The sequence below is a fragment of the Watersipora subatra genome, chromosome 8 (genome assembly GCF_963576615.1).
Source record: "Watersipora subatra chromosome 8, tzWatSuba1.1, whole genome shotgun sequence".
In the NCBI taxonomy this organism is placed as follows: Eukaryota; Metazoa; Bryozoa; class Gymnolaemata; order Cheilostomatida; family Watersiporidae; genus Watersipora; species Watersipora subatra.
This window is the reverse complement of record NC_088715.1, coordinates 6,481,807-6,588,290: the sequence shown is the minus strand read 5'-3', so window position 1 is coordinate 6,588,290 and position 106,484 is coordinate 6,481,807. Positions and strand designations below refer to the sequence as shown.

Below are 106,484 nucleotides of genomic sequence, written 5' to 3'. Positions count from 1 at the left end.
AGAAAGGTCAAATTGTATGCTTCATATTGACATTAAGTTGGCCATGCTCAGGTCATGGTTATTGTACATATTTTATCACAACAGTGTTATACAAAAAAACTTATTATTAGGAACAATTATTAATTATAATTACGTAGGAAATTTATCAGAAGATCGTTTAGCTGCTCAAAATAAATCACTCGATACAAAGATTTTGCCAACCCTTTCCATCAACAAAATTATATTTTTTGTTAACATATGAATTCTCTATGCTGAGTACATAACAAACAAAAATAGTATTTATCATAGTACTGTGATTGTACATAAATAAATAGCTTGCTTTAATTAACAATATAAATGTAAGTGCATAGCTTTCTGTCTGTTTTTCTTCCTGCTGATTAATTCAACAGGCGGGAGAACAAAGATTCTGCAAGCAAATTGCCATCTCAGCTAAGTTACAGGCGAAGATCTCAATATACTAACAATGATGATAAACATCACTACAAAAGTCCCATAACTCATGTCATTCTTAGCGGTTATCAAAAAGCTTAAGGTTTATATCTTGGTATTTAAACATGTTAGAACAGCGTTTCGCGTTTATGCCATAAAACTATGAGTTGCTTGAAGCCAGTGGCAACATAAACGTCAACAAAATCTTCCTCGCCTTCTTACTAGTACATCCTTGTGTGCCAAATACTTCCGTCGGCATTTCTGGTGCATTCTTTATGAGAAACTGAATAAAATTATCTGAAGAAACATTATGTAGAACCCTTTATTCAAGTTAGGACATTAAAATGCAATAATAGTCTCAGTGCTCAATAGTGCTAAAATAGTTTTCAACAAAGAATTAGCAAACACCAAGCTTCTCATCAGAATAATTCATACAATACTTTTTTTAGCGTTCCGTAAAATGTGGCCACATAATATCAAAGATCTTTGGATTTTGTGTATTTTTTAATATACATGTATGTTTAAAAAGTAGAAAAAACAAATATGTTTCCAATGACAAATGTTTGCACCATAGTTGTGTGGAGTAAATGACTTTTTAAACTAGACGAACACATGCTATATGTTATTCATGTTATGAATAGTCCAACAGTCTATTGTAAAGTGCTAATAGAGACAGTGTAAGATATTAATTGGTGAGTAAATAAAAAAAATGATCAGTATAGACTCATTCAAATCAATTAATCGCCGTCGCCCCATAATGGGGCATTAGAGCAATATCTTTATTAAGTAACATGAGAGATTACTCTTAGTTTGGGTTTCTTCCTTCCTATTTTTTATTGTGATTTTTAAATTTGGTTGGGGCAATGTTGTTATTAAAGTTGAGGGCAGGGATTAGGCGGGGACAAGAACTTTCAATAAATATTGAAAGTTCTTGGTGGGGTTGCGTGAAAAAAAAAGAGTTGGCTGTTAAGAGTTCGCACAAAAAATGAGTGATTTTTAACGTTGGTGTGTAATGCACCATTTAGTGCTTTTGTGGCGTGTATTGTGTAAGTGGGCATTTGAGAAAAAATGGGTTGGTATTGCAATTTCTTCATTTATTATTTTGTTTTTTAGATTTTGGTCGGCCGTCCTCCGACGCTCTGCAAGTGTGGCCCATGACCACTCAGACATGAGGTCAGAAATCCTCTCATTTTTTTAAGTTTAAACACCCACCTGAAAGCTTTTCTGTTCACAGACTCGAGGGAGTCTATGTGCTTGGATAAAAATGGAGACCAGACAGTGGATGAATATTCAAGAACTGGGCGGCAGATGCTTTTAAAAGAAAGGGTTTTTGTTTTGGGTGAGCAACTTCTGAGAGACCTCATGAGCATGTAGAGTGTGGATAAAGATTTGGTTGTAGTCTTTTCTATGTGAAGGTTAAAGTTGAGTTTATTGTCTATAATGACTCCGCGGTATTTAAAGTGGTTGACATAAGTTAGTTGTTGGCCTTTCATAAGATATTTGGGAAAAAAGGGGCTCTCATGACACCTAATAAAAAAAGTTGTCTCACATGTTGTGATGTTAAATTCCATCTGCCATTTATCAGCCCAGTCTATGAGCAAGTCAAGATCTGCTTTAAAATTTGCACAGTCGCTGGCTGACTCAATCTGGGAATATAAGAGAGCATCATCAGCGAAAAGTCTGAGTCTAGAGGTCTTGATAGCCGCTGGCAAATCATTTATAAAAATCAAAAAAAGGAGGGAGCCTAAAACAGATCCCTGGGGCACACCGAGGAAACTGGACATGGTTTGGAGTATGTTTCATTTATAAAAATGGTTTGTGAGCGATCCTTCAATCAATCCTCGACCCAGGCGATAATTGTTCTGTCTAGATTAGTTTGGATAAGTTTGAATAAAAGTTTGCTGTGGGACACTTTGTCAAAGGCCTTAAAGAAATCAAGGATAATAGCATCAGTTTGGATTCCAGTATCAAATGATTCAATGAGTTCATGAGTTGTGAGGATTAGCTGACTTTCGCAGCTTCTCCTTGAGCGAAAACCATGTTGGCAGTCATGGAAAAAATCAATGAAGTCTAAAAAGTTGCGGATGGAGTGTGCGACTATGTGTTCTGTGGTTTTTGACAGTACACATGTCAGAGATATTGGACGATAGTTAGTTGGCAGGAGCCTGCTACCTTTATTTTTAAAAATGGGTATGACAGTAGCCTTTTTCCAATCCTTAGGGACAGTATGGTTGGATAAAGAGTGTTGCATTATCTTGGTAAACGTGGGCGCAATATAGGAGGCTAGGTGTTTCAGCAACGAGCTGCTCAGTTCATCTGGGCTAGCAGCCTTAGAAGGGTTAAGTTGTTTTAAAAGTTTTAAGACACCATCGTTGGAAACAGTTATTGCCTTGGTCTTCTGTTTGGTGGAGTTTGCTACAGTTTCGTTTGTTGGGGAAATGGGATAAGCATTATTATCAACTGTGAAAATGGAAGAAAAAGTGTCAGCAAAGTTTTAGACCACAGGTGTCAAACTCACGGCGGGGGGGGGGGGGGGGGGGCCACATCCGCCCGCCTTGAAATTTTATCTGGCTCGCAAGATAATTTTACTTTATTGCTATTCATGGTCCATTAATATGAAACGCTGATTACATAATACTGCACGAACTGCAGATCCCGTCATAATGCAACGCTTCACCTGACTTGCCGGGTAGTTCGCGCATTGCAAGATATTACAATAGCCATTAGCCTGATGAGCATCTGCTGTTCATCTTGAGAATCTCCACAACATAGGACATTACACTAAACGTAAATGACTTTGTTGCTTTGGTCAGATCATATAATCAGATCAAAGTCATAAGGGCAAATAAAATTGAATGATTTATATTTTTATTGCTGAACAGAACACATTTTATGTATATTTCCAGGTTTTCTAGCTTATTCATATTTCTAACTTGTATAATTTTGATAGAAGATATTTTTAAGGAGAGCCAAATCTTTTTGGGATATATAAGTTTATGTTTTATATACATCAACATAGGAGCAAATAAATTTGAATTCTGTTTTTAACCAGATATTTTTATGAGCAAAAAATTAAATAGAAGTAATTTATAAGTTGACTTGCAACAATATTTACATTACAGTTATTTGGTATCAACAGGTTAATCATGTCTTAGCCTGTTGTGTTGTAGATCTGAAAACAATAGAAATTTGATTACAAGCTTTTAAAAGCTTTAAAACGAACAGTTAGAATAGTGGTCATAAGTTGGAATCCCATATTTGGATGACGTATTCAACTTGATGTGGTCATTGTTTTGACACATAATGTTATCTCGTGAAATCAAATGCCAATAAAAGGCTCAATATAAAAACTTCTCGAAGCACTAGTTTATGACAAACACTTTGGGTTCTACCGGAAAGCCTCTATCAAATATAGATGCTCGCTACTTAACAGTTTCGTTTCAGCTTTGTCTAATCATCTAGTCATAATCTGATCATGTGACCCATATTTCCTGCTATATGGTGCGAACAACTTCTGCAGCATTTGTTGACCATCACAGGTGACCAACATGCTCCTCTTGTTTATATGAGAATGATATGTATCCCCTCGAGCTAAGGTTAAAAAATTAAACTGATTTCTAGGTTAGGTTTTGAGATATCGGTGCTCAAAGTGACAGCATCACAGTGATAATGAAATAGACGCTTAAGGACAATAGACATGGTTTTATTTAATGCGTGAAGTACATTTTTGAGTTTTTAAGAGCTTGTAATCACATTTCCACATATTTGGAACCTACAACACAACAGAGTAAGACCTGGTGAACCTTTTGATACCAAATAACTGTAATGTGAATTTTGTTGCAAGTCAAGTTTTACGGCCTAAGTTTGTTTCAGAATAATATTCCTTTGTGTTTTTATTCGTATTCATGTTCCAAAAACATTTAGTTTTAGTGTGTTAAATAAATGTTTATTCTGTTCAGCTTGCGACCTAAAGAGTGTATTGAATTTTGGCCCCTTGTACAATTAAGTTTGACATCCCTGTTTTAGACTGAGGTTTTACTGTCATTTACTGTGTGTAATAAGTTGTCTACTACTTGTCCGAACTTGGCGCGTCATAAGACAACTTCAACAATTGTTGTGGAATTGGAAACGAAGATGGACGTGAGCAGATGATTTCCATAAAAACCCAAAATATGTCTAGTTATCTCGCGACCAATTGGACGAAAGGTTAACTAACCAAAATGTAACGCAGGGGATGTTTTTTCTCTCTGAAGTTGAAGCGCAAACCGATTTCGCGAGCATGTCTGCTGCAGCAGTGAAGGCTTTGTACTCCCCTGCAGGAGCTTCCATAGAAATTGTTAAATGGAAGGTTAGAAAAGGAAGCCAAGTAGATCCGGGATCAGTCCTTATGACATACAAAATAAAAGGAAGAACCGAAATCATGAAGTTGAAGTCTGAGCAGATCGGTGGGGTGGTTGAGTTATTGCGAAAGGAAGGTGATACAGTGCTACCAAGGTAGGCATTAATATTTTGGAATGCACGCTAATAACTAGTTTTAGTGTTGCTTTTGATTTTTTGTGTAAATCTAGTCCCTTTCTGCAGCAAATACACGGCTCGTGCAACACTTGATACCTTCACATGTCCGTTCATAAAGATGTCATTGATGTCGCGCGTGTGATATCATGCGTTTACCAGTTTTTAGTATTTATGCTTGTACTTTGCAAGTTCATTATTTTACATACACTTTTTAGATCTGTGGTCTGTAGGTAAAAAATGTTTAGTAGTTTAGTACATAGCAATTTTACAATGAATTGAGTTGCAGTAGCACCTATGACCTTTGATTTTGCAACTATTCCTTATCAATATGTTTAAAGCTCTAATTATTTGCTAGAAATATACCCTTACGCAGAATTGTTTTTTGACAGACAACAGTTACTACGGCTGGCAGGCTGTAACCATAATATTGTCATTAAAGATTTATGTGCAGAGTGTGGCAAAGACTTGAGAGAAGAGAGGTGCGTATGATATTCGCTGTCGTAGTGATGTTAGTTCAACTCAATTGACATAACCCTTTGGCTTTATCCAAACTCAAATTCCCATAAATGTATGGGCTGTTGATGTCACTATCTGTTTGAGATTATGCCATTATTATTTGAGACTTTTTTAATGTCATGGAAACAATATGGCTTGTTAATAAGTTGAGTGGGCAAGTTGGAAGTCAACTGCGCACACTTACAGCAAGCCAAGGGACATATTCACAATCTCTACGTAATCGGTGATGTAGCTGTATGACTATATTAATTTATGACTCCAAGTAATAACACTAAAGCTAACTTTAGTGATGTTTATGACAGTCGCTCATCCTGCTTCATTACACTCTAGGAAGGAAGTTGTTAGAACTGATGCAGAGGTTGAGTCAAATGCTCATAGCAATAAGGCAAGAGTATCTATGGTGCATAGTATACCGGAGTTGGTGGTTACAGACAAGGTATGTATACTGTATACTCTATCAATAGTGCTAACATAGTGTAGTATCTTCTCTGTCGATACTATATAACGTCCTCAGGAATTGCAACGATATCGCTTCTATTACTGTTACTGTATAACCTCTATTATTGCTATATGATCACTATTATTGTTATTACTATATTGATCACTATTATTGTTATTATGCCATGTCTGTCGCTACTGTAGTTTCACTTCTATGTTATTTATATATAATCTCCATTATTACTTTCGTTACTTTACTACCACCTCTATTTTTATTATGGTGACACCTCTATTGTTGCTGTACTATTATTAGCAATTTTTATTATGGTGACACCTCTATTGTTGCTGTACTATTATTAGCAATTTTTATCATACCATCACCTGTATTGTTGTTAAATTGATACTGTACAATAATGTCTATCATTGTTATATTATCACTTCTATTGTTATTTCAGCATTAGTTCGATTGTCACGATATCATCTCTAAGGCTGCTATGAAACTACCTCAGTTATAGATAACACATTGAGCTCTTTTCATGTAATGCTCTGTATATTCTTATTATTGGCAATCACAGCATGCCGTGGAAATTGGCAAAACAGATATAATACGACTGAGGAGATCAAAGAAGTTGGTTTTGCTTGTTGATTTGGATCAAACTTTGATACACACAACTACTGACAACATCCCAAACAAACTCAAGGTATGATATAAGTGGATCACACTCCTCAAATTATGATTAGAGTGTATCACGCTTTTACAAGTGTAGTTGAAGTTTGACATACTTAGGTACTTTTGCAGGTGATAAATTGACGCTTTTTGTTAGCTTTTTTTAATGCAAGAGCTTTGCTGCGCATGACAAATGTCTAACAAAATAAGATATTCTAGTTGATGTTACTTGAGCAGCCTATTGAAAGAATTCTCAGGATAATGCTGGTGAATCGCAGATTTATTCATCAATTATAATCTACAATGACACCTTAATGTAGGAGCTAATGCTATCTTAGACACTCTTGGACCAACCAATAGATGAAGTTTCTCTGGTTTGTTCGTACTAAAAAACAATCTGATTGAATATATCTTTGAATGAATGTTAATCAACACCTCGTCATGCCTTATTCAGGGAGTGCATCACTTCAGAATGGGTAGAGTCTGGTACCACACCATGTTTAGACCAGGCACAGAGCGTTTTTTGCTCGCTATCTCCAAATTATACGAGCTTCACATTGTTACCTTTGGTAAGTAAGTCAGTTGTGTTGCCACTTAGCAATTTTTTTCATTTTACCTTACCCTCGGCTTAATACCACTCCGCATTAGGATTATGTATTATCTCTTTAAGGCTGATTATATATCTTTGTTTGATTTGCTTGTAACTTGCAAAAGGCTATAAATGAATATATTATTATAGTATTAAACTATATACTGATGTTTTAAGTAGAGGTTTTTTTGACAAAAAACAACAAAGCATTTTGGCAGTCAGTAAACATGCATTAGGTTATGTTTCCTCTTTGATGGTCTGCGGAGTATTGCTACACGTATGCCTCCTTCCTTAGTGATGCATAACTAACAATGGTGTGCTGTGCAGAGTTTAAAGATATGCCATTATTATTACAGGTCTGATTTTATAGTTGTCTATCTTCATTCTCTATATCTATCAGTTAGCAAGATATACTAAGTGATAGATATACAATTATGCTGTATGGGTAATTCTATGAGTTATCTTCTATATTCTCTCACTAGGTGAATGCCCGGCGTTGCGTAGGTAATAAAAAAGTTTTTAGTAACTTATGAATTTGTGAATATGAATATATGAATTGGTTGAATTTAAAGGTTGACTTGCAACAAAATTTACATTACAGTTATGTGGTATCAAAAGATTCACCATGTCTTACTCTGCTGTGTTGTAGGTGCAAAATATGTGGAAATGTGATTATAAGCTCTTAAAAGCTAAAAAACGAACAGTTAATCGCCGCCATCACGAGACTGCCATAGATTAGAATCTCTTTCCAAAACGGCTCAAATGGGACGTAGTTGTACAAGATGGTTTCTGTTTACACTTTCATGCAACCTCATTCGTTGACATATTTTCACAAATATACTTCACGCATTCAATAAAACCATGTCTATTGTCTTTACACGTCTGTTTCATCATCATTGTAATGCTGTCATTTTGAGCACTGATTTCTCATAACCTAGCATAAAAATTAGTTATTTGATGCCAATTAACTGTAATGTGAATTTTGTTGCAAGTCAACTTTTAAGTAACTTAAGTTACTCTAAATCTTTACTATGGTAAAAGCTGTGTCCGTCTTTCTGTCTTGGGAAAAAGAAAAGGATTACGCCTCGCAGTAATCGAACCTGTACATTTGATAATGCATGAGTGTGAAGCCAAGCGCACTACTACTAGGCCACGCAGCCAGCTTTGCATGACAGGAAATACTTGAAATCTTTACACATCATGATTTCTCAGGCAATCAGGATCTTCAAGCTTGCTAGAATAAACAATTATTCCATAGTTGCACAAGGTTTCACGTGGCATAGTGGTTAGTGCGCCTGTCTACAACACTGGATTTTCTGAGTTCAATCCTACTTGAAGGGGTTTTGTCTTTGCTATAACTTTTATCGCTATAGCTCGTCATACGGATGACAGATTTGACAGATACAGTCATACTTTATTAGAGGAATGTCTATGTATACATGTACTAATCTATTATTAGCCTTTGGTTTACTTGTCGCATACTGACCTGCAGGGGTGAGGGAGTATGCTCATACTGTTGTTAAGATTATGGATAAAGAAGGGAAATATTTCTCGCACAGGATTCTCTCTAGAGATGAACTTTTGGATGGCAATACAAAGAAAGCCAATCTCAAGTATGCAATTGATAGCTTTTCTTACCTATTACTGTAAGCCTGTTTTAGCAAGTACTGCTCTTATCTTGTCATCTGGCATTAGGGTGTCAATGTATTTATTTGATAATTCTTCTATACAATATATACAAAATCCTGTACAAGAATATATACATATCATAAACCCTCTAATTGAACGCCACCTCTATTTGAATGCTACCTCTATTTGACTGCCACTATAGAGGAAGGGTTGAAAAATAGAGTGCCATGGCGTTCAATTAGAGGTTTTATGGTATATAAGAAATCGGTTGATTTGAACAAACCTCTTATTCTCTTACACTTTTCATTAATTCATTTTGAAATTGGTTTTATCATTGTCACATCTGTCATATATTCGGGCAAATTTTCTTAGAAAATCACACTGTAATTTATTGTGCAGCCTAAAAACCTATCGTAACTCCATAAACCATTGTAGGTAATTTATTAAATGTATTATTAATCTGCATTATATAAAATTATCTCAAAACTGCAAAACTAATAATAAATGTAACTATAAAACTAAATTAGCAAAAGAAAAATGAGTAAAAAGAGGTTTTTATTGATATTTTAGCCGTAAAGACATAAATAAATATGGCCAATTATAAGCTATGCGTATGTTCAGAGGTTAAAATGATAATAGAGATATTCAGTGTAACTTCCTCTAACTTAGTGTAGTAATTTTAAACTGATTCAACTAACATATTTGTTTTTTGTATATGTTGTACATTTAATTTTAATATTTACTTACGAAACTACAATCTTGTGAAGTATTTTAAATGTTCTAAATGTTTTGAATTTCACACGGTTCGACACCTGTCACAATGTTTGACACCTGTCACACTGTTCAACACATGTCACACCGTTCGACAACTGTTACACCGCTTGACACCTTTCACACTGTTCGATACCTGTCACCTGTTCTACGCTAGTTTACACTTACGGTTTTATATTTTTAGTTTGCTTTTTCGTGATACTCAAAAACGCTTTTGTGAAAAAGTCAATGGCAAAAAAGATTAAACATTCAGCATATATCTTTTTATAACAAGCTGGTTTTTGAAGTGAGATACGACAAACATAAATGCTCACGACACAACCAATAAATAAAAAATATTTTTTTATTGAAAAATAATTACAATATACTATTGGTCAGGCGAGTATGAAAAGTTGCTTTAGACCGACACTTAGTTGCAGAAGACCTAAGATTTTTAAGGTTGGCCAGCATCAATTCATGAGCAAACTTTCTGATTGTGTTTTACTGGGAAAGATTTGTGCTGCTCCTTGTGATATGCAGATACAAATGTATTGCCTTTTGTAGGTCTCTCTTTCCGTGTGGAGATGATATGGTGGCTATCATAGATGACCGGGAAGATGTCTGGAACTACAGCGAGAATGTTATTCCAGTTCTACCTTATAAATTTTTCACAGGTACAATTACTAATTAATAAGTTTGGAAAGGGTAAAAGTCACATGCTCACAAACACATGAGCACATTGTGCGGACGTGTGACATAATTTCAGGTGATCAATACATACGATCATTGTTGTCAGAGGTCTATCTTTTTGAGACAATTCTCATTTAGTGATTGATTTGTTTTACTAAATGTTAGAGTACAATGGACCCCGCCATACGATTTAAATTCATTCCAGTGCTGGAATCATAAAGTGAAAATGTCATATAGAGGAGTATAGAAAACCATAGTAATTATATAATGCAAACATCCCCTTGCAAAAAACATCAAAAGTTTATATACGTACATATTGAAAATTAGTACCAAAAATAATATATTAACTTTAGTAATTATAGTTACCACTTTGTAAGGCAAAAAAAATTGTATAACAGGGACATGGTAACCCGAGGGCGCACTGTACTTAACTTGAAGGTCTGTCTCCATTGTTTAATTTTATGATGTGCCTATAGCTTGTTAGTAGTCTACTATCATGTTCAGCGCACTTGATTTCAAGTTAACAGACTCAGTAAATTCTTCATCCAGTTGCTCTTTTTACTGTAATACATGTATTTAGGGTGGAGGTTTGCAATGTTCTTGTTGTTAGTGCTTTTGTTGAGTTGAAAAACCCATGACAAGCTGAAGATATTGTGCGCAAGTGCAAATATCTTGTTGTTGTATTGAATTTTCAGAAAGATCAAACTTGGAAAAACTGGTATGCTATCTATTTTATTCCTTTATTGTTCATTTTATTCATAGAGCTGTCTACAATTTTATTTTTAGTTGTATATTTGGTTTGTGTAGAAGAAAGAGTAGACAATTTTTAGAGACTAGTAATTTACTCTCAGGTACATGATCATCATAGATATGCCGAAATTGGGACCAAGAAAGGTTTTACGCTATTGTGTGAAGCGCAAAAGCGTAAAATCTTTCTTGCATCCTGAAAATGGTTTGAGTTTCCATTCAGTATCAGGAAACATACCTTTCATAAAGGGCTCAAGGAGATCCCTTGACAGTATCCACTCTAAGAATATAGTAGCTATATGTCTTGTAGCAAATTAGTGTTTGCGTACCCACCAGATATACAACAGTGATCAGTTATACATAGTTTCTTAGTTACTACATTTTCATGCAAAGCATTGCTTGATGGAAATTTCAAAGTTTTGTTATTACCATTGGTTACGTAGCACTTGCCAGAAAGGCGCTTTTTGCGAAACCTGTTACTAAAGACACCTGACGGTTTTTATTTCAACACTAGGTAAATTGTATACAAATCATGCATGAGAAAAAGTCAACTGGAATACGTTTTTCAGCCGAGATTCTGATCGAGTTCACGCATCAAAGGGCTATACACCAGTACCTGTCCAATCCCATCTAAACATTGGTCATATTGCTAATTATGTTTTGTGCCGGTTTAGGCACTGGTGACATCAATGCACCCAATAAGCCCTTGGGAGCACCACTTCCTCCTAGTCAGTCAACTCAGGCAACCAGTGCTGAAGGCTCCATACCAGTGAAAGCTGTCGATGCAGAACCAAATAAGCCAGTGCAAGGTGTGGTCAGCGGTCAAACACCTGTTAACGATGTGCTAAATGCTCCCAGCCACTCAAGCAAGAGGATGGCGGATGAGATAGAGTCACCTCTGTGCAAAAAACAAAAATGTATTATAAGATCTGATGATGTTGAAAGTAAGGAGTGTAACAAACCTGAACCACCAAACCTGTCTGAAGATATCAGCAAGACAGAGGATCAACCTGAAACTAAACCTGAGAGTTCATCTAGTGACGGTGACAAAGAAGATGATGAGGTGAAGGTAGAGTCGTGTAAGAAAACTCTGAGTGATAATGAGGGGTCTGAGGATGCAAACACTTCGGAAAAAAATAGCAAAAAAAAGACAGGCTCGGACGATCGAAATCAGGAGTCGACGAGTGAAGATGTCGTTGGAGAGAGTAGAGAAGGAAAGAAGGGTCTGAGTGGTGCTAAGGGTGCGAAGACGGAGGAGGTCGAGCAGGAGGTTGAATGGCCAGATGATGACGACTACCTTGAAGTTAGTTGTGTGCATATACAATGCTGTACCTACTCAATAATATACCTCTAAAGTATTGTAGCCATATAATATTTGGACCACCCAATATTTATCCATAACATATTGTACCTATGCAATACTGTACTTAATCAGTATTGTAGCTACACATTAATATCTATTTAGCTTCACAATAATGTATTCGTGTTCTGTTGTGCTCATGTAGTATTATACCTACAAAATGTTGTCTCCATGCAGTAATGTATACTTGGAATATTGTACCCATGTAGTATTATATCTATATAGTTTTGTTCTTTGCATTGTGCCTGTGAAATATTGTACCTACACAATATTGTACCAATACAGCCATGTGTACATGGTATGTAGCCAAGCAGCGTTGCACCCACATGTGTATCATACATTAATGTATGTAACCATACAGTCTTGTAGCTATAATGGTACTACATGTTTCAAGCACTTCAGTACTTTGTAAACTATGTAAAATATTTTATCCATATAGTATCACACCATATCATATCATACCATATATTTATCCCATATATCCATATCATAGCATATATCTATACCATAGCATACCATGTATATATACCATATCATACCATATATCCATATCATACCATATATCCATATCATACCATATATATATACCATATCATACCATATATCTATACCATATCATATATCCATTCATATCATATATCCATTCATACCATATATCCATATCATACCATATATCCATATCATACCATATATCTATACCATATCATACCATATATCTCTACCATATCATACTATATATCTATACCATATCATACCATATATCCATATCATACCATATACCTATACCATATCATACCATATATCGATATTATACCATCTAACCATATCATACCATATATCCATATCATACCATCTAACCATACCATGCCCAAAGAATGTGTGCCTATATTTTACACTCATAAGTACGATATCATTACTTGAATTTACTACATACTATATCAATCATAATCATGTGGATCCTGTTCAACTCTTTGTGCTACAGAAATGTTATTCATTGCTTGTAATTCATTAGGTATAGCCCAAACATCCCTGCTGTGTTCATTTGGTATAGCCTAAACAACCCTCCTGTGTTCATTAGGTATAGCCCAAACAACCCTGCTGTGTTCATTTGGTATAGCCTAAACAACCCTCCTGTGTTCATTAGATATAGCCCAAACAACCCTGAAGTGTTCATTAGGTATAGCCCAAACAACCCTGCTGTGTTCATTAGATATAGCCCAAACAACCCTCCTGTGTTCATTAGGTATAGCCCAGACAACCCTGAAGTGTTCATTAGGTATAGCCCAAACAAACCTGCTGTGTGCAGTTCTCCCAGTGAAGCTCTGTGCACAAAGCCGTACCTCGTCAGTACCTCATGTTGTTAGTAATTATTGACCCAGACTTACACTATTTAATAATGATAAAGCTGGCTTGTAGAGACTGACTGAAATTCTTGTGGAAGTCCATGCTTGTTTCTACAAAGAAGAGAATGGAATGGGAACCGAAGGTCGGAAGGTGTCATCTGTTCTTTCTGACCACTGCAAGCAGGTGCTTAGCTGCTGTCGTCATTATAGTATCTTTGTTGATGAATATCTATTAAATTCAGCTTAGATAAACCTTTATGGGTTCGAAAGGAGGTTTTGCATGTATTGGAACTTGATGTGATTCAAGAAAGTGCTTTAATTTGTATGTTTCTCAAATAATAGAAACTTTCAAACAAATGGTCTTATTGCCGTGACAAATGCAATTTTGTAATTTGATACTTGATAAATTTCCTAGCCATAAGAAAATCAAACAGGTCACAAGAAAGACGCTATGCAACATATTTGAGGACAAGATGTAGGACTAATTCTCTGTCTGCTATGTAGCTTGAGGTACATCTGATTTCAGGTGCTGGAAGGTTGTGTGCTGGCCTTTAGTGGGCTCTTTCCCCAGTCTCAATCCCTTTTCCACAGCACCGCCTACGCCATTGCCACCAAGCTGGGGGCAAAGGTCACTGTGAACGTTGAAGATAATGTCACACATCTGGTTGCTTCTAGGCTTGGTAAGTGAGGGATTCATGGCAGAATGAGTCATTCGTAAGAATGGAGTCAATCATCTGTCATGAGTTGACCACTTTTGACAAGGAAACATGCTATTTGCTAGATGTTATTGCCTGTTGCAAGGAGAGTTGCTATTTGCTAGATGTTATTGTCTGTTGCAAAGAGAGTTGCTATTTGCTAGATGTTATTGCTTGTTGCAAGGAGAGTTGCTATTTGCTAGATGTTATTGTCTGTTGCAAAGACAGTTGCTATTTGCTAGATGTCATTTCTCTTCCTGCGAAGAGAATTACTATTTACTAGATGTTATTGTCTGTTGCAAAGAGAGTTGCTATTTGCTAGATGTCATTTCTCTCTCTCTGCGAAGAGAATTACTATTTACTAGATATCATTGCTCAATGTAAAGAGAATTCCTATTATAGCACTTTCAACTGACCACTTTGACAATTTGCAGGTACAAAAAAAGTACGACAGGCTGCTGGCAATGAAAATTGCACTATCGTCCATCCAGACTGGTTGTGGCTATCTTGGTATAAGATGAAACGGGAGAATGAGCTTCTGCATATTCTATCTAAAGACAATGAGATCCCCGAGCCCAAGAGTAACAACTTTTCCGTCATGTGCGGGGCAAGTGCTTACAAGTTCTTTTAACAGCAAAGATTTAACTTAAATTCATCTCAGGGGGCAACTTTGTTTTTTATGTGTCTAATTTGAAGTCATATCATTTCCTTATAATACTTTCAAATTAATTCTCTGATCGATGTTAATCGCCAGCAACCACTAAGGGATATCGACCAAGAACTAACTTTGTTGTTGTCCAAAAACATGGCTATGTACAAAAAGTTTTATATGAACTTGGATTTAGTCATGTGTTGTAAGTAAGTAGAAACCTGTGAGAAATGTTTATAAACATCTCTAAATTCCATTTTAAAGCATTTTCAACCTATTAGAACTCTATTCTGAAAGTGTTTCATTGCATAGAAATGAACAAAACATTTTCTTGACCTTTTCTGTCATTTAAAACTAGTATGCTGGCAGTCGTGTGCCCATGAGAGATCATTGTGTAATAAGTATGCGTACAATAATTCCTCAAAGCAGCAAGGTGGTCGAGCGCTGCTGTTGGTAGTGTGGCTGGCTGTTAAACCGATTATCTGAGTTTGATTACCGTGCGATGCATTTTTTCTGTAACTCTAATCGTGGCTACAGACAGACAGACATCCGGATGGAAATACCGACGGACACGGCTCTTACTATAGTAAAGATTGTGTTCCTGGCCTCGACAATCCTTTTATCAGTCTTTAGTGAAAATTAGAAGTGAATTTCTATGACAACAGTTTGGTTGTACATACATTCGGTTGCGACTGAAATTTTCCTCATAGAGTCAAGACAGATTTATGATGTTATATATTTACATAGATAGTCAATCTTGCATTTTTATCAACTGCTAATGTGACAAGATGTTGCTGTTTACCGATTGTTATTTCTTTAATGGTGGTTAAACTTGGTCATATTAGTTTCAATCACATGCATTTGCGTTTTCACAAGATATAAATACTTTTTATTGAACTATAGTTGTACTTTAGGTAATTGTAAGGAGAACTTTTATATATGTCATTTTTTATAATCTGCTCGCAATGGTGAAATGTTTTTTTCATCCAGACCGCCGGAATGCTATTTGATTTTCATGACGATATGATTCCATGTTTATTAATATGTTATGATGCTGCTACATAAGTTTCAGTAATTTGCTTGTTCCTCAATTCATCAATACGATGGTTCATTCACGAGGCAGCAGGAGGGATTATATAGGAGACTAGCCTGTTCAGTCTCATCATTTTTCTGACACCTTGTTGTGGTCTCTTAGAAGTATGATCCCTCCTTTGGGAGGAAGAGAAAGCTGCCGGCGGCAGTCGATGAAGAAGAGATACGACGGGCGCAGATGACTGATGTAGATATCGACTATCAACCAGGTTGTAACGATGATACGGTTATATTTGAGGATGACGAGCAACTTGAAGGTGAGTATATATTTGTGATTTCTGAGTACCTATATCTTGATATTCCATGTATATCCTGATATTCCGTGTATATCCTGATATTCCGTGTATATCCTGATATTCCGTGTATGTCCTGATATTCCGTGTATATCCTGATATTCCGTGTATATCCTGATATTCCTTGTATATCCTGATATTCCTTGTATATCCTGATATTCCGTGTATATCCTGATATTCCTTGTATATTCTGATATTCCGCGTATATCCTGGTTATTTATAGAATTCAGAGTCAGCATCCTTGTACATAATTAATATTATTGTTGTAACTAGTCTATTCTGGTACCAAGACCTCTTATGTAGCCTATTATAATGTTAAACTGCAAAGTCTATGTGCCATAGATCTTACTTATGCCATAGATCTCACTTATGCCATAGATCTCACTTATGCCATAGATCTCACTTATGCCATAGATCTCACTTATGCCATAGATCTCACTTATGCCATAGATCTCACTTATGCCATAGATCTCACTTATGCCATAGATCTCACTTATGCCATAGATCTCACTTATGCCATAGATCTCACTTATGCCATAGATCTCACTTATGCCATAGATCTCACTTAGGCCTACTTAAGATCTCATTTTTAAGTTATATTTCTTGCTGTTTTTGGGCATCTAGAATAAGTAATATGTCCAGTCATGACTTTATATACTTTCTATAAATTTGTGATTTTTTTCGACATTGCTTTATAAAACATAGCACCTGCTAGGGCCTCTCATAAAGTTCTACACCTGTTAATACTTCTCATAAAACATAGCACCTGCTAGGACCTCTCATAAAGTTCTACACTTATTAATACTTTCCATGAAACAGCACCTGCTCAGACCGCTCATAAAGTATGCGTTCTGTTCGCACCTCTCCTAAGGCATAGAACCTTTTTTAAATTCTCCTGTGGCTGGTGCCTGTTCCTGCCTCTCACAAAACTTGACAAACGTTCGCATCTCTGACAAAGTATGGCACCAATTTAGGCTATTCGTAGTATATAATACTTGTTCAGACTTGTCATAAAGCAGGGTGCTTGTTCATACCTGTCATACAGTATGGCTCTTCCTTAGGTCTTCCATGACACATGACTTCTGATCATACCACTGATAAAACATCAGGTCTGTTCAAACTCCTTTCAAGGCTTGGCCTCATCTCAGACCTCTTTCAGTCTACCAGCTTCTTTGACCACTCTTAAAATATGGTACTCATTTATACCTGTTGACACCTGCTTATACCGTTCCTTAAATATAGCACTTGTTTAGACATTTCATAAACCAAGACATCTGCTCAAACTCATAAAAAAGCCACCTGTTCAGAGTCCTCAAAAGCGTATCAAGTGATCACACATCATCATTTTTTTTTGCTCTGTAAATTTTGAAAAATATTGACAGAATTTTTACTCTCTCATTCATCTTATCACAACAAATTTTACCTACTGGTATGTTCAGGATATCAAATCTCTCTCTGCTGAGTTAGTAACAGCTGTTGATGGTCATCTGTAGCCATATTCCTTAAGAGTTGTATGCTATTTGCTAATAATTTTCTCACACAGACACTGATGAAAAATTACCTCGGCGATTTTCGGACACAGTTAATCCGATGATGGCCTTTGACCAGGAAGATTTACGTGACATGGACGCTGAGGTTGACGATGCATTTGGTGATACCTCTTCCTCGGAGAGTGACAATGAGAGTCGAGACATTGAGCTTCGTGAGTCAGTTACTGTGTCTAGTTAATCTCTGAGCTGTGTATATCTATATATATGTACCACGACTTGCATAAATTCAAAATATTTGAGCTTCATGAGTCGGTTACTGTGTCTAGTTAATCTCTGAGCTGTGTATATCTATATATATGTACCATGACTTGCATAAATCTAAAATATTGTGCACCATTACGTATTTTAATATCAGAATTTTTTTGTATTTTTAGGAACAAAACTTTTACCTTTTATAGAACTAAGTAGTTCTGCTAAACCACAGTTTTCAGAACATTTGAAAGTGCTAAATACCTTTCAGTTGGATAAGCTTACAAAAACAGATTTTTAAAAGCTTTTAAACTGATTTTTAAAAGCTTTATTGTAAAATATTTAGAAACGATTGTTATTAGTCTATCTATTTGTAAAATTCTGATCTTGCAATCTTGCTTGAAACCATTGCACTGAGGAGATAAATATAGGCGGTAATTAAATTGCTTAGTAAAAGATCACTTTGTATCGGTCTCGAACTCGCCACATTCAGCTGTAGACGTTGGTGTTGTCAGTAGGCCAACAATACTACCTGCGCTAATCGACATCCTTCTAAAATTTTAGAATAATTTTTACTATAATAAGAGCGGTGTTCTGTGATGTTAAAAATCCTCACATGATGGAAAAGTTATAAGAACAGACTGCCAGAGCTCCACACGTTACTTACAGGGTTTTTATGTGTAAAATCAAGTTCACTTCAAGCAATGCTTGGCTCAATTGGTAATCTTAGAACTTTGGCTTTCTATATAATCGCTTGCATTAAGGTCAATTGCCCTCAATGAACGCGTTTTATACCTTCATAAATTGTTACCATGAAAGCAGTGTAGCAATTAGCGTTGAAAATAAAGGAAATTTTGAGCAACTCCGGTCTCCATGCTAGTACAGTATTAGATACACTTTAAATTAACTTAGTTTACATATTATTTATTTCGTGCACATTTTATATTTCTGTAAGTTTCTTTACTTATTCTTATGAACTATTCTTATTACTTATTCTTATTCTTAATGTTTTGAGAAATTTCAGATTTTGTATGTTGAAAATTTTTTTGTAAGTTGAAAATTACTTTGTAAGTTGAAAATTACTTTGTATGTTGAAAATTACTTTGTATGTTGAAAATTACTTTGTATATTGAAAATTACTCTGTATGTTGAAAATTACTCTGTATGTTGAAAATTACTTGGTATGTTGAAAATTACGCTGTATGTTGAAAATTATTGAAAGAAGTCTTTGCCTGTTGCAAGGCTCACTGCTAGTATAATCATAAATACTTACGCCGTATCACAACTACATGCTCTCAGCGTTGACATTTTTGTTGTTGTTAAGGTTGAATCCATTAATCTCTAATCACCTGGAACTATATGTATTATACAATTGCTCCTCTGAGGACTGACTGTCTTCAGAATACTGGTGGGCGACAAAAGTTCTACATATTAGTCCCTGATAACAGTTAATGACCACTCTTCTCTATAGACTAAAAGCTGAAGTGTTCAAGGGCTAACTGGCAGGAGAAAATTTTATTGCATTAATATCAGCGATAACATTACTGATTGGGGTTTCAATAAGATTTTTGTGTAATTTCGGTTTAACAGGTTTAACAAATAACAGGTTTCATGAAGATTTTCAAGTCGTGAAAATAAAAGGAAAGATTGCAATTTTTGCAAAATGCGGACCATAAACCTATATAGTTATATATTAAAAAATGGTCACTTTCAAAATTAGATTACCTAAAACTGTCCTTTCAAAATCCTCAATCAGGAAAGTATAACATGCGTCTATAGGTTTTTAACAAATAACTTCTGAAAATAGCTAATATTTTTGAGCAGATTTTAAAATTTCCTACCTGTCTGAAGGAAGAGTTTCTTGCTAGTGGACTCCTCAAGATGTACACACAAGCTGGTGTAATTGTATGCCATCGCTAGAAAGGTAATGTGGACTTATAAATACGGCGCAGACTTTTTCAGTAGTTGCGGAATCTGCTTCGACCTTGCGTTATAATTATTTGCCGTGTTGGGTAACTGTAACAACGCAGCGTGGCGACTAGATGGTGAAAGTGTATATGAATAGTGGCTAAAAGAAGTGTGTTTGTGTCGTGGTCATGTATTGGCTGATCATCAGCATTGACATCCTCTATCACACCTCTGTGTTTAGCCGAAAACATGATCGCCTTATGTCATTGCTTGAAGCTTGCGTTTTGGTCTCCAAAAATTTCTTTTTCTTCTACTTTCAAAGCTATTGCTGAAAATAAAGTATCGTGGTTATATTGGTAAATAGATGTAATTTTAAACTGCTCCGAGTTAACCTTTAAGAATACCTCTTGCTTTTTATACATCTTGCTACTCTCTTCTGTTGAAGGTAAGAAAGTCCTGTCATCAGATGAACACGACTCGGACTCTGAAGAGTCACTCAGTAATGACTATCCTAAGGGCTGGGGACCCAGGGTCAAATCAAGGTCACCGCATGACCTCTATGATGAATTGGCTGAGGAAGACTACTTGCACTTGCAGGAGGCAGCAGAGAACAGTGTAAGCTCAACTGTTAAATGCCTTTACATTTGACAGTTGCAACTATTGTATGTGCTAGGGTCAATAGTCATAGTCTATGTTTGCTGATAGTTATTATACTTCCACCTCTGCACCCTCACCCACCCTTTTTTACAGTAGGCGCTCCTACTAAGTAAATAATCCACTCCAGAAACGTTTAAGTTATAAGAACAGTAGAATACATATAATTTGTCTCATCTATTCCAAGATTTCCCCAAACTCATCCCTTTGTCCATGCCAAAGGAAAAACTTGACTCAATTCTTTTGATTTGTGAGCTGTCCTATAACTGCAGTATTGTTGGTTAACATCGAAAACCTCCTCCTTTTTATGATCAATCTCACTGGTTTTAAAAACCATGATTTCGGTAATTTTTACAACAAGTTGATGGGCACTGCACATTTTCGACGTTCATTTACAACGATTATCTTGTTTTTTCTAAACAGTTAAGTTCTATTCTTCAAAGTAAAACTAATAACAAATATTTTATACGCCTACAATAAAGCAATACAGCAAAATATTTTTACTATACATAGTGGCACTACCTATTCATGTCTATCTGCATCCAGGGGTCAAGGTTAAGATAAAAGATTATTTTCGACGATACTCCAACGCTCTAACACCTGCACCAATTGATCGACTTTGTATTCATGAGCAATTACGCAGATGTCCTATTCTCTGTTTTGTCGACACATCTGATGATCTATTACGACGAACTAGAATGTCTTAAAAGTTGCATATATATAATAGATATAACGCTATATGTGCACCGTTTTCTCTCGCAAGTGTGGCGAGATATGTTACCATTCAAATCGAATTGGAGAACTTGCCCGACTGACACTTTACGCTATATGGAATTATTTATGTAATACGAAGCAAAAACTTTGCATGCTTTTTTTACGTTATCTGGAATTTACGTTATATGGGGTATAAATTATAGGAGCGTCTACTGTATCTCTATCACCACCTCTCCCTCTGTACCTCCACTGTATATCTCTATCACCACCTCCCCCTCTGTACCTTCACTGTATATCTCTATTACCACCTCTCTCTCTGTACCTTCACTGTATATCTCTATCACCACCTCTATCTCTGTACCATCACTCGCGCTGCATGCAATTTCTAAGACTTGTCTGCACCTGTTAGAGAGGCTGATCAACCCTAAAATATTTCACTGAAATCTATTTTAGCCAATGGAGATAAACAGTTCTGACGAGGAAGACAATTTGATGGCTGCTCAAATTGACAAAGCATTCCAAGACGTATGAATGGTCGAATGTTCACCTATGCTGTATATAGTCTCTCTATGTCTATGTAAATACATGTATATTAAGCCACTTTTGCTTTGGGCTTTCCTAAAAGTCTCTTCATTTGTTTATGTGTCTCTTTTCATCATTCTGTCTCATGTTTGTACACTTCCACTTTTCTATCCTTTCTAACCCTCATATTTTTCTATCCACCCATTGGCTGAGTGGTTTATCAACCTGAGTGATCAACCTGTTGGCTGAGTGGTTTATCAACCTGAGTGATCGACCTGTTGGCTGAGTGGTTTATCAACCTGAGTGATCAACCTGTTGGCCGAGTGGTTTATCAACCTGAGTGATCGACCTGTTGGCTGAGTGGTTTATCAACCTGAGTGATCGACCTGTTGGCTGAGTGGTTTATCGACCTGATTGATCGGCCTGTTGGCTGAGTGGTTTATCAACCTGAGTGATCAACCTGTTGGCTGAGTGGTTTATCAACCTGAGTGATCGACCTGTTGGCTGAGTGGTTTATCGACCTGATTGATCGGCCTGTTGGCTAAGAGGTTTATCAATCTGAGTGATCGACCTGTTGGCTGAGAGGTTTATCAACTTGAGTGATCGACCTGTTGGCTGAATGGTTTATCAACCTGAGTGATCGACCTGTCGGCTGAGTGGTTTATCAACCTGAGTGATCGACCTGTTGGCTGAGTGGCTTATCAACCTGAGTGATCGACCTGTTGGCTGAGTGGTTTATCAACCTGAGTGATCGACCTGTTGGCTAAGTGGTTTATCAACCTGAGTGATCGGCCTGTTGGCTGAGTGGTTTATCAACCTGAGTGATCGACCTGTTGGCTGAGTGGCTTATCGACCTGAGTGATCGGCCTGTTGGCTAAGTGGTTTATCAACCTGAGTGATCGACCTGTTAGCTGGGTGGTTTATCAACCTGAGGGGACCATTTAATCACTACCTCCTAGATTAAATGAGTTTATAGAATAGTGCTTCATAGCTTTATTTAGGTTTGGAGTTGTCTTGTTTATGCATTTAAATCTTTTTTTAATTTTGATTAGTTTGACTGATGACTCAAGGTTTTGAGAGGAACGGGGTTTTATAAGGTCATGAGCGAAGGGGTTAGTGTCATTTATAGTCAACGGAAGGACTCAAAATTATTTATAATGATCACTATGTAATGGCTAAGCCGAGTGAACTTCGTGATATGCCATTCATGAAGGAACTATTATCAGCGAGTAGGAAAACCGAGTATGTATCTTTCATCTAATTAATGCACGGTAAGTTGCAATGGCAGGATTGCATGTATAGAACAAATACCCCAGAACAAATACCCCAGTATGGTGGTGCACTCTTGTAATCCAACTACTTGGAAGCTAGGTGTGGTGGTATATTATATTGAGTGTTTTTCCCATACCACCGAGTCTTTACCACACGCTTGGTATATAGTACACTATTTCTACCGCTATTAGCAATAGCTCGTTATCGAGCTGGAGACACGAAGTGTCTGCTAGACAACCCTAGATACTATTTTAAATAAAACTCTTAGCTAAACAATAGGAGCTAGTTATTGTCTGCTTCTTAGCAGCTTAATATTTTTTGGAGGTTTTTGGCTAGTGTATTCCGAAGATAACCTGTTTGTTATTGCCACTTTTATACCCTAATCAAGTTTTTAAGAACTTTAACATACATGTACATGTCTCGTACATGTATGTTTCGTTTGTCTTGAAATGGATGATAAAAACAGACTTTGGTGTTCTTGCAATAGTTGATAGCGTAAACAGACAGGCAATAAACAAAAGGAGGTTCTTGAGACCTGATCCTATCCTTCCTCTGAGTTCTCAACTTTTCTCAACAACTTTTCTATGCCATGCTGTATGAAGCCTCCATACAAAATATCGTTAGGCACATGTTCATATGCCACATTTGGAGGAAATAACCTTGGGTATAACTCCAAAACCTTGGAGATCGTTTAGAAGGGATATCTAGGAAACTGTTCAGATATTTAGAGCAAAGCTTAAGATTTATTCGAAGGGAATAACATAGGTAGAAAACTGCTGGAAGGTCAATTGTTTGATGCTCCAACTGAAATTGCACAGCAATTGACTATCAGTATAACTCCAAATAATTTGGAGTACTATTAAAAATTTATTTGTACGTAGCCAGCTTCACAGAAGCTAGTTTAACTTGACAAATCAGTCTTGATTGGCAGGGAATACTTGAAACATACAAACTTCAGGTTTTAGGAATTGTCTTCTTTTTCTTTTAGTCCTGCAAATCGACAGATCAGGGTCACTAGGCTTTTATCACTATATACCTGTACCAAATCGAGCTCTATAATACAGTCTATGTGATCTGTGTGTATGCACTGTGAATTGCAATCATATGTAATTGTCTGGTGTAAGATTTACTATTGTACTTACCCAGTATGTCATACAGTAGATAACTGTTTGAGTCAGAACCGCAAAAAAAATACATCAACTACGATTTGGACTCTCATCAATTTGCCTGAGCATGCAAAAACCATTGAGTTAACGTCCTGCCAATATGATGTTAAGCTTACCTTTGTTGGTATGGAACTCTCCAGCTCATACAAAAGTTTGTCCACCTTAGCAACCACCTCATCCACATCAGCGGCTGTTAGGCACATTGGAGGTTTAAATTTTAGCACATTCTCATCAGGTCCGTCTCGGCTTAACAACACGCCATCATTTCTCAACCTGTTTCAATAACCATTTAGCGAGATTATTTTTGTTCCGGGACAATTGAGACATCATTTTGCTATTGACCAATTAGAAAACATGATTTGTTTCTGTAGCCAATAAGAGAGTGTCACACGTTTCAATGACCAATGAAACCATAATTGTCGTAGTAACAATCATACAAGTTGTGTCCAAATCACTTTTTATTCAAAACCAAATTACTTACAAACTGTTTTGATCAAAATAAATCATTTGTTTGTCAAATGATATTTATCAAATCACTTTCCTGATACGCACAATTCAAATCCCAAATCACCCAACAGAAATTTGGAAATAATTGAGGGCAGAAACATTTTATAAGTAAATAGGAAGTTCCTCAGGTTCCTCTTTTCTTTTTATTAGATGATTCAATTCAATCTACATAAATATCAGTGTTTGTCTTTTTATTTGTCTTTGTCTTCTTCTGAGACTACATCCACTATTATTATTATTTCCATTATTATTAGATCAGATAGCTGTAAATCACAATTTACCCAAAATTTATCCTATAAAAAGCAGAAATGTCTAAAATTGCAAAGGGTAAGGACATCAAATATTTAAATTAAAAGACGTTATTTTAATACTATACTACTATTTGATATTGACTGTTTGATTTTCATCAGCGATGTGTCTGTCACTTGCTAGACACTGTCACTTGTCTGTCACTTGCTAGACACTGTCACTTGCTATTACCATTGACAGAGCACTGTGACTAACATTAGGCTGGACGAGTTAATAGCAGCATGACATGACCCAAACTGCCTTTGATAGTAATTTAACAAGAGCTGCGCCGCTTATGACGAAACGCTTGCCTTCAGTTCATCTGAAAATGCCGTATATGGGTCATAGATGACTAATAAATCGGTTTATGTTCGTGATTTAAACATTCGAATGCTCGAGTACTGAGAACAAATCCACTTTGTAGTCATGCGAGTCAGTTTTCATATAATTTTATTTGGACAACTGCAGAAATGATTTGGGATTTGATTTGAAAAAATGAATTGATTTAAGATTTTATTTGATAAATAAATCAAGTTGTTGTCAGACATTCTTGGAGGATAATTGATCAGTTATGCAGCAAACTAGTGCATCATGGAATTTTCACAAAGTTTTTGTTGTATATGCAGGCGACTTTCGTCCGCCACAATGTCTTGTAGGTATTTGGGCTAAGGAGGCCAGATCGTCTTTATGAGGCCACGCTTCAAATTGACTAATTGGATGCTGATACTCTCTCGGCTTTTGGATGCCATGCGAATATATACCGCTGCGTATTGGGGAGCTTCCTTTTTCTTTCACTAAAGAAGCTGGTGAGTGTTTACGTGTACATGTATATAACAGTTTTGACCAGCAGTAAGTTGATCGACAATTTCATGATACACTCTCACACCTCTCACAGTTTACCTTTTCACTATATACGCTGCTGCCGAGGTAGCGGGCTCCCTAGATTCTCTATTGGTTACCAGATCTACCCCAACAAATAGGCCACGCCCTCTAAAATATGACATCCTAATGTATGTCTGCTACAGAGAATGCTTATGAATAACTATCTTGACTGCCAAAGCAACTGGGCAGCATCCCATAAACAGTAACAGCAACGAAAAAACATTGTAAGATGCAAAGCGCTGCAAGATGCAAAGTGCTGTAAGATGCAAATTGCATTAATGTTCTTAACGGCTGGCTGGTCTAGAAGAACATGAAACAAGAATAATACAAAGAAAGTGTAACGGAAAAATTATTTGAATAATGAAAATAATAAACCAAACAAGTCATAATAAATAACCAACAACAATAATACAAAGGGAGTTAAACTAAAAAGCCATTTAGTTTAACACTTACAAATCTACCGAAGAAAATTTTACAAACTTTCCAGCCAAGGGCCAATTTGGAGAAAATACTCAGCAAACACTTGTGGTGATAAAACTGAACGCAAGGAACAAGAAACAGAGAATTGGAAGAACAAAAGCGTTCAAATAGACGAAAGTGATAGCAGTGATAGATAGGGCTTACCTGACTTGTCCTATCAGCTTGTGTCTGCTGGCCAACTCTTCAAACTTGCCCACAATGTGATTACCAACCTCTATAGCCTTTGCTCTAAGGCCTTCTTCCTCTATTATATCCATTACAGCAAGGCCTATGGCACAGGAAACTGGATTTCCTCCATACTGCAAGCGTGTTCAAAGTTGTAATTAATGGATAACCGCTGAACAAATTTTTAAGAGCTCAACGGTTGTTGATCACAGGCTTTCTAGCATTGCTAGCTACAAAGATACTCACCGTGTTGAAATATGGAAGCTTAAACTGGTCAGCAACTTCTCTGGTAGTAACAACGGCAGCTATCGGGTGTCCATTGCCCATTGGTTTGCCCATTGTCACGATGTCAGGAACAAACCCTATTTATAAAACACCTAGTAATTTTTATGTTAGAGCAAGTCTTTTCAAGTCTTGCATAGAGTGATTCATCTCCCTAGAAAGTGATTTTGCATACAGAATAATACAAAGAGTTGATTGCATAGAGTAGCACTGAGTGAACTGATCTAGCATAGAAGGAAAATGCATTTTCATAGAAAGCATAAATAGAGGAATGTTGCTTAGAGCATAATTATAGTATTTTTACAGGAAATGGTGACGTGTAAAACTATGTGACATGAAGTGATGTACATAGAACGATGTAGCTTCAGGTGATGTTCCATTAAGTTGTGTTGCATAGAGTGATAATTCCTAGAGTGTGGCTACGCAGAGCAGCATTACATAGAGTCGTGGTCTAGTGGTCTAAAAAGCCTGACCTCCAAACTACAGGTTGGGGTTTAATTCCCAAAAAAAGGTCACTGGTGGTGACAGGAATGACATCTGACCTTAAATTGCTTTCTGTAACTGGGCATGTCTTCTGTCATCGAGGTTCCTTGGCTACTACACTCAGACATGCCAACCAAGATAACAGAGCTATTTTTTGTATAACACTGGCTCTTAAAAACACCACAACCTCTGCCTACAGTGAGCTAAGCAGACATCACACGCAATATTCGAGAGGTTGCTCACACACACATATAGCGAAGTTTTACATTAGGGCCGTGGATACGACAAGGATACACTGCATGTTACTAAACATAGGTGTACATGCCGACAAGAATACACTGCATGTTACTAAACATAGGTGTACATGCCGACAAGGATACACTGCATGTTACTAAACATAGGTGTACATACCGACAAGGATACACTGCATGTTTCTAAACATAGGTGTACATACCGACAAGGATACACTGCATGTTACTAAACATAGGTGTACATGCCGACAAGGATACACTGCATGTTACTAAACATAGGTGTACATGCCGACAAGAATACACTGCATGTTACTAAACATAGGTGTACATGCCGACAAGGATACACTGCATGTTACTAAACATAGGTGTACATACCGACAAGGATACACTGCATGTTTCTAAACATAGGTGTACATACCTTCACCGAACTGTTGAAAAGCCCACCAATGATCTCCAACTCTTCCAAAACCAACTTGTACTTCGTCTACTATAGTCAGTCCACCGCAGCTCTCCATCACTCTAAAATTATCCAGTAGGACCACAACTTCTCACCTAGAATCTACGCATGGTTCAGGCATATTTCACAACGTATTTCACTGAGCAGAACCGTACTGCCTTCTCTATTGCCGTTTAACTAGCCGACAAGCACTTCCTGTGTAATTAAAACTATTCAGGGATGTACTTTTGCTATTCACATTTGCAAAAACTAGAAACAACCATAGTTATACAAGTTGAGATGGCTACAATTTAAACTAGGAAAACTAATTACAACTTCACAAGTGAGGGTTGAACAGTTTTCAATGAACCAATTTCAAAGTGACATTAATCGTTGTAAAAAACTAAATCGTGTTTTAAATTTGAACTTTAACCTTTGGAGACCTAATTATTCAAATAAATAGTATAACAATACATTTAAGGTATGCCATGAAAGACCGCACAACAGCCTGCCATCATCTATGTTTCAAGAGGAAAACAGCTAAAAATATTTCCCAAATGTCATCGGATTTCCACACCAAAATCAGAAAATCTTTTCATAGGTTGCTAATAGGCCTTCCAAAGTTAAAGTTTGTTTATTGGCTGAGTTGAAATTGAATCAGACAGGTGTTAAACAATGAAGATTACAAAGCATAAATCTAGAAATAGCCCTAAAAGCACAAAAATGGAGCTGATAATTTGAGAGCAAACAACTCCAAGTTCTGTTAAGAATTGAATATGCAAGTGCTAAATACAGCTGTTACCATACAGCTGTTTAAACAATACAATACTGTTTAAACATACAGTAAATTTACATGCATTGTAATGTAAGCCAACAGGAAATAGATGAAGTAGGTAAAACCTGATTGGACAGCTGACCTCTTGACCTTTGGGAGGTAGTCGTCTGGGTATATGACTTGCCCACCACAGCTCTGCATCGACTCAGCTATGAATGCTGCAGGAGGTGCCTTTCCTTGGTTTTGTAGAGAATCAATAACATCTTTAACTTTTTGTACATAGAGGTCAGTGAGTTGTTCTGGAGGATATTTATCATCCCTGTACTCTCCTCTATATGTGTCAGCAGCTGGCACCTAGAAGACAGTAGCACCTGCTCAACAGTAGCAGTTTTATAGACATGTGAGAGCAGGTGTTTACTGTATCATTGATCAGCTGGTGTGTTGTCAGTTCTTATGGGTTAAGAGCAACACTAATTTCTTGTTTTCAGTGAACACAAGAAAAAAGTTACTACTGTATCATTTTACCAAAGTTTATCAGTGAAATTCTTCCACAAGTGTAGCATTTGAGTATGTCTTTGGTACAAATATCAGAGTCAGCTTGTAACATATGTCTCAGTACTTACAACATGAACTGAAGATCTCTTGTACATTTCAGATGTATTACTGTCTGTTTGCTTCCACTTGTAAGGGTTGATTTCCTGAAGGGAAGTGACAGTCCCGTGATATGCACTGTAAGATGGAGACAAAGTTATGTATCAGAAACAAAACTATAAACAAAAACTATTATGGATCATTCACTAATTTACAGGCAAAATACAGATTTATTCAGAAAATGCATCAACCTCATGTCATCCAAACCAGAATGAAACTGCACCTTTAGTTGTCCAATGAGGACCTATTATTTTATTACTCGAGTTGTGATTGATCAGCAGAAAGAGAGGAATCTATGCTGTTTTAGATTTGTTAATTGTAGCATTTAGTTTAATAGTTAACGCTAACTTCACGTTACGACAGTTACGAAGACATAAACTCACGCATCAGATGTCACTATTGTGGGAAGCTCACTAATATATTGATAACTAATTCAGGATAATATAATCCGGCTATCAAAGGTAGTCAAAACACGTCACTGATTGTTCAATTTTATTGATAGAGTCACGATTGGTTAGCAAGAGATAAAAACCATATAACTTTAGATGTGTAATTTTTTATTGGCCTTACTAATCATCAACAAAAATGTTTTTTTCGAATGTTAATTAAAAACAGAGAAGACAGAAATCATGAATTATTAAGAGTGTTGAACAAAAGTGTTTTGAAAGTTGGTAATCTAATAGTATTACGAAAGAGTTGGGATAGTGAATTGTAGATACCAAAATCCAACTTGCGCAGGATTTTAGTATCTGGAACACAAATGCAGAAACTTTTTGCGCTTTTTTGACCTTTGCGGTTCGTATAAAATTTAAATGATCACAAGTGCTTTCAAGTGGATTTTTAAAATTGAATCTATTCGGGAAAGTTTAAAATTTGTCAATTGTGCAAACAACAGAGGTAGGAAAACTCCAATTACCAGGAGTTGTAACCTTACAAGTTTCAACTAATAGCCATGTACTTTTGAAACTTTTAGAGCAGTAAACCTTCTGTTAAAATCTATCCACACTGGAATAGCATTAGAAATACGGAGAAATTGTTTTCCATAAAAATCTAATAAAAGAATTATTGGCTGTAGTAACTGATGCAACAGGAAATGATCTGAATTTAGTTGCACCCAATTTTTTGTTGAAATGAAATAATGAATGCTCAGTCAGGTTTAGTTCTAAATTGAGCAAAAAGACTCATGATTTTTCAGAATATAATTTGAGATGATATCTTTTCAAAATAAACTAGCGCAAAATTTTGTTGATTTTATCAGAAAGTATCCCTATTTTTTATCATCTGCGATTTTTTTGGATGTTTGAGGTCATCTGACTGCCGAGATGTTTCAAGATTAACATCGACAAAACTTTATTGCAGTTAAAAATGCTCAGAAGAAAGATTCATGCAAAATGACATCTTTAGTTGCCATAGTCGATATCGGCTACTGTTTTCAAGTTGTAGTGTTAAGCGTCTCTATTCTGTCAGCCTCTTTGCAATTATAGAAGTCATAATCAAAGTTTTGCTTGATTCGAGCCTTTTAACCGTAATCAAGCTTTGACGATTTTAATCTCGAAATATTCTGGTAGCAAAAAAAAATCGTAATGATAGAAAAAAGCGATACTTGCGAGTTCATCTTTAGGAAGAGGCTGATGTAACAGAAGAAAGTCTACCTACTTGTCTAGTGTGATGATGTCAGTACGGTGTTTGTACATCCTAGCCAGCTGGAGTGCCAGGTCGTTAGCTTCTGACCTAGATAAGAAGAACTTCCTGTTGAAGGCGAACATCTAGTGACAAAAACAATGACAAAAATATATAAGGATTGTATAAATAATTGTAAAATACATCTAGCATGATAATTAAAAGCTGTATATGCTAATCTGTGCATGATGAACTTCTCAGAACATACTGGTACACAGGCTATGGCAAAATAGTTGATAGTCTCTTTTAGTATAGAATCCAATCAAGCACTGTGACAGTAGCAGCCTTTAGATGAGTTTTTGAAAAATGTCAAATTTTGTTACAACGTTTTTAAACAGCAAATTCATGTATAAACCTCTCATTGATTATATGTTCTTAGATCTTTGAAATAATGTGTAAGATTTTGGGCTGTGGTCAGGGTAAATATACATGCAAATAAGTTGAATCTGCTCTCTCAGTAGCTCACAAACTCCTGTTAGCCTCGGCACCAATAAACAATCACATACTTCTGTTGCAAACAGACAAACTACACTCTGCGGTAACTCACCCTGAATTGGTAAAATAGCACACTGACAGTGCTGCAGGTAGAGTAGCTATTATTCTCTTTGCCAGTGCAGGTAAATTATCATGCAGGTAACGGTTGTTAGTGCTAAGTTTCTCCATTTGTGCTGTGGCAGCCTGAGTGACCCGGGGGTGGCTGTGACCAACTATGGGACACAAGCTTAGGAGTAGAGGAAGTATGCGACATTCAAAGATTTTATGCTTGACATTACCATATTTTGTATACAAGTCTATTAGCTACCAATCTAGAAACCTCTAAATATTGGCTACACTTATCACCTCCTTTTCTGTTATCATTTTATTATTATTTTGGTTTCAGCACCATAAATAACTCAATGATCCATTACTTCTATTGGGTTCAAACAATGTGAAGCACTTTGTCCTCACACACATCACACTGCTACTATTATTGGACACTTGGTTTAAGAATGCTGCCAAATCATTGAACAAAAAATTTTGGATATACTCATTTGCTGACAATCAATTTATGTGCTTGATATCAGAATTGGGTCGGCTAAATTATGTGTCTCTTACACAGGAAGCTCATGTTAATGTCGAGTGATGCTACATGACAGCCATTTTGTGTGTCACTTTTCTCTGTGTTAGTATTAGTTATGGTTTCATAAAAAGATTATTCTATAGAAATAATTCATAGAATTAATTAGATATGTTGATTTTAACCTTTTGCAAAATGTTCCAAAAACGTCTAAGAATGACATGATACTCAAACGGTATAAAAGGTCTTGTGATGTTTTACGATCGGAACAAGAGGTTCTGAACAATTTACCTTCCTGCCAGCCAACCCGTGCGCTCATATGACTGTCCCAAACCTCTCCTAAGTCTAGCTGTTCCTTTTTACAACAGTATCGTATCCCGCTGACTGTCCCCCTTTGACCTTGACTCATAAATCTAGCTTTTTAAATATTTTGTTGCATTATAACATTCACCTGTTTCTAGTGAGCTAGAGGTCAGCTACAGGTCACAGAATAGCATGCATGTTTAAGTGCTACGTAAAACCTGCTTAAGTAGTGCGATTTGATTGTTACAAGTTGGCAGACAATTCAAATGTTTTTGCTAAAAAGTTTTATTGTGTCATTTTTTTTGTCAACAAATAATGACATTTATTACGGATAACTCAATGACATTTTTAAAAATTGATCCTCGACCTAGCAGTTGTTTAAAAAATTTTTTTAAACAAGGCAAAATATATGGGACTCAAATACCCACACTCTAGCAGCAAGAATAAAACAATATGTGACAAATGAAGAGTGGTTGCCTTCTACTACTGTCCAATCGAGAATGAAAAATCAATTCAGGTCGGCTACAAGTATGTACAACAAATTCGTCATGCTTTTTACATACGATATTGTGATAGCAAGTGGTTTGAAATGGCCAAATTTCTTGCAATATCACCCAATGCGAACATATCATCTTACAATATCACCCAATGCGAACATATCATCTTACAATATCACCTGCTTGAATGTATCAACCTTGCTAGTATTGAAACATATTTTAGAAACAGTCTGCCTTGAGGTGAATTAAACAGAAAATCAAGAGTGCAATCTCCTGGTCAGCCATATTAAACTCAAAATAATTAATCATTGGTAGGTATATTGAGGGTAGCGAGGCGTGCCAAAGGAAGCGTAAGTAATATATGCACGTCTCTATCCTTCCTCGTATTTCATTGCTAAAACACGATGAAGCAACAAACAAAAACCCTCTTCATCATCTTTATCATTATTATATTATCATTATTATCTTTATCGTCTTTCTGTAATAAGTGTTTTATCAAGTTATAAGAGACTAGGAAAATTGATTTTAGTTGACAGGCTAGTAGAATAATTGATCTGTGTATATGCTATAGAGACAGATGGCGTTAGACTATGATTGCCCTGTAGCTACTATGTTTGACATTTTGGAGTTGTCTTATTAACATATTGAGTATTGTATAATTCAACATTAACAGTGTCAATGTAGTATGAGACACACAAACAACAAAGATGTAGATAAAGAAGCACTCTGGTTATTACAGTTATTAAGAGTTTCTAGAAATCTTAATTTTTAGGTTAAAAATTTGTATTGGCTATTCCACATTTTCTTAATATTTTATTGGCTATTATTTCAACATTGACCTCCATTGACCTTTGGTATACTTAGAATAGCACAAACAAGTTATAAGCTAAAAGTCGGTTGGCTGTGCAGATAGGTGGACCTTGTGCCAATTTGCAAAATGATTTTCTCATGCGGTTGCCAACAGACCTTGAATCTCTAATTACTCTGTGTCAACACACCTCAATATTTTATAGAATCAAGCCATCAAGGTCATTGCTACATCCTGGTAGATAACCGGTCGGTTAAAAGCTTGACCTCGATGTCACTGAATGTATTTAAACTAGCAACCTAAGAAATATAAGAGCTTTATCAAGAGACTGGGCAGGTTGTTTGATGTACTAAACCCATTAAGATAGGCTGACCAAAGAGGTTAGATTAGCAGCGGAGGTCGTGTAACATACAAGGGGATTATACTTACCACTCACTGATAAGGTTTGTAACAAACAGAAAAAACTTCAAAAAAGAACAAAGGCCTAGGAACAAAGGCTAGCCGTTGATCAAACAAGTTTAAAAATTTGTTGTTTGATGCAAAAAGTTTTGTAGAATAAGATTTTTTCAAGTTACCAAAGTTTATGCTCTGACATTTAAGCTACGAAGAAAAGTCCATCTGAAAAACAGCAGCAAGCTTTTCACATGATACTTATCTGCAGAAAAAATTAGCTAGGGCAATGATTATCTGCATACAAAAACTTTTCTGATGAATTGTTTTTCCTACTTTATTATATATAATCTTCTCAACTAATTTACTTTATATATAGTCTGGAAAAATGTTCCAGGCGCTAAATGTTATAAACAAGGTTTTACCTGCAGAATATATGACTTTTTATAAGCAAATGCAAGCTGGAAAATGATGACTAGCCATCATGTACTAACCATGTGCGACATTATTGATGCAGTCGATGTACTGTGTGCCCTGTTCATCATACATATATTGCCCAAAGGCACGATCTATTTTCAAAGGGTTTTCTTGGAAGAAGAGCATGCAGCTCGGCCTGTAAAAAGTAACACCAGTTGTGAGCTCTAACAGAGTCACAATGCAGTTAAGAAATGGAGATAAAGAACAGAACTCACGCTAAAAGTAAATAGCCATCTAGAGAATGCGAAGATGCGTTGAAGAGATCAGTTGAGAGAAATTGATAATATCTAAAAGAGAGCCGCAGTAACAACTCCATACATTGGAATCTCTGTGTCCCACTTGAGAAAATGTTTTTGCAGTTGTCTAGCAACATTTTACCACTCATGAGCTGGGGCTGTGAAGCTTTATAAAATTCTAGGCGCTGCCTTCAGTATTACTTGCTAACTGCGTGAAGTCATACTAAAATCAGTTCACAGTCGGAGGTCTTCATCAAGCAGTCCTTTTCAACAAGAAATCGTGTCTAATTCGTAAACTATTGACTGTATAAACAGCATACCGACCATATTTTTGTAGTTGTCTTCTCTAATGTGATTCCAAACACTGAGTACAGAAATATGTAACGTCTTTCCACAGTTGTTTATGCTTTAAAAAAATTATTGCAGTAGACACTTTGAAGTATTCTGTTCTGTGAGCCAACGTACTGGTTGCTTTTTGGTTACTTCATGCGGAGTCATGATCTTTAATTTATACAAATCCAAAAGATGCCCATAATATTTCAGGGTTGAAAATAAATAATACATGAAATATTGTGTTAAAGTTAACTAATATAATTGAGCTCTGTTAACTGATTGACCGCTAGCTAGGTGATAGTGAGCACTTTTTTTGACAATAAGTGTTTCTGTTACTTATTCAATTTAGCCTTGGTACCATTAAAAAGGTTGCTAAATTTACTCCACTATTTACTAACCCATAATTTTCTTGACGAATTTTCAGAATTTCTTCTTTGCTGAACTGTGTTCTAGAAGATTCCTTTTCATCATCATGCAATTCTTTTAGTATTCCATTTTCCTTTGGTACTTCTTTAGGAAGAAGTCTTCCAGCACCAGCCTGGCATTTTGTAAAACTAAGCTATCTAGACAGACGTCTGGCACAGAGGCTAGTCACAAAACAGAACAAAAATGGTTAACATTAAACAAGCCGTCAACTATTATTCATCTTCTTCAACCGTAAAATGAAAGGGGAGACAATTTCTACATAGCCCACTAACTTCCAAAGCAGAGAAAGAGTAGTAGGGTTGTCAGGAATAAATCTGCAATGTTGTATAAAATAATGATTTTTTGAATATGCAAATATTGAGTTCAATGGCCAGTTCAATTAGCCATATTGTCCGATTGATTGCTCGACAGCATTATATCGGCACCGAAGGCAGCAATGGAAATCAAAAGATATTTAACTAATAGAATAGAAAGAATGGCTTACTAAACAGAGAACCAAAATAAATTTTTGGTTCTCAACTAACAACTAAGATGAAAAGCAATAATACTGATTTTTCAATATCCTCGGTAACAACACTCTGAACAAAAAATTTAGTTCTCTTTTGCAACGCAAATTTAGCTTTACATCGTCTATTACCGTGTCAGTCTGTCTGCAATAATACAGTCAAATACGTAAAAAGGCTAAATGTCTATGCAGAAGAGATTTATCTTAACAGAGATCTAACAGGCAGCTGCTCAATGACTTGATCCTAGAAATCTCCAGAATGTTCTTGTCAACAGGAGAAATTACAATTGCTTCGACATCACCAAATTTTACTACTTTCAAGGGTATTTTTAGTAGCTGAGTTGAGAAATAAAAACAGCCAAGCGTCGTGTCCTAGCAAATACCAGAGTTGAAAGACACTTCTTTGGCCTAAATATAATTATTGATTAGTTACTATACAGCGATTAGGTATCATGTTCCAACACCTTAGCATCACCTAAACAATACCGTAGTGATATCTCTTTCCTTTTGCTGAATTACATGACAAGCAAAAGATTGTCTAAACCAACCACACGACTTCTAAACCTCATCATCACAACCTACCAGAACTGGTATGGTTCTACTATGTACATGTAGCTTAAGTTTCCGGAAATAGTTACTTACTGTTTTTCCAAAGTTTCTTTCCATCGCGTCAACAATGAGCGAGTGTATGAATGAGCCTTCGCTAAGCGTGTGAGCATGGCCTGAGGCAACACGGATACTTATACAGAAAGATACGGAGACCACGCCAACCTCCTGATAATCTTATCGTCTTACCACAAATTGGTAAAAACTAAAGTGATGCGTGTTGGCGGGTGGCGTGTCTAATGCCCTCATTAAAACATTATTCAGAGAGGCTAAGAATGTCCTTACCAAAGCTAATGAACCAATCTGGAATCCCACATTGGGTACACGCGTTGACAGTGATATTTGAGAGTAGTTATAGTGCCAACTGATGGACTAGCTGTAACTGGTCTAAACTGATTACAAAGCTGTTTAGATGGATATTCACATGATTTAGTTATCTAGACCAAAGTTTAAATCGGAATGTATAGTTGTTTTATAACATAGGATGTTTTTCTTTTTTCTCTTCGTCAAAAGTTTAAAAAATTTCCTTGCAGTTTCTCAGCTGAATAGTGATGTTGAATATACGGCTATATTGATAAATCTTGCTTTGTCATTGTGTCTGTCTGTTAGTCTGTGTAAACACTGTGTGTTTCTATATTTTTGGGCAACTTTATTCAGACTTCACACGCATATTCTCCGTGCATTTCGTCAAGTTTTTAAAAACATTTGGCTTCAAAACGGGTTAGTGAGAAACAACATCCTCTTAAACATTCACCTGCAGGCTAACTGATTGCAATTGAAAGAAATCTTGTGCATAGTCAGGCTCACTACTAGCAGTAGCCTGTGTTACTAGCAAGATTACTACTAGCAGTAAGCAAGCTCACTGCTAGTAGTAATCCAGCATCAAAAACAGAATAATATCAACTCATGCTACTAGAAAAAAAGAAACAGATGAGGAAGTCACTAGTTTTCTAGATGTAACTAATCTGCTACAGCTATCTTTCAGTCAAGTCCGGGTTTTATCCAAAGATTTGAACTTGAGCATTATTTCGACTGAAAATTCAGCTCAAATGTTTGAATGCTGACAGCAAGGACAACTTTAGAATGAGTACTTTAAAGAAACTCACCAGAAACTTGCGTATGATCTGTCGCCAGAAGAGCACGACTCTTCGCACTAAAGGGTGCATTGCACAGCCTACTGGGTAAAAATACTAAATCAATGCATGAGCAATACTAGTAGCTGCTACTAACTCCATGCAGAGAGCTGTGTCTAATGTAACATTAGCTCACTTCATGATCCGTAGTCTAAGTACAGCAAATCAGCTGAATGCATTGCTAATAATAATAATAATTGTTTTTACCCACAATGCCGTGGCTAATGTGTACGTAACATAGCAAGCTGTGTAAAGAAAGGATTACTAGTTAGTGTGAATATGACAATGTTCAAACAATGCAGCAGTCATTTTATTCTCTGTTAGTTTGCACAGTGGACTTTGTGAATAAACCAGTGATAGGCTATAGAATTGGTACACAACTGAGAGCCTAGAAGGAAAACAGATCATGCTAAGAGGGTTTTTTATTGACATGAACTTGACACGTGCTCTTTGTATTAATGATACTGTGAGAGGATGACCTTGTGTTCAAAGAATGCCGCAACAACAAACATTACTGACACTTTCTCATTCAGATCTCATCTCGGTCAAGTAATACGTAACATCTGGTAGTGCCTTGAATATGAAATATCTGCCAATTACAAGCTGGTTTTCAATTTTTGTTAATGTGTGCAAATATTAATGCATGAGCAATCCCTCAAAGATTGATTACAATATGTGCTTAGCTCGTGGCAAGGGAATGGCAACAACATGCAACTGGGCATGTCTCTCTCGACAAGGGAGAGTTCAGTTGCAGAAAGCGATTTAAGGTGGAGTATTAAGTTGAGATAAATACACAACTTCTATAGCATGTCTAGAAATATGAAAACAGCCGAACTCCTTAAACTCAGACCATGCAAGCATTGGAATGCAATTGCTTAGTCCAGCTCTTAAGGGTGTGAATGAGTAAGTGGAGGACAAGAGAGACAAACCCATGTCTCGACCTGCCCTTAACAAGAATACGAGGTTATTTGTTGTTTCTAGACACTTGTAGAACCCATCTAGCACACAAGATAAATTTTAGGTTTGGTAAGGTTTTGGTAGCAGCTATCAGAGTCGCAAAAAATAGCCAAGTATAGAAAATTGAATAACTAAATCAGTAGTAATAGCAGCTACTAGGGATCATCTAAGATGTCTGGCTACCAAATAAAATAGTCTTCAAACACAAGTCAGAGGCTAAATATAACTTGTCCCAATTAGTACATGTTTGGTTGTACTAATTGAGACAAGTTATATTTACAAGACCATCTATTTCTCATTATTAATTGATATCCATTATTGATTCATTCAGTGAACTACATATCAACCTTTCATAAAACTATTGAGAAATACCACACCTGACGCTAACTGAAGGCTTCTCCAATTGTTATTATTAGCTGGTCTAAAGGCTATATCCAGCAAAAATGAAAATTACCTCTCATACCAGTATATCACATATCAGTAACAGCATATCACATATCAGTGTTGTGAAGTAAAAATGCAGCATATAAATTTTAAAATACCCTTGAGCCATTCAATTAAAATCGTGAGACCCGGCAGATGTTCACAGATTATCTGAGAGATTGTGAATCACACATAAGTGGATGCAGTATGAGTGCCAAGCAAGAAAGTATCTGGAAGGATTCTAAGTACGTCTCCTGTATGGAAATCAGACATGCGTGTCTACAGGGGAGCAAAACTCCAAAACGAATCAGCTAGTCTGACCATAAAGCATGAGTCTGCTTCTAGAGAGATGTCAATAATTTTGCAAGTTGTGAAGAAAAACTTGAGGTGCCTTCTGTCATTACTTCATCACATTTAAAGAAGTTCAACAAAAGCTGAACAGCATCATGTCCTTGTATTCTGTGACAATTACAGGTTTCCAACTCCTTACAGTTTACGTGATTTGAACAAATTGTATACAACCTCTAATAATCATTTTCGAAGTATTATTGCTATCTCCTTTGACAACTTTTTGCCTAATAACTGTTCTCTTAGCAGAGAAATGTATTTTAAACACTATATGTCAAACCACTTATTTAATTGACCATTGCCCTTTTATTTTTATGGCTCTTGTATGACATAATTTGGAAGCCCTTTTTGTTTAAGATGAAATTTTTCCCACCGTAATACACATACCGTGATACCGGTATCATGAAACTTTGACTAGGCAAATTCTGCTAGCCACCATTGCTCAGCATAGCCTCTCTGTCTATTAACATCTAGAGACAAGACTTCCTGTCTAGCCACCATTGCTCAGTATAGCCTCTCTGTCTATTAACATCTAGAGACAAGACTTCCTGTCTAGCCACCATTGCTCAGTATAGCCTCTCTGTCTATTAACATCTAGAGGCAAGACTTCCTGTCTAGTTACTTAGATAAAAGGATGTGATGCTGCTCACTTGAGTATAGAACTCATTTCGTGATATTTGTAGAATAGGATATTAAACATATTAGAACAAAGGGATTCACTCAAAGGAAATATTGATGCGGTCAGTTGCAGCTTGACGGCGTTTAATCACGTGTTTGTATAAAACAGTTAATGGTAGTCGAGCCTGGAAGTCGTGTCTAGTAATTTACTACTAAACTTTTGTTCTCTTACATTACTCATTTTTTCTGTCTCTGCACAGTGAGTGGTCAATAAATCACTAACTCTTTCAAGCCCAAGTTGACTAAAATTGACCAACCTTAACTTAGTTTCTAATATCCGAGTGATGACGTGGGAGGAGCGAACTAAGAGTTGATTTCACTTCACTATTTGCAACACACCTAGCCATAAAATCAACAAGTTGGCCAAACTTTTAAAAATAATACTTTTATCCCACTTGATGTTGCTTTTTGACTCTTTTGCCAGAATGCATTCTACAGTTTTTATGATCAACTTTTGTTATCGATGGTAAAATCAGAAATAAAGCAAAACTGGTAAGGTAACAAAGCTATAGGTGAGCTATGTACTGAATATTCCTCTCAGAACCTTCTAGTAACATTCATTTGCTCAGCCCTGCTCGAACTCACCCTCAGAAAGGTATTTCAAACATTCTCAGCTTGACCAGACTTGGATGTAGCGTGGACAACTCCAAAATATTCATGTTAGTCTAGCAACAGGTTCGAGTCTATTATAGAACTGAATGATTACGTACTGATATTGGATACTTATTTCCGAGATGCTTACAAATATATGAAAATATTGTTTGCCAAGGTTGTAGAGGGATCCTTCCTTCAAAAAGGCATCAAAGCCTTTTATCCCAAAACTGCACTAATAACGAACCCCTAACATAGCCATTCCCAATTTTATAACGTCACTTGAGCCAGATGATAACTACAGCTGCAAATACAATAAATTTAATCTTCTGGCAAGTGGCAACATATGATGCTAAACCGATAGCCTGTGATTCTATTATCGAGTTATCAAGCTTAACATATGGTTCTTTGCAAGTTTACATAATCCTACACCAGAGCTGTGACAACATCTGCAGGTAACGGCAATATAGGTATACATCTCTAGAAGAAATAGCCTTAAGGTATATCTCCTGTCCTTATTAAACTATTGTGTAAAATATTTCAGTTGGAATGAAGAAATCAATATAAAATTTATTTAAAAAAAATGAGATAAGTAGAGGCAAAAATGCAAAAAGCAAACATAAAATGGATGAACACTGCAGAGAAAGTCGTTGATACTGCAAATAGTATCACAACATGTTTAATAAACAATGAGAAGTGTCAACAAGTGGATGGACAAGTATTAACAGGTGGACGGACAAATGGATGGCAGCACAGATGAGATGAAAAATACAACAAAATATTGCATGACTTCTAGTAAATAGTGACAATTCATGTTATATCTGACATGCCTAGTTTTACAAGTTGGCAGCTCTTTTATCTAAAAGGCACAAATCCTGACTTTTTGTTCACTTAAATGTGAGCCTATTTGTGACCTTAACAAACAAGATAATGAAACAAAGCATGTCATTCGCTAGACATTAAAATTTTTGAACAATCATTGATTAATCTCAGTTCTTTAAAGTATTGTGGATAAGAAAGGCAACCTGTCGGAAGTTTAAAAACTAGTCTAAGGGGCTATTTGCATACAACGTCTAAATAATTAGCACTTGCTTTAGCCTGTCAGTAAAATCAAGCAATTCTTTTAGATACAGTTGCATCTCGACGAGATATTGGATGGTGCCAACTGGTCTCCTCCGTGATATGACTGCAACATGGAGGTATACAAGTTCATTATACAGATAACAGGCAATACTGAACCAACTGAACTACATGGCAGTGGCATGTCTATAATACACTTGAATGATTAGGAGTTGTAAGCACATGAAAAAGTAACAATTTCACCCTGTAAATTCATCTGACCTAAATACATGCCATGGATAACCATTAATACAAAGCCAACTGGATCACTTGGTAGTCCCATAAATACAATACAGTCGCATGATGAGAAGTTGTCAGCACATGACCAGGTAACCGTTCTACACTATAGATTCATATACTAAAGTGCAATGTGGAGTTGTGTAAACAACAAACTTGACCAGATAATCGCAATATCAAACTACATGGGAATCGGACAGAATAGGCCAAAAAGACAAACTCCACAACAACCAAACTGCTCCTATTTCCATCAAGGTTTTTAAGGGGTGGTCGAATGGGTCCAAACCGAACAAAAAAATTAATGATATTCTAGCGCTTGCCGTCCTCTTGTGGTTCCATTTGTTGAATAAAATATTAGCGATGAAAAAAAGTGATGATGCTATTCCCTAATAACAAGTTTTTATCCAATTAAATAACGGACTTGGTTTTTCCGAGCTGAAATGAAATGAACACGTTCAAAGCGGTCAAATATGAAGTTTTGGCATTAGCTGCAGTGTAACCAACACTTCCAGATGCTAAAACTGGTTCATTTGTATATTTCCCTCATACTACAGCTTGATGTGCGGTAAGATAGAGAGACGTAAGATGGAGGAATAATTTAAACTTAAATACAAGATAAGAAGACATAAAGTACTAACTTGATGAAATATCTGGAACCCTCTTCGTTATAGCATTCCTCCCAACCAAACGGTAGAGCTGAAACATTGCGACTACATAGTAAGAGACAACAGCAAAAGTTGCAAGACTAAATAAATCCAGCTGTTCAGCTAGTATGATGGTAGGAGTGCACTCACTCAAACAGAAAGCAAGGTGAGACTAGGTGCATTAGCAAAGGTTTAGATTATTTCAACCTATCTCCGGGCCAACTAGGAATGCCAATGGAATGGTTTAACAGCCACTTTTAACAAAAATATGTAATGTTCTTGAACTCCAACATACTCCCTATAAAAGTCCATTTGACTAAAACTTTTGTTAAAAACACTACACAATCGAGAACCCACTCAGAAACACTAAATTTTGCATTTTAGTGAACAAAGGGTAGAGCTGGGTAGGCTTAAAGGTTGACTTGCGGCAAAATTCACATTACAGTTATTTGGTATCAAAAGATTCGCCATGTCTTACTCTGCTGTGTTGTAGGTGCAAAATATGTGGAAATGTTATTACAAGCTCTTAAAAGCTCAAAAACGAACAGTTAATCGCAGCCATCAGGAAAACTTCGTAGATTGGAATCCCTTTCCAAAACGACTCAAATGGGACGTAATTGATGTGCTAATTAATAACACGATATGCTTCTGTTTACACTTTCATGCGACCTCATTCGTCGAAATATTTTTACAAATATACTTCACGCATTCAATAAAACTATGTCTATTGTCCTTGCGCGTCTATTTCATCATCATTGTAATACTGTCACTTTGAGCACTGATATCTCAAAACTTAACCTAAACATCAGTTAAAAAAATTTTTTTTAACCTTAGCTCGAGGGGGTGCCTATCGTTCTCATATAAACATCAGGAGCCTGTTGGTCACATGTGATGGTCGAAAAATGCTGCAGAATTTGTTCACACCATATAGCGGGAAATATGGGTCACATGATCAGATTATGACTAGATGATTAGACCAGGCTGAAACGAAACTGTAAAGTAGCGAGCATCTATATTTGATACAGGCTTTTCGGTAGAACCCGAAGTGTTTGTCATAAACTAGTGCTACGAGACATTTTATATCGAGCCTTTAATTGACTTTTAATTTCACATGATAACATCACGTGTCAAAACAATAACCACAATGTTTGAGTACGTCATCGAAATAAGAGATTCCGAACTATGGAACTATGTTTCCGAGATTTCGAAAACTATTTTTTTTGTGATGGCTGAGATTAACTATCCGTTTTTAAGCTTTTAAGAGCTTGTAATCACAATTTCCACATATTTTGCACCTACAACAGCAAAGTAAGACACGGTGAATCTTTTGATACCAAATAACTGTAACGTCAATTTTGTTGCAAGTAAAACTTTCAAGGCTAAATACTCAACTGTTGTTGGCGGCTTCATGACAGCTCAACTCTTGCTAAGTAATTGAACAACAAATGGTGTGTTTCATAACCATAAACCTGCTGAGCTTGTCAGAGACAGCCAACACAAAGCTGGCATCTATGTCTATAACATTACTTGCACAAATAAAAATGATTTAGGTCTTTATTAAACCAGAACTGAAAAAAACTTACGATCTCGTTCTAGAAGATTTCGGACAAGATTCATAGTATCTAAAGCCTCAGTGGCTATCTGCTGTGGCGTGTGTCTAGGGGCGGAGCCAGAGGAAGTGGTAAATGTGTCATACACTTGTTGACAGTAATCTGTAGCAGCATCAAGGTTTAAAGATAGAAATATAAAAACCAGTATAAATTATTCTGGTCTGTTGCAAATATCATTTCCATACACACTATACATTGCATCACAAATATCACAAGAAGACAGATAATAGCTAGTAGAGTTTGTATAATAGTTTGCCAAGGAGAGTGTTACATGTATGTAGCCCATATTGTTAGTAGTAGTGAGTCATTGTTAGTAGTAGTGAGTCATTGTTAGTAGTAGTGAGTCACTGTTAGTAGTAGGGAGTCATTGTTAGTAGTAGTGAGTCACTGTTAGTACTAGTGAGTCATTGTTAGAAGTAGTGAGTCACTGCTAGTACTAGTGAGTTATTGTTAGTAGTAGTGAGTTATTGTTAGTAGTAGTGAGTGAGTGTTAGTAGTAATGAGTTATATTTAGCAGTAGTGAGTCATTGTTGGTAGTGAGTCATTGTTGGTAGTAACAATAGTAGAGACCCACAAGGCTAGTAGTAGTACTAACAACTACACGTGTTAGTTAAAGCAGACTAATTGATAGTCAACAGCAGACCGAGAAGCCTCTGAGTAGCGACATGATATGTCTTCCTTCTCTCTTCAGACTTTCTTAGTTGAGCTCCCATTAGCGTGAGTTTCTTCCTTACAGTAGGGCTCTCCTACAACAGCCTCTGAACCTAGTAACTTCACTAACAATAATGCTCATAGATAAAAATGGAGGTGAGATAAGACCCTTACCAACTGTTTAGCCTCATTATCTCTGAGAATTTGTAGTTCATGTTCGAGACCTTCAATAACCCTTTCGTACTCAATTTCTTGCTGATTGGCAAGTCGCTGGCAGTCGGTCGCAAGATCTAGTTTCTCCTGCAGACTGGTGGTCTGTTCTAGGGCTGCCTGAGTTTCCTGAGCGTTGAAAAGAGAACGTTATCATGCTGCTCACAGCATGAAATATCCCTCTAGTCCTAAGTTCTATTCACAATCACAAAACATAAGCTACTGTTTTTACTACAGTACGGACAGCTGATCTACCCACCCTGAAGAATTGTAGTGGTGGGCAATTAAACAGAGGCAACAAAAGAGAGTTATAATATAAGCGACTGCATTCAGTATACAGAGTACTAAGGATGCTCAAGAATGAAATGTGAAGGTGGCATTTGCTGGACAACTTCAAATGACAATGCAAAGACAACTCCAATTATACTTTTGGCTAATGGTGAATCAACAAGCAATGATATGCTCGTATACAAATAAGCCAGCAAACCACCTAATCAAATAACTTTGATGCAGTATCGCCCCGCTGATTTCTCTAGAACTACTTCTGATCTAAACTTAGTAAATGTCAGTTAGTGAAATGAGTTACTTACTACGACTAGTCAGAGAGTAGCTGCTGCATTTTCTTATCTAACTAATTGCGTGCTAAAGCTGACAGATCTAACGAACCAGAGACTAACCTGACCTTATTTAACGAATTAGAGACTAACCTGACCTTATTCAACGAATCAGAGACTACCCTGGCCTTATTTAACAAATCAGAGATTAACCTGACCTTATTTAACGAATCAGAGACTACCCTGACCTTATTCAACGAATCAGAGACTAACCTGGCCTTATTTAACGAATCAGAGACTACCCTGACCTTATTCAACGAATCAGAGACTAACCTGGCCTTATTTAACGAATCAGAGACTACCCTGACCTTATTCAACGAATCAGAGACTAACCTGGCCTTATTTAACGAATCAGAGACAATCCTAACCTTATACTTACTTTAACTCAGCCTATCTCTGTAAAACGCACTAAGTTGAGACAAATACAAAACTTCTATAGCATGTCTAGAAATATGAAAACAGCCGAACTCCTCAAACTCAGACCATGCAAGCGTTAGAGTGCCATGGCATAAACCAGCTATTGGAGGTATGAATGAGTAAGTGGAGGGCAAGAGAGACAAATCCACGTTTTGACCTGCCTTTAACAAGGACATGAGGTTACTTTTTGTTTCTAGACACTTGTAGAACCCATCTAGCACACAAGATAAATTTTACAGAGTTAGTAAGCAGTATAAATAGTACAGTTATAGTCAGACATTGGTGAATACCCATGCTGGTCAATTTAGTGACTCAGGCAAACCAATATGACTTCCAACAGGAGTTGAATATTGATTCTCGCACTTTGAAGGTTAAACTGGTCTTTTTCGTTTTTATAAAAGAAATTTAGAGAATACAACTCCATTATTAAAGGAGCACTAGAATGCATACAATGAGCAGACAACTCACAGTCCTCAACTTATGCAGATCTCTCTCAGCAGCCTTTGTCAATTGTGTCTGGTCGCGAAGTCGTCGACTTTGAGCGTGAATCTGTCGTCTCAGTTCCATGTTTTCTTCTTCCAGTCGTTTGATCTCAGCTGACAAGTCTGAACTCAGTGGTGCTTTCTGTGAAACAAGCAAAACAATAGAAGCAGAATATAAAAGGCTGTTGAGAATATGGTTCTCTTTATTAGAGCTTTCCCACCGTCAACATGTATATTAATAGGTATTGTACCTGTTGTTGTTTGTAATTGTTATTATATGTTATTGTTTGTTGTATTTACAAACTTTTCTATTTATATCAATTTAACTATTCTTATGCTATATTATACTCTGCAGGCCCGGATTCCCTGGAGCGGCTGGCGCCAATTTGTCAGTGATTTTCAGCGGCTAAGTACTAAGAATTGCAGTCTAAGCTCATTCACTTGGAATTTCCAACAACTAATTTACTAGCAATTAGCGTTCTATATTGTCTCCGTGGTGGTCTCGCCAAATGAGTAATCTTGTGAGACTTTGTTAAGACTTGGAAACTGAACTTTATAGCATATAGTGCGGGGTGTGAAGAAGACCCCCAATATTGCATTTTCCTTATCATGACACAACTGAATCAAAACATCGATGAGTAGCACTTTGGGACAGGTTCGTCTAAATTATCTTCTAATATTACACATATATAAAGATGTTGAAATAGATACAAAGTCAGTTGTGAAAGATTTCTGCCACAGGCACATTGACAGAACAAGAACTATTGTAATAAAGAAGTAATAGCTCTTGTTCTGTCAATGTCCCGGACAGAAATCTGTAATGTCATGAGTTTTATATCGTAATTTTATTATCGTTCGCTGAATAAAGAAAAAGTTTTGCCTTCCATGAACCATAAACAATATATTTATGTAGATTTTGATGCTTACAATTGATTGCATTTATGCATACTTTGAGGGTTGTTGATGCCTAAAAGGTCCAGAGCTTTGGGGCGCTGCCCCGACACCAGTTGGGGGCTTATACCGCCCCCAAACCACAGGTGTTCATAACTAGTCACCTAACATCTGCCGCCCCAACTTGCAACCAGCGAATACAGGCCTGATAATCTGTATCAAGTAAATAACAAAACATTGAGAAATAATAAAAGTGTAAAGATGGAATTTCATGAAGTTTTACCAAATTTGGGTTTCATACAGTCAACTAGCTTTAATCCTGAGAGAATCGAAATTCATCTTGTTTCATAGTTGAAAGGTTTAGCTGTGATAATATGATATGCAACAGCAAAGATTTACTGATTTCAAATCTTCTTTGCTATTATAAGAGCCGTGTCCATACATCCATCAGTCTGAAACCATGCTAAGACTGTTAGAAAAATATTTGTCTTATACGGAAATTGAACTCAGATACTCCGATTTACAGACCAGCGCACTAGCCACTATACCAATTGGCTACCTTGTCCTTACACAAATTAACTATGCGCATACTGATTACCCATTAAGACCTCTCACAGTGCGCAGAACTGGCAAGCATACTAGTATCAATAGTAATGAAGGATAAGCATCTTTTCATAGGTTGTTGTTAGTCATCGAATGTTCAAGTAGGGAAACAGCAGAAGGTTAGCCCGAGGACCTGATCACAACAGAATCACTGACGATTTCATGTTTCTAGTGGAAGATGAGGATTTTGAAAAGCAAAAGCAAACAACCACACCTAAGAAGTTGTTATGATTACTCAAGCAGTAACCCTCATTATACACATATATAGGAAACAAACAGCCAAGCAAATACAGCATAACTCTATAATACAGCATAACTCTATAATACAGAATAACTCTATAATACAGCATAACTCTATAATACAGCATAACTCTATAATACAGCATAACTCTATAATACAGCATAACTCTATAATACAGCATAACTCTATAATACAGCATAACTCTATAATACAGCATAACTCTATAATACAGCATAACTCTATAATACAGCATAACTCTATAATACAGCATAACTCTATAATACAGCATAACTCTATAATACAGCATAACTCTATAATACAGCATAACTCTATAATACAGCATAACTCTATAATACAGCATAACTCTATAATACAGCATAACTCTATAATACAGCATAACTCTATAATACAGCATAACTCTATAATACAGCATACCAGTAACTCTATTGCTGAACTTTCCAAAGTTTTAAACATTTGACTGTTCTGCTTCATGAGCAGATATACTGCCCGTTTATAATGGTTGCACTAATACAGCATTTTTTTCATGATTTAAGAATTTGCGGTTTGTTAAAAACTTTGTATGGCAGAAACCTTAGACAGGTTTGTCAGAAGTGTTATGTTGATAAAATATCAAAAACGAAACACTCATCTTTAGTGTGACTTAGAATACTGCTGCCTCTTGTTAACCTGCTGCCTCTTGTCATACTGGTCAACATGACCATATCTACTTTACATTTCCACTATGACTTACTCATCGTTCCTAACCATTGCAGACTGTAGCGCCGGTTTATTTCCTATTCTATAGATTTGCATACATTATTTCTTATTTAATATATATTATTTATTATATAATATATATTATTTCCATATTTATAAAATCTCTAATCTTTTGTGTTTTTTATTTTGGTATCAAGCAAAAGTCATTAACCTAGACCATAATAAAGAAAACAGTATTTAATTAGGCATTTGTTATGTCATATCTAAGTTTTGTCACTTGCCCTAGCTTGTTATGTCCTTCCATTTGCCAATTGAGAGAATTGAGGGCCATAGCCAACCTTTCCGTTACTCAACTTTAGACGCAAATCTTAACAGCTGACCAACTTTTGAAGGTTTTACCGAATCAATGACTGAGTAGAGGCAATTGTCAGGAGCCATGGCTAAACCGAGTAGAGGCAATTGTCAGGAACCATGGCTAAACCGAGTAGAGGCATTTGTCAGGAACCGTGGCTAAACCGAGTAGAACATATGACAATAGATATAAGAGAATACATGGCTGTGTTCCTCTCAGCCATCAATGTTACTACAGTTAGTCAAATAACTAGGAATAGCATTGGTAACAAAAACCACTGCTAGAATAAAGCCCAGGATATTATGTGCAGCGAGAGTTTTCATGGGAAGCATTGAAAAGGAAGTCGCGCAGCAGCAACAGGAAAGAGAAATAATCACACCGCTACATACGTACATCCCAAAAGGTCTCTACAACTTCCTCTGTATCAGAGGACTCTTGCAAATGTAAAAATTCAAGCCTCTGTAAGGGATAAAAAGACAAAAAGTTGAAATCAGTATACAAGAGCTCAACATGCTATTCTGCAAACACATAGGCTGACATCTGACATCTATAGCATTGCTGCCGCTGCAAAGTTGATCATCAATAAACGCATTATAATACACTTTCATAGTCTGCTAATAAAACACCAAGCAGACAAATATGTATATGAAGACGCCATCGAGTCTTCAGGTCAAAAAGGGGAGGAGGGTGCAAGAACTGATGGAAAACTTACTGCAGCTGATGGAAGTGTTACTCTGTGTGCCGTAGTGGTGGGTAGTGTGTGAGTAGACTGGGAAATGGTGGGTATCAGGTGGGTAGCCTGAGAAATGTCGCATCGTTTAAGGTCATCATGAAACATCTGCTTGGCAAGATGAATAAACTGCGCATAGCTAACCAGACCACTGCTGTCAACTGAGAGCATCGATCTCAGCTGCCTCTGCCAAAGAACGGGATAGTGTTTACACCCTATGGCTAGCTTTATGATCAAATGATTGATTACACGTGCTCTTTGGTACAATATATATGTATATGGTATGTATAATATATATGTGGTACTCTTTGGTGTGACTCATAAACATACACTCTTTGGTGTGACTCATAAATATATGCCTTTTTTAAAGCATAAATGCTATTTGGCCCAATATATATTTAATAAGAAATTTAGTTCAGTGCCCTTTGATATAACGCATTGATACGCAACTTCAAGTGCAATATACATGCTTATGAGCAATATACAGATATATTGCATATATATTACACATAAACATATATATTACATTTATATATTTTGTATATATATTATAATATATATACAGTAGACGCTCCTAGAACGGATACCTCCTATAGCGTAAATTGCAGATAACGTGAAAGATTTATGGTAAGTTTTTGCTTTCGTCTTCCATATAATGTAGTACCAAGTCGGGCAAGTTTTCAAAATCGATTTGAATGTTAGTTTATTTCGCCGCACTTGCGGAAAAAAAACGCCGTGCATTTAGCGTTATATCTATTTTATATAACTTTCGCGACATTCTAGTTCGTCGTAATAGATCGTTAAATGTGTTAACAAAAAGGCGAATAGGATAACTGCGTAATTGTTCATAAAAACAAAGGCGATCGATTGGTGCAGGTGCTGCAGTGTCGGTCTACCAGTCTTAATGTCACGAGTTGGAGTATCGTCGAAAATTATCTTAATCCTAACCTGGACCCCTGGATAGTGATAGACGACGAACAGGTAGAACTGCTTTTTAAAATAAAAATATTTTGTTGTTTTGCCTTATTGTAGACGTACAAAATATTTGTTATTAGCTTTACTTAACATAATAGACTTTGCTGTTTAGAAAAAAAGCACATCGTTGTAAATAAACGTTGAAAATGTGCAATCATGGTCTATAAAACCAGTGAAATTGATCATAAATAGGAAAAAAGTTGTTGACGCAAACCAATAATTCTGCAGTGATAGTACAGCCCACAAATTAAAAGAGTTAAGTAAGGTCTTTCCTTTGCATGGACAAAGGGAGTTTGGAAAGACCTTGGAATGGATTAGGTAATTTACATGTATTTTACTGTTCTTATAATGTAAATTCCCTATAACATAAACATTCCTGGAACGGATTATTTACATTATAGGAGCGTCTACGCTCCTATAATGTAAATGTAATGTACATGTATATATAAATATATACATGTACATTACATGTATATATAAACAATTTAAATAGCAGGTTGTACATAGCCATCAGCTGATGTCAGTTTAAAGCATACAGTATGTCTCCTCCTCAGGCTGAAACTGACAGTAGCTAAAGGCTAAGTACAACCTATTCTTTAAACTATTTATGTATATATAATGTATGTATTTGAATAGATACACATGTATATATATATATATTTCTCAAAGTTTATCATTGTTGTTGTATATGTTCAGCTATGTCAATTTAAATCGTGGATTAAAGAACCCATATGATATCGCCGAGGATTTGATCTCGGAACCTCCCATTCATCAGTGTGACACCCTACCAATTTAGCCACACGAGCTCGATAGATTCACTACGCGATATATGTTGGTATATGGGAGCAAATACTCTACCGCTTTAGGTCATGAAGATTTAGGTTCACGGAGAGAGGTAGCTCTTATTAGTAAGCTTACTCAAATTATCCATTGGCAATGTGCCAGGCTAATAGCAAGTGGCAGGCAACTCTCATTACCTCTCAGTGTTCATAAGCTGATTTTTAATACCCGGGCAATGCCGGGTAGCACAGCTAGTATACGATACATGTGATAGTAGTCATGATATGTTTACAGATGCTCTATGGTACAACGTATATGTTCTTAGTTACAACATTGATAAAACTAATATATTACGAGTTTTAGTACAGTACATAAATTATACCTTCTGGTGGAATAGACATTTATATACACTTTGGTATGCTATATAGGCTCTTTGGTACACTATATATGGTCATTGGTACAATGTATAAAGCCATAATCACTGATGGAGCAACGAAAATCAACTCACCTTTTGTTGTTCAGAAATGCTGAGCCCCAAAAAACTCAGAGCGGTTTCAAGTCTCTCAAAAGAGCATCTAGTATCAGGCTGAATTGGTTGGGGGGTGGGCGGTACCACTCGTATTGCAGGATTAGCATCAGATTCTGGAAAGAGAAAGAGAACGGCATCAGCTGAGCACTCCTGCATGTTGCGTGTGGCAGAGCATGACAAGTACTCCTGCATGCTGCGTGTGGCAGAGCATGACAAGTAATATGATGACAAGAGATCAACAGCTGGGACCAGTTCAACAGGGTCACGCATAGGTTAGATATGTTATGTTAGCTCTGCGCTGCCTCTCGTGATGTACACATTAAAGCCAAACATCCCGATAACTCGAAAATAGATGTTGTCTGCGCACTGGTCATGCTTTTTAGAACCCTGATGTAGTAATGAGGGTTGTGGCGACTTGCTATTCTATTTCTCATTTTCTCTTTTTAGTCCTCTATTCCCTTGGCCCTCACTAATAAAAATACAACTTGTCCTAGAGACTGGCTCAAAACAAGCTGGTTGTAGCTGGTGAAAAACATTACTTCGCTATTACAATCAACTCACATATGAGCTTAGATGGAAAAGGTGGATCATCTAGAAGAGTATTAAAGCATATTTCAAAAAAAGATTGAAACACTGTGAAATAAAGGGTGACTTTTTTACTTGCTACTAACATTACTGAGATTGGATAAGTTTCTAAAGATTCCTGATCTATGAAAGTAGTACAGATTACAATTATAGTAGTAAAACCGCTAGTACTAGTTTGGTGTAAATTTGGAGCAACATAAATCTAACCAGAAATGGCTGCAACCTGGAGCACCATGACTAAACAATACACAAGAAATAAGACTGTACCTTTGTTACTTGAGCAAGAATTACTATGAAATCTATATATATATAACTCAGTGTCTGTCTAGCATTCAGCTAGTTAGTCTATATATAACTCAGTGTCTGTCTAGCATTCAGCTAGTTAGTCTATATATAACTCAGTGTATGTCTAGCATTCAGCTAGTCTATATATAACTCAGTGTCTGTCTAGCATTCAGCTAGTTAGTCTATATATAACTCGGTTTCTGTCTAGCATTCATCTAGTTAGTCTATATATAACTCAGTGTCTGTCTAGAATTCAGCTAGTTAGTCTATATATAACTCAGTGTATGTCTAGCATTCAGCTGGTCTATATATAACTCAAAGTATGTCTAGCATTCAGCTAGTTAGTCTATATATAACTCGGTGTCTGTCGTTTGTCTGTTCAGCCATAGCAATAAAGTTTAAGGAATGAAAAACTGTATTTGAACTCGGCACCTCCAGTTTTGGACGCAACAAGCTTACCCATTTAGCTACACAGGCTACGCTCAATACAATGGATTAATCGTGGTCATAGTCATTACATTGGTTACAATACTCACGCTTAAAGTGCTGGGGGTTAACTAGCACGCTTCATCATTATGAGTAAAGTAACATTTGTCAAGCTAGGTTCTGACACGGTTATTACTATAGTAATGATTTTACTGACTTACCAGGTAAGTTACTCAAATTCGTTGAGTTATTACTGTTTAGTGCCCATGCAATGCAGGCATTCATCTCGTTATAAGATAAAAATTAAATGATCATAGAAAAGCATAGAACTAATGACATCCTATGTGGCATGTGCAGAAAAGTGATATATAAAGACAGGCGACATGTACAGAAAAGTGCCATACGCATACAAGTGACATGTACAGACAAGTGGCATGTATAGACAAGGAACATGTACAGACAAGTGACATGCACAAACAAGTGACATGTACAAACAAGTGACATGTACAGACAAGTGTCATGTATAGACAAGGAACATGTACAGACAAGTGAGATGCACAAACAAGTGACATGTACAGACAAGTGCCATGTATTGGCAAATGCAATGTACCGTGGCAGTAAGGGACAGATGACAGTAAGTGGCATGTACTCCATGTCGTAAGTACAGACAAGTGACAAATACACACCCGACATGTACAGACAAGTGATAGTTATACCTAAAGGTCTGAAATTTAAGATCCTAACAGGCAACCTTTTAATTATCCTGCTACATTTACACATTAAACTTCTAATGCAATAACTCTTTGAAAACATTGTACCAAAGAGACCCCCAGCCACAAAAATGAGCACTATGTTAGTGTGTTACAGAAAAGACTAAACATAATGACCTCCACGAATTGATGACAAGACCTGCTGGGCAAAGAGAGTCTCTCCAGATGCTGCATAACCCGTGTCCCCAGCCCAACTTCCAACAGGCGGATTGGATTCAGTACCCCTTCCTAATAGCTGCTGAATGCCCGGAGTATCCGGCTGGAGTGATGCCTCATGCCTCAAGTGGGCTAATTTGGCTTGATTTGAACCTACAAAGATGGAGTTACCTTTCGTCCATTTAAAAGAAAGACAATTTCAAAATATAGAAGTAGGTTTTACAGAATAACACTTTGTATCATGTAAGAACTTTTGATATTGACAAGTCAGTTTATAAAATGTGAATTATGTTTGTCTCCATAACAATTTAACTCTACATTTTAAATTCGAGAGACGAAGTGAAGAATGCAGAGTTTGGAAACCATGATGTTACAGTTGTGAGGCTATATTTGTCATAATTGTCGTAGCAACATCTACCCAATAATTCTTTTTGAATCAGACAGGACATTTTTGTATGCATGCAAAAATGACAAAACAAATTTAATGCAATAAATTTATAGTGAAATATATAAAACATGACCTATCTAAAGATTTGCAGCTTTGGATTTATGTAGACCGCATTAGAAATTTACATGAATACTTGTTAGCTTCATTGAGAAAGGGAGAATGAAGACCAGAGCATGTCTATGACAACAGAAGATCGTATTTAGAAGGCTAACAGCTAAACCAACAAAACTGAGAATGGAACCTGGAAACTCCATCGAAAATGAGTCAAGACTTTTTCTAAACCGATAAACCAGAAAATATTCATCTTCTATGCAGACAAAACAGTTCAGCACCCAGAAGGTTTATAGATACTAGACTAATATCAACACACCAAGCCGTCATTGCCCCAAAACACACAGACACAAATATCTCACTCGGAACAGAATAATTTCTTGTTTCACTGATTTGGATGATGCTAATTTGGAGTTGTGCACACGTTGAGTCACCATGGGACAAGTGTTTCAATTGACATTCATGTGTTGTGGATTAACGCAGGCGCTTTGTTAAAAAATAGGGATTCCAGAAGCCATAGCGGTGCACTCGCAACTGCTCAAATCGAAATATGAACGACTGAAATACGGAAAATGTTTAAAATGGAATTGCTTGTGACATTTTCTCGCGCATCATCTGCAAACGCCAGACACGAAACATTCGACAAAGATTTGTAAGTAACAAACCTTGCTTGACTCGTTGGATTTTTGCCATTTTGCAGATGACTTGCGGATTGACTCAAACTTTAACCCCGTCATTTGAACTACAGCAGAAGACTGTAGTTCAAATGACGGGACTAATGCTCCAGCGCAGACGTACAAAAAGCCTTCCGCCGTTTAGTAGAGTACCTTTGGTAGCGCTATATGGGGTGCTTGCCATAGCTTCAGATCCTTGTAGTCGGTGGGAGAAGATGTTAGCTAGCCTTTGAATTTCCTGCCGATTGCCTGAATTCTGACTTTGAGTCCGGGTTAGTCTCGATTGATTGTTGTTCATGACTGCTTGTGATTGGTTGTTCCCATCATTATAATAACCTGATTGGCTATTTTCCGACTGCATCGTGTCAGAGGAATGTGATGAATCCTGTAACAGACCCAGGAAATCATGAGGACCAACAGTACAGTCAGTGTGAGGTCATTAGAAGAAGCATACTTGTGCACATACTGTTGCCCTCTGGAATCTCTTCTATGTTTAAAACAATGAATATTTCTACTTCCAGAAGTAAAAATTTTTAAACATATAAAGGATATATTAGCTTTAGTTGTTAGCAGGTGTGACATCTTCTTCCTAATACAACTTAAATTTGAGAAATATTTTTAGCTTTCTGAGAATTTGATCAAGAGAGATTTTATTAGAGCATCGATATTAAATACAGTATCTCATTGAAAAACTACATAAAAGAGTGATTTATGCAAACTTTTTATGATATTATCCAAATCTAAACATATTATAAAACAAGATATGTAACTATTCTATGATAAATAGATATCACATTATACTAGAAAGGTGTAGCTCTATGATTGATAAATTCAACTCTATTGTAAAAGGACATAACTTTGTAATAAATTATTCTCTCCATAATAAGCATGTATTAGTCTATGATAAATGAATATCACTCTATAATAAGCAGGTATTCCTCTATGATTAATTGATATCACTCTATGATTAATAGATATCACTCTATGATTAATAGATACCACTCTATGATAAGTTACCATGAGTAGCTATTCCACTATAACCTATAGACACAGATCTATAACAAGTGAATATATGTATGGACAAAACAAGAAACCTTTATGACTCTATAACTAAACCTTGACGTATGATAAGTAGATATAGCTTGCTTAATTCTATGACAGGGACAGACAAATCTTAAAGAAGTGGACATGAATATACCCTATTAGTGGTGAAAAATTAATTCAAACAGCATATAATATTTAAACTATAAAAACTATTTTAATAAAAAGGAATTATGAAACACAATAATACATCTATAGATAAATTACAATTTTCCCACAACAACTCTAGTATTATGAAAATGTGATTACATACAAATGTATTTATTGGAGTCGTCATTCTGGAGCTTTCTGATGCTGTCGTCAGCTCCTCCTCCATTAGAAGAGAAAACTCTTCTTTCGCTTGGGTATCCCGCGCAACAACGAGAGTTACTTGCCCTTGACACGGAAATATTCTTTTAAAAAATTGAATAAATATGCCATACAAAACGGGGGTTTGAGTCTTTAGACATTGGAATTAAAAAATAAACATGACTGACCTACCCAGAATATATTCTCCGAGTTATACACCTAACTACATGTATGTTGATAAAGCAGGTGTTATACTATGTTAATAGAGAAAGTGACTCGAGTTCTGCTGCTCAGTTGATCTGATTGAGCCACCTATTTTTAGGATTGAATAAGACGACCTGCTTGAAAGGATATTTACTTTTGCTGTTCCTACATTGTCCTAACTCTTAAATTACACAGCAATGACTTTGTTCTATTTTGTCAACCTCTTATCATAAATGTTTCATAGTGTCATAACTCCTAAAGACAACATCTAAAGAATTATCTACTACGGACGCCAGTTTTAAATGATACCATTAAAAAACATAGCAACAGTTTTTCATTTTGTACCTTTTGATGACCCCCCCTAATAATACTATTGGAATTTAGCAACCGACCATCTGCCAACTACACAAGTTTGTCGCAGATTATAACAAAACAAAAGGAACCCCCTGTACCATTAACCGAAACCTATAGAGTTGCAAATCTTCCAGCTGATCCTTACCTGAGGCAGCAGACTCCCTAAGCAGTTGCAAACCCTCTGAGTAGGAACAGCCGGCGATTGTCTCCCCATTCACACGAACAAGTTCATCTCCTTCTCGGAGCCGTCCTGCGTATGACAACGGAGAATATGCTAACAATCAAAGCAAACAGAAAGTAACAAAAGATCCGTTGGTTTTGTAACGAATTCTTTAAGAGAAGAAGAAACATCGAAACTGGGTTAACTGACCGTCGGTAGCCGCTTTCCCGCCGGAAATGAGACGTTTGATAAAGATACCATGTGTCCCACCTTCAGCCCTGCCTCCAATCACCTTGATTCCTGTAAGAGTACTTTATAAGGAGGCATGACTGAGATATCATATAAGTGCTGATATAAGTTGTTATATCAATGCAGAATGTACTTGTAAATCTTTATGAATTATGGTACAACATGTTATCTATTTGGGCAGTATACATAGGAGAAATTTGCATGCATTAATGTTTAACATATTCAGTAGTAATGGCGCACGAACATACAGACACATGTACGTATGAACATACACATACATGTGCATACAAACATACACACACATGTGCATATGAACATACACATACATGTGCATACAAACATACACACACATGTGCATATGAACATACACATACATGTGCATACGAACATACACACACATGTGCATACGAATATATACCTATATGAACATACAGAAATTTTATACCAGATACATGTACATACAATACATACAATACGTAATCTACATACAAACATCATGAAAAAATATATAAGCATATATGTGATATACATAAATATTTATAATAAAGTATAAACATAATTTTACCCCTAAATACATATGTTTATACATATACACAAATTTTATATACATGCATTATCTATATAATAGCATTACATATACACAAAAACGATGTGTAAAATTATTTATATTTATACAAACATAATATATACATTATATATACGTACATACAAACAATACATATACATAAATATTTTGGCTAAATAATCTTAAATAACACATATGAGAACTGATAACAATGAAAGAAACAATATGTCAAGTCTCTTGTTTACATATTAGTTAGAGCTAGGCAGAAGGCAAGCTGTAATCGTGTATATGGTTACTTACATTGCTCTGTCGAGCACACAACAAAGAAATGGTTCAACCTCAATTTTCGACCATAATCCATTATAGAAGGCCGTTAAAAACCAATTGTTCGCATTTAGAAATGAGTTTACTGATTACATAGAATTTTGACAATTCTAATCCGTTGCAAAGCTACAAGACCTCTTTTATCATGTTCACATATTTCACACGATAACAATATAAAGGTACATATTTCACACCATAACAATATAAAGGTACATATTTCACACGATAACAATATAAAGGTACATATTTCACACGATAACAATATAAAGGTACATATTTCACACGATAACAATATAAAGGTATATATTTCCCACCATAACAATATAAAGGTACATATTTCACACCATAACAATATAAAGGTACATATTTCACACGATAACAATATAAAGGTACATATTTCACACGATAACAATATAAAGGTACATATTTCACACGATAACAATATAAAGGTATATATTTCCCACCATAACAATATAAAGGTACATATTTCACACCATAACAATATAAAGGTATATATTTCACACCATAACAATATAAAGGTACATATTTCACACCATAACAATATAAAGGTATATATTTCACACCATAACAATATAAAGGTATATATTTCACACCATAACAATATAAAGGTACATATTTCACACGATAACAATATAAAGAGAGCAGGTAATATAGCATGTACACTAAATTTCTTATAAATACTCCAATACTATAAAAGAGTAGGCTGAAAAGAGTAGTCCTTGAATTTAGTTTCTTTAGTTGTGTAAAATACTAATGTTTTATGCTAATAAAAAACAAAAACAGCGAATATTTCATAAAACACAACTTCACACAACAGCTGAATACTGCAGAGAACAACAGAGAGAAAGAACATCAGCTAGCAACTGAGCTGCCTTGTCTGGTTTTCTAGATTTATCTCGAGGGTGAAAAAGTTTTTGATTAATGTTCAACATCAGAAGCACAAAAGGTCTGAAATTTTTTTATTGAGCTCCAATTTATTCAAAACCTGAGCTGTTTGAAAAGCACGATAAGGTCGTATGTCTACGGTGTCCAGAACGATAACTGTTTGAGCAGCAGGAAATTTTACCAATCGTTTAATAAAGTCAACATCTTAACTTTGTGCATACGCCCAACTAAACTTGTAGAGAGCTCACCAATTCCGGTGTGAGAGTCTCTAAACTGGATTGCAATTGTCTCCCTTTGAACTTCCGTTTTGGTACTATAAACCAGAAAGAAATGTATGAATATACACAAAGTTCCAGTGATTAAAAACATAGTCATATTTGTTTCCTATTTGAAAAGTCAGTATTTTGACTAAAGCTAAAGAGAAGTGCGCTGAAGTTGACCCCCAAAGTGTGATGATACCTGGTGAGGTGAAGTGTAGGCTGTGCTTGAGGTGCAGTCAATACAAGAGTGGAGGAAGACGCTGTAGCCATTCTATTATAAATAATATTATCACATCTAAAACGAGCAAAAAAACTAAGGTTGCTTTTTAAACTGTAGCTATATTATTGAACACATGCACAGAGCTTCTCAAAGCTCTGTTATGAATTTAAAAAGTTAGAGAAAAATACCGTTATCATATTTTTTAGAAAATAAATAATAATTTTACGGAAAATAATTGAATCTTTCACAGGAGTACCTGTAGTCAGGAGTACCTCAGGGCTCAGTGCTGGGACCCCTATTGTTTATTCTTTACATCGATGACTTGCCACTCTGTGTGAAAGACGCTGACTGTCGACTGTATGCCGATGATACTCTGCTGTGCATGGATTTGACAAACACCAGCCAGCTGGCTTTGCAGACTAACGTTACAGCATTACAGCATTGGGCCACACAGTGGGGCATGACATTTAATCCAGAAAAGTGTATCCACATGCAGGTGGGCAGGTCGACACCAGATTTTAAACTTTTTATGAACGGAATTTTTATACCACAGGCGAATGGTCTGAAATATTTGGGGGTTTTCATACAAAGCGACATCAAGTGGCACGAGCATATTTTAAACATTACTAAGAAAAGTAATAAGGCACTCGGACTTATCCGACGCTGCCTTTTTAATGCAAGCATATCAACAAAAATTGTCGCCTATAACACAATTGTTCGACCATTACTCGAATATGCCTGTCAGGTATGGTCACCGCACGCAAAAGGCTTAACTGACAAATTAGAAACAATTCAAAGACGGGGGGTTCGATGGATTTTCAGACTCGGGCCTATGGATAGTGTCACAGAGTGCATGCGTGTAAATAACATCCAAGAACTAAAAGATAGAAGAGAAGATTTGGATTTGAAATTTTTAAAAAGAATTGAGTTTGGTCTATATGAACTAGACCTCAATAACTATATCTCTTTTAACCCATCCCACCAAACCCGTCATGGAGTAGTCCACCCACATTTTAGGATAGACCAATATAGGCACTCTTTTTATAATAGAATGGCACCGAATGTTGTGGGTCAGGGCGTTGATGACTCCCTCAGTTTTTAATACGATCTTAGTGTTGCAACAAATTGGGTTTTAGCGTTCTTATCAATCATTTTATCTCAAATTTTATGTTCATATAATGCCCTCGGGCGTATTGGACAGATTCGAATATATATATATATATATATATATTGAATTATCCCAAACCTAAACTTTGCTCAGGTTGAATATTTTATGAGCTTAAAATAATAGCCTCTTGTATATTTATTGCTTAGCATTGCATGAGGTCTTTATGGTATGGCGCCTTACAGTGCCTCGCGTTGCACAACACGGCAACTCGAGTTGTGAACGCGCGGCACTGTAAGGCGCCATAGGTCTTGGCTACTTTCGCTAATGGGAAAATCGTAATATTCTGACATTGAATTTTTATTAGTTGTTTTTTATGCTGATCACGCCCAGTTTGTGCAATTTATGTTGTGTTGCTTGGGATCAGTGATAAGATTCTAAAAGGTGCAAGTTAACAACAAAATAGACTAACGTACAATCGATTAATCACTAATCATTTCACCGTTATTTTTTGCCGGAAAGAGAAATTTTTAGTTTGTCGAACGCTCAGCTTATCTTAGTTTATGCCGTCCGATTGTGCAGATATTTTGTTGTGTACTGTGTTACAAATTGACGCTATTTCACGTCAGGTACTCATTAGAAGTAACCGCAAAAATGGCAAAATAAAACGTTTTTAACACTTTGCATAGCTAAGATATACCTATGTACCAACAAATGTTAAACTTCGTTATAACACACATAAGTAACACACCTTTTTTGTGCTATGTCTGAACTGTGTAATTCGTTTTAAACTAAGTCCGAAAATCTCAGTTGCTAGTCGCCATTAGTCAACAACTGGTAGACTGAGATACCTTTTCAGACAAGCCTCGGTTACACATACACAGAATAGCGTTCACAAAGCTGCAAAAGGCACTCGATTATCTGTTGTCGAACGAATGTTTAAACGTCTGCTAACTTATTAAACCTTAGGCTTCATAAAGTTAAGCAAGGATACATGTACCCTTATTATGAAGTATACGTTCGTCTATGAACGAATGTGGTTCCGAAATACACGATTAGTGTAGCGTGAGTGCCGTTCTGACAGATCAAAAAGGTTTGACCGTCATCGGGCTAACATGAAAATGACGAATTGATGAAGTAATGTTCGGTCACTCACGTTGAAATGAAAGTAGGTGACAGGAGCGCATAATTTCTACATAGAAAAACAAGACTCCTAATGATAATAATAGAACAGCTTTATAGAATCGCTATGTAGAATAGCTTATAGAATCATTTTCTGACAAATATTTAGTACGCTTTACCTAAAACATGCGTTTATTTTATTGTGCATGTAAAGCCATGCTATATTTATGTAATCATGTAAATTATTAGTATTGAAGTTGATTCTTCAAACATGGTTTATTGCAAACCTATTGGCCGATTTCTCATCATCCCTGTAGCATCTCAAGTTTATAAACTGCCCAAGACTCATAAAGTTGAAGTTTTGTTCAAACACCAATAAACTGCTATCTTATAACATGAAACCACCATCAGAGGCTGATGAAGTTCTGCTATTAAAGTTAAGATCAGATAAATCTGACTTCCTGCTTCAGCATATGCTCTACTACCGCTTAATTACTATTACTTAATTCATTTTCGCTCTCCTCATGTCACTCAGACGCCATAGTTCCAAAACTATTCAGCGATATAAACCTAATGTGAATCAAAATGTACGAGACATTTGGATAAAATTGTCTTCTCTTGCAGTTAAGAAGTTTCGACCTGCTACTTGTCAAGTTATCCGGAGCGATTACAGCCAAAGCTGTTTATAAGCGGTCCTGCGCTCAGCAGCTCGTTTGACGATAAGACGATGGTTGGTAGCTCAGCAATATGAACCTGACAACTTCTAGGGACAGATCATGATCTAGCTGTATTTATTGAAGGCTAAGCATATTTTCGTGAACCTAATATGTTACTACGATAATTGTATCTATTTAACGTGAATATTTTCGTTATCAATAGTTCGAATGCCATTCTCTTTGTGTTCGACGTATGCTGTTTTGTTCTTCGCTTAATGATAAACCCTACACCAGACCTACAGCTACGATTAATACATCAAAATTATCAGATTAGTTGTTTACTAACACTTTACAAAATTTTGTAAAATGAAAATCTGATGAGTGATTATAATACGTATCAATGATTTTTTATTTATTTAGCTTTTGTCTTATGCCATGCTTCTATGGCTCATCTTTGTTTAATATCAGATCGGTGGATTACATAAGAATGCTCATTCTAAATTTTTGCATCACTTAAACCACCAACGATTTAACCGATCTCTAAACAAATATTAATCTAAATATAAGCACAAGGTTAACACAACATTTTGGAAAGGTGCTTTGTTTTATACAATAAATGTACTATTCATCTGGTTAGGTCCTGGATGGGAATGAAATTTTAATGGGCTAACATTTCCACAAAAGATTTTTCGTGTTGTGATAGATCTATATATTTAGCATATATGACTGCTTCAAATGCTTTGATGAAGCTTTAGATGAAGTTCTTGCTACTCCCTATTTGGATAATTTGTTATGATGATTTATCACTGGCCTTCACTTTCTCGCTAACAACGACTTTCTGTGCCCTTCATTAACGCAAAGAATGTAGAAAAGAAAAAACAATCATGTTAACTCCGTTGTTTTGAACAGAACAGTATAGATGAAAGGGATCTGTCGTAGCCTGTACCTTGTTCGAGTATCAGCTCTGCTCAAGAACAACGGTGTAAGTTTTAACAAGTTGCCTGTTAATTTCTGTTGTTTTGCCACCTGATATAATGTGATGGTTCTTTTACAGTGAAACCCATCCAATCTGATGTGTTTTTGAGGAGCAGATAAATCTCACCTTAGGCCTACCTCGTTTGACATAAAATATCATCTCATATCGTGGACTTTGATTGTAAAACATGACAGATGACACAGATAAAATAAAAAATGTTTCTAGTAGAATCCCCTCTGATAAGGTAAGTTCGTCTTGTGAAAAGCGACACAATTTGCCACACATCTGACTTTTTTCAGCTCATTCCTGAAACGAAAGCAAATGCGGTAAAATAAAAGCTCCCTTTATAGAGCATTTAGAAACAGTCTATAATGTAGCTAGAAAAAACTTAATCTTTGGAGAACTCAGAAAAATCATAGAAAATCTACAGAAAGCAAAGACTAGAGAATGTCTTCTTCCATTTCTAGAAAATGGGGTTAACATGTTGATATTGATAAGATTTCAACAGGTTCTTGTATGCTTGTATTAGGTAGGTGTCAACTAATGTCATAGTTTTTATACGTCGACCTATGAGCTTAGTACGTTCTGGGACTGAGCTTGTATGCCAGTTCTTTCGTATCTCAGATCAATTTTTATTATTTTTATTTTCAATTATTCCTACGTAAACCAAATACAAATTAAACCTTTCTCTCCCTACGAAAAAAAACATCTAAAAACAAGATATTACAATGGAAAAATTGTGTTTATAATCGTTTTAATTCACCATCTTTGCTCATAAAGTAATAAATACATACCTAGTGGTTATGATTTACAATAAACTGAAACACTATTATGCATATATATATATCCATATAATACTGTACATATTATGTACAGTATTATATAGTGTTCTTACCTTGCAACAGGTTTGGTATGCTACACTTTTTCGATACTACAGAACATAAAATGAACTTTAAATTTAACCTAAATAAACTCAACTTACTATAAACACCCAAAATAAGTTTTAATTTTACGTTACACTAAATTTAATTGTAACTCAGTTTTCATTATCAGTTTTTACTTTTTTCTTCTGGCTTGACCGTTTTTGCCTCACTTTTAGCTGACGTTTTTAAAACTGTTTCAAACTGATCTGATGAGAAAGACCGAGCGATGCTGTTCCCGTAAGCATCTTCTCGCATACTCGGCCACCTCACAGTCGCATCGAGAACTGTCTCATGTGCTTGTGTCTCTTGCGAATTTTCTTTGTATGTCAACTTTCTCGTATGTTAGAACATTTGTATATTGAGGTATTAGTGTACTTGTTCCTGTCTAGTAGTGGTCATCTTTATCATATTCCAGTTTAGAGACTTTTACTAACACAGATCTATAGCCCTGGTGTCTACATATCATAGAGACATACAGTAGTGCATCATAAAGCTTTGATAAATACAGTGTTGATGAATTTGACATGGATAGATTACTCTATGATAGCATAGGCATACTATAAGGGGCAAGTACTTGCCATACATTCTATTACACGGTTCAAGTTTTTCTCTTTCTTCAGGTGAATTTAAAGGTCATCCTAGTATCGGCATGCACAAAGGACTTTCCTTTTAACTCCACAGACACTGTTTCTCTTGTCACTCAACACATTTATGATAACTGGCCTCAAGGTTTGTTTTGCATTTTCTGTTGAATTGCACTCTTATCATTCCTATAAATGTACTTAGATGGTCTATGCCAGTACCCAATTATCTCTTCATGAAAAACAAGGTCAGTTTTACCTGCAAATGATCTTTCACGAGCCAGTCTTTAATAGCCTCACAAACACTGTTTGGTTAAGAAATTGTTGGCCGCATGCATCATAAATCTTAGTCATGTTTGTCTCCCGAAATTTAATTTATCTTTTTCAATAAGGATACAGTTTACCAATCTCAAATTGCAATAGACCAACAACAACAACTTTGAGCCCAATAGTGCTTTCCTAATGGCCCATTACTTTTTTGTCAGTTTTTCAAGGAGTTCTATTAACTCCATCCGACCTGACACCTTATGACCTTGACTCTCAGTGAATACATATCTAATGGAAGATGGCTCAGACAAGCAGCAAATCTTTTTTGAAATGGAAATTTATTTTAGTAGTTTGTAGTTGTGGTCAGTGTATTATTGAGAGTCCATTATAACAATATGCGCATCAACTTGGAGTTGTTCACTCTATGTATATTTTGAGTTGTCTATCACTTGAAAGTTTATTTTACAAAGCTTGGCTGGTTCATAATATGCCTGTTATTGTGTATTATAATGGTGCCATGCATGATTTGAAGTTTTGCATTTTTCTAAATAATTATGTGTTATCAAACTTGATTGACAGCTTTTGACATGATTTTGATCATCATTCATATCAGCGGCATGATTAGTGTATTATCTTCCCTTGTAAACAATCAAAAGTTTTCTGCATCTAGATGTATTGTGGTGTGTTTTCATTTGTAGCTAAGTTCTTTCATGGCTATTTTTAAGTTTTTTTGCTTTGTTTAGACTGGCCGGATGATGAAAGACCTGACAAAAATATTCTCCGGCTCATTTATCAAGGCAGGTTTCTGCATGGTAATGTTTCATTAGCAGCGCTGCAACTTCCTCTAGGAAAAACTACTGTAATGCATCTTGTTGCCAGGGAAACGCTCCCCGAGCCAAGTGGCCAAGGTAAACACTTTTTGGCAGTGTAAGCAAAAACTTTGATAGCCTCATGTGTACGTTGTTGGTCACTTTGGTTTAGTTATTTCTTGCTTAATTACGCTTCAGTCTTTTGGATTTTGAGAGAAGAATGTGCTATTGGCTCTTATAAGAGAGAAGTAACCTATCAACTCTTTAGACAGGAAAAGGCTATTGGTTCATACTAGAGAGTAGCTGTCTATTAGCTCCATCTTGAGAGGAATAGGTTGGTGGCTCTTCCCTGGTAGTAGAAGACTGTTGACATTTCTTGCAGAAGAATGAGCTATTGGCTGTTTTTACTCATAAATACGAGCTGGTTATTGGTTCATGTTTGAGTGGAGTGAGCCATTAGCTCCCAGGTTTTCATGAACATAAAACTCATCCACAGAGTAGATTAGCAGAGCAAATCCTGGAACATTAGACCAACAAGATACCAGGTTGTGTTTTGGTTGCTAGCATTATAAGTTATAGCCTTGTCTTGATATAGGAATTACCAACATGATTTCAGCCTAGAGCGTGTGCCTTGCAAACTCAGAACAGGTTTTATAGAGGCTACCTTTATACTGTTATAAATGGTATGTTAACATAGAGTCTTTAGTCTAGAGCCCTCCCTCGTAGAGCCCTTCCTCGTAGAGCCCTTCCTCGTAGAGCCCTCTCTCGTAGAGCCCTCCCTCGTAGAGGCCTTCCTCGTAGAGCCCTCCCTCGTAGAGCCCTCCCTCGTAGAGCCCTCCCTCGTAGAGACCTCCATCATAGAGCCCTCCACCGTAGAGACCTCTCTCCTAGAGCCCTCACCCATACGCCTTCTTTCATAGCGCCCTCCTTCGTAAAGCTTTTTGTAATAGACTCCTCCCAGGAGCTGCTTTACCTTCTTCGAACCATACTACCTCTTCACACTTAACATCATATTTCTTCACACTTATGAGTCAATCTAAAACTCTTTTCTGGAGTCAATAGTTGTTTAATTTTGAATTGCTGTAATCAGAAGGTATCGGCAGCCCAACAACGCTGTCATCACAAGTGATATATAATTTATATTTGGTACTTTTACTATATGTGAAGCTTTGAAATTTGCACCAATAACATCTGCCCACATTCAATGACATAAATCTGGCTTGTGCTCCATTCCAGACTTTCTTAGTCATTACTGCATGTCACCTTCTTATGCTCCTCAGTTCTTGTTACTAAAATTTATCACCTGTTTGTTCTTGTCATATCCACATGGAATATCATTAGAAATTTGCTTCTGTCGATCTAACATTCCTTGCTTTTACACGATCGTGTGAAGGAAGATTGATTCTTATTGGGAAAACTTTTTATATAATTATCTTTAAAAGATCCTTCAACCATTAGAAACGATAATCTCTGAACATTTCCATTACTGTAGGTAATATCCAGTTTTTATTACTGGGCCATGCGTTTAATTTATATCAGTTGGATATAATTAAAAATAATTTAATGCTATTGTTATTTGAAGCCTAAATCTTTAGGGCTGATTATTAATAACTTTTTAAATACAAATAATGTCAAGGAGTTGTTGGTGTTGTAAGCTGATTTTGACACGTTAACAATTGTGAAATGTGCTCGGTGGTTTGTTAGCTTTCGAACCTACATTGCCTTTGAGACTGCAATTAACTAGAAAATATGAACTCTAGCTTCTTCCAGATTCGTCTCTAATCCTAACAAGCCTGAAGTTATTTTCTCAAAGGAATAGCAACTCTTATGAAAATACATGTATATGTTTCGGACATGGAAGCACATTCATTGGTTTCTGTAAATTCAGTTTTAATTCTCTGGCCATGTAAAATTCAATCTATTACAATTAATATGGCTCATCTTAGTTGGTTGTACAGTAGGACTGTTGTACAACAGTAAACTTATTCAGTTATGGTGTAGTACACCTGTTCAATTGTACAATTGTACACTTATTCAATAATACACTTGTACAGTAGTACACATGTTCAGTATTACAGTTGTTCAATAGTACACATGTTCAGCCGTACAGTAACTGTAGTAGATATATCTCATTGTCCTTCCATAGTCATAAGTATTTGAATAAACTCGTTGTGAAAGTCTGTTTTTGTACCCTAGGACACTTATATTTCGCTAGTATTTAGTTTCGTGAGTAGCATACAGAGTAAAATTTCGATGCAACTTAATTTCGTAGCTCTGATGAGTGCGAAAATACAGTGATGTGAAAATAAATGCACTGAAACAAACATAATTAGATTCCTCAGGTTCGGTTCACCGGTAAGAAATTTTTTTTCAATTTGAGACTAGTTTATAATTGTGAACCGCAGGTAGAATTGTGTGACCGAAATCGATAATGCAATTTGATCGCTTGCTGCCATTTGTTTCTTGGACTATCAATTAACAAAGCTATTTAATTCCGCGTTTCCACTCGTTCATTATGATAGATAAGTTTCGCTCATGAAATTTTCGCGAGAGGATGACTCCGCGGAAACGCGAAAGTTTGATGAGGCGAATACATAAGTTTCCTAGGGTAGTCTAGAATATTCTATGAATTAAAGTGCAGCATTTTTAAACCTAACGAAAGGAGGAAGCGCTTGGTCATGGAATTGTGGGAGTTGAGGTGAAACTTGTATCACTGCAGTAGCCAAGGCTCTGGTTTGTACAGCCAACATTTTCGAAGCTGGTTGACTAATTGTTGGTGAAGCTCTGTTTAAAGAAGTTGGCAAATCCATCAGGTGTTGGAATGGCTGGCCTTATCGGTGCTGCCTCCACCACTTCTTTAGAATAACTCATGTATTCTTTGCTATACTGCGTAGAGTTATTCTAGTAATGCTGTCTTGGGTACTGAAGCATCTTTCAAGAGATGCCTTCTAGATAATCTCACAGGAACTCACACACTTTTCAGGTGCCAATAACAAAAAATCAAGTGATTTTTGTAAGTTACTCTCAAGACAATGCTGGTGGCAAGGGGAGACAATATTCCCATTTTCGTCCTTGCGGAATTGTCTGGCGCTACTGTAAGAATAATGATGTGCGATGTCTGTAGAAAGGCTCATACTAGATGAGTTCATGAGTTCCACAGTAAATTCTTCCTAGTAAATTTGAGTATGTGTCAGTGAATAAGATAATGTATCACAAAAAATCCCCCATCTGTAATTGAGGCACAAATCGGGAATTGTCTTATCTTTTATTCCTAGCTAATATTAAAACAAAAGACAATCAAAGCATAGCTGAGTTGCATCATGGCTGTCTAGTGAACTGAGATTATAAAAATCATTCTGTCTAAACTTGAGTAAAAAGATAACGAATATTCCTAGGCAATGCTAGTAACCATGACTAACAAACAAAGACAGTAGGCTCTGTCATGGCTGGGCAGATAGACTCCAAAACTACTGCTGGTTGAGATTGAAATGCTATAGTATAGAATAACACATCATCGCTGTCGAGTGTACTGTACATCTCATCACAGGCAGATGATTGTGTTGTCCGTCTGTGCACTATTACTAACTTTTAAAATTAATAACATGTGTGCGTGTCTAGTAATAGAGCACACATTCCTGTCACAAGGGCTGTGTCCAATTAGTGTTTCTTGGAAACTTCACAAATTTTTCGCACACACTGTAAGGATAGACTGGAGTGTAGTAGGCATTTTGAACTATTATTAGGGTCTCATGATTCTCTCGCCTTGAATGGCATGTGATTTGTTGCTGCGGCTTCATAGTTTGCCTTAATTAGGCCTCTCTGATCACTACAGTTGTAAAGTGGTGGTTATAAAGCCCCGCAGCCTTTTCCTAAAGCAATATCTACTAGCCAAACCTGATGTGAGGATTTGTTAAGCTGTACTACATTAAAATATACCTGTTAGCATCTCGAGATGTAAAAACAAATGTGTATCAAGATATATTGGTGTTATCATGAGATTATCGAAGGATCCTATGCAATGGTGCTTGTACCAATATGCCATGGTTCTTGTTGTATAGTACAATTATATGTACACTAGTGGAAAGCCTGGCATTGCACGGATATTACAAATCAACTTATAAACAATGAGAGGTAATGTACAATGTAATGTAGTTGCCTGCCACTTGCTATTAGCCTGGTACATTGCCATTGGCTAATTTGAGTAAGCTTACTAATCAGAGCTAACTACTTGCTCTCACGATTGAGCACACATAAAATTACGCTACCACTACGCATTGCGCCGTAACGGAGAGAGGGAATGTATTTGCATCCGTATAACGACATATATCACCTAATGAATCCATTGAGCTCGTGTGGCTTAGTTGGTAAGGGATTGGACTGGTGAATAGAAGGGTCACTATACGAAGAACACATATAGCAGAAGATTTGATCTCAGGATCAAATCTGCTCTATGGATTATTCATTTTACTAGCTATAGCTGGACATACTGAAGAACAGACACACATACACACAAACTTTGAGAAAGATATATATATATTTCGATTACAAGAGAAAATGGATGTTCAACTTGTACATTGTTTTTCTATATTTATTCATATGGTTAAGGGAGCAGCCCTGGGGTTATGGTTAGTGATGGGGGCTGCTGATCAGCTAGTCAGCGGTTCAAATCCCACTACGGGATGTTATAAAGGGCATCCTTTCTTAAATTGCTCCTATACCTTAAGATACACATAGATACCTGGTCATGTTGTCAGCATGCAAGAATCCTGCTAGTCAGGTATATCAATAAAGTTCTCTCAGGCCTGGAAGGCATGGGGAGTATAAACTTGGTGAAAAGTGGAAAAATTAATATTTTTAGTTAGCCGGTTGATTTAAGTGTTGGTATTATGTCACCATTTTAATGGAAATGTAAAATGGTGCATCGTTTTATTAGTCGGACAACGACTGGCTTGACAGCTGTGGAAGGAATATGTTAGATCACATGCTGCTACCGAATGACTCTTGTCAAAGCAGTGCGTGTGTATGTGTGGGCATGACCTGCTGCTGACAGCGGACTCATTATTTCTAAGAATGTCGAGATAACAATTCAATGTTGAGCAGTTTTCTAATTTCACATAAAACGCAGCGTGGTTTATTTTAAAAATGTTTTCATCTTAGTTGGAATTGCTTCAGAGTTGTCTGCTCTTACTGTTGCAAAAACTTTTCTATCTGTAGGCAGTTCGAGGAAAGATAAAGGTCAGGGGAGCAGGTCTACCCGTCAGCGAGATGTTGAGCAGCCTGGCTGTTGCTGTATAATATCTTGAAAATCTACTCATGATGTTCTGAAGGCATCATTGGTGCTTTTGTTTCTATTCGCTGGATTGCTGTAATATTCCTCGATCTCTCAGTGCAGTACGCTCGAACTTAGAATCAATTTTAAAAATGTCTCTCAAATTTATTCAAGAATATATGTGATGCTGTCGGATGTGTTTAGGCTGACTTTCTATAAATAACAATTATCATTATCTTCATAATAGACTTGATATAATATTATATAACACAGATATCTGTGCCATTTATGTTGTTCTATATTTATTTGTACGTGTTTACTATTTTATTATGCAATTAAATTTTTTCTGACAAATATAACGTTATATAAATAAATAACAAAGGGCTAAAAAAATACAGTATAGTCTTCGTTAGTGATTGCTGGATCTGTTAGTCTGGCTGTGAATAACTAAAAATGTATAATGCATGTATTGATTGCATCACAGCTATGTCTAGGACCTCAAATGCATAATCTCACAACCAGAGACTGTGCTCAAATATTTGCTGAGCGTGAAATCCGGATCAGCCATGATGGGGTTTAATAATAGCTGAGGCCTTGCATTGCTTCTATAAACTTCTCTAGCACGAAGGAAATACATTTACTTTATGTTAAGGATTTCTACTTGGGGAATATATTATGTTTCATTGATGAATGTGTCCTGTTGAGATGACAGAAAGCCTGCAATACGTTCTTTGTAGGTCACTCGCTGTAAGATGTTTGCTGTAATAAAAACAGTTTGTCAGTGACAACTATGTGCAGGTAATATCAGTTTGTTATAAAGCATAAAATGTTTAAATTTAATATTTGAAAGTAGTGATATCAGTAAATAGAATTGGAGCACAAAACCCAGTTACTTGAGAAAAATGACTGCTAATTACATTAGATTCTATAGAGTTCATAGAGCATAGAATCTATACTTTCATAAAGCAAATAATTTATAATATAAAACTTGAACAGGTCTTTTAAAAGAAACAGATGAATCTTCATGACTGATTAAAGTTAATTAAAATCCTAAACTTTGGGAAAAATTTTTTAAAGCTTTATGTTCTACACTTTGTTGTATGTACTAGTATGCCAGCAGTCCTGTACTCTGGAGAGATCATCACACTTGATAGGTATCTAACCAATTATTATCATGTGTAATAACTATGTACACAATTATTCCATAATGCAGCAAGGTTGTCGAGTTGCTCAGTTGGTAGTGTGCTTAGTGACTAATCCAAATACAGTCAAACATGGATAACTCGCCCACGGATAGTTCGAACACATGGTTAAGTCGAACGGTTTCTTTGGTCCGTTCCCATGCAATGATAAATGGCTCTATATAACTCGAACTCAACACTGTTAACTCGAACAGTTTTTTGCCTAACGGCTACCGAAACGGTTGTTATCGCTTTAGAAAATCACTTTACTAAATGTGCTGTTCTAAACAATGCTGAACCAATCTTCGATGTTGCAAACATTGAGAATTTTACATTCAATTCCCACTAAACCCAATAGCTCAAAACTTCTATTTGCACTGATTGGCTCATTTAGGTAGTTTTGTTGCTCTGATTGGTCAGCTCTATGTTTTCGGTGATTTTTGATTGGCTTAGCCATTTTAGCATTCAGACCACATTTCAGCAGTTATATCAGATGACAAACATAAGCTTTAATTTAATTAGGTTTAAATTTAAATTCTTATTAAAAACTTTCAAAACTTATTTGGTTTATTTAAAGCCTACCTCTGGACTATACTTATGATATAAGGCAGCAACAACAGGGGTCACTTAGTGCTTCTTCAAATCTCTCGCTCTCTGTGAAGTCACTCTAAAAGAGAGAGGGAAGACGATCACCAACCAGGCTCTGAGCTTACTTCAATACTACGAGAATACTATAATACACATCCAGGATTATAATAGTACAATACGTAATTTCTTGCAGTTGAGTTCAAAAACTTTCTAAAGAATTTTGAAGTCTTAGTGTTACTCAAAAGTTTGAAAAAATCCTTAAAACAGCAGAAAGTGTTATTGCAGCTAGTGAAGAACAGCGCATATATATTGAAAAGCATCTTTCAAGCTGATGCAGCTGTGATGTCAAATAGCGTACGACTCTCATTAAATCGCTGATTCTATTAAGACAACGACTGCTTTGTAAGCCACTGTCTACATCTAGCTTATAGGCATATACAATAATCATAGCAAAATAGCAAATTGCTAGATTCTTCATCAAACTACTTCCTGTTTCTATCATCTCCACTAACACGTGTTTATGATATAATTAGACCACAGTTTTGGGTATTTTATTAGCTTATCTATATTATTATAATAGATGAATACACGGCATTGCACAGGCATTGCACAGGTAATAATTATAATTAATAAATAGTATGTATTATAATAATTAATTAATTATATTATTAATACTATGCACAGAAATTTCATTTTGAATCAATATATACAACATTTACTTTTATCTATAGTACATTTATAGTACATTTACATGAACTTTTAAATAGATGTGTTTTGTTTATTTCTGTGTACTGTGTTTATTTCTCTGTAATTCATACTGTACTGGATGCAAAGCCTACTACAGATTTATACTGATTACAATAGTCTTGTTGGCCATGTGAGTTGAAGCATTTTTCTTTTTGTATAGGCATGCATTTTACTTCTGGTATGACTTCACGCATAACGTTAGCTGCAGTGTTGAGCGTGAAACCATGAACGATTGGCATGTGTAATAAGTATGTACCCAATTTACTACATAGTATAGCTAGTCAGACAATGTAGTACATTGGGTAAATGCCAGTCTGCAGAACTTAAGGTTCTGAATTGAAATCAAGTGTGCAATAGATCTTTAATTTTTTAAATGTTATCGCTATAACTGGATACACAGACAAACAGACAGACAAACATTGAGATTTATATCTACAGATAGATACTTCGTTGTTTACACCAAGCTGGTTCCTAGGATTAATTAATAAAGTTGTGATATTTTGAATTCTTTAAAACTTGTTCAACATTTGTAAAAATTGCTAGATTCACAGTTTAATTGTAACAAATTTACAGACAGCGTTCTGGGGCTGAGACAGACATGGTGTTTCATGATCTAACAATTATCATAGATAGAATTTAAAAGTTGTATATAATAGATAACTTTCAATATTTTCATTCAAAGGCTCAGAAAACACTTTTTTAAAAATTTAGATAGTGGTCACAACTAGATTACAAACAAATCATTACTGAATTCACTGAGCACAGCAATAAAGAATTTCAGATTTTCATCTTTGCCATCCGCCTACGTTACCATAGTTACCGAAGTTACATGAATGCTTATCCAAACTAGATAATTAAAAAGCGTAAGGCTTGAGCACTCATATGATAGATAATAAAGTTTTTTATGGCTCAGATGGACATGATCCAAACATTTTTTGTGTGCTCACCACATGCACTGTAAAAAGAAGCAAAAGTCTCCAAATCAGTTGCTAGGTGTTTAAACAACCAATCATTTCGTCACAGCATAAAAACGCAACTCCAAATGAAAAGATGTGTTTGAACACCCAATGAGTTTTAGGCTAGTTTTGTCTTGTCTCACCAGCCTAGATAGCGAATTTATAGTTCTAAAGAATTACGATCTTTCACTTACTAATAACATTTTTTTTCATAAGTCAAGGTGAAAAGTGTTAACCTTAAAAGCTTCAAGGAAGCTATATAAAAGTCTTTCGATAGTAAAAAGCCTCTTTTAAAAAAGTTTGCTAACTTCTGAGAACAATGATTAATGAAATCAAAATGCTCTAGAAATGTGTGATGCCATGTTGATGTTGCTGTCAAACTAGTAGGCTTGAAGTAGGTGTAGGTGTAGTACTACCGATTAGAATGTATGACATAACTCGATACAAACATTTTAATCCAACCATTACATAGCGTAAGTTTTTAGGTTTAAAAATACAGACGGCGCTACAATTGTCTGTGGTTTTATTTGCTGTTTTATGTTTTTGCAAACAAAATCTTAAATCTTTCGCGATTTCTCTCCAGTTCTGATTTAGGTAACGCCTTACAAACCTTTTTACGCAATCGGTTCTATTCTTAAAGAGCATAAAAATTCAAACATTCTAGGTTTTGGAAACTCAATGTTTATTATCATCATCCTGACCTTGACCTAATTAACTCATGTATTACAAGTTGTCACTGATGAAGACTGAGGCGCTGAAACATGTACTCTCATCCATTTGCCACGTTTGTTGAGAGTAATAGGAGGGCGAGCATAGTAATGCCGGCTGCACCCTTTATGACTTGCATGAGCAATTACAACTGCTCCTTCTTTTTTGCCACCGGTGAGTTCACACTTTTCAATGTCACAACAATAGGTAGTCATCGTTATTCAGGATTTACAAAAGATGCCTGATGGCATTTGATATTTTAATTGAATAATTTCATTTATACCTGAATGCTTCTTACCAAAATGCTAAAGACAAGTTAACCATGTGACATCACATTGTCATACTCTCACACTTGGATTTTCAAATTTAGCTTAAACTTTGAACTTGGCAGCATTTCATGCCATAATAGAATCAGACAAACTTTAGTATAGAGCTAAAGCAGTGTTTGCAGCAAGTGTGATAGAAATGGATTTGTTTATCATAAGCCCAGAGAAAACTCAATTTTGAGTTGGCATGTGACTCCATTATACCGGCTCTTTCTGTTGAACAATAGAATTCATAATAAAACACTCGAAGCTAAACTTGGCAAAAAATGCTTGACCTATGTATTTTTATACGTATCTATGTGTAGAGGTTCCACGGTTACTAGTTGATGGCCTTACCTAGTAGCATGTAGGAACTACTAAGAATGTGCACATACTGATAATAGTATAATGATACTACTAGCATTATAAAGGTACTACGAGTGGTATGTAGGTACTAGTACCAGTACATGAGTGCTTTTATCCAATAGTCTGATAAAGATTGCTGATGTCATACCGCTGTTAGCTTTTCAAGGCGTACTGAGTCCAATTGCAGTCCTGGATTCCTCTCAATCTCTAGTGATATCGTGCCACAGTTGTTGATGAACCGGGCAGCGACCATATGGTCCGAGTCCGCCAAGGCATAGACGAGGTCTCCATTGTCATGTTCAGCTTGTATTTGCATGTGACTCGCTCCTGTGAACGGTGGATAGTTGGAGGCTGAGAGAGGTATGTCATAAAGGACAAGATGACGCAGGGCATACGGGGAGGTTGTCCAACGCTTCCTAATTCTAGGGGTAAGATCTTCCACTAGTTTTCTCAATGCGGCGCTACGATATTTTCGAGTCGATATTATCCACGCGTTATTCTCGTCTTCAAAAGTCACAAGGTCACCGTATGGGCCGGCCAATAAGATGACTAGCTGCGAGGCCCTATTTCTTGTATTCATACTAGTTATTTGTATGCATGTCACATAATTCTCGAGATTGGAGTTTGCATCTTTGCTGCCGATTGTTTCCTTTCGAATCTCAGATTCAATTTTATTGTATAGAGTACGTTGCTGCCGCTGCATTGAAGTTCCAAGAGACTGTAAGAGAAACATCTGGAAGTTACAGCCAATCATAGATTCATTTAGAGCTGCAAGTACCAATAGGTGATGAGTTTACATTGACAGCATGAAACATGAAAATCATTGATGTCAATGGTATATATCGGCATATATAAAGTCTGTATATACATGTATATATATATACAGACTGTATACAAGTATATGTAATTAGTATTCTCGCATGTCCGTAATTTGTGAATTTCAGATGAAGGACATTTTTGTGAATTGTTCACCTGTACCAGATATGTTGCCATTATCAAGGACACCTGCAACTCCTGTCAACACTAAATAACTTCCATATGTCTGATCTTCTACCAAACAATAGAAATAAGCTTTTGGAATCAATAACGAAGCATTGGCTGGTTGAATAAGGATCAATACACAAAATACCTGAACTAGTGATGTTAGAGGAAGTGATACCGGTGCGAACAAACAATATTGCATTAAAACCGTAAGCGATATCACGAACAACAAGGACTAAACCAGCATCTGAATAAGCAATATTATAACAAGCAAACAAGCAATTACTACTATAGGCAAGCAATTAATGATATCGCTGTAAACAATATCAATTCACTCCTAGGAACTAACAATTCATAAACACACATTTGACTTGAAGCGTTAAGCATTCAGACAGGAGGCAGCATTGTGAGTGCACTGTCACAGTCAAAAGTACTGGGGGTAATACGGCATGAGAAGAAACTTCCATCTCGCAAAAGAATAAAAACTGTTTGGGGTATTAAGAGTAGTTCTTCAACGAAAAACTATGTCATATTATCAGTGAGGCCGGCAAGGATTGACATTTCATTCATTTTCAATCAAACAGAGATTAGGTGGGAGTTTAAGAGACTGGTCCTCAGGGACTAAATGTAGTCTTGAACCCAAATATTTTTTACGAGTATATACGTGTATGTATATATGTACATATGTATATATAGGTCTGTGTATACATACATGTATATATACATATATGTGTATATATACATATATATGTATATATACATATATTGTAGATGTATGTATGTACTATATATATACAATATATATAATATAATTAATAATAATAATATTATAATAATATTATTATTATAATATTATTATAATAATATTATATAATTATTATATAATAATATTATTATAATTATTATTAATAATAATAATAATATTAATAATTAATATAATATATAATAATATATATTGTACATATGTATACATATATATGTATATATATACACATACATATGTATATATATGTATATATGTATTTATGCGTGTATATATATATGTATATATGTATACATATATATGTATATAAAGCATATATATAGATATATATTGTACATACATATATATATGTATATGTACATATACATACATATGCATACATATGTATACATGTGTATACATATGTATGTATATGTAAGGTAGCCGCAAAATGCTATTAAGATAGCCGTAAAACTCGTAATACCCCGTAAAACCTTTAATTGATTGCCACCTCTATTTGAACGCCACTTCCAATTGACCGCCACCCTGAATGAAGGGTTGAAAAATAGACCGCCACTCTCCGATTGAACGCCACTTCCATTTGATCGCCACTTTGACATTATTTGATCTTTCAGAGCCCACATTATCAACTGATTGGTAGAAAAGTGTACACAAAATAGTATTGATTTCATTTATAACAGTTAATTCTCTCGTCGTCCAATTCCAAAGCTTTTCATTTTTTTCGTTAAAACCTTGAAGGCAACACCGTAGCAATAATCAATCACTGTCTCAGGCTAGTAGTAGCTCTCTGTTTAACGTGGTCTTTCTACTTCGAATTAGCCTACATCGATAAAAAAACGGCTTAAATTTACGATGCTAGATGGAACTTTGAAAGCAACGTCATAAAAATAACTACTAATTATCTCAGGCTAATGGTAGTTCCTTGTTTAACGGGGTCCTAATACTTCAAAGGACATGCATAAAAAACCTGCTCGTAAGTTTTGGACCAAAGGTTATACGTTTAGCGAACAAACTTTTAGCACCCGTGCTAAATGGAGCACATAAAAGTTTTGCCCTGCCAAAAAATAGTTTGGATGCTAATAATGACTGGTTCAGCAGTGGAAAAGAAGAATTGAAGCAAGAAGATATTGTGGAAGGTATTGGACAACTAGAAGATGTTCGTTCCATCGAAAGCAACAATCAGAACGTAGCTATCCAAGCAAACGATGGAAATTTTTTTTGTTTTTAAGACGTTAATTCTTGTTTCTGCATATAATATAAGTGTGGTTCGTGTATCTCACTTGTTCATGAAAATATATATTTGTATCATTTGGTAGATTATTGTTGTATAACTTATAAATATGCAGTTTTATAGCATGTTATTTAATAGAATTTTGCGGCTATCTTAACACGTCATCTTACAATAGATCGATGCCCATAACTCCATTTCTATTGCACATAAAAAGCTCGGTTTGGCTGAAAACTGTAGCAAATATATCAGTGAGTGCAATGAGCTTTTATTCAACGATATTAAATATAGATATAAAATGAAAATATGTCTTCAACTTTAGAATGAAATAAAAATTGAAAATGCCAACAAATTGCAAAGAAGGACACAGGCTATAATATCATCGCAGGTCTACTGCAAGCAATCGGTTGATATCTATTGCAAGATATCAACTGGTAGACATATTTCTCAGTTTATTGAAAGATCTTTGACAAGTTAAAGGTAAGTTAGCATATTTATTGCATTCAAAATGTTTAATATCGTTCCACTGGAAAGAGGGCAAAGTATAGGCGACATTCGCTTCGCCCGTAATAGGGCTAAAGTTATCTTGCGAAAATCATGGCGAACTATTTGAAAAATAGACCACCAGCCTCTATTTGAACGCCGCCTCCAATTGACCGACACCATCAACGAATGGTTGAAGAATAGAGCGCCGTGGCGTTCAATCAGAGATTTTACGGTATATACATATATGTATACATATATATATATATTTATATATGTATACATATATATACATATATATGTATACATATACATATATATGTATATTTTATATATATATATACATACATATGTATATGTACAGATAAATATATATATGTACTACATATATATACATATGTATACATATATATGTATACATATGTATATATACATATGTATATATATTTATATATGCATACATCTATATATGTACATACAGTATATATATAGATATATATATATATATATATATATATATATATATATATATATAAAACGTGACAACACAGACCAACAGACAGACAAAATGACAAAGTGAGATTTATTAATAGAGATTTATATTCAGATTTGTATACTTTTAAATGCTAGGTTTATTGAGCTATATGAAATGTCAAAAACTCAATTACTTTTTGAGTCGTATTATGCTGATTAACTAGGTAAATAATATCATATTTACAAAACTAAACTAAATGCAATTAGGCTTCTCAAAATTACAAAATGATTGACCTCCTATGCTGACACAACACTAACTAACCAATAACCAGTTTATAACACGCTCTCATATAAACTTCGGTTTCCTCAGCTGAGGCGATAGAATGCAGTACTACACAATGATACAATTATCGACAAGCTATGTAGTTGTCAGTTGTTAACAGCAACCAAAAACATTGCATCTGCAAATTTGTACTACTGACTCACCCCAGACATGATGCGTACAACTGTAGCAGCTCAACAATGAAAACAGCTCCCAGACGAGAGTATTCAACGAGCAGTCTATTCAGGTGTCTATCTTTACAATGAAAGTGCTCAGCTGACTGGATATAAATAAGAAACACGATGCGGACAAGTCACATTGTTAGAAGCTCAATGAATCTTTATGTCTGTGAAAATTGAAGGGGTGCGATGGAATAGCCCGCAGTTAAGTCAATGGGCTATGTTACACCTGTCAATGGGGCTTATTCTCAGCCTTGCTATTTGCTCACCCGCTAATCGTGGATTAGACAAGCCTAAAAGGAGTTGAGAGTATTGACAATCGATGTGGAGGATGCTCCCTCGTAAGCCTGAGGAATGCACGAGGCGGAGACCATCATTGACAGTAGCTCTGTAAACTAGGTCAGCTATATCGAACCGGCTTTCACAATAGATCAATGTTGCTTGAGAGAGGAGCGATATAATGTGAGTTTTAGAAACCATCCATGAGAAATTTGCTACAGTTGTGGAGCATACAATGTTTATTAACATAACTATCAGTGGACGGTGTGAGCACCGAGAACAGTGGTTCCTAAACTTGTTGGACGGACTGAACCCACATATATATTTTATATCGCTTTAACCAAACCCTTCTTCATTGAAAAATAAAATGATTTTTTTTCCATTCAAGACAGGTACATATTTTACTGGTGCACAAATATCACTGTTTTCAAAGAACAAAACGAATACAATGGAACTCATAGCAAGTAAAATATCTCTTCATGAAGACATGACCTTGCAAACCAGTGTGACTTCTGGTATCGTCTGTGCGAGACCTCCAACTAACCCCTGAGGCTGACTAACCCAAAGCCCAGGATTTGACCATTACCCAACTTGAGAGCAGTTGATCTAGGACATTGCTCAAAAGGTACTCTACTGAAAGATTATAAACAGCCCTAGACTTGTGTCTAGATCATACAATGTCGAAATCTAGAGCGTAACAAGACATTAGTTCCTCAGGGCAGTCAGATATCACAAAAATTTCCTTTACTGTTTCGCCGTGCTCACCGATTTAGTCAATGATAATTGAAGTTATGGTTTCCATGAGCCACAAAATAATTTCTTCTTAAGACCCCTTAAATATTATCCTGCTATACTTTTCTCCAAACAATTGACCAATAGCGTTAACCTAACTTCAACCAATAAGAAAGTGACACAGCTGTCTAATTGGTTAATCTCCCCAAACTATTTTATGGAACAAAATTGCTTGATCATCAGTCTTAACAGACCTGAACAAATTCCCTTCAATACATATATTTGTGTGTGAAACAGGTATTAATTCTAAAATATAGCTCAGAATTATTGTTTGAGTATCATGAAGGGTCCACGTTAGTACCATCTGATTTGTTTATAGTAGTCAAGCTAGTTCGTGGCTTTCTCTATTAAGGAAAGACAATAGACAAATACAACTAGTGATTTATTTTCAACGAAGATATATATATATATATATGTATATATATCTCCGTTGAAAATAGATCACAAAGAGATATATATATAAAATAAATAATATATTTAATTTATTTAAATTTATTTAATTTTTAATATATACAGTATATATATAAATATATATATTCGTGATAAATATATACATACTTGTACAATACCTTTACACCTCTGTAGGTGCAGCTGGATTTTTAAGATCGTATTGAGAACTTTTCATTTTATTTTTAACATTTTTGCTGTTTTAAAATGATAAGTTGAAGCTTGTTTTGTATAGTAGACCGTATAGTCCGATGCCCCTTGCATATGAACACTGAAGGGTTGAAAACTATTAGTATATAGTCCAGTGAACCTTATATGGAGATATACATACATATACATATATATAAATATATATATATATATTCATATATATCAATACATATATACATGTATTAATATATATCAATATACATGTACGTATATCAATACATGTATATACCAATCTATATATATATTTCTCAAAGTCTGTATATCTGTCTGTTGGAAATCCGGCTATAGCTATTATTAGAACAGCTAAGCTTTACAACAATAAAGACTCAAATTCATGGAAATTCATGGAAATCTTACTGTCATTGGAAGCCTAACCTTATTAACTAGCTTAGTAGAGTTTCCATTGGCAATATGCCAGGCCACTAGCCTGAAAGGTACAGTTGTTTGACAAAGTTTTAAAACCTTTACAGTTGTTTTTATTTCTCTTTTAATTTATTTCAACTAAACGACACACTTATCTCATGATATGTAGTTTGAAAGTTAGAATGGCAAATGTTGTTATATGTTAAATACAAATCAATTTTCTGTCCAAAGACTCTTCTATTACACGGGCAACGCCGGGTGGCACAGCTAGTATTATTATATATATAAATATATTTATATTATTATATATTATTACATATAAATATACTAGTCGAATGCCTGCCATTGCACAAGTATTAAGAATAAACTTATACACACTGACAGTTAATCTAGTTGCTTGCCATTAGCCTGGCACATTGCCAAAGGCTAATTTGAGCAAGCTAATAAACTTACTAATGAGAGCAAGCACAAAATGACATTGCACCATAACGGAAAGCCGTATGCGCATTTTTACCCAGTCATATATCACCCAATGAATCCATCAATCTCGCGTAGCATAATTGGTAAAATATTTGCCTGTCGAACGGGAGGTTCCGAAATAAAATCTTCTGCAATACATATTCTTCTTTTCAGTATTTTAGTAATTATAGCTAAACAAACCGAAGTACACACAAACTTTGAGATTTATATACATAGATTTATATTATTGTATATATATTACACAACAATATACATTATATATTGCAATATAAAACTATCAGTATTAAGATTGTTTTAAACAATTTAAAATAGCATTTGTGACTTTTGAAGATTCTTTTAAATGTCTTTGAACCGTGTATCTACATCAATAAATCCCATTTTGTCTGTCTGTTAGTCCGTGTAAATGCTAAGGCTTCCGCACTTTTTAACCAATTTCATCCAAACTTTCCCAATAAAAATATTTATTTCAAAGCTCCGTCTGCTACCTGAGAACCAGCCTATTAAACACTCAACTACGGGCTGTTTGATGGAAAATAAAACAAATCAGTTGGTGGGTGTGACCAGTGCTGTCCTTGTATAATGAATGTCATTACAGAACATGAGCAAGATTGTGCCATGGCTAGTGGTGTAGGACGCGGAAAATATCAGGTTTTAACATAATAAACTGCCTAGCAATGTCTCCTCGCCACAAATTATGTTCATTTAGTTTTATAGCAGGGCTCTAGTCAACTCTCTTAACCAACTCTTGACTAACTTGTAGTGCTGTGTGAATGCAGGAGGTACCAGAAGAGATCAGACTGAATTGACAAACGAATGCTGTACTGATGAAATGACTCATCGTGTCATGATCACATTCATAATTTTTTGGAGTTATTCTTCCCCACGCCAACTATTGCCTCACAGGCTTATTCACCCAACCTGCTCATAACTGGCTAAATCTTGACACAATGCTACTCTGCCTACTCATATGCTATAAATGTCCCCAAGACTTGCTTATATAGAGCTTATACCTATTCATATTTGCCTTGCTATATAGCTGCAATATAGCAATTAATGATTGAACATGGTAATTATAACACTCACAAGGTTTTACAAGAGCAAAACTCTACTGTAGATTCTGTAAATTATGGAATGACAACTCCTTGTCTGATCGTGTGACGCTGCACAAAGTGTCTGACATCACGCAGAAATAATATCACATACTCAGATAACAATATGCCGTTTTAATTAATCAAGTAGCATAATAGAAAGACAATTCCAATAATCAAGAGGGTAAGATTAAACGGAACAAGTGAACATAACAAATAAAGGCACTAAACTATCCTTTCATTGCTGTGAATACAGTGGAAACTTTTATATCAGCATCAGCAGCAGAAAAGTTCTCAGCAGATTAGCAAATCAGAGTCAATCTGCCAGATCAAATTAATCAATTTACTACCGATAACATATAACCCAATACTACATGTATCATTGGTCGGACCGTGGGCGACAACCTCTCCCTCTTTAAGAAGAAGGGACTGGGAGGAACTAAAAACAATATTTGTCCGACAGATATATATCTTGACAGATGGGGAGGGCGAATGAATCTCTTGTAGATCACTAGCCGTTCACTACAGCTTCTTATACCATCAATTGTTTAGGTTTCCTGAACATTGGATCAGGGTGTGACTAGCCGAGTTAGTGCATATCTGTAGTGCATTATGGGAACCCCTGAAATCCAGGCACAGTTGCTGCTTGCAATCAACGATGCCACCAGAAGAACCAGATAGAGATCTTTGACTAATGAAAGCGTGAGGATCGTTGAACAAGCAAGAATGCGACACAGAGATGAGCTCAGAGTGGGATGAAAAGAATGGCTCAGCTCAGACACTCAGATGAATCTCTGATGTCAACACCGCAATCACATGTGCAGATCTATGCTAGGGCTACGGAGTCATCTAACAACACACTTATACGCAAGTAGACATCCTTTTCTAACTTGAGTGATTGAAGAGAGAATAAATCAGACAAGGATGAAACCGTGTTTGGGTAAATTAACAATTTTATTACAAACTTTAACACTAATATTGGGATGAACAGATGGTAGAGAAGTTCGTTTAGCTATAAATGGGTCGAGCCTAGTAGTGTACAAACTAAACAAGTCACCATACAACCTCCTATCAACAGTCTGTCATGCGTGTTCGCAGAGTCTCATGCAGCAAATACATAGCGAATCCCAATCGTGCTGACAAGGCCTACACTACTTCACAACTCATTCCTGATTGGCTGATAGTAATCGAATATCTTTCATCATCTCTTTTTCCCTCGTTTACCTGGTAAAGAGAGAAGAACAGATTATAGCTATGTTTAAACACACTAAATGTTCAAATATATCTAGATACGTGATGAGAGCAAATTATTGTTATATATTTATAGCTGTGGACTGTGGTCAATGCGATGCAAACATGGAAGAGAGGACAACTTTAATTCAGTAGCAAAAACGTAACATTTTAATAATTGTACTGTGTTTTTCTTAGAAGGTGGCAGCCAACCACCACTCAACTCACTATTCTACTGCGGTGTTATTATGGAGCCATGCTGAAGTGCCAGCCATGTGCCAACCTACACTATCACTTTACGGAACCTGAGTAATACTATGACTGATCAGCCTTTGAACATGGAGACACAGTCAACCAATACATATTGATAGACAATAGTGACACACACATACAGGTACATATGATCGAGATAAACCAATAGAATGCTAGATGTCAAGAAACAGGAATTGAAATACGCTAACATACCAGGCTCTGCGATATATTCAAAGTCATCCTCCTCGGCTTTCTCCTCCTTAGGTTTGCCGGCGTTCATCAGACCGAGTGAGATCTCATTTTGTCTTACAAAGTAATTGAGCAGAGCTTCCTTATCTGTCAGTTCTGCAATTTTCTCATCCAGCGCCTGCTGTCGCTCCTTCAGCCGAAGAGACCTTTCCTGCAGCTCAATGTTTCGCTGTCAACATAGAGATCATTAGTTGACACTAGACATCCAATGTTGCTGTTTTAAAATTTCAACTTTCGACAAACGTGTAACCACAGGTTTTATTTGCAATTTTCATATACAGTTTAGGTGACGAGCCCCTGCAGCAATTACTAAAATTATGAAATTATTTCCATACACATTGTAGTAACGCGCCTGTTGCTTGGACTTACGTTAAACATAATATACATCAATTAAAATAATGTGTTATTTGTGTGATAGCTCAGTACTTTCAATCAAATATGAACGGGCTAAAACAAAAAGATTTTGGAAACCTGCAATTGACAAAGTGAATGGGTTTTAAACATTCCAAAACGAAATCATACAAAAGATTTTGAAAAAAAATATGAAAGTTTTTAGCAACTTTGAAAAGTAGTGCCATTTTCAAAATTGTCGAGCGCCACAATAGATTTCCTTTGACACAGGTTTGACCTTGTTCACCACACTCGGCTTGGCCAGCTGTGCAATGCACATGTCAGACAGAGATGATGACTTACCGCTCTCTGTATATTCCAGTTCTTCAACTGTGTCTTATATTCCTTAACATCTGTCTCATTCCTAGTGGCTAACCCTTTCATTACTAGCTCCTCTGTGTCTTCCCTAAGGCTACTATCTAGCAGGGGAGTAGCAGATAGCCTAGGTTTCAACTCCTGCAGCAAGTGAATAGTTAAAGACCATCTCTAGTTCATATGACATTTCTAATAATGGTTAAATTAGCCTGCTCCTTTCCTTTAGAGGCTGTACACTCTCACCCACCTCAACTAAGGCAAGGACAGTAAGATTCCTGGTTATAACAACTATGACAAGCTACATGTATGTGGGAGCTAAGGCTATATAAACTTGTACAAAACTCATTACACAGAAAAAAAAGAGCAGATTATTGTGTAGCCTTATCCCAAAGAAAAAAAAACTTTAGAAGGCACATATAGTGACTCTTTCTATTTCAAATACAGGCAAATGTCTCTGGCCACAAGATATTGAGTTATTCGTCACTTCAAAGCAAATGTACAACCACAGGGAGTGAATTACCACCTCCACAACCTGACAGTGACAGCCAATACCTATTCTATTACCTAATTCAAATAGAAAGCTCTAAAATTGGAATTCATATATATATATCATAAAATATATATATATAATGAATTCAATGGCTGAAAAATGACTGTCTGTAGCATGAGTATCATAAAATATACAACCTATATATAAATATTATATATCAATATATACATGTATAATATTATATATAAATATATATATAAATATTATATATCAATATATATAATATTATATATAAATATATATATAAATATATATCATCTATATATAGCGAAGTGAGAGTTGACTAAAAAAGCTTTATAACTATTAGTTTCATATACATAGTAAAATAAGGATATATATCATTATATATAATATAATGATATATATATATATCATTATATAACTCAGACATAGATGAGCAAACAAAGAGACATCATGTCTCCTGAGCAACCAAAAGATGGAGTGACTCACTCAATGGAGTTGGATAGTAGAAACTAAGACTAAAGAAGCTCACCTCAAACTCATCTATAAACCTCTGTCTATCCTCCAGTGTGTGTCTGGAGTTATACTCGGAATCCTCCTTCAGCTCCATACCGGGCTCCCTTTCAATCACCTCTGACCGACTCTTGCACGCCTCCAGACAGGTGCTCAGTGTGTCCAGCTAAGTGCGATAGATAACGCTATGAGTTCATGCCGTGGATGAGTAGATCTATGCATATAGACTAAGAACCAATATAGAACTAACCACTTCTCTATGGAAGGTGTTGTTATCTGTTGGCTGGCGCAGGAATTCTCGAAGATAATCCAAGAGTTTATTACAGTCCTCTGCCATAGCTAGACCAATGAGATTATAACTTCGGTAAACTGGGCTGCTCTCACTCGGACTGGACAGGAAGGCTGTTAAGAAACCAAAGCTAGAGAATTACAAAAAGGTTTGACAGGATCAGCATGACAATGATACCAGGTTTGCCAAACTAATTTAAACGGAGAAACTATGACAAGGAAAATGCCACGGTGAATATGTGATGTATCACACCATAAGTGTCATATGTCACACCACTACTGCATGCCCGGCGTTGCACAGGTAATCAAAGAAGTTTTAGCCCAAAAAATTTATTTTTAGCCTACATATACAAAATTTACCTTTTAGAAACTTTTAAATGAAGGTGTTTTGTTTATTTCTGTGTACTGCATTTAGTAGGTGTACGAACTGGGCTTATTTCTGTGTAATTCATACTGCACCGGCCGCAGTGCCTACTACTGGTTTGTACCAATTGCAATTGTTTTGTTGGTCATGTGAATTTAAGCATTTTTTTCACATAGGGGCGCGCATTTTGCTTCTGGTACGGCTTCATGCATGCCGCAGTGTTGAGCGTGAAGCCATAAAAGACTGGCATGTGTAATACGTATGTGTCCAATTTATTCCATAGTACAGCCAGTTGTACGGTGTAGTGTATTGGATAAATGCCAGTTTGCACAACTGGAAGTTGCGTGTTCAAATCCAATGCGCAGCGGATATTTCAATCCTAACACTTTATCTTTCTACCTGGAGACGCGAACAGACTGACAAACATTGAGATTTATAGATAAGCGTTTGTTGGTTTGTCTCCGTATGTCCAGTTATAGTGATTAAATACTCTAATGATGAAACTAATTCACACCAAACTCGAAAACTCCAGTTTTGCAGACAGGCGTGCTAACCCCTACGCCACGCGGCCACCTTGCCATACTACGGAATACTTGTGGGCGTACTTATTACACTTGCCAATCTTTTATTATTGGTTACTAGTAGCACACTTGAAGATCATACACGAGACCAATCGTGACGGTTTTGATTATAAGCACAATTATATAAGCTATTACATGGCGGTGGCATGGTGTAGTGGTAGCCCTCGGCTTAGCATCTGCACACTTAAATGTACAGATTCGATTCCTGTGAGGTGCAATAATTTTTTTTAACATCCAGATGTAAGGACAATCACAGCTTTTATTACAGTAAGAATTTAAAATTGCTCATGTTACTAGCTTAAGTTACTTAAATTCATTGAGTAAAGAAACTTAGCCATTGGCAACAACACGATTTAGTGGCCATGGGATGTTCTGTTTCCGATTGCATACCCCTTACAATTTTAGAGAAAATATGATAGCAGTTGACTTGATTGGGTTCACGATAACCAAGTAATTGATAGTAGAAAATCGCATGAGTGGCGATGTATTAGCAAAAGACATGGATGAAGATCTTGAAAACTTTTTTTAATGTTTTTAGAATTTGATAACAAAAGGTTCACCTTACAACAAATATGTTTGGCATTTTATTGCATTCATTCGCAGATCATATAGATCATGTCTAGTAATTACCTCGCCACACATTTCTCATAGAAATCAGCAAGAAGAGGATAACTCCGAATTTATGAATAAGCGTTAGACTGGACGAATGCTTATTAGTTATTACCTAGCCTGTTCTATGATGGATTTTTTTTATAGCTATTTGGTCATGGATTTCCCTTAAGAACACATGTAGCAAAATCCAAAGGCTCTCTTAGAATAGCTTACTCATATGGCGTGTGTGAAATTTAATAGTGGCTCTTGCCAAACAGCGATGAATGTTTCTTGAAATTAGTTGTACGATTTACTAGTCGTTGAAACACGTTATTTCCTTGCAGCAACAAGTATTGAAATGGTGGGCCATAATTCCAAATGTGTTCATCAACACACCTGTTTAGGGTCCACGATTATGGTAAATTGACGTTAAGTTAAGGAGAGCACACACTTTCAATGTAAATTTAAAACAATTTTTCCGCTTTTTTTACCCAGCAAGGTCTATGCTGCAAAGAGAAAGTACTGTGTATGTCTAAAATAATATATATATTATATATATCTCTAATATATATAATATATATATTAGAGATACCCCAAGTGCACGAAGAGAGAAAACAATATTTTTAAGGCTAACCATGGGAGTCTCATAACTCAAATTTGAGAACCTACATTGACTTGACACTTCACCTTATATGGAATTTCTTATGTAATACGAAGCAAAAACGTTACATAAAGGCTCTATGTCAAGTGGAATTTACATAAAAGATGGTTTACATTATAGGAACGTCTACAGTATAAATATTCAGCTCTATCAAATAAGCTGGTATCGACAACATCTGGTATATAACAATCTGGACAATAAGCTGGTATTGCATCATATGTTGCATCATATGTTGCATCATATGTTGCATCATATGTTGCATCATATGTTGCATCATATGTTGCATCATATGTTGCATCATATGTTGCATCATATGTTGCATCATACGTTGCATCATATGTTGCATCATATGTTGCATCATACGTTGCATCATATGCTGCATCATATGTTCATTATATGCCACTACACTTGCCTAAAAGTACAAGTTATCACAGTATTAGCTGAGATAACCTTGGTTTTCAAACAGGTCAGAGTTTGAACAAAGACTTCAACATTTTTTGCTTTAAATAACAAAAAAATTAGAACTTGAATATTCTCGATGTTATTTGAGAATATTCGACAATTCAAGTCATCTGCAGGACACACCTTTTCATTACCTGTAGTTCATGGAAATTACTAGTAGGTTGCTTTATCTACAGTTCATGGAAATTATCATAAACAGGTCACTTTATCTACTGTTCGTAAAAAGTACCGGAGATAGGTCATCGTGTTCCAAATTACAACTTATAACTGTTATATTGGCATACAATTGAAAACCAAACGCCGTGGTCTATCCACATATAGGGAAATTTGAAAGTATCTTTAATTACTTGCTATAAGATGAATTACCTACGGCTAGATTAACTGCCAATTGATAAGCTAATTGACTACCTATTATAATTGCGTCCAAGTATCATGATAACTGTCTGTTATCCACATATAACAAGAGCACACGACCCAATGATTTTAACCATATTTCCTCTTATGTTTTGACTTTTCAGTTAAGTTTTACAGCTATTTTTGACATACATATAATATAATTACGTACTCATCATTATGTTAGAAATAAGATTTTCTAATAACTTGATGTTTCAAATTCGATTTACTCTGACATACATATGACATACACAATGATACTTCAGACAATAATATTGCAAATGATGAGATCCCATGAATCTGAAAACCTTAACCACCAAACAAATCATTCCTACATTTTTCTCAAACAATTATTTGAAGGATCAATCTAAGCGCTCATAGACCCATTCAAGAAGACGCATAAATAAAATTCAAATTATGATTATCAAAGAATGGATATCGCAGGCAATGGCAAACCGAGCAGACTTCTGAATTCAAAAGACATTTAGAAATATGTTATTGATTATTCTCCCAAGAAAGGGAGTGGGCCGTACCTGGAGGTACTGCAATACCAGGACAACCCGTGACAAAGCCGAAGCAAGCTTCTGCGCTTCGTCTAGTTCCAAAAATCAGATTAATATCGTAGTGACACAATGTGCCACGAATCAGATATTAAACTGATTAGAACAGATACTACACTTTGATCTTAGCCAATAGGCCGAGAAGCGATAACCAGAGTCACGGCTTACCCTTCGGGTCATTACTCAAGGTCATTCCAAAAAGCAGTGTGAGTGTTATTAACCATCTACATAACCAATGAAATAATGAGTACTATGCTGGAGGTAAGAGGTGTACAATAAGAAAACAAGCTACGGAATGTTGCAGAAGAGAATGTAGCAGAATCTACTGTAATTGACATTTATGCTAAAAGTCACAAACGGGTAGCGATCTACGCCTGAGCGCGCGTAAACTTAATTATCCATAAGAGCTATTGATTGGTTAGGAGTGAGTGAACAAAGTAAACAAACACTTGTAACTAGAGATAAAAGAATTTAATGGTTGAGTGAATCAGGTCTCTCAAAGTAGTTGGCCAGAGATGTAGTGGGAGGAATGAAAGCAAAACATGATGATCAATAAGTGACGCAATAAGCGCTGATAGCTTCTTGCGCAGCAACTATGTAACTCCACAGAAATGGAAAATCGTATAAACATAAAGTGCTAACATTTACTACTATTGATGGCTAAGTCTGGGTATACAGACGGTCCGCTACTTACGAACATTCGAATTACGAACAACGGTACATACGAACAGGTCTGCGCGTATGTCTGCCGCTAATACCGACGTATTAGCGGCAGAAAAAGGCACTACTCGGAAGCACCACCCAGTATCCACCTTCCTCTGCCCAGTTCGTTGCAGTGCATAAGTGTGTGAACGTATCTCCATTGAGCAAAGAACTTTTTTTATTTTTACTGTATGTATTGTAAAGGAATTTGCCGGCCTTCACTTGGCACAATCTACACTATGTAAAGGTTGCAAATCAATTGAATGATGCCATTCAGTGCTACCGCATCATTTATGATGAAAAAAAGAAGAAAACTGTGCAATCGTCGTTAGATCGCTTCTTTCGGCCAGTTTCTAGTAAATCCTCTAAGGAAGATACTCATCAGCCCTCATTTTCTTCCTACGTTGAAGGTACGAAGGAGGAAGTAACTTTTGAAGCCCATTCCAGCCACGACGAAAACCCTCTCATGATATAAAATACGTAGTACAGTACTGTACGTATTCTCTCCATTTTATTAAATATTTTTTTCAGTACAAACCAATACAGATTACTTATACAAGCCTTAAACATACTTATATAAACCTTCAATATACTTATATAGGCCTTAAACGTAAATTATAATACAAAATATAGCACTGAAACAACTTACGAACAAATTCACCTTACGAACAATCGTTCGGAACGTAACTCGTTCGTAGGTTGGGGACCGTATGTATATATTGTTGTTAAAAATGCTAGTATACATACATACATATATTTACACATACATATATATACAAAGATATATACATATGTATATACACATATATTTATTATTACTAGTTATTTATAACACTTCACACTTTTCATATTCATCAACGATATACGCGATATCGTTCAAATAAAGTTTGTTATTAAAATGAAGGAAGTAGGTAAAGATATTTGAAAATTGTTACAAATGGGAGCAAAATTTCTGGTCTAATATTTTGTGCAAAAATTAATTTGATTGATTTACGTTGTTACTTAGAAACGGCTTTTGTAAACAAAGTCATGTGAATGCTGGTATTCTGGCCGATAGAGATTTTGACACACCTTATGCAATGCCTGAAAACCGACAGTTGGGGTTCAAACTTCCAAGGGTTAAGGCTGTGAGCACGCATATCGGTCATTGGAAAATAGAAAAAACAATAAAATAAATTAGGAATAGAATTATAATTGCATTGTAAATTTTAAAATGTCTGATGTTTAGAAATTTTAGACATTTTAAACCGTATCAACAAACCCGATATCCGAGAAACCCGTTGTCCAAGAAGCACTCGTGCCAAGCACTAGTATACATCATGTATATATTTACAGGTATATCAATATAAGTTGGATTATGAATAGGCCCTACCTAATGTCCTTCCAATCAGCCGCTTCTCATCTGTGATATCAAAATGGTCATCAAAATTATGAAGAGGTACGAATTTCACGACCTAAAATATGGAACAACTAAGCTAGAGGTCAGTAACAATAGAAAGTGCTTAAACAACAGGCCTCCTATTTCCATAATATACAGAATGATCAGTAGCAAGTCAAGTTTGGAGTAACGACACCCTTTGATTATGACATTATTACCTGCTTGCATACAACTTGGTCTAGATACAAATCATGTAAGCAGTCTAGAGTAGCTACAATCATGATATGAGTCAGTTATGAAATCCGCTGCGACATAAAATCATAGACAGTAGTACTTAGCAAGAATGATATAGATTATGAAACAAAATCAAAAAGATAAATTCTACTAACGTTTACAACAAAGACTGGTCTTTGGTTAAATGTGGCAATCTTATTTTTCCTACATAAATTTTTGCACTAAATCTGTTATGATTACCAATGGAGCGACCGCCATAACATCGCAGCCAAGCCGCATTGACGGAAGAGAACAACTCCCTTCCAGTGCAGCTGATGCATCAGGTGCAGTACGTCTTGTGACAAGCTGTTGTGTTGCTCGCCCGCTCGATGGGGGAACAACTCCGCAAAAACAACAGTTTGTCAAGATAGGCTAACCAAATACAAACCTAATTTTCTTCAAATTATTATAACTACAGTTTTGAAACCAGCTGAACTTCTCATGTACATCAGTTAGGAACAATCGAAATAAATTAAGTGTTGAGAGATTATTTACATAAAAACCAACAGATAATAAGAGACAATGGATCAAATTCAAGAAATACTTTCCAAGCTTGCAGACAACAAGAAGGAACAACTCCAACTCAGCCAACATGTTCTAACAGATTATTCTGTTAGACATAATAAACTTTATTGTACATTAAAAAATAACTTACACAAAACTTTAGTAAATTTTATCAGAGAGTGTTTATCTTTTTGTATTATTTGCAATTGTTTTTGATGTTTGAAGTGATCTGACTGCTAAGATGTTTCCAGAATAAAACTAGAAATTCCCTGTCATACAGCCCACGACCAAAGTGATATTGGAAAAATGAAAAGGTACTGATGGTTGTGAAATACGATATTAGCAGTCAAATGGCACTGCAGTGCAATAGGATAACTGCAATGGTAGCTGTAATGTACTGGGTGTGGGTGTTATTATATACAAGAAACAGCAATAATGAAAGGAAAAGATTATATGTTTCTCTCCCCTGCAATAAAGAAATGCAATATTAGAAGTAAAATGACAAGCTGCTGTGGAATATACAGTTTGAAAGTTAGTTGTGTTGAATGTAGAATGGTTTTGACAGCGAACTGTAACCAAAGTGAACAAATGGGTCATGATCACAGAAACCATGGTTAGGTCGGGCGTGTGAGATTTAGAGTTATCTACACTAGCAGAAGGAGAAAATTCTCAGTTATGTTTAAAAAAAAATTTGATTCCAGCTTAATTACAGCAAATTTTATGGTCAATTAACTGAATGCATGTTTACCATTAGTGCGAAAACATAGTTCTGCGAAAACTGGTGTTTAAGTTTAAAAAACGAAAACCAATGCACAATTTTGTTGACATTTCAAAACTTCATAGCAACCAATATCAAGAAGTTGTGATATTTATCTAGACTTCCGCAAAAAATAAATGATTACTTTTCAGTACTTCTACGTTAATTACAGAAACCTTCGGCAATTGGACAATGCCATAAACTGGTGACATGTGCACATTTTTCTTGTGAAATGCGCACGACTTAATGGTTCTATACTCTGTCGCACGGCTTTATCAGCGTTTCGTTGGCCGGTCTTAATTTTGATTAAAAAAAGCTTGTCAGGTTTTAATGGCAATTTTAGGCCAAATTAATCTGTCTAGTTATGTATTATCCGATCAGATGGGTAAGTTTTAGGATATTGTCTACACTTTTCAAAGACTGGGTAACATATTTAAATAGGCTAATATGTGTTTTGTATCGTTATTATACTTAAACGACTCCAAACAAAATTGGTTAAATTTGTTGATGAGATTTCGGTACAAGGGTTTGGGTACAGCGTTGATGAACAATTTTCGGAACTTGTGTGCGCATATGCATTTATCATAAAGCTCCCAAACACTCGCTTCGCTGGTGTTTGATCTGGGATAAAAAAACTAGATCGCAATTAAAACACCAAAAAGCAAAATATGTGGGAAATGACGTCACTAGTTGCTATCAACTATTAGCAAGTTGCAGCGTTACGCGGCTCTATTCTGTCTCTTTCCAAAAATAGACATCTACAATGCACTTTCACTTTCACTTGGCCTGATCATTTTAACTTCGATCAAGTTTTGTCTATTTTAATCTTGAAACATACTGGCAGTCAGATCGCCTGAAAGACACAAATTATAGTCAAATAATATCTGATAAAATCTACAAAAATTATGTGAAAGTTTAAGGAATCTTTAAGGAATCTTTAAGGAATGGCTTAATGGCTTGTAAGCATTAAGTAAATATAGTTAATAACTATCCTAGGACACTCAGCTTAAGTGCAAGCATTGAAAAGTATTCTCCACCTTTGGTTTTATTCAATGAAAAATAAGAAGTCAGCTAGGTACTAGAAAACTGTCAAACTAGTGTTTATATTCCGCATGATCAACCATGACAATCACGCCTATGAAGAACTTGCTCATATTACTCCTTTTGTGCTTTCATTAAAGATATAGCTTCTGCTTCTTAAAGCTATAGTCTCATGTCCTTAACTCATGTAGCCCCTCCTCGTTTATAAATACGATATAGGCCATTTTTCTCGGGATTTAGACTCCCTCCTTAGAGGACATAAATAGCATATAAATAGTATTTAGCTTCTCTCTTTAGGAGGTTATAGTCTCCCTTATACGTCTTTGTCTCCCTGTGTAACTTTGTGTACCCTAGGACACTTATATTTCGCTAGTATTTAGTTTCGTGAATAGCATACAGAGTAAAATTTCACTGCAACTTAATTTCGCAGCTCTGATGAGTGCGAAAATATAGTGATATGAAAATAAATGCAGTGGAACAAACATAATTAGATTCCTCAGGTTCGGTTCACCGGTAAGAAAATTTTTTACAATTTGGGACTACTTTGTAATTGTGAACCGCAGGTAGAATTGTGTGGGTGAGATCGATGATGCAATTGATCACTTGCTGTCATTTGTTTCTTGGACTATCAATGAACAAAGCTATTTAATTCCACGTTTTCGCTCGTTCGTTATGATAGTTTAGTTTCGCTCATGAAATCTTCGCGAGAGGATGACTCCGCGAAAATGCGAAAGTTAGATGAGGCGAATACATAAGTGTCCTAGGGTAATTATGATTGGTTAACAGCGGTTGATAACTGATTGTGATTGGTTAACAGGGAATGATAGCTCATTCTAATTGGTTGAGAGCACTTAGTAAATTATTATGATTAATCAACGCTATGATGGGTTGATATCTCATTATGATTGAGTAAAAGTAATTACAATTAATTATCACTGGTTAACAGTGATGAAAGAGTCATCATGATTGGCCAAATGTGGTAGTTAACTTTCTTATTACAGAAGTTTACTTTACTGACTGTTTACTATCGTTGATTTGGTGATGCAAAAAAAGTTTTGTTAAATTTTTTTCAATATAAGATAGTGTTTGATACCATCCAGATAATGTCAACTATGAAAATAGGTTTGGCACCCTTTTGTTAGTTACAATGGCTCCAAAGTACGAATAGCAGTAAAAACAAGAAATAGTCAAATAATTTATTACAACACAAATTACATAATTACCATTTAGGACCTTCCACTGACCCGAGAAATTACTAAACTAAAAAGTTTAGAAATCACAATAAACACTTATCCTTTGTCTGACAACAGATCAATAATTAGTGTGATATAATAAAACGCATGAAGAAATGTGTTGTATACGCACGCGTTTTTCATGTGCTCGACTACGTTGTAGGAACTTGGCCTATGGATGCATGATCGCTTTTGGGAGGCCATGCCTCTAAAACGAACCTATAAGATTCCGTAGCCCTCTCGGCTTATGGGGGTCCCAAGTATCCTTTGTTACTTTTTTTAGTGGAAACGCCACCATATTTGTGGACAAACAATCGTCATTCTCGTTTCCTTTACGTTATTGAATAGTATTTTTGCTGTTATTTCGGTATTATATTGGAATTCTCTGGAAAAAAGGTTCAGCGCCGCTATACGAAATTGCGAACAACAGCGTCGTGTGCGAAAATTAATTGCATAAGCTGCGTGTTTTCAACAGTAAAAGTTGTCTACAAAGATGGCGGACCACGATCAAATGACATCACAAAAAAACGAAGGATATATGAGAAGCGTAAGGAAGAGCTTCCTTCTTCCATTGAGTGGAAACTGTGAATGTTTATATAACAAAATGAATAGCTTAAAACTGGCATAACAGTACAATTTACCCACCACATACTCTTCCTCTCCCTCTGGGAGCTCAGGCTTGTCATCCTCTGTGAATGGAGCCAACAGTGTCTGACTGTGCTCAGCTAAGTACCGCCCACAGGAATACAGAGAAAGAAGTCTAGCACTAGGGTGTGGCTCCACTCCCTGAAGCATTATCTCTATGGCTATCTTGCTAGCACCTGCACATACAAGTATCAGATGTTAGACAGTAGCAAGCATATGAAGGCTTTTACAGAGTGGCCAGTAACTTCCTTGGACGTTCAACGAAAGCTATTCAGATGAGAGAAGAAAAATCCATACAACAGAGCACTTGTGTACTTTGAATTGGAGTGGCAAAAAATAAATTTCTTATAAATGTATAGAAACACCTTGAGATATAGTGTACCGACAGACAAAAAATTTGAGATACAAGAAATTGAGAGTAAATTCTTGCTTTAAGATATGAGACAAATTTTAGATACAAGCATATAAGACAGTTCCTGATGGCATCAGTTCCTGATGCCTCTAGGTGGGCAAATGCGCAAGAGGCTGCTTATGAGAACAGCATCGCTATGTCTATTTCATCGAATCAAAAAAGGATTTAAAAAGGCTTTAAATGTCAAAGTGAAAACGAGTCTGAAAGTAAAAAAGAGCCAGAAAATAATAAATAAAAGAACATAAACCAAAATTAGAATTCAATTTAGTGTATGATTAAATAGCATTTTCAATTGTGTGCCAAGGTATGACACACAGGCCAAGGTCATGTAAGTTAAATTTCAAGTTTACTCTAAGCGGCATCACAAAAGTGTAGCGTACCGAACGAGTTGTCTTTATCATATGACTAAAAGGAAACAACTCCATACAGTATTGTATATCAAAACGTAACATTTTATTGGAGATTATAGCCACTATATATGTATTTGTTACTTTGTGAGTGTAGGTGACAAATCAGAACAATTAGAAACATGCTTTTCCATTGTAATATCCTGTTTTGTGTTTTTTCATAAAGTAGGAACAAATTAATTTGTATCTACTTATTTTATACATACAAATTTGATTTGAGATACGAGTGAACTAATATACGAACTGAGGTCTTGGAATGCATTAAGCTTGTATCTCAAGGTATTACTTACTGTATTTGAGTTGGAGCCGTAAGCACTGCAGTGTGTGCCATAGATAAGAGAGAACATGCCGCACCTAAGTGATGCCTTTAAAAACTTCATATTTCAGCTGACAAACTAGCATCATTCCTGTTGTTTTTTTCCATTTTCACACAACTACGTTTTTGTTGAACAGAATTAGCTAAGTTTCTGCACGAACCTTGAAAGTTGTTGGACTTGATGAGATGATCAAGAATGAGGCAGAATGCAAACTGGTCAGGGAATATACCATAGGCTATCTAAAACATCATCAGCAAGTGAAGACAACTACTTAAGGGAGTATAGAAATCAATAACGAGAAGTTGAGTAAATGGGATAACCACAAAAGCCAACTTTTTATTATTAATAAAAATACTCTTTGCATATGTAAGAACACATGTTATAGGTTGTGAGGCCTTAAACACTGAAGGATCCTATAGTCTATGAAACTATACAGCCAAGGTGGTCACTAGGTACCCCACACCCTATGAACGTCCCTCAGTCCTCACCTAACAGATGTGCTGCTCAATAAAAACTACATGAATGTGCTTGTTTATAAAAGGTGTGTTTTCTATAAAACGCAACAAGGTAAAATGCAAAAAGTTATATATTATTGTAATGACATTTATGCAGAAAAGGAAACAAATTTCTCCAGATAACTCCTTCTTTAATGTTTTTTAATCAGTAAGCAGATTGAGTGACATCCTTTGAAGTAGAAGACAACTCCTACTATAGCAATAATATACATGCACATATTAGAGATGCCCCGATTCTAATTTCACCAGCCGATTCAGATACCGATTCGATATACCGATTCTTATTGAAAAATAATCCGATTCAGATTCTTTTGTGTTGCATAGATTATTGGTAATTGTATTATGCAAATATAAATACAATGCAAAAAAATATAAATATTGATGTATATATTTGTTTGTCTTTATGAAAAAAGATATACATGTATATATATTCACATACTGACATACCGTGCATCTAATAACAAAACAGTCCATGTTTCTTGAAATATGTCATTAATAATGGTAATTACTGTTAGTGGTACAGCTTTCTCTGTGATAATGAAGTCTCTCTTCTAATGCTGAACGAAATGCTGCGCCTGTACAAGTTTAGAGCAAATAAATGCGTCTTTTAATTACCGTTAGTGATTCAATAATCTCAGTGAGACGTCTTTATCTTCTATCACTATCGATGTAGCCATTCAATGTCCTTCTTCATTCGTAATGAAGAAGGACTCGCTTGCCACAGACTATGGAGGACAGGCTAAACACCGATAAGCCACTGAGGTTATTTTATGCGATACAAACGATACATCATATCGTCATGATCAAGAGAGAGATAACTTTATGAATCGATTGCTCAAATTGCTTTCGCAATGCTAGTAAATAGAAACATTACACCACATTCTTGTTTCTCATTATGGTTCTATTGTTCGTGATTGGCTGCAATAAATCATATCGCTGTAATTGGGAAATACCGCAGTTTATGATTACGTCCCGACTAAAGCCAAAATATTGCTCAGCTGTGTGGATGTTTATTAGGCTATAGACATGAAATAGATTGTGTAACAGGCCCGGAATTCATTAGGTAAAAGCAAGGAACTCGCAGCTGATGATTTTTTATTAAAGTAGCAGGCTAAAATACAGGTTTCTGCTAAATAGCTGATATGTAAAAAGTATCTGAAGTTTCCGATTTTTTAAGAAAAGATCGGCCGATACCGATTCAGATACTTAACACCCATATCGGCACCGATACCGATTCCGATATCAAAATCGGGGCAACTCTAGTACATATATTGTTGCCATCATGGGAGTTGTCTACTTTTTATATTATACTGCCACGAAGCCCAGTGATTGACTGTAGACAAATTAAGATAACTGTTGACTGAGTACCTTCTGCTGGAGAATAGGGATGAGACGGTCTGTCTGATCGAGCTCAAGATAAGCCCTAATGAGAGCATGAGACATGGAGTCTATGACAGAGAGCGCCTGCTGACTGCTCCTAAACCTGTCACAAAACTGTCACACCGATAAAATGGATGTCTATGATTAATCTAGTAAACTGAATACGCTCTAGCTTCAATATCGAGATGCAAGATCAAAGACTTCCCAAGACTGTAACTAGAATAGTGATCAAACTAACTAGTTTAGTCACAGCTGCTAAGATAACGACATTTCTACAAACCTTATTTATAACCTAAAATGGCGACTGATTTTTTCAATAAAATATATGTGATACTTGTAGAGAAAATTAAACCTCCTGTGAACTTGACAATAGCAAAAATAAAAAAGGTCCAATTCGATTAGAAGAAAAAAGGTTTCTGAACAAAGATTTGTCATGGTAATTAATGAAATTTCACAATGTCTCATCTAGGATTTAGTACCTACTAGTGGTAGATGAACATTATATAAACACTGAACTAAAAGTACTTCATTAATTCACATTTACTAGTGCCTTTAAAAATAAGACTAAAATTAAAACCGAAAACCAGGCTACTGCAAGGTTGTCAAAGAGAAACCACAGATCTCTCTCTCGTGAGCTGATCTTTTGATATCAGTCAAATTCTATTAAATCCAGTGCAATGAGAAGTAACCACATCATTAGCTTCTACTAAATCCTAATATAAGGAAACATACAGGGCTTCTTTACATATATTCAGCTAGCATTTGAATATAAATATTATTCCAAATAGACAGTGAAAATCAGCGTTTATCATTGAAATGGCTGAACAAAACTCTTGTTGCCTCCTAGCTATTAACAGTCAGCTTAAAGCAAGCATCTCACCGTTTCAAAAGATTTTCCACAAGATGAAGTTGGGTTGGATGAACTTCCTGCACCTTATTAGAGAACTGAAAGAGAAAATAAAAACAGTTCTGGTTTCCCCGCAGCGTCTGTTTACCAAAAGGTTGTCATTGATCGAAAGGTCCAGATATAAGCCCCATAATTCTCAAGATAGCGGAGTTCTTTTACATTAAAATGCAGGAAGAGTGCAATTCATAGATTGTTCTTTTCTTTATAATAAGTAGCGAAACTATTAGAAAACCTTAAACTGCTAAATAACCAACCTAAATAAGATGAAACTAGAACTGAAAAGCTGTGTATAAGATATTAAAAACTTCCATAAAACAATTGTCGATGATGTTTAACGTTAATACTCAAAAATCTATTTTGTAGAGAAACGTTGGAGACAATGTTCAGAATTCAGACAGAAATAGGAATCTAAACCCGAAGCTGCCAGCTAGAGGATAACTCAGCCAGCAACATGCTTATCCAAAACATCCAATCTATATGGTTACCATATTACTCACAACTTCCATATCAATTGCAGTCGCCGCACCGCTTTTATCAAACTGTAGAAAGAGTTGGGTCAGTAAGATTTCAGTGGTGACTTTAGAAAGGATGGAATCATTTAGTCTCCCTTGCCATTCAGAGTTACAATAGAACTCCTTTGACATCAAACTTCTTTGGTTTCCGACTGTATGTTAAAAAATTACAAATTCAACAACACTAGAGCCTAGTGATAACAGAGTGTGAACCATTTGCAATGCTAAAAGAATGCCTTTCTGGTGCTGTTCCATGATCTTACCCAAAACTTAAATCACCAATCACAATATATTGATGGAAGAATAAAAAATAGTCTCTTTTGATTATTAAAGATTTTTTTTGCGCAAGATATATATATAATTTTGACTTTTACAGTGTTTTATCTAAGAAGGAAGTTTTAAAGAATTATCGAAGGTTTTCGAGTCGTGGAACTACAACATTAAATGAATTACAGTGTATTTTTATTGGAGTACTACTCCACCATATGACAGTTTAACAAACGACTCCAGACTTTGATATGAATTAACTTCGTATGTAGGTTTTGAACTGTAATAACTAGAAAACAGGTAGTGAATCACTTTTAGTAAACTGCAACTACTACCATTGAAAGCCTTAGTGCTACTATTTTTATACTTTGCTATCTGTAAATGGCAATAGCAACTTAGAGTTACTCAGCTTAGAGTGTATGAGTTTTCAACAAGTCGTGAAATTGTGTTGTCCAGTGATTTGCATAGCTCGGAAACCGAAAGCAACATGAAATGGCCAGGTTTTACAATCTAGACTTCTCTTGATACCACACATTACGTTCCACCCACCCTAATGCTAAAGTAAGTGATAGAACTGGTATAATCAGGTGATGAGCTAAAAAGAAGTTGGCCTTATTAGCATTATTGACCTTATTAGTACTGAAGTAAAAACTTTACCATAATAAGAGCCGTGTCCATCTGAAGACATGCTAAGTGTCCTGTCAACCACACCAAAACAGAAATTTATTAAAAATAACACAAGCCTCCAAACAAAACAATAAATGCAAAATACTCGGCGCTGCCTTGAAGAGCTTTCTTTTTCAAGTCAGAGGACATCAGCCAGCAAACTTAATCTTGAAACTTTTTATCTTAGCGTATTAATGGCATTAATGTTGCAATGCTCCATTAATGTTGTCAATGCTCCATTGACGTGGATGTGCACCTAAATGCACATCCACGTCAATGGAGCCGGTTAAATTTTTGCATACATACAGTTATGGAGGCACTCCGCTTATTTCATCCCATTCCTTTGTATACCTGGGCATACAGGTTTCTAAATCGCTCAATTTTAGTGATCATATAAATTTTATTATGCGTAAGGCTAATGCCACCCTTTACATGCTTATGCGAACTCTCAAAGGAACTTCCCATGCTGTTAAGAGAACGGCTTATTTTAGTGTATGTCGTCCTTTACTGGAGTATGCTTCAGAGGTGTGGAATCCACATTTTATGTACATCATTAGGGATTTAGAAGCTATAAACAGAAGAGCGTTCAGATGGGCAAACGGTTTTAGAAAGTATGACAGTATTACATCTTCAATGGAAAACATGTCTTGGCACACTCTTGAAGAAAGAAGATGCACTAAGGATAAAAACACTTTACTGAAAATTTTAAATCAAGACCTTATGGTCGATTTTAAAAAATTTACACTGTGCAACTCCGCCTATTTTACTCGGGGGTCTAATATTAGGCACACTATTAATACAGATGCCATGAAGTTCTCATTTTTTAACCGAGTCATGAAGTTTTGATATATATATGAAACAAGCTCAATAGCAGATTTTATTTAACTCTCGATTTTACAGGAATATCTGATCTCTTTTATCGTTATAGTCGCATCTTATCTCTAAAGGCTTATCGGGCCACAAGAGATATTTTATCGAGATAGATAGAATGTTAAAATAGGAATATTCACCACAAGTTGCAGGATGATACAGCACTTTCAGACAAATAGTTTTCCGCATCATACACAATGGCAAAAACCTATTGCCTGCTTGCCTGCAAATCCAAGACATCGTTAAAATTATTGTAATGTATGCGCTGTGGAAAACATGCTCTGCGAAATTATTTAAAACGGAAACGAATCAAATAACCATCCGACATATACTCAAAGCCATCTCGAAGTGCGGAGCTTCGAAACCGAACACCGTTGTCTGAAAAAGAGCTTTCTCCCAATTACAGTTTAATAAAAACTTAGGCTATAATATCAAACCGTTTGACACCGACTCGCTACAAAAAGCGTTACCCCGGCGAATATAGCCAAACTTCTCAACGTGCAATTCGGGGAGCTCTATATATCTTCGATTAGTTATACTAAAAACTCTAAGAACTATTGTAGGATAAACTTGTAGGATAAACTTCCAGCAACTGATCTCTAATTAGCCAAGCAACTTTCTTTTCGATTTTGCTAAAATGATTAAACCACCAACTGCATTGATGTGAATGAACCTTCACTGCACTAACCAAGGTAGCTAAGCCTAAACATATATTATTAGCAATTAGCTTAAATATTTATGCCTTTTAGAACACATATAAAATATGTGTGAGATACTTCACAGAAATAAAAATAAAATTAAAGCGCCACACATGCTAAAAACCAACACCGAAGCTTGC

At 35.9% G+C, this 106,484-nt stretch overlaps 6 protein-coding genes and 1 non-coding gene across 10 annotated transcripts; 2 read left to right on the top strand and 5 right to left on the bottom strand.

Moving 5' to 3' along the window:
* Positions 1-4,687: 4,687 nt before the first annotated feature.
* LOC137401596 (RNA polymerase II subunit A C-terminal domain phosphatase-like) lies at positions 4,688-22,012 on the top strand. The gene is made up of 15 exons (XM_068088022.1): positions 4,688-4,923; positions 5,334-5,423; positions 5,791-5,896; positions 6,474-6,599; positions 7,020-7,134; positions 8,647-8,767; positions 10,098-10,207; positions 11,645-12,273; positions 13,747-13,857; positions 14,200-14,353; positions 14,803-14,975; positions 16,213-16,366; positions 17,946-18,104; positions 20,495-20,664; positions 21,871-22,012. Exons 1-15 carry the CDS (start codon positions 4,709-4,711, stop codon positions 21,946-21,948), a joined length of 2,511 nt encoding a protein of 836 aa, XP_067944123.1. The 5' UTR covers positions 4,688-4,708; the 3' UTR covers positions 21,949-22,012.
* Positions 22,013-23,940: 1,928 nt separating this feature from the next.
* On the bottom strand, positions 23,941-38,128 carry LOC137401387 (ethanolamine-phosphate phospho-lyase-like). 2 transcript variants are annotated; one of them, XM_068087711.1, is made up of 13 exons: positions 38,002-38,128; positions 35,757-35,896; positions 34,807-34,925; positions 31,805-31,964; positions 31,234-31,308; positions 29,550-29,655; positions 29,069-29,280; positions 28,134-28,234; positions 26,946-27,061; positions 26,679-26,833; positions 26,073-26,162; positions 24,494-24,650; positions 23,941-24,201 (listed from the first exon to the last, which is right to left on the bottom strand). In XM_068087711.1, exons 1-13 carry the CDS (start codon positions 38,059-38,061, stop codon positions 24,196-24,198), a joined length of 1,497 nt encoding a protein of 498 aa, XP_067943812.1. In that variant the 5' UTR covers positions 38,062-38,128; the 3' UTR covers positions 23,941-24,195. The 2 variants fall into 2 exon arrangements, with proteins under 2 accessions (XP_067943812.1, XP_067943813.1); XM_068087712.1 differs by lacking the exon at positions 38,002-38,128 and adding an exon at positions 36,932-36,988.
* Positions 38,129-41,582: 3,454 nt separating this feature from the next.
* On the bottom strand, positions 41,583-62,811 carry LOC137401645 (syntaxin-binding protein 4-like). 2 transcript variants are annotated; one of them, XM_068088093.1, is made up of 17 exons: positions 62,710-62,811; positions 60,833-60,928; positions 60,622-60,686; positions 58,540-58,629; positions 58,315-58,419; positions 57,577-57,698; positions 56,376-56,607; positions 55,011-55,202; positions 52,807-52,940; positions 50,526-50,729; positions 50,207-50,272; positions 46,996-47,151; positions 45,461-45,625; positions 45,279-45,381; positions 44,609-44,737; positions 43,020-43,077; positions 41,583-42,211 (listed from the first exon to the last, which is right to left on the bottom strand). In XM_068088093.1, exons 2-17 carry the CDS (start codon positions 60,901-60,903, stop codon positions 42,136-42,138), a joined length of 1,968 nt encoding a protein of 655 aa, XP_067944194.1. In that variant the 5' UTR covers positions 60,904-60,928; positions 62,710-62,811; the 3' UTR covers positions 41,583-42,135. The 2 variants fall into 2 exon arrangements, with proteins under 2 accessions (XP_067944194.1, XP_067944195.1); XM_068088094.1 differs by lacking the exon at positions 50,207-50,272.
* Positions 62,812-63,767: 956 nt separating this feature from the next.
* Positions 63,768-72,928, top strand: LOC137401481 (ubiquitin-like protein 3). Of its 2 annotated transcripts, none has more exons than XM_068087848.1 (5): positions 63,768-63,810; positions 64,791-64,956; positions 66,256-66,364; positions 67,227-67,391; positions 72,507-72,928. In XM_068087848.1, the coding sequence occupies exons 2-5, from the start codon at positions 64,900-64,902 to the stop codon at positions 72,593-72,595; spliced, it is 420 nt and encodes a 139-aa protein (XP_067943949.1). In that variant the 5' UTR covers positions 63,768-63,810; positions 64,791-64,899; the 3' UTR covers positions 72,596-72,928. The 2 variants fall into 2 exon arrangements, with proteins under 2 accessions (XP_067943949.1, XP_067943950.1); XM_068087849.1 differs by having other exon boundaries at positions 63,796-63,867.
* Positions 72,929-73,129: 201 nt separating this feature from the next.
* LOC137401480 (uncharacterized) lies at positions 73,130-78,044 on the bottom strand. Its single transcript, XM_068087847.1, has 3 exons — positions 77,561-78,044; positions 74,325-74,409; positions 73,130-73,320 (listed from the first exon to the last, which is right to left on the bottom strand). Exons 1-2 carry the CDS (start codon positions 77,990-77,992, stop codon positions 74,338-74,340), a joined length of 504 nt encoding a protein of 167 aa, XP_067943948.1. The 5' UTR covers positions 77,993-78,044; the 3' UTR covers positions 73,130-73,320; positions 74,325-74,337.
* An 8,401-nt stretch (positions 78,045-86,445) lies between these two features.
* On the bottom strand, positions 86,446-105,934 carry LOC137401765 (small ribosomal subunit protein mS27-like). The gene is made up of 12 exons (XM_068088246.1): positions 105,787-105,934; positions 103,829-103,995; positions 103,305-103,369; positions 102,413-102,527; positions 100,690-100,768; positions 99,394-99,569; positions 94,936-95,017; positions 89,212-89,363; positions 88,981-89,127; positions 87,926-88,078; positions 87,197-87,401; positions 86,446-86,725 (listed from the first exon to the last, which is right to left on the bottom strand). Exons 1-12 carry the CDS (start codon positions 105,884-105,886, stop codon positions 86,703-86,705), a joined length of 1,464 nt encoding a protein of 487 aa, XP_067944347.1. The 5' UTR covers positions 105,887-105,934; the 3' UTR covers positions 86,446-86,702.
* LOC137403018 (U2 spliceosomal RNA) lies at positions 92,819-93,010 on the bottom strand. The gene has a single exon (XR_010979565.1). It is a non-coding gene; the product is annotated as a U2 spliceosomal RNA (small nuclear RNA).
* Positions 105,935-106,484: the final 550 nt, after the last annotated feature.

Excerpts from the sequence above, each read along its gene's own strand:
- LOC137401596 (XM_068088022.1), top strand. The coding sequence starts at position 4,709 with ATGTCTGCTGCAGCAGTGAAGGCTTTGTACTCCCCTGCAGGAGCTTCC. Across the intron at positions 5,897-6,473 it reads AGTTGGTGGTTACAGACAAG|CATGCCGTGGAAATTGGCAA; the intron begins GTATGTATACTG and ends TGGCAATCACAG. Across the intron at positions 14,354-14,802 it reads TCTGGTTGCTTCTAGGCTTG|GTACAAAAAAAGTACGACAG; the intron begins GTAAGTGAGGGA and ends GACAATTTGCAG.
- LOC137401387 (XM_068087711.1), bottom strand. The coding sequence starts at position 38,061 with ATGCACCCTTTAGTGCGAAGAGTCGTGCTCTTCTGGCGACAGATCATA. Across the intron at positions 31,309-31,804 it reads TGCTATTTTACCAATTCAGG|GTCAGAAGCTAACGACCTGG; the intron begins GTGAGTTACCGC and ends CTTCTTATCTAG. Across the intron at positions 26,834-26,945 it reads AGCTTCCATATTTCAACACG|TATGGAGGAAATCCAGTTTC; the intron begins GTGAGTATCTTT and ends ACACGCTTGCAG.
- LOC137401645 (XM_068088093.1), bottom strand. The coding sequence starts at position 60,903 with ATGGCTACAGCGTCTTCCTCCACTCTTGTATTGACTGCACCTCAAGCA. Across the intron at positions 56,608-57,576 it reads CGACTCCAATAAATACATTT|GATTCATCACATTCCTCTGA; the intron begins GTATGTAATCAC and ends GGTCTGTTACAG. Across the intron at positions 42,212-43,019 it reads GGTTCCAGATATTTCATCAA|TCATATCACGGAGGAGACCA; the intron begins GTTAGTACTTTA and ends TCCATGTTGCAG.
- LOC137401481 (XM_068087848.1), top strand. The coding sequence starts at position 64,900 with ATGACAGATGACACAGATAAAATAAAAAATGTTTCTAGTAGAATCCCC. Across the intron at positions 66,365-67,226 it reads TTATGATAACTGGCCTCAAG|ACTGGCCGGATGATGAAAGA; the intron begins GTTTGTTTTGCA and ends TGCTTTGTTTAG. Across the intron at positions 67,392-72,506 it reads CCCCGAGCCAAGTGGCCAAG|GCAGTTCGAGGAAAGATAAA; the intron begins GTAAACACTTTT and ends TTCTATCTGTAG.
- LOC137401480 (XM_068087847.1), bottom strand. The coding sequence starts at position 77,992 with ATGAATACAAGAAATAGGGCCTCGCAGCTAGTCATCTTATTGGCCGGC. Across the intron at positions 74,410-77,560 it reads GCCTTGAAAAGCTAACAGCG|AGTGACTTCACAGAGAGCGA; the intron begins GTATGACATCAG and ends TCTCTCTTTTAG.
- LOC137401765 (XM_068088246.1), bottom strand. The coding sequence starts at position 105,886 with ATGTCTTGGATTTGCAGGCAAGCAGGCAATAGGTTTTTGCCATTGTGT. Across the intron at positions 89,364-94,935 it reads GCTGATTGGAAGGACATTAG|CCTTCCTGTCCAGTCCGAGT; the intron begins GTAGGGCCTATT and ends GTTTCTTAACAG. Across the intron at positions 87,402-87,925 it reads ACTGGAATATACAGAGAGCG|CGAAACATTGAGCTGCAGGA; the intron begins GTAAGTCATCAT and ends CTATGTTGACAG.